Below are 144,179 nucleotides of genomic sequence, written 5' to 3'. Positions count from 1 at the left end.
GTGAAATGCTAGCCTGCTGCATGTCCTTTGAGACAGAATTTCTCTAATTTCTGGAGCAATACCTTCTTAATGCCCGACTACTAGTTTCTTTTCTAGTGACAAGATCATTTATAATCTTGTGTGACTTCTTGTATTCACGCAGTCAGGAAGCAGAGCTGACAAAGATAATCAAGTGTGGATTGTCCCGATGATAGAACTTGTATGCATGCCAGCTCCTACTCTACCTTTGTTACTGGAGCCTGGTTCAACAGTCCATCTGATCCATGGCAGATCTGACAGCATCAGAAGTCAGTTAAATCTGATGTGAGATCAATACGATCTGCACACACTCAGAAACCAGAGGTGAAGGCAGGTGTGTAATGAAGGCCAAAGGTTTTGCTGAGAATTTTAGCGGAGTTACTATATGCTCCAGAATGGGCTACAATACAAGGAATGTGGCCATCATTCCTGTACACCTTTATAACTGGATGCTAATAGGATTATCACATTTCTGAACTTACAAATGATTCTTTGAATGCACTGAATATAATGTCTGCATCCCAGAACTTTTCAGCTGAACATCATGCCCAATCTGACCCTTCAGACAATGGGTTCTTTGATTTCAACATCTCCTTTGTGCTCAACTTGTGTTTTATGAATAAGTGTGGGCATTCTTGTTGGTATCATTAAAGAAATCCCTGGCGTTGATGGATCTGAGATGGTGTTTTTGTGGATAGTGATGGGACATGCTGGAGTGCTTGAGAAATTTGGTAGAGTCTTGCTACTGTATATACACGTGTATCGGTCGGATTTCGAAGATAATTTTTTAAGCTGAAATTAGGGGGTCGACTAATGCATGGGCACAAGTTTTGAAGGGCTGAAATTCATGCTGCAGTTCAAAATACTGCATTCTTAGCAAAAGTCAATTTGATCGCACAACTAATCCCGAGTAAAGAAGAAAAACACAATGAATTACGGTAAAAGGTAATTACCGGATAAAAGCAAGAGACTGGTATGAAAATTTAACATGTCAAAGATTCGTTGAAATCCTGCAAAATCACACTGTTCAACATTGTCATGGCCTGGTATAATGGCACACTTAAAATGAAACATTTATGAAATTCTGAATGTGTTAGCATCTTGAACCTTCCCACCAAATTCTTCCATTTCCCTCCCACTTACTCTCATATGTTATGACCTCAGCAACATTAAAACATTTTTCAAAGAATTAAAGATATACCAATATGTAGCTAATATATCTCACTTTTGTTCAGATATAATGGTACAATTAAAATGATTTTTTTGGATGTATAGTGAACAAAGTGCGATAAGAACTGATAGACTTAGTACTGGTCTGAATGAATGAATGAAAATGTGCTGTAGTAAACCAAGTGCAGCAGTAGAGTTATGAATGAATGAATAGAGATGCGACATAGTAAACAAAGAACAATGAATAGAGTTACCGGTATCAAAGAATGCTATTTAATGCGATAAAGTAGGGTTGACTTCTACACGAGATATATGGAAAATACAAGATTTTTTGGCCAAAATATGGGGTCAACTTATACATGAGATTGACCTATACATGAGTATATACAGTAATTAACAAGGGTTCCTAGGCAAGGGAAGGGTGATATATTATAAGCTTGAATCACTTGAATAATTACTTTGATCAGAATTTAGCACACCTCTTCTGCTTGACTACATGCATTAATTGGAGTGAATAACAGCTGCATTAAGACTAAAGGGGTTGACGAAAATAGTGCTCGTCAGTACATTGTGGTGAGTTGAGGCATCTCAACTTCTTAATCTATCATCCCTTCTACAATTTTCATGACAAGTAACAAGAGTGCCATTTCTTCTGTAATTATGAAGCCCATTGCATCAACCAATGTGCCAGTCTGCATCTTGTATGACCAGATTTAATATGTGAAGATTTTTTTCTTACAGGAATGTGATTGTCAGTTGTGGCTCTGTTGGTAGCATTCTCACTTCTCAATAACAAATTTCTGGTGTTAAAGTCCAACTCCAGAATGTGAGCCCAAAATAAGGTTAACATTACAATACAGTACTGAGACAGTGCAAGTTCAGTTAGAGGCGCCATCTTTCAAATGAGGTATATAGCCAAGGCCTAATCTGCTGCTTGGGTAAATGTAGAAGATCTCACTGATGTGGTGTGTGAGATATACAGATGATCTGCAATATTCACACTGCAAGACTTACGTTAGTTTCCATAACATAAAAATGAGACATGGGTCACACAGTAATAAAGAATTCGATGAACTTCTATTACAATTTATTAGAAATGCACATTACAATTAGAGGCATGTGGTTTGGGCTCAAGCTAAGTAATTCAGATGTAGTGGAGTACATCTCCCTCAGCAGGCCATGCTGCAAGAAGACAGAATTCAGTCAGATGGAAACTGAGGCTTTATAACATTACGGCACATATCGTGATATGTCCCTTAAAGGTGTCTCACACATCTGCTGCAAGACATAACACAACACCTCCCTTTTTCAAAATAAAATAAATCCCAAAGGTAATTCAATGGCAATCCACCAATTATACAGGCAGAGTGACAAGATTAATAATTCAAACTTTGATATAATGTTCTGGAGGCTTGAGAACTTGTCTTTATCTGGTTGTTGTATACCCATATTGTGAGGTATGTATTATTCCCAGTTGCTATTGGCTGAAAACCTGGTTGTCTTGCTGCAAGTTTTATCCATCAGGGTCATCACACAATCATCAGCGCTGAAATTTTCTTCCTCAATTTCTATGTGCATGATTGGTAAATAATGCACTGGTCTGAGCTGGCTTCTCTCTCTTTGCAATATCACGATCACTAATGACTTCATATAAGCCAGCCCAGTAGTGTTGCCTAGAAACCTTTGCTAGTTTCCAGTTATTTGCCACTGGATTTCTGACCCACTCTCTACTCAGTGTGTAGTTGTGCTAGTTTTTACCTTCATCTTTTGATAAAGCATCTCTTTCGTTCTCCTTGTCTTTGAAGAGGGTATTCTTGTCACCATAACTTATAAATGGTTATGATGTTGAGATTTGTCCATACAAGTAGTCCCTACCCCAGGTAGAACATTTCAGGAATCCAAGCTGAACTTGCACATTGGCATTAGAATGTCATTATGCACACATGAAATTGAGGAGCTGTTGTATATTGTGAGATGATCTTTGTAACTTATACCGTGGAGTGCACTAGTTGGAGAACATGTCTTTTCAGATGTATAGTGGTAATATGTTGGCAACAGCTTCTGTATCAAATTTGCCTTTCAGGTTTCGTTGACTGGCATTTTGAGAACATATGATATTGATGGTTATAACATTTGCTGCATATACTGTCAACATGGGGCACGATGTTGTCAATATCAGAGCCTTGATCATCTTTAAATGGTTGCTTTTCAGTTCTATGACTTTTCACTTTATTGATATGTTTGCATACACTCAGGCATCTTTCCACATTGCCCGCATTGCACCACCTTTTTGGTCATCAGGGTCTGGCTTGGCTTTTAAAGCCAGATCTTCTGCCTATGTGGCCAGTGTCCTTTGGTGTCATATGTTTTACAGATGTGAGGAAAGGCCATACATCTTCTGGATAAATATGATAAACTGGTTTGGTGCAATTTGCTGACTGTTGCAATAACTTGTCTGCTTCCAAAGTATGCAGTTGAAGTTTCCCTGTCTCTGTGGCTTCATGTTAGTGTCCAACCTTTAATAAACCTTCAGTGACATGGTCCTTTATCTTCCCTAGATATTTCCAAAAGGCTTTGATCAGAATAGAGAATAAATTCAATTAGCCTCTCGGAGTTCTTCTTCAGAGAAATCACACATATGCTCTTTGCTGCAGCATCAAACAAGACATTTATTAACATTCTCTGGGGCATTTGTCTATTAGACATGAATTGGACTCTGTTAATCTGAAAGTTGTTCAGGTAGTCTTCAGCTAGTCTTCAAGTACATTCCAGTATTACTCAGGAAGTTTCTTACCGTCGTCAAGAAGATTTGATGCGTATATGATGCAAAGTGCCTTCTTGCTACTAGCAAATAATATTTTAAAAGTCTCCTGTCAGGATTATTTAAGGCTTGATGTTACTTAAATAGCTTTAATTTGGTGATGCTGTCAGTTACTGCCTAATCCATTATAAGTAATTATTAAAGGTCTGTGGCTTTTTGTTTTATTGAGTAGAATGCAGGGCTTGTTTGTTCCTTCCTTTAACTTAGTTCACTGTACTGTAATCTGGATGGGTATATGAGTAGGAAGGGTGTAGAGGTCTAGTGCTGACAAATGGGACTCAATTAGTTTAGGATATCTGGCCGGCATGGATGAGTTAGATTGAAGGGTCTATTTCCATTCTGTACATCTCTATGACTCTATTCCTTTTTTTTTCTATTTTACTTTATTTTCGATGGTTATTTCCTTTTTATAAAGTTATGCTGAGTAAAGTCAGTATCTTTAATAATAAAGGTCTGTAGTAGCAGGTTTAAGCCACTAGTGGGAAGAGTGAATGATCTGTTAGTTTTGACAACAACTGAAGTAAAAGGGCATAACCAACCTACTATTGCATACGGGTAAGCTTCGCTAGGTTAAAAAGTCACTTTTCAGTTCTTAAAACACTGTTTTGCCAAACAGGATGGTACTTCCATTAAATTGATAGTATTCTCTGACTGTTGATGTTAGCTTTAAATCTGTCAGAATCATTTAGCTGCTGACTTTGCCTTTAAAACATGTTACAAGTATTTTAATGGCTGTATCTTAAATGTTCTGTTGGGAAATAGGCTGAAACTTCATATTTTATTGTTGTTAAAGAGACAGTGGGCTTCTAGCTTGACTGGTCTTGAACATTTGAGTGAAAAGTATATAAGTCTGCCTCCTGGCTTTATAAGTTAAAGATCTATATTTGCAAAAACAAATTGTGCTTGGTTGCTCAAATAGTCCAGGGCACTCTAATCTTCAGTGAGGATTTTTAATAATCAGGTACTGGTGCTTACTACTTTGCTACCATCCTGATGTGGTAAGGCATTGATAGCTGATGATCTGCAACTATTATGCTATGGTACTTATTATCTCTTGCAACGTGAAATGAGACACGGATTACATGAAACTGAACAATTCAATGAACTTTTGTTGCAGCTCCTGATATTTATTTATGTACATTACAATCACAGGCATTTGCATGTCTGTCTCAAGTGATTCATATTTCCCTCAGGGTGCAATGTTGCAAGAGGTCCAAGTTCAGTAAGATGAAAACTGAGGGCTTTATACCATGAAAGTCACATGCTATGATTTGGTGATGACAACATAAGCATGTCCCTTAAAGGTATATTTCATATCTGCTACAAGGTATAATACAATGCCCAACACATTATTTTAAACAGCGGGGTTGGGTTGGTGGGGGGGGGGGGAAGAGTGAGGATTAATTACTCCCATGAACCAGTCATGTTTATCTTTCAGTCAACATTACAACAAACAGATGTTTTATCATTTATTATCAGGTTATTATCATTTGGTTGTTCTGGGAGTCAGTTGTGCAGAAATTGGCTGTTGTCTTTTCTACATTGACTACTGGATATCTCAAAGACTTTGTAGTCATAATAAGCATTATAAAAATACAACTTTTCTTTTCTACTTTAATCAAATTTTGGCAAATGGTTAGTAAGAATCAGTTCAATCATGCCCAAGTCAATCACTCAGCTTTTGGTTTCAATTCAATTTCAGATTGTGCAGTTTTGGAAAGGGCAGACTAACACATTTACATCATTCCTTCAATAAGGTGACAAATAGTATGTATTTTACCGGGGTCACTGCCTACATTTTATTCCATTCCCTTTGCCATAATTAATAACATTCTATTAACTTTTCTAATTATTTCTTTACCTGCAAACTAACTTTTTGAGAATCAGGCACGAAGACACCCAGATATCTATAAGTTACAGAGCTAAACAATTGCTGCACAACCAATGTTGACATATCACTAAATGCGAAGTAGGCAGCAGTGGTAACAGAGGTAAGTGTAGTGAAAAGTAGTGCTGTTCAAAAAGAATAATGCTAGCTTTCACTTGTAACACCATTCGCAAACGTAGATTAGTTTAAAATGTGTAAACTTTTAATATAGATGTTAAATATAAATATTCAATATTAATTTTATACATTTGGAAAAAAATGGATAAGGTTGCCATTTCTGGGGGATGTGTTATGCAAACTTTAAATTTTTGGTTCAGTCAGACAATTCTCTGAAAGAAAAACACATTTTTAACCATTTTTCCCCAGAACCTGAATTTGGCATTTTACATTAAATATCTGCATACTCACACCCAGGAATACCAAAACTTATACACTAAGATCTGTGGGATGTACACAATACCCATCAGCTATAGTGCCTCACACTTTGTGTGCACACTGATTTTCAGCTCCCCATCCTTAGCACATGCACAACCATCTTTCCATCTTTAGACCGTAGGTGCTGAAGTTGTCAGGTGACAGTTCTTAAAATTAATTCCGTACGAGCTCCGTTCTCTCAATAAGATTAACTCGAGTCCAAATTTTTAAGACTGATTTAATGTAGTTCATGCACATTACTTAAATAACTGAATTCCTGTTTAAATCCTTTTTCTACATTTGGTATAGCTCAGAATGCAAGAAACCAGCATATATGCATTCAATGTGCAGTAACTATAAGTCATTTGACACCGCTGGACAGTAGTGAGTTACCAATTAATGGAGATTAATACTCTTAACCAGCTTGCTAACAGCACGACGCACCTCAGTAATATTCAGCTTTAGGAAAAAACTCAACATGTCAACCAGAGGGGGTGGATTCAGCTCACTGCTTGTTCTAAAGGACCTCCATGTTACATACCTCAAAACAGTGTTTCAGGGCAAGATCTATGTCACACACACCCCTCGTCCAGTTATTGGCATTTTTTTTGTTCATTCATGGTACGAGGGTGTCGCTGGCTAGGCCAGGATTTATTACCTGTCCCTAATTGCCCAGAAGGCAATTAAGAGTCAAACAGATTGCTGTGGATCTGGAGTCACGTGTAGGCAAGACTGGATGGCAGTGACCCTCCCATTTAAAGGGCATTAGAGTCAGGGCATGTAGCATTTACAACCCATCCTGGCCATCATGGCATCTCTCCCATGAACTGGCAGGGCATATTAGATTCACAGACTTGTACTGCATGGGACATGAGTAACTACCATTGAAAATCTGCAGTAGGGACATTATTCACACATAGGGTGGCCCCCAGTTCACGGTTTGGACCAGGCTGCATTTCAGATCTGCGTGCTGTCTCTCTCTTAGCATTCACTTAGCTTTTACTATTCATGCCTTGCTGTGCCTCTTAATAAGGACACATCATCAGGCATCCTGCCTTGCTAGTCAGCAATCCCTCAGTCTTGGGGATAGACATCTTGCTGTACGACAGGGTGCTACGTCAATCTCACATATTGACCATGTGCCAACAGCTTACGTGACAAACACACTGCATGTGGGCCAAGTGCATAGCCATGTTTCAACTTTTAGGGGAGTAGTCCTCATCAAAGGCCTTGGAGGGAATCCATCAGTCTGGGGATCTTGGCAGTGTAAGCAATGGATAGTCTCCAGTGCTTGTCTCCGGAATTGACATGATCAGGGGGTCTGTGCCTCTATAGTCCAGTGAGCGGGCCACAGTCAGTCCTGTGGCTCCATAGTAGTTAGTCCAAGGGATAAGGCTAATGCAGTTGGGGACATGTACCAGACAGAGATCTTGCACTTCTGGTCCAGGGCACTCAGATTACGTTACTGAAAGGGATAAGCCACAGTCAGTCTGCAAAGTCCATTCTCAGAAACTGAAAAGGAGCATTGGGGGAGGGGGAGGGTTGCTGCCCTGGGAAGATGCTATGGCAAGTTATTCTTCAGGCCTCTGAGCTGGGGTGGTGGTGGTGGGTGACGGTATCTGCAAAGGGGAAAGGTAAAACCTGCATAGGAAGGGGCTTTTGCAGGAATGCTTAACTCCAATCAGGTGCATCCTGGGTTCAAGGAGAGGGTAGTGTATGACAAAACATTGTCACATCATATATCAGCAGCTTGGGGGAAAAAAGCTGGACAGGTGAAGACTCATATTGGGTTGGGAGCTGGAGAGGTGTCAAGCCTCAAGGGTTTATGGTCAGGGTTACAAGGAAAGGGATATGGATATTTGGGGGTTGACTGATATGTGGACACAGAGGCTGCAAACCCCAGGCAGAGGGGCACTCACTGTCATCTTTCAATATGTGGAAATACTAAGTGTGCAATGGGAAAGAAAATGGCTGCAGCCACACAGTGGATAGATGGACCTGTGAGGGAGGGGGCTGCAGCACCCAACAATGTGAGATCCCCTAAAGGAAAAGAACACTATCCACAGATTCATGCACTGCACAGACATAGCCTTTGGGACTATGGTAATTTTCACTGTTAAGCATATTTCACGTAAACATTCAGTCAAACAGAAAAAAAAACTCTTCGGCAGGTTTTAATTATGTGAATGACCACACAAGTCCATAATTTATCCAATGGATACTGAGGTTAGTTTTCACCTTCTATATTTAAATTTCCCTTCCGCTGGTTCAGAAACATCTGGCTACTGGCTCCCAATCTGTTACTGTCTATGGTCACTTCTCCTGCTTCAGCCATATTCATCAGTCTTGGATGTAGACCTCCTCATTACTCTTTCCCTGTACGATTTCTGCTGTGACTGAAGTTGTAATCCTGTGTAATGTTTAATCAGGAATCTCTCCTGCTCTTAGCAGATGACATCGGCATATCAAAAAGACAAGGAAATTATCAGCAGGCCTGGTTCCATCTGGAATGTTCCTATTATTGCCAGGAAATCCTGGAGTGAGACTTTTAAACATAGAAAATAGAAGCATGGGTAGGCTATTCCACCCTTCAAGCTCACTCTGCCATTCAACATGATCATTGTTGATCATCCAACTCAGCACTCTGTCCCCTCTTTTAGACTAAAACCAATATATAACTCCTTGTCGGAAACATTCAATGGTTTGGCCGCAACTGCTTTATTGGCAGAGAATTTCACAGGATCATCACAGTTTGAGTGAAAAGATTTCTCCTCATCTCAGTCCAAAATGGCTTAGCCTGTGTCCTTAGACTGTGACCCCTGGTTCTAGACTCACTGTCATCAAAGATTTATCACAGCCAATCTTCCTAACCTGCACATCTTTGGGCCATGACAGCATCCACTGGAAACCCACACAGACAAAGGGAGAATGTGCAAACTCTAGACAGCATCCAAAGGCAGGAATTGAACCTGTGTAAGATTTAGCTCAAAAGCTGGCTCATGCTAGTGTGGTAGGGCTGATGGTGTGCTGTTGCCAATATGCTTGGATGAAAGCTAGAAGATGTCAATGCTCACGGAGTACACAGCGTCCTCATAGTGAAGATAAGTTTGGATGAAGGCCCAGACAAACAAGCATCAAGCTGCCAATGCCAGCGTACTGCTCTGATTTTCATGTTGGCAATTGATGCCATTGACTTTACCAGTGAAGGACAGGAGAATGGGAAGCTACGTAGAAATGAGGCAAGTTTAGTTAATGATGAGATATAGAAGAATGGAAATAAGGGTAGGCGTGGCACATTAGCGAGATTCAGAACTTACCACTTGAACTCAAAGGGAAAAAAGATAGTATTTTTCTTGATATCAAGAATCTGCTCTTCTGCTTTTGATGTACTCTCACAACTTTCTCTCCACTGCCCATGAACTCAAGAGAGTGAAAAATCTGCCTGATGATACTTTGTGAGCCACGAGACCTCAACAGTTACTTCGTACTGTGGTATGTTCATGACTAGGTTTTCTCAACATGTGAGATCTAGCTGAGAAAATGTGAAGAGTATCACTATTCTAAATGTAGCCACCAGCAGGCTCTTCACAAAGTGACATGCAGATTCTAACAAGTTTGCTATCTTTTGACTTCAGTGGAATTAAGAATCAATGAGTACATTTTACTTTAAAAAAAACTACTTCCTAGTTTCAAACAAACAATGACAATGAGGTCTCAAACGGCAGAGAGAGATGGACACCAGTCATATATATTAAAATATTGATGTCTGGATTCAAGCAGAAAACATTATCAATATGCATGTTAATCAAACTGACAAAGAGGAAGGCAGAAATCATGACAGAATTAGACAGTGAGAAACGGTACCAGGGCAAACTAGGACAAAACCGTACACAGACTGGAAGAAATGGATAGAGGAGCAAAACGACAGACAAGCATGAGCATACTCATCTAAACATGTTAAACACAGCTAGACAGGGTCAAGAAAATGCCTTGTATATATAAAACATAAATTAGAGACAAAGATTGTCAAGGAGGATGCACAATTATTAGACTGTGATCATTGAAATACTCAGTATAAAAAAAACTCTCTCTTACCCACACATATATGATTGAATTCTTTCAAAATAACATTACCTTCACAAAGATTTATTTTATTTTTCTTGCAAAGGTAAACACTGATATCTTACAACAAGTAGCTTTACTCTACCAATGAGAATAACATTTCAAAATAAGTATATTTATTTGTAAATTTCAAGTATCACTTTTATATTGTCTCAACTTGTCTACATTCTCGAAGATCATTCACTCTTGAAAAGCATATCAATGACAAACAATACATGCATACTATTACCATTAACACTTGTGCAGGATGATTATTTTCAGAGTGTACAGTGCCCACTTTTAATTGCAGCACAATAACTACAAACAGAAGTAACAGAACAAAAGAAATACATTTCCACAAGAATTTTCAATCAGAATTAACTGTAATCTTGAAACAACTACAAATCACAACATTTTTGAAAGGCAGTTCAAAGCAGTAATTTAACATTTGATAATGATTTTGCTCGTTAAAATGAATTGTTTCTTATGAGCATGTCTAAACCCCCAGCAAATGGCATGGTTGATAATCTGATTGGATACTGCTGTATGATATATGCACACATAGGCTAAAATAAGGATATATTTCTACCACATTCTTTCATGTTTAAAGTACAATTTAAGTATCCAGATTCATTCTGGGGAAGTGAAAGAATCCTTCCTGATCGCCCTAATAGTTTCTGCTTTTCTAATCTTTTTGGACTTTACGCTTTGGCAACAAATGGTTTTTTGGCAGTGTGATGCCAAATACTGTTGACAGAAACAAATCATTTTAAGGCATACTGCACATTGAAGTGAAGCTAGAGTATAAAACAAAACCACAGGGTGAGATTAGAACAAAACTCAGCCCATCGAACTTGTTTCTTTCACATACCATCTACCTGAATACAAACAATTCCTGACATATGTAACCAATTGAGTAAAATTGTGAATACCTCTTTCCATTTCCCTCCAAAAAATTAATGAGGCAAAACCTCAGCATACTTATTTAAACCTACAACTCAATCTCTTTTGAGGAGGTTTGTTTATCATTAAATGCTTTGGCTGAAATCTGTTGTAAATACACAAGCTTTCAGAAGAAAACACGTCAATCTCTAGACCAAGTTAGGCTTGTTCACTTCATCAGTTTTTTAATATCTCATGAAAAATTACCACAACAATTAAATTTATGGCTCTTGCAAGAACAACATTCTAATCACACCTCCTGGCAGGAATAGGAGTACATATCAATAAATCAGAGACGTGATTTTGTGACGAATGCATCTAGTAACAAAACTATATCATCCAAACATATAAAAAGGATTCACAACCACTGCAGTACATGTGGTTTTCAGAAGCTTGTTAGTAATTACAATTACAAATTAACCAAAAATTACTGAATAAGTTCACCCACAGATTTCATAACAACACAAAGACCCAAATTCTCAAAGTGGCTTAGACTACTCCCAAGGCATGTCCCCTTGAGATCTGGATGAATAGAAAATTTGCTCTCTTCCTGTCATCATCCAAATCCTATTCCACCCTTCCCTCCACCCCACCCAACCCAACCCAATCCATACCCACCAACATCACTGGAAGTTAAAGCAGTAATTTGGTTAGAATACAAGAAATCTATGGCTCCCCCACCAAATCCAGAAAAAAGTTTGTTTTGTGCCCTCTCCCAATCCACATGTTTTGATTCTTACTCAGTACTGAATCCATATTATCTCAATCTCAGGAATTCACTGGATTCAAATCACTGTTTAGAATAAAGACATGTCTCCCATTCAATTACCTCAGTGTTTGTAATTGTAATTAATAAAACTCAGGTGGCAACAAAGAACATCACACTTTTTTTTAATGAAAAACACAGATTAGCAATCAGACTGATGCTTTCCAGACAAACTCATTAGAAAGAGCAGCTTGTCTGGAAACAACCCTGCTGAACAGTTGTGTCAAAAAAAACAATTCCCTGATACCTGATAATTTCATGATATAGTCATGCAAAAAAAATTCAATGGCTGTGGTTTAATTAGATTGAAACAATTTAAATGATCTTTTAATGCTCTGAAAAAAATGGTCAGTACCAGACATCTGACAGCAATGTCAAAGTTAAAGATTTCATGCAACAGAAATTAAATAGAGCTGAGGAATTCACTCAGTTTTAATGTATACATTAGTTACTATACAAGAGGTAAAACATTAAAATTGTAATTTGCCACTGTGTTTCACTTTTTATAGGAGCACAAATAAGATAGCTGTTGTGATCTGTATTTAGTTCATCAAACTCATTTCAGAGAGGTTATAATGAAGAAGCTGCTCGTTAATAAAGTTACATCAAACTCTGCTGTAGCAGTCTTGCTTTTCATAATGAGTATAATCTGTAGGTTTACCAGTCCTAAATTCAACTTCAAAATCTTTCTTGCCTCTAAAATCAAATTATAATGATGTACTGTGCAAATGCGGCAGCCCATTTGTGGGTTCCTTTCCTTTTTCCTGTTTAGTTGTTGTCAGGTCATAGGATGGAAGAATAGAAAGTTCCTCTACATTATCTTCTGCTGCATTGTTACCCATGAAGCCATTTCTCGATGGCCCTGGAGAATTGTTTTGTATCTCTATGGAACCTTCTGCAACAAGGTTGCAGTCATTTTGAGAAATGCAGCACATTTTATTTTCACATTCCTTTCGGACACAGGGAAAATTGCACTTTAGAGTTGAACCAGGCACTGTATCAACAAACTCTGCCTGAATGGTAACAGAGTGAATTCCTGCATTATGGAAGATTTCACGTATTTGTAATGCTGCTGTTTCGTAGGAGGAAAGATCCAGGCATTTCACATGAAGAGATGCAATATGCCGACCTCCAGCCAACTCCCATATATGGAGTTCATGAATCCCATGCACTCCATCAACTGCACACAATTTTTCATCTGTAAAACATGGAAATTGTGACTTCAGAATTTGTTTAATTAGTAAAATGAAAAGCAGATCTTTTAAATTAAGGTTTTTTCTAGCTTTACACTCTGAATGTAATATTTTGATGTAAATTTATTGTCTCCCAATTTCACAAGACCTGAATTGTAATTGACCTGGTAGCTATTGTACTAGAATCCTGTATGTCCAACAGAGAATGAAGCAATCTTCAGTTTTAATATTCATGGTACTGCATGAGTCATTGGACTGACTGGCTCAAAAGAAAATCCGAGTTGCTGAGAGAAGTGCATCACTGGTTGGATATCTTGAGTTCAAGGCCCATCATTAACAGCTATGGAGAAGCTTGCACTATTGCACCCTCCTGATGGTAAAAGCGAGTACAAGTTAAAAGGAGAACCTGATACAAATATGCAGAAACTGGCTCATGGAATCCTGTATTTCAAAAAAGATCAGTTGTAATAAGCATATTAGCTTTGCGACATTCACACATTCAGTGAAGCTACAAAAATCTTGTCATCACAAGCTTGAACTAAAAACAATACTGGACTATTTTGTGAAATGATTTCTGATTTTTTTTTAAGATTACTTACAGTGTGGAAACAGGCCCTTCGGCCCAACAAGTCCACACCAACCCGCCGAAGCGCAACCCACCCATACCCCTACATATACCCCTTACCTAACACTAAGGGCAATTTAGCATGGCCAATTCACCTGACCTGCACATCTTTGGACTGTGGGAGGAAACCGGAGCACCCGGAGGAAACCCACGCCGACACGGGGAGAATGTGCAAACTCCACACAGTCAGTCGCCTGAGGCGGGAATTGAACCCAGGTCCCTGGCGCTGTGAGGCAGCAGTGCTAACCACTGTGCCACCGTGCCGCCCCCTAATGCCACCGTGCCGCCCCCATTATCCTAGACCAATGATTGAAATATTAAATGGCATTAGTCCTGGTTTATTCAGAACCAATGAAGAGATTGTGTTTTCAATTGTCTGGGGCAGGGAGGTGCCCAGCAACCAGGGATCCAAAGAACAACATTAGGATGGCCAGAATTCAGGGATTCTATACCATCAACTCCCCATCCCCTCCAGCCTGCAGAGCCGATCCTGAAAAATTAATTTGCCAAGTCTCCTAGTTGCTGCATTAGCCCCTTTCGACCCTGCCAATCCAACTCCCATAGTTTCTGTGAGCTGACTCCCCTGCACCCACCATTTGAGCAACCTGACCACACAGCCTGGAGCAGAAGTGCCCAGAACCCTGATGCTCCCTCTGCTAGGAAGTTTCATAAACGTTGATCAATGTCTAATAAATAGCCGCTGTTACTGGAAGCCTTGCGAATCCATGCAGTACAGCAAGATGTACAGCTAAACAGCCTGGTCATGTGACTGCAGTAACTGGCACAGCATGACAAGGCATGGCGTGGATAGTGCAGGCATGCAGGTAAGTGAGTGAGTGCAAACAGTGCAAGAGAGGAAGCAAATCGGCTAAGATACGGCCTGGTCGAATACGTGAGCTTGGTGCCTGTCCATGTCCACAGTCTCCCTGCTGCAGCCTTTGTGCACCCTTCAATGCAGGTCTGTGTTTCCAGTGCCCCCACACCAGGTATTATGGTGGGAAGCAGTTGATAAATGCCAGATACCAATGTCCATGGATGAGGGGTGCATGTGGCAGATGCCCATTGATCATGCCCTGAGATGATCTTTGGTCCTAAGTAACATGGAGGTCATTTGAAGTAAGCACTGAGTTGAAGTTGCTAGGTGTCCACTCTGACTTCCATGTCAAGATTTCTCGACATCTAGTCTTGTTTGGTTGAGTTTGGTCAGACAGAGAGCTGGACATCAATGAGATGAGTTAACGAGTATGCATTATGAGTAACAGTGAGTCAAAAACATAGAAGATGAAGTGAGATGCTCTCGATATTGAGATAGGTCTCGCCAGGTGGCTCGCATGTCATAGCTCATGCCACTCAGTGCTCTAAAAGGTTCCACTCAATAATTTTGAAGTATAATAAGGACAATCCATAGCTTATCTTCCAATGGAACAGCACTTGTGTATGGAAATGTGTGCACTTCACAGTACTGATGTTATCCACAACTAATTAAGATATAACTTAAGGTCTAAGTAATAAATATGGAGGTATACAGTTACTAAAGTACAGAAAGACAATGGCTGATAAAGTTTGTTCTTCAAAGATATCAGGAGAAGTTAAGCCAGAAGTCTTGGTCAAGGGAAGTAGCTTTGGAGAAAGCAAGGCCAACTGTTTACATCAGAGACAAAAATAGAAGTTGCTGCAAAAGCTCAGCAGAATTGACAGCATCTGTGAAGAGAAATCAGAGTTAATGTTTTGGGTCAAATGACCCTGAGTATTTATCCCTGTTTAAGTGAATAGAATGTCTTCAAAGATCTGTGGAATGAATCATAAAGTCTTTTTCTGTGACATGAAATCTCTGATGTAAGAAAAGTATGAAGCAAAAGAGTCTCTAATCCACATCAAGTTGTTCCGTCACCCAAGATAGTAATGAAGTCTCCAGTTCTGAAGAAGTGTCATACTGGGCTTGAAGCGTTAATTCTAATTCACTCTCCACAGATACAGCTTATCTAGCACATTCTGGTTTTATTTTGGATCTCAAGCATCTGCAGCATTAAGAATTTTGCTTTTCTGTTCTTCCTGCCAAAGTAAACATGTTCACACTTTCCCATATTATGTTTATAAAATCATTCCATATATTATACTACGAAGATGTTTGGTTCTTGCTCAGAATGTGCTAGAGATAGAAAAGGGTTGAATGTCAACTCTTATCTCGGGTAGTTCATTATCCCTTCATTCAGACTGTTTTCTAATACTTTACCTAAATAAATATTAAGCTAATTGGCCCATAATTTCCTGAGTAATTCTTATGAGAAAGTGAGGACTGCAGATGCTGGAGAGTCAGAATCAAAAGGTGTGTCACTGGAAAAAGCACAGCAGGTCAGGCAGCATCCAAGGAGCTGGAGAATTGACGTTTCAGTTATAAGCCCTTCAATGTCTCTTTGTAAAGGTTGCTTCCTAATTCTCTAAAGATTACAGTCAGTGATGTTGGACTTTTTTTGTGAATTGAGTAGTGGAAAGGCCAAAGAAGTGGAATGGAATATTGGATATGTAGAAGGCATCAGATTCGATATCAACTATTTCATGCTCATTGTGAAATTTAAAATTCCTGTGTCCTTCAGCACACAACACATGAATATTGGCAAAATGTTTTAAGAATCTGCTACAGCTCTGAGAGGCTTTGTAGCCTTTCTTACTTTGTGAAGATCGTGGAGAAGATGATGACAAACAAGGAGAGAATGCAGAACAAAATATGTTAAATATGTACATCACAAGCAACTTAAAATTACTTGGCTGATAATTAGGTTTACATAGCACCTTATCATATTGAAGTGCTCAAAGCCCAATACAATGACTAAACTTGGAATTATGGGAATGTATTATAAAGGCAAACATAACAATCATTTACCTTGGCATCTCACAAACAGCAACAGTTCATCACTGTTCAAGGAAGTGATCTTGGTCAACTTAGTGGGTGAACTGCCTGTTCCTCTCTGAATTGTGCAATGTGATCAAGAAAATCAAACAAATAATTGGATACTATGTAATCCAACACAGCTTGTTTGGCACATCTGGTAAGCCAAGAAGCTGAATATTAATGAGGCAAGTTAGCTATTAACAAGGTGTTTAACAAGCAAAAATCCCCCCTTAAGTGGCAACCCCCACTGCCTACTGAGAAACTTGCCTTGCTGCTTGCATAACATATAAAAGACAGAGTCAGATGTCAAGATGGTTCCAACCTGACTTCTCACACAACTCCACCACAAATCGGACTATAGCTCACATCGCCATAGAGACCAAAACTGGACAAAACACTCCAGATGTCGTCTCACCAAGAACCTGCACAGTTGCACTGAATCTTCCCTATTCTTAGATTCCATTTCTATTGCAATAAGCAACAATATTTTATTCGCCTTGCTAATCACTCGCTGCACCTACTTAGTAATTTTGTGTAACTCTTGCACCAGAATGCTCAGATCCCTCAGTGTCAATGAGTTCTACAATCTCTCTCCACCTGAATAGTGCACTGCTTTTCTGTTCTTCCTGCCAAAGTGAACAGATTCACACTTTCCCATATTATACTCCTTCTGCTACACTTTTGGCCATTCATTTAAGTTATTTATATCCCTTGACAGACTCACTACCTCCTCTCAAAATGCTTACTTTTAAACTGGCCTTGATGTTATTGGCAAATTTAGCAATCATACACTATTGTAAATAATTGAGGCCACAACTCCAATTCCTTGGTATTGTATCAGTAACAGCTTGCCAACCTGAGAAAGATCCATTTATCACAAGAACGTAGTTTCAATCTGCCAATCTTTTTCCAAAATGCAGAAAGTAACAGTAATCCAAAGCTCAACACATGCAGGAGGCAATAATTAACTAATCTGCCTGTTTAACAAATTTAAAAATCACACAACACCAGCTTATAGTCCAACAGCTTTATTTAGAGGCACTAGCTTTCAAGGCACTGCCTCTTCACCAGGTGGTTAATGATGATGATGAACCACCTGTTGAAGAGGCAGCGTTCCGAAAGCTAGTGCTTCCAAATAAACCTGTTGGACTATAACCTGGTGTTGTGTGATTTTTAACTTTGTTCTCACCAGTGCAACATAGGCGTCTCCACATCATGTTTAACAGATCCAAACTGGCAGTGCCAATGTCAAATCAGTATTATCGATCAATCTGCAGACTCCGTATACATCCACTATCACTGCAGATGTCTGAGGGGTCAGGTAATACACCTCACTGTTAAGTCTGAATATCATTGGCACTACTTCTCTGTCATTTCAGCAGTATGGCAGATGTTTCTGCATGAGTCTCTTAATGCCCTTTGAGTTGCTATACCTCCATCTCTTCCTCATTCAGTACATCAAGCACTGGGAATTACAGCCATGTTTAGAAAGGAAGCTGATGCTACCCAGTGTCCTTCTGTTATAATTCTAAACAGGTCCACACTTAACTTGCATGAGCCTTCATTGCTGCAAATACAGTTCAGCATGAATTAATAAGATCTCTCGTTCAACTGTCCAGTTTTCCAACTACTGTACAAGTTGTTCTTCTATAACGCGATAGTTGCGTTCTTGTGCAATCCCGTATTACACAAAATTCACACTTTAGAAACAGGGCTTACAGTGGTGGCAATATAATCATGTTACAGACAACATGCATTTTTAAAGTTCACGCTTTCTAAGCAGTGTCCCCAATTCATCAATTGCATTACAGACAGTCCATGTTAACGAAACATGCATTATGGCAGAACGACCTCTATTTTGCAAGCTTTTCTGCTACCCATTTTTGAGGAGTGAGATTATTCAAATCAATGATCATCGGGTTCATCTTTCTCCCAGCATTCTTTACTTATATCTGTATTGACAGCATCAGAGAAACAACAGCCTCCTAGATTTTACTAATACTCTATGGAAACAACATGCAATTAACTCACTCAGAGTGAAACACATCAGTAACAATAGCAGGAGCAATTTCAAGTAAGAAGAAATTACTGTTAAAAAAATTCACATATTCTTAACAAGAACACATCAATATTTGTGCATTTCTATTGTTTTGAGGGCACAGGCTGCTGTGACAAAATTACAGGCAAATTTTTACCTGGATCAAATGAGCTTCTTATGACAAATAAATTGGCACAGAAGGCAGGAGTCAATTTAAGTCATGAAGCACAAGATGCAAAAGAACATATGTCCTTGAGCAAAGATTGTAGTGTTTATTGCAGGACAATAAAGTGAAGCTGGAACGGGTGTGTCAGCTGCAACATTCCCACTATCACCAGGGTTGAGGACATGGTTGAATGCTGACTTGGATATTGATTGATGTATTTATTGTCACACGTGTTCTTTGCAAATACAGTTAAAAGTGTTATATAATGTCGTTGCTCTCTGGCACCATCTTCAAACACAGAAATAAACCAAACATAGAGTATAAAGGTAGAAAAATAAGGAAATTAAGTTAAAAGTTGAACATTACAGTCCTTAAGTGCTTAGCCATGGGCCTGGATAGGGACTCATGAACCCCAATGGTGAGACCATCACCAGCATGAAGCAGTCAGCCAGCCATGAGTCCCTTTGCCACGCCACCACCGCGGAACCGTGCCACCTTTCTTCGGCACCATCTTATACTGCCGATGCTGCAACCGAGTCTGTACCGAGCTGACCTTAGAAACGCAGCCACCGCTGAAGCTGTCAGGTCCCACACGGGAACTAGGTCCAAACTCACTTCTTCCCACCATCGTGGGGAATACAGTCTCACCTCCCTCTGTTGGCACCACCACAAGCACAAACACGATTCCCACCATCGGTACTGGTAACAAACCCCTGCCTCCATCCTCAATGCAATCTGAGCTTTCCATAAAAAAGGGAAAGTTTTTAAAAAATGTAGAGAAAGTAGAAAATAAAATGGAAAACCAGACAAAGTGGACAAGCACCATGGCCCAAAGGACTGCACTGCTATTCCACTGTCATCTTGACCAAAAAATGGCAAATAGCTGAAATGCCTGAAATCTAATTACCATTATAGATTAGATTAGATTAGCTTCCCTACTGTGTGGAAACAGGCCCTTCGGCCCAGCAAGTCCACACCGACCCTCTGAAGAGCAACCGAACCAGACCCATTCCCCTACATTTACCCCTGACTAACACACCTAACACTATGGACAATTTAGCATGGCCAATTCACCTGACCTGCACATCTTTGGACTGTGGGAGGAAACTCACGCAGACACAGGGAGAATGTGCAAACTCCACACAGACAGTTGCCCCAGGCAGGAATTGAACCCAGGTATATTTCATCAAATAAAATTAATCCAAGAAAATCCACCACTAAATTAACTCTAGTTCTAAAGGAGCTAGGTATGGATTAAGGGCAATATTCTTTCACTTCTATAATGTCACAATCTAATTACCTAGGCTGCTGAGAGGAACACCTCATATTTCCCCAATATAAAACTCTAAATCATTTCATTTGGGAAAGCTCAATCCTGTCTCTACTGGAAACGTTAGCAGGAAAAGTACAAAAGTGGTCCTTCCTTGGCACAACAATTTCACTCAGTCAGATAAGGCAGTAGAATGATTGATGGCAATGACTCAAAAAGAGACAACATTGTAACAGAGAGCTTCAGAATAATTCAGTTCCAAAGAAGAATCATTTGACTCAAAACATTAACTATTTCTTACTCCACAGATGCTGCCAGACTTGCTGAGGTTTCCTGGGATTCTGCTTGGATTGGAATAATTGTGAATCTAATGTTGAATAATCGTCAATCTAATGTTGAACAATCATGAATCTAAATGAATAATTATTAATCTAATGTTGAACAATTGCCTATCTAATATTGAACAATTGTCAATCTAATGTTTAGGTGGGCACATAAAATAGTTGATCTCAGAGTACTTGATATGGGAGCCAAGAGAAACATTCTCTCCTCCAAAGGTAAAGGCTATTTCCCTTGAAATCTGCTAACAATGATGACAATTCCTAGCTTATATCTATACAAAACTGCAAGGCAAAACAGCAGTGATATGAATCTGGTATCACTGGCTGAAGGGGCAATGCGCAAAAGATCCAATGCGAGGCAAGAATGCTGTGAACATCCAGGCAGGCTCAGAGTGAGTGAGTGTTATGACAGCAAGTGAACAGGCCACAGATACAGCCTGGTCCAGTCCCTGAACTGGGTGTGTGTCCCTGAGCACAGTGTGCCCTTGCTATAATAATAATTGCAAGTGCAGCCCAAGAGCAGCATTGAAGTGCAGAAGTGTCCTGTAAGTGAATCAGAGATGTGCCATGAGGGTTCTTAGAGGCTGGCACACGAGTCTCTGTGTAATATACATGCATATGGAATCTTAATTTAAATTGTTGTCTTACTCTCAAGTCACTCCTTGGACTCACTCCTTGATATCGCTGCAATCTTCTGCAGCTGCACAACCCTGGGTTCATTTAATTCTGGCCTCTATCCATAATTTTAATCACTCCACATTCAGTTGCTGTTGCCTACAACTCCACTACTAGCCACACCCACACTCCCAGCTCTGGAATGCTAACTTTATACTTACCTTGCTTTCCTCCTTTAAGGTACTATCTAAAATCTACTTTATTGACCAAGCTGACTCAATCACCTGATCTAACATCTCCTTATGTGGCCTGGTCTCATACTTGGTTTTAACATGTTCCTGGAGAATGCCTGTGGGGTATTTCCTCACCTTAAAGGCTCTACATAAATGTAAGCTGCTGTTGCTGCTGTAGCTGACATGCAAGCAAGGCCTCCACTTAATGTCTCATCCAAAAAAACAGCACTTTTAAGACTGAAGCATTCCTTGAGTCTGGCACTAAAGTGCCACACACATTTACATGTTTAACTCCTGGAATATGTGTTAAGCGACAGGCTTTTGAAATTTCAACAATGAATTCATGTGGACACTAGAAAATTGGAAAGAAAGGAAAACTAGTAATTCTCAGATATTTCTTACAGCAAACTAATGGTGAATTCCCTGTTTATTCTCTTTCCAATAGACTGCTGCTAAATGCACTCTTGACAGAATTTTTAATCCCCATTGGAATTATGTGTAAACCTCCCTGGGGTTTTTCAGGCCCATGCTTTTCCAACTTTTCTCAAGCAGTGTGATAATTAAAAGATTATTGAACTCTTGAACAAAGGTGAAATCTTGTTTTTGTACGAAAATGAATAAATGGCCACTTTTCTTTGCATTGAATCGAAACAAATTCACCTTATCGGTGCATTAAGCATTTGGACTTAAATTAAGACAACATAAGTCTAATTAATTATGTTGTTACGTATGCCACAAAACATGAGACATAATGTAGTCCACTAAAGCAACTGCTGAACTGGAAGATGTAAAATTATAAATACAGCTAAGGATGTATCCTTCCAATTTTGAAACAAAGTTATGGTGGAATTTGAGGTGATTACTGATAATGTAGGTATTTAATTCAGAAAATAATACTGTATTAAACATATAACTTTATGTTCCTGTTCACTTTGTCATCTCTGGTGAGACAGGTATCAAACAGTCAACTGAATGTTACTCAGAATATTTCTTCAATGTTTTTTTTCAGCTAGTTTAATGTCAGGCAACTTGAAGCTGACTAAATATGGCATGAAGTATTAAACCCAGGGCACAAAGAGCAATTTTTCCTTATGCTTGGGATATGCTTTGCCGATCTTAACAAAACCTCTAAGCCATAACATACAATTAAGCTTACACAGTAAATAGATTCACTTACCAAATTCATGCAGTTTGATCCCTCTGGGTAACATCTGGAGCAGGATAACTGCTGTTTCTTTTATGAGTGGGAAAGCAGATAATAGAACTATTATAACCATGATGATTGTCATACTTGGATCTACATAGCATTTCCAGTTACAGAATTCATCTTCATTAAGTGGAAGTATATAGAATATAGTAGCAGCGACGACGACCACCACAGATCCTAATGCATCGCCCATTACATGTAGAAAAACACCTAGGACAGAGGTATTTATGAGAGATCTAATTATTATAATATACAATAAAATCAGTGTATAACATTAGCCATTGATCGATGATCATCTAAACTGATTCCAACCTTTTATATGTAATGTAATTGTGATTTGGCATGGATTCACTCTAATGCTGCATTGAAAATGTAACAGGTTAGGAAACACTTGCTGAACTCAGTGAAGCATGTTCCTCCTGTACACTGCATCAGCCAATCTACCATCCAATCCTATATTTAACTCAGACAGAAAATGGAACTTTAATGTGGGTGGGCATATAGCTTTGGGTTCAGGTACGGGATCGGGGGAGGCAGATATTTCATTCAAAGCAGGAGCCAATATTAGATGCCTGCTCCAAACCTTTGTCTTTCACAGTTTACTGCAGTTCTGGGCAGTGTGCAAACATCCTTCAGGGAGACGGGATGTTAATTTCATTACGTTAACTTCTCAGTTGCAACAATATTTATGTGGATGCTGGACTTTAATTCAAGTATGTGGGCTTTTTTAGAACTTGCGAGAGAAAGCAGCGCAAGAAGAGAGCAGGAATTGAACGGGCTGAAGCCGTGATGGGAAAATATGCCAATACATACTTCACACTCAGGGTTCTTCTACTGCTTGCATGGAAGAGGTTTGTACACAGTATTTGTGCTGAGACAGCATTTTGCAGGTGCCATTTACACTTGGAGGTCTGATCTGCATTTTGGAACTCTAATCAAGAATATTCAAAAGCTTTCTGCTGAAGCTGCATGTATAGAATGCAAATGAAGACCAAGATGAGCACCAGCAGAAGCATCATGAGCAGCAGGAGCTGCACCAAAAACAACTGCTGCTCCCCGACCTGCAGCCCCACAACTCAGAGTGGACTAGTAGACAGGTGCAGCTCTCTGGAGAGCAGACCATTTCCAGAGAGACTGAGAGGAGAGAATAAGCTTCCTTTTCATGTTGAAATAATGCTATAATCTTTGAGGAGGCTGAGGGTACCCTGGAAGGTGATGGTAAACAATGGAGCCTGTGTTGTCCAGTGGATCAGGTGGCCACCCACTGGCTGTCAAAATCAACACATCCCTCAACGTTGGCTTACCTTTAGATCCTTCCAGGGCTCAAATGGAGAGATATACAGGATCTCACAGTCAGCAGAGTAAAATTGCTCAAGACAGCTAGCTTCAGTCTCATTTGCCAGTGATGACACTATTGCTGTTTGAGATCTGAATGGCTCCCCACAAATGCGAGATATTAGCATATACACAGTTAGCGATGGGAGCACGCATACATTGCCTAGAAGGGTTCATCAAACACAAGGGTTTCTATTCCATCAGTTGCAGCTGATGTGCAACCACAAAAGAATCTTAATGCAGATGGTTGTTGGACTTCCAGGCAGCTGTTGTGATAATCCTGACCTGCAGCAACGTCCTTAGCAGCGGAGTAACTGCCAGCTAATTAGAGACAAGGGATACCCATTTCAAATGTAGTTGATGACACTTCATAGAAACTATAGTTAAGTTCCATGGCCAAATGGCTATCATTGAATGCCTTCCTGCATTGTATCCATGACAGTGGCATCATTTCCTGCTGCCTTTAACCCCGTCTACTTGGTATTTGCAGTCAGCTTTACCTCATCACTTGGAAAAATATTTCCCTTCAGGTTCTCGCAGCTCCCAATGGCACATCCAGAGAGATATTACTGAATCAAGGCCATTGTTGTCATCAGATTTGGACTGGATTCTGATCTCTCATTTCCTTCCAATTAGTTCCCAATTCCTTCAACTCGTATGTTTGATATTTCAATATCTACAGGTGATACCACATCATGCAGGCAATCACCTTGCTTGTTGAATCTAACTGATCGGGAAATGAGGAAATTATTTGGTAATGCATTGGCTGGTTTAAAATCATTGATAGATGCACTGCAAAGACTTGAGTCTCCTATGAGCTATTCAATGATTCACTCCATCCCTGCAAATTTCCTCTTGCAATCCAGCATGCCCTGAATTTCCAATCTATCCAATATTACATTTGCTGGATTATTCATCTTTTGAATAAAGTTCCTTAAAAGTAAGTTTTAAAAGTTATCTTTCATTTATTTATATTCATATTCTCTGATCTTAATGTCCTGAAATAATATTACAGACCTATTTTACAATGATATTAAATATTTTATATATCTCACTGAGAACTTTTCTTCAACCACTTTTCCCTGACAATACAGCTTAAAAAGTTTAAGTCTCTTGCTCTTTTATACCTGGCATCATCATTGTTTTTCTGTTTCCAACTTGTAGAACTCTTTTAAAATTAGTATCACTAATGCAATAAAACATCACAAAACGGAAATATTGCAATGGGAGACATTATTATTCTATCAAAAGAAATAATTTGTATTTATTTAATTCCTTCATAAGTTGAAGAAATCAAAAACTGTTTTATAGCCCACTAAGTAATTTTGATGTGTAGTTATTGCTAATAATTTGCACACCGGAAATCCTACTTACATCCCCTTGGGAAAACTAAATAACCAAAGCTACAAAGGACCCACAAAATTATAAAATAATTGACAAGACCTGCTTTCACTTTTTGCAACTTTTGCACAAATCAGAACAAAGCAAGTTAGACATGAATTAAAGAAAAAACACGCTTCAAATAAAAAGACTTTGAATAATGGATACAATAAAGTTAAGTCTTACACAGCCATAATGATCTGTCTCACTCTCCTACACAGAATTGGCTTTTTTAAAATTCATTTCATTCATGAAATGTGACATCAATCGCTATGCCAGCATTCATTGTTCATCCCTATTTGTCCACAAGGCTAGTTAAGAGCCAACCACATTGCTGTGGGTCTGGAGTCACGTGTAGGCCAGACTAGGTAAGGACAGAAGTTTCCTTCCCAAAAGGACATTAGTGAACTAGACAGGTCTTTCCCTGACAATCAGCATGGTCATCACTAGACACTTAATTCCAGATTGTTTGTTTTTTTTTGAATTAAAATCCCACTATCCTGCCATGGCACAATTCAAACCCAGGTCCTCAGAACATTACCTGGGTCTCTGAATTAATACCATAAAGCCATTGCTTCCCATATTTGCTATTCTTGGATCACGCAGGGCATGCTAGGACTCCTATCCAACAACAGATTTCACCTTTGCAGTTCATAATTGTCTGATACAAAGCACATTTCTATTAATTTTTCTCTCTCTCGAGTTGCAAGAGCTTTGATGATATTACTTTCCAAAATTTATTTTCAACCAATAAATCGATAGCATAATAGTTTACAGTTTGGCCACTTCTGGTAAAACACATAAATCCAACCTTTGTAAACAACTGTCCAGGTTCTTGGAACAGTTGTTTAAAAAGGTTGGATCTATGTGTTTAACCAGCTCAGAGAGTGTCCCCAGTAACTCCCATCTCCCTGTCTACCATTCAGAAAAACTAATTGCTTCCTGAGAAACATTCACTTATTCTCTTTACAATAATTCAATATGCTCCTCTTTTGGTCTCTGTCTGCTTTCTCTTTGTTTCTGTATTGGTGTACCAGTCACCTTCTGCCTTTACAGCAGTAGCTTCTTTGTCTGGCTTCTGTGTTTGGCCACGTGGCCTTTGCATCTTCACTTCCTTCTTGTTGGTACTGTTGCCAGGTCAAGTATTGCTAGGGGACATAGACCAGCATTTCTTATGATCCAAGAAAACTACAAATCATCCTTTTATGCTTCATGCTAACTCTTGAGTCTTTTTCACATATTCTTAAAAGCAATTAGCAATCCCTTTGATAACTTAAAGAAATTAAAATGTTTTTTACTGTACTTCCTCTAGAACACAGTTCCACAAAGGACTATGAGAATAATTAGTAAGCAATTTGTTTTAGTCATGTTGGTTAAGGGATAAATAGTGGCCAAGAAACACAGGCAACACTCCTGTTATTATTATGTAGTACTGAAGGACTCTTAGACTTACCTGTGTAAGACAAATGAAAACCTATGAATTGTGAACTATTGCTAACAGTTCAGCACTCCCAAGATATCCTGGGAACCTCGCCATTCCAAAGTAATACACAGTTACCCAAAACAAATGCACTAAACACAGATTTTTCTTAACTGATCTCCACACTCTGGTTTTCAGACACCAGCGATTCCAAAATCAAATAATCTGAGTGGAGGTGGGTGAATACTTAAAGGACCAGCTGCCTCAGCAAATGTCACAGGCCCAAACCTACCCCCAAGAGTAGGGAAGGTGAAGTAAGATTTCTGACATTGTCAACCACTTTTGTCACAGAGCGGAGGTTCTCTATCATGGTAAAAGTTAGGGAATGTATCTATAATAGCCTCATAAAAACTTTCAAAAATTTTCACCTGAGCAGACTGAGGGAAAAACTGCCCTCATTTCGCCATATTATCAGCAAATAATTTCTGTTTCATTTTTACCAGTGACATCAAAATGCTTTTCTTCTAACTTGCTTTTCTCACGAGTGTCATGGAAGAAGGCACTTGAGGATATTGTAAGCACTTTTATCTGATCTGCAATAATAAATTGATGGTGCACCAAGGAAGCCAAATGAACATTCCCCATAGAGCTCACTTTAAAAGTGACAGATTACAGTGTCGTTGGGTTGTTTAACAGTTCAGACTGCCCCAAGTCAAACTTCTTAGAATAGCATGTTACTTTAATCTTAAAGTATTGGAACATTTTTGAAGGGAATTTTTAAAAGTCTTCATTTTCTCCTTTACTTAGCACAATAATGTGAGATGTATTGGAAAAAGTCATGCAACAAATGCATAATAATGATTATCATGATAAACAGACAATATTGTTCTGGCCTTTCCTGTTCTCTGAAATTTAAAACATTCTTCTCGTTGACACTAAATTTTTAAAAATCCATTGTTAAAAATTGATTGAGTAGTTGATGCATACAAAGAAGAAAGAACAAGATTATAATTAGATTAGATTAGATTACTTACAATGTGGAAACAGGCCCTTCAGCCCAACAAGTCCACACCGACCCGCCGAAGCGCAACCAACCCATACCCCTACATTTACCCCTTGTCTAACACTACGGGCAATTTAGCATGGCCAATTCACCTAACCTGCACATCTTTGTGACTGTGGGAGGAAACCGGAGTACCCGGAGGAAAGCCACGCAGACATGGGGAGAACGTACAAACTCCACACTGTCAGTCGCCTGAGGCGGGAAATGAACCCGGGTCTCTGGCGCTGTGAGGCAGCAGTGCTAACCACTGTGCCACCGTGCCGCCCATAATCCTTGGTCTGTACTAAATTATTTTGTATTAAATTGAATTCCCTATTCCTGAGATGCTGCCTGGCCTGCTGTGCTTTGACCAGCAACACATTTTCAGCTGTGATCTCCAGCATCTGCAGACCTCATTTTTTACTCTGTACTAAATTAGCTGATTACATTTGATATGTTGGTATGGTGGCTATAATTAATATTGCCCTCCTGAGAAACTATCCAGGATTCTAGCTCCTGATTGTTATCTATTGATACCTGAGGGAGAACAAGGATATCTGGCCCAGTCAAAATCAAGTTTAGTTGTGATGTCCCTCTGTTAAACTAACCAAATAACAGTTAATGTTTGAATGTGAATACAGGTCTCTTGCATGAGGTTTTCAACACCCAACAGCACTTCCAGAAATATTTTTCAGTGAGATGCTAATGACTTCAGGTAAGGTTAGAGGGCAGAAATTTGTAATCAACAGGTTTAATGCTGACAAAAACAGAAACGTCAGGCAAAATCCAAGTGAAAGCAAAGTTGTATGCCAATATTTGTGTAAGAAATGGAAATACAGTTGTTCTTTGGTAAGGGGTTCACTTCCAATTTCACAGACAGATTTCTGTACAACATCTAACTCAACAGGTCTTTGATTCTTACAGAGTACAAAGAAAATAAAATTACGCTTGATCATTATTTACATTCAATAGCTCAAAATGGAGCATATAAACTATGAAATATTTTTAAAATTATTTTCTTTGCATACTGTAGGGAATTTAATCTAATATAAATCACAACCGAATCGCTATGGCACACTTTCTGTTTCCAGTTTCCCTTCATCTACTACACATGATATTTCTTCAAACAACTCCAATAAATTCATTAAATATGATATCCCTTTGGAAACTATGTTGACTCCGCCTGATTACCTTAATTTTTTTTTCTAAGTACTGTTAGGAAGCATTATTAAGGTTAGGTTGTGTTCAGAAACTTTATTGTTAGGTAGTGCTCACGTAAGGTAGTACTAGCAAGTCTGGAAACTGTTAGCTTCACTAGACAACAGTAAGCCATTATGTTACACTAAGAACAGACTGAAACACTGATGGCATAATGGGGCCACAGGGAGGGTGAACAGATAACAGGACATTGAAACCGTGTTAGATTGCGCGTAGCTCATACTGAGGTAACTGAATCTTATCTCTTCTGGAACCAATACTATTAGAGAATACCGCTTCTTACCAAATAAGGATGTAGCACTGGGATGTGAGGGGCTAAAAGCTAGACAAAGAGAACAATAGCTCAGAACGCGCCTTCTCCAGTGAAGAGTAAATATCTCACTGTAATTTTGTGTACGTCTCTCTCATTAAACCAGCTTATATTTTGAATCAGATCCAGTGTCTCTCTCCTTCAAACGAACACGGGACGGTAGCCCCGTCCTAACAGTACCCTGATATAACATCTTTCATAATAATATCCAGCATCTTCTTATGAAGATGCTCAGCTAATTGGCCTATATTTCTCTGTTTCCTATCGCCCTCCATTTTTATTAAAAAGAGTTACAGTTGCTATTTTCTAATCTAAAGGAGCTTTTCTCAAATCTAGGGAATTTTAGAAAATTATATTAAGGTACTATCTCATTAACCCTAAGGTAAAGTTCATCAGGACCCACGACTTGTCAGCCTGTAGCTCTAACAATTACCGAGTAAATTCACACAATCTAATGATTGTGATTTTCATGAAGTGCTCCCTTCCATTTGCTGATTTACCACAATTACTGGGATAAGTCTGATGCAAATACCTGTTCAATTCATTCACCATCTATGGAGTCTCATTGATTACAAAATGAATAAAATGTATTCGTTAATACTATCAATAGGATTCTGGGTAATCCAAAATGGAGGACAGGAAAAATTTCTGGCTGTAAGAGCTGCTCTTTTTTTTTGAGGTTTTTTAGGTGTTGGAGGTGATTTCCTTGAATTCCAGGAGCAGCAATGACTGTTTTATATGCTGTTGCAATGTTTTGGAACTTTGGAAAAAAAAGTCAAACAACAGCAGTTTAAAAGGGAGAAGAGCAGACAAAGGACGCACATAGTGAGGACAATGCGGGAGAGAGGGAGAGAGGGAGAGAGGGAGAGAGGGAGAGAGGGAGAGAGGGAGAGAGGGAGAGAGGGAGAGAGGCAGAGAGGCAGAGAGGCACAACTAATCTTGGATGAACTGTTGGGCGAAGTTCACAGCACAGAATCAGATAAGTTAATTGTTGTTTTAAGTCTGTCCAAGAGAAAGATGCAGTAGTGAGTACAGTGGATCTTTCTTGATTATATGTTTTTTGCTGATAAGTTTCTTGATTAAACTTAAAATATAAGTCATAGCGATTAATTTAACCTGGGACAGTGTTTGTAGAGACGGTGTTATTTTCTTGGTCTGTAGATTGTGAAGCAGCAAAAATGGCCTTTGCAGTGATATGGGCTTCTTGTCAGATGTGGGAGTTTAAAGAGAGTTTAAGGGTTACTGCGGATTATATCTGTCATAAATGCTGTTGGATGCGAATCTTATCAGATCAAGTGGATCAGTTGGAGAGACAGATAGAAGTGATGAGAAATTTGCAACAGCAACAGTATGTGATGGATAGAAGTTATAGGAAGGGGGAAAGTCTCAGATACAGTCATTTAGATGGGTTAACTCCAGGAAGGGTGAGAGAGGTCGGTACTTAGGGCAGGGGTCTTTTGTGGATATACCCATTTCAAACAGGTATGCTGTTTTGGAAAATGTAGGGGTTGACGGATTCTCAAGGGAACATAGCACGAACAGCCAAGTTTCTGATATTGAGACTGGCCCTAATGCAACGAGAGGTATGTCGGCTTCCAAGAGATCAATTGCGTTAGGGGATTCTGTAGTCAGAGGAATAGACAGACATGTCTGTGGCCAGTAGAAAAAAAGCAGAATGGTATGTTGTTTCCCTGGTGCCAAGATCAAGGATGTCTCAGAGAGGGTACAGAATGTTCTCACGGAGGAGAGGGGCCAGCAGGAGGTCACTGTCCACATTGGAACCAACGACATTGGAAGGGAAAAGGTTGAGACTCTGAAGGGAGCTTACAGAGAGTTAGGCAAAAATTTAAAAAGGAAGTCCTCAAGAATAGCAATATCTGGATTACTCCCAGTGCTACGAGCTAGTGAGGGCAGGAATAGGAGGATAGAGCAAATGAATGCATGGCTGAGGAGCTGGTGTATGGGAGAAGGATTCACATTTTTGGATCATTGGAATCTCTTTTGGGATGGAAGTGACCTGTACAAGAAGGACGGATTGCACCTAAATTAGAAGGGGACTAATATACTGGCAGGGAAATTTGCTAGAACTGCTTAGGGGTAAGGTGGGAGGGTGTGACCCAGGGAGATAGTGAGGAAAGAGATCGATCTGAGATGGGTACAGCTGAGAACACAAGTGAATCAAACAGTCAGGGCAGGCAGGGACAAGGTAGGACTAATAAATTAAACTGCATTTATTTCAATGCAAGGGAAGGCAGATGAACTCAGGGCATGGTTAGGAACATGGGACTGGGATATCATAGCAATTACGGAAACATGGCTCAGGGATGGGCAGGACTGGCAGCTTAATGTTCTGGGATACAAATGCTACAGGAAGGATAGAAAGGAAGGCAAGAGAGGAGGCGGAGTGGCATTTTTGATAAGGGATAGCTTTACAGCTATGCTGAGGGAGGGTATTCCCGGAAATACATCCAGGGAAGTAATTTGGGTGGAACGGAGAAATAAGAAAGGGATGTTCATCTTATTGGGATTGTTTAATAGATCCCCCGATAGTCAGAGGGAAATTGAGAAACAAACTTGTATGGGGATCTCAGCTATCTGTAAGAATAATAGGGTAGTTATGGTATGGGATTTTAACTTTCCAAACATTGACTGCAACTGCCATCGTGTTAAAGGTTTAGATGGAGAGGAATTTCTGAAGTGTGTACAAAACAATTCTCTGATACATTATGTGGATGTACCTACTAGAGACGGAGCAAAACTTGACCTACTCCTGGGAAATAAGGCAGGGCAGGTGACTGAGGTGTCAGTGGGGGACCACTTTGAGGCCAGTGACCATAATTCTAATAGATTTAAAATAGTGATGAAAAAGGATAGACAAGATCTAAAAGTTGAAGTTCTAAATTGGAGAAAGGCCAATTTTGATGATATTAGGCAAAAACTTTCGAAAGCTGATTGGAAACAGATGCTCGCAGGTAAAGGGACGGCTGGAAAATGGGAAGCCTTCAGAAATGAGATAACAAGAATCCAGAGAAAGTATATTACTGTCAGGGTGTAAGGGAAGGCTGGTAGGTATAGGGAATGCTGAATAACTAAAGAAATTGAGGGTTTGGTTAAGAAAAAGAAGGAAGCATATGTCATGTATAGACAGGATAGATCGAGTGAGTCCTTAGAAGAGTATAAAGAAAGTAGGAGTATATGTAAGAGGGAAATCAGGAGGGCAAAAAGGGGACATGAGATAGCCTTGGCAAATGGAATTAAGGAGAATCCGAAGGGTTTTTACAAATATATTAAGGTCAAAAGGGTAACTAGGGAGAGAATAGGGCCCCTCAAAGATCAGCAAGGCGGCCTTTGTGTGGAGACACAGAAAATGGGGGAGATACTAAATGAATATTTTGCATCAGTATTTACTGTGGAAAAGGATATGGAAGATATAGACTGTAGGGAAATATATGGTGACATCTTGCAAAATGTTCAGATTACAGAGGACGAAGTGCTGGATGTCTTGAAACGGTTAAAAGTGGATAAATCCCCAGGACCTGATCAAGTGTACCCGAGAACTCTGTGGGAAGCTAGAGAAGTGAAGGCTGGGCCTCTTGCTGAGATATATGTATCATCGATAGTCACAGGTGAGGTGCCGGAAGACTGGAGGTTGGCAAATGTGGTGCTACTGTTTAAGAAGGGCGGTAAAGACAAACCAGGGAACTCCAGACTGGTGAGACTGACCTCGGTGGTGGGCAAGTTGTTGGAGGGAATCCTGAGGGACAGGATGTACATGTATTTGGAAAGGCAAGGACTGATTCAGGATAGTCAACATGGCTTTGTATGTGGGAAATCATGTCTCACAAACTTGATTGATGTTTTTAAAGAAGTAACAAAGAAGATTGATGAGGGCAGAGCAGTAGATGTGATCTATATGGACTTCAGTAAGGCGTTCAACAAGGTTTCCCATGGGAGACTGATTAGCAAGCTTAGATCTCATGGGGGAATACAGGGAGAACTAGGCATGTGGATACAGAACTGGCTCAAAGGTAGAAGACAGGGTAGTGTTGGAGCGTTGTTTTTCAGACTGGAGGCCTGTGACCAGTGAAGTGCCACATGGATCGGTGCTGGGCCCTCTACTTTTTGTCATTTACATAAATGATTTGGATGCGAGCATAAAAGGTACAGTTAGTAAGTTTGCAGATGACACCAAAATTGGAGGTATAGTAGACAGCGAAAAGGGTTACCTCAGATTACAACAGGATCTGGACCAGATGGGCCAATGGGCTGAAAAGTGGCAGATGAAGTTTAATTCAGATAAATGCGAGATGCTACATTTTGGGAAAGCAAATCTTAGCAGGACTTATACACTTAATGGTAAGGTCCCAGGGAGTGTTGCTGAACAAAGAGACCTTGGAGTGCAGGTTCATAGCTCCTTTAAAGTGGAGTCGCAGGTAGATTAGGATAGTGAAGAAGGCATTTGGTATGCTTTCGTTTATTGGTCAGAGTGTTGAGTGTAGGAGTTGGGAGGTCATGTTGCAGCTGTACAGGACATTGGTTAGGCCACTGTTGGAATATTGCATGCAATTCTGGACTCCTTCCTATCGGAACGATGTTGTGAAACTTGAAAGGGTTCAGAAAAGATTTACAAGGATGTTGCCAGGGTTGGAGGATCTGAGCTACAGGGAGAGGCTGAACAGGCTGAGGCTGTTTTCTTTGCAGCATCGGAGGCTGAGGGGTGACCTTATAGAGGTTTACAAAATTATGAGGGGCATGGATAGGTTAACTAGACAAAGTCTTTTCCCTGCGGTCGGGGAGTCCAGAACTAGAGGGCATAGGTTTAGGGTGAGAGGGGAAAGATATAAAAGAGACCTAAGGGGTAACTTTTTCACACAGAGGGTGGTACGTGTATGGAATGAGCTGCCAGTGGATGTGGTGGAGGCTGGTACAATTGCAACATTTAAGAGGCATTTGGATGGGTATATGAATAGGAAGGGTTTGGAGGGATATGGGCCGGGTGCTGGCAGGTGGGACTAGATTGGGTTGGGATATCTGGTTGGCATGGACGGGTTGGACTGAAGGGTCTGTTTCCATGCTGTACATCTCTGTGACTCTATGACTCTATAGTTGGCTGCACAATAAAATTATAAAACTGAATCACAGGATCGTTAGATTATAAAACACACCAATGGCCTGTCATACCTGAGCCCACTCCACATTGGAGCAATTTTACTTGGTGCCACTCCCCTGCCTCCTCACCAGAGCTCTGTACATTCTTTCTTTTCAGATAATAATCCAATTCTCCATTGAATGCCTCAATTGAACTTGCCTTCACCACACTCTCATTTACTTTTCCTGGGTACAGCCCGAAATGGAGATCACAGTTTTCTAGAATTTACTTTGATTTCTCTTCAAGTTTCTACCAATCGGCAAGGTACAGGATTTTGTGGAAGTCCTTCCATTCACTTTGGCTCAGTGACATTGCAACATTCGTTTAAAACTTCACAACTCTGGATCCCACAGTTCAAACCTGGGCAAAGTTGTGACTCCTTCGCAGTGGCTTAAAACATGGCTTCCTATAGCCATTGCTATGGGTTCAAACTGCAACAAAGTTGATTATCTCCAGAACTCCAACTACAACAAAGTTAACTGCCTTTCATAAAGGATTATTTCAATTTCTTCCCCAATAAAATAAATCTTCCAGTTAATTTTGTTTTTAACTGAATTGCTGCTACCAATCACAGGCCACATCATGAGGATAAATCTGCATTTCCTCTACTTTAGGTGTAGGTCTGGCTTTATCTCTCAACTTCCAATGCACTTCAAACTATTAAGTTCCATAGCTGGCTCAGCCTTTTAATTGCTTTCCAAACATCAACCAGTCCTCAGTCCTGAGGAAGGGTCACTGGACCCAAAACATTAATTCTGATTTCTCTCCACAGATACTGCTAGATCTACTGAGTTTTTCCAGCAATTATGGTTTTGTTTCTGATCAACTAGTGTTGTCCTGCTGGCTGTGCACTACATTAACTTGCAAAGGTAAACTCACATACAATTCCGTTGCACAACAGCCATTTTTATGGCAATGTGACATACATGGCCTGTTCCCAGGTAGAAATGTCCTCTAGGGAAGGTAACTGCCATCCATACCTGGTCTGGTCTACATGTGACTCCAGACTCACAGCAATGCAGTTGACTCTTAATTACCCCCTGGGTAAATTAGGGACAGGCAATAAATGCTGCCTGGCTGGCACTGCCCCCAAACTGTGAATGAATAAAAAAAATGCAAATAAGCTATCTTTTAGTTCCAAAGCTTTCCTTAATTCCAAAAAGCCACATAAGTAACTTATATCCTTTACTGGAATAACTGCAGACATTATTTATCCAGTCTTTAGCTAAGTAATCCCACTTCCATTGTATACCTCTCACCTTTAAATTTTGAATTTATCCAATAAGCCTGTGGATTGTAAATACCTTAAGTTGATATAGTTTTCTGGCCTCTAAACATTTACCAGAGTTTTCCTCACTGAACTTGTTAACATTTAATTCTCAAACTAAACAGCCATAAGACCGTTATAAAAAGAGAGCAAGAGTAGGCCACTGAGTCTAATTTAGCAAATTTACTGTAATTCTTTGACAACATTATGAGCATAGTAGACAACAGGGAACCAGTGGATGTAGTTTAGCTGGATTTCCAGAAGGCTTTCAACAAGATGCCACACAAAAGGCTGCTGTATAACATAAAGGTGCTAGGCATTTGGGGTAATGTATTAGCATGGATAAAAGATTGGTCAATTAACAGAAAGCAAAGTGCGGGGATAAATGGGTGTTTTTCTGGTTGGATAGCAGTGTGCCTCAGGGATCAGTATTGGGAATACAATTGTTTACAATTTACATAGATGATTTAGAGTTGGGGACCAAGTGTAATGTGGGGAGTGTGGTGCTGGAAAGCACAGCAGGTCAGACAGCATCCAAGAAGCAGAAAGATCGACATTTCAGGCATAAGCCCTTCATCAGGAAACCTGAAGGGCTTATGCTCGAAACGTCGATTCTCCTACTCTGCGGATGCTGCCTGACCAGCTGTGCTTTTCCAGCACCACACCCCTGACCCTGATCTCCAGCATGTGCAGTCCTCATTTTGATCAAATGTAGTATGCCAAAGTTTACAGATGGCATTAAAATGAGTGGTACAGCAAAGTGTGCAAAGGACATTCAAAATCTGCAGAGGGATATAGATAGGTTAAGTGAGTGGGCAAGGGTCTGGCAGATGGAGTGCAATGTTGGTAAATGTGAGGTCATCTATTATGATAGGAATAACAACAAAATGGACTATTATTTAAACAGTGAAAATTTGCAACATGCTGCTATGCAGAGGGATCTGGTGTCCTTGGGCATGAATCACAGAAAAATGGTTGCGGGGCAGTAGGTAATTAAGAAGGCAAATGGAATATTGTCCTTCATTACTACAGGGATGGAGTTTAAAAATAGGGAGGTTATGCTGCTGCTGTATAGGGTGCTGGTGAGGCCATACCTGGAGTGCTGAGTACAGTTTTGGTCTCCTTACTTGAGAAAGGATGTATTGGTACTGCAGAGATGCTGAGTAGGTTCAATAGGTTGATTCCAGAATGGAGAAGATTGGTATATGAGGGGAAACTGAGTACATTGGGGCTAAATTCATTGGAATTTAAAAGAATGATGGAAGATCTTAAAGAAACATAGAAATTATGAAGGAAATAGAGAAGATAGAAGTAGGGATATTGTTTCCACCAGTGGGTGAAACTAGAACTAGGGGCATAGCCTCAAATTAAGGGGGAGCAGATTTAGGACTGAGTTGAGGAACTTCTTCACCCAAAGGGTTGTGAATCTGTGGAATTCCCTGCCCAGCAAGGCAGTTGAGGCTACCTCGCTGAATGTTTTTCAGGCAAAGGTAAGATAGATTTTTGAGCAGTGAAGTAATTTAAGGTTATGGTGAGCAGGCGGGTAAGTGGCGTTGAATCCACAGAAAGATCAGCAATGATCTAACTGAAATGGCACAATGGCCTACTCCTGCTCCTATTTCTTATGTCCTGCAAGCCTGCCTTGCCATTCAATAAGATCATGGTTGATTTGACTTCAGCTGCAAATGTGTTGCTGGTCAAAGCACAGCAGGCCAGGCAGCATCTCAGGAATAGAGAATTCGACGTTTCGAGCATAAGCCCTTCATCAGGAATAAGAGAGAGTAGCCAAGCAGGCTAAGATCGACTGAGACAAGGTGGGGGGAGGGGAAATGAGGAAACTGGAGAAATCTGAATTCATACCTTGTGGTTGGAGGGTTCCCAGGCGGAAGATGAGGCGCTCCTCCTCCAGCCGTCGTGTTGTTATGTTCTGCCGGTGGAGGAGTCCAAGGACCTGCATGTCCTCGGTGGAGTGGGAGGGAGAGTTAAAGTGTTGAGCCACGGGGTGATTGGGTTGGTTGGTTCGGGCGGCCCAGAGGTGTTCTCTGAAGCGTTCCGCAAGTAAGCGGCCTGTCTCACCAATATAGAGGAGGCCACATCGGGTGCAGCGGATGCAATAGATGATGTGTGTGGAGGTACAGGTGAACTTGTGGCGGATATGGAAGGATCCCTTGGGGCCTTGGAGGGAAGTGAGTGTGGAGGTGTGGGCGCAAGTTTTACATTTCCTGCGGTTGCAGGGGAAGGTGTCGGGGGTGGAGGTTGGGTTGGTGGGGGGGTGTGGATCTGACGAGGGAGTCACGAAGGGAGTGGTCCTTGCGGAACGCTGATAGGGGAGGGGAGGGAAATATATCCTTGGTGGTGGGGTCCGTTTGGAGGTGGCGGAAATGGCGGCGGATGATACGTTGTATGCGGAGGTTGGTGGGGTGGTAGGTGAGAACCAGTGGGGTTCTGTCTTGGTGGCGGTTGGAGGAGCGGGGCTCAAGGGCGGAGGAGCGGGAAGTGGAGGAGATGTGGTGGAGGGCATCGTCGATCACGTCTGGGGGGAATCTGCGGTCCTTGAAGAAGGAGGCCATCTGGGCTGTGCGGTGTTGGAATTGGTCCTCCTGGGAGCAGATGCGGCGGAGACGAAGGAATTGGGAATATGGGATGGCGTTTTTACAGGGGGCAGGGTGGGAGGAGGTGTAGTCCAGGTAGCTGTGGGAGTCAGTCGGTTTATAATAGATGTCTGTGTTGAGTCGGTCGCCCGAGATAGAAATGGAAAGGTCTAGGAAGGGGAGGGAGGAGTCTGAGACAGTCCAGGTGAATTTCAGGTCGGGATGGAAGGTGTTAGTAAAGTTGATGAACTGTTCAACCTCCTCGTGGGAGCACGAGGCAGCGCCGACACAGTCATCGAGTAGCCTGCTTGGCTACTCTCTCTTATTCCTGATGAAGGGCTTATGCTCGAAACGTCGAATTCTCTATTCCTGAGATGCTGCCTGGCCTGCTGTGCTTTGACCAGCAACACATTTGCAGCTGATTTGACTTCAGCCTTAAGTCTGCTGTTCTGTCTACTCCTCATAATAAAAGCTAAATTATGCAGACACTGGAGGTATGAGATAAAAACACAGAATGCTGGAGAAACTCAGCAGTTTATCAGCATCTTTAGAAAATGAAACACATTTAACATTTTGGGTCGATTGACTCTTTTTCCAATAACTCTGTAGAAGAATTTTGGACTCAAAACTTTAACATTGTTCTTCTCCACACAGATGCTGCCAGACCTTCTGAGTTTTCCAGCATTCTCTGTTTCTAACCCTCAACTCTCTTTCACTCAAAATCTGTCTGATTCAGCCATGACTATATTCAACAGCGTTGCCTTCTGTGCTCACCAAGAAAGTGAATTCCAAACACTTACAATCTTCTGAAAAAAGAACTTTCTCATCTCCATCTCAAATGAGAGACCTCTTTTTTTGAAACTCCTCCAGTTCTGGATCCCCCCATGAGAGGAAACATCCTCTCAGCATTGATTCTGTCAAGTCCCCTCCGAATCGTTTATGTTTCAAAAGATCAGCTTTCATTCTTGTGAGAGGATTGCATCAGCGTTATCAGATACAGCACTGGAGAAAACATATGAACTTTAGGCAAATGTTATAACATGTCATGGCAGAATTTTGTGGGAAAACTAATTTCAGATTTTCCATGCTGGTGATAGTAGTAATTTGTTAGACAATTAAGCTTTAGGCTCTCAGAATTTGCAACAATTAAACTTTGTGGCCAACTAAAACTGCCGCTAAGCAGCACAGCTCTATTGCTCCTATTGTAATGAAACAATGTATTAACTCAATTACTGGGAGCAATGCCATAGAGATGCATGAGCATCTTTTTAAATGCTGTGTAAAATGTGGGGTCAGTTAGCTGGACTGTTGGCTTACAATGGAGAGTGATGCCAACAGGGTGGGTTCATTTCTTATACCAGGTGAGGACACCATGAAGGGTTCTCCTTCACAACCTCCCCCCTCACCTGATGTGTGGTGATCCTCAGGTCAAACCACCTTCAGTCATCGCTCTGCAATGAGGGTGCAGCCATATGGTTTGGCAAGACTATGACAACCTGACACAAAATGGTGCTGAATGAGAGGCTTTTGTTTTTAATACTGGACATTTAAAACTACTTGAAAAGATGACGGATATTGAGAAGGTAAAGGATAGGGGTCTTTTCCCTAGGGTGGGTGAGTTCAAAACTAGGAGACATTTTTTTAGGGTGAAAGGAGAAGAACTTTAGAAGGACATGATGGGCAACCTTTTTATAATGAGAGTGGCCCGTGTGTGGAATGAGCTGGCAGAAAAAGTGGTGGATGCGGTTACAGTTACAATGTTTAAAAGACATTTGGATCAGTTCATGAATAGAAAAGGTTTGGCAGGATATGGAGAAAGTCATTCCTGAAGAAGGGCTTATACCCGATTCTCCTGCTCCTCGGATGCTGCCTGGCCTGGTGTTTTTCCAGCATCACATTTTTCAACTTGACAGGATATGGGCCATGTACAGGCAAGTGGGACTAGTTTAGTTTGGGAACATGGTCTGTGTGGACTCCATCCTGTATGACTCTGTGACTTAATGTTTACAATGCTAAGGCAATTTATAACTCAGTAAGAATCTCAGTTATGAAGAAGGGTGACTGGACCCAAACCGTTAACTCTGCTTTCTCTCCACAGATGCCACCTAACCTGCTGATTTTGTTTTTTTGTTTTATTTCAGTAACATCTGAGCAGGCTACAGTGTCTGAATATCTATATTAAATCAGGGATCCGAAAAGAGGATGGGGGTCATGTGAAAAAAAACATGTAATTGCTGTTAATTCCTAATCCTCCGAAGCTGCGTTTTCATTTCGTTGAGTTAAACAATCGAGTCAACCTCAGGGCGACTCTAACATTCCTGCCTATTGTGTTACCTCGAATATTTAAAGCTGATGCAGTTGCTGGTGCTTTGTTTTCTCTTTGTTCTCCGGCGTCGGTTGCCGAGTAACCTGGAAAAAAACACACACACACACAAGAACAATTCGATCATCGGGCACCTTCTGAGGAAACTAGGTGAAAGTTGGCGAGCTCTCAAGACACTAATACACCGCACTGAATATTACACAATAAAAGCACCCAAAATAAAATGCTGCAAAATGACAGACAAGAAAATGTGATAAATGTGTGGCCCACGTTGCTCCCAATCGCCTGTAATTTGGACTGGAAGCTTGTTTTAATGAGTTAAAACGAAGCAGGTAACTGACCAAACCCAGTATAACCGGCCAACCTGGTCAATGGGGAGGTACTTGGCCCCCAGGCGACCTTCACATTTTAGTTCCTGAACTAGAAACCGTGGGGCACCTGTGGGGCTGCAGGACACTTGTTTCCTGAAGCAGCAGTCCTGGAAGAGGATGAGCCCGATGATGTTCACCGCCAGCCCCAGGGCGCCCACCATCAGCACCAGCTCCACGTCGTCGATCCTCTGGGGCCGGATGAGGCGGATGACGGCCTCGACCAGGATGGTGAAGGTGAGGGCGGTCAGGAAGACGGCGTTGGCCAGCGCGCCCACCACCTCGGCCCGGGCGAAGCCGTACGTGTTGCGGGGGTGCCTCGTGATCTTGCCGAGGGTGGCCGCCAGCAGGCCGATCACCAGCGAGATCAGGTCGGACAGCATGTTGAAGGAGTCGGACACCAGCGCCAGGGAGTTGCCCAGGTGCCCGACCACCAACTCGACCACGAAGAAGCCGGCAGTGATCACCAACATGAAGAGCAGGCGGCAGTTCCTGCACCGGGATCTACCCATTGCCGGGGTCTGCAAAGGTGGGCTGCTATAGCACAGATGTGGCGTCTCTCCAAAACAAACATCACTCACGTACGGCAAGTCAAGTGTTACCAGTTATTGATTTTGTCTGTAGGAGGGTTTTTTTTCTTGCTTTCAGCCTGCACCCTACCCCCTCATCCCAATGGATCAACCAATGTCTCAGTTCCTTAAAACCGTGCAGAGCATGTGCAAATCTTATTTCAAGCGCCACTCCTCGACACCGGATTTCAAACAAATCCTCTGGGTTTATTTTTGTTTTAATATTCGACGGTTATAACTGAATTTTATCCCTAAACTTTCAACTGCTGTGAGAAATCTCAATCTAGACTCATAACGTTAGCTTGTTTTCTCTCCGTGCGTGCTGCCTGACCCGATGTGATACCCAGCATTTTTTTTTCGTTTTCAATAGATTCCAGCATCTGCAGTAACTTCACCCAATCTTTATATCCCGTGCTGTTGCAGATGTTGTCAATGCAATAACGTCGTTCTTTTACTTTGCAAAACAGTCGGTATAATGTGCTCACTGCGAGAGCTAACGTTGATGTATAAATTAAATAGTACAACGAGGCGTTAATCCAATGGTGAAAAGTACGCGCAGTAAACGCCGCAGTGGTTCAGCAGGTCCGGTAGCATCCTTGGGAAAAGAAACGGAATTCATGCAGGCGGGGTTATTTTTCCACAGTTGGAGGCGGATCCAGACGCCAGGCGACCAACAAGACAGAGAAAACCATCAAGCCAGTGGTGACTTGTTCCTATCTCTGAGAGAGCGCTTTGACAGGAGCAGGCTACTGTTAATGTAAGCAGACCGCTTGGTGAAGGCAGGAACGGGACAAGAAGCCTCATTTGTATAGCGCTTTTCAACTAGCAGAGGGGGGTTCAAGTCTCACCTACGCCAGAGGTGTATAGTAACTCCTCTGAGCAGATTGATTAAAAAATATATAACGCTTTTCATCAGACATCTTTGAGGGAGAGAGAAGTTGTCCAAGACTAGTATTTTAAACCTAAATACAATGAGAGCAATTATGTGGGTAAGAAGCTTAACTCAGTGAACTGGCAATTAGGTTAAGGAATAAACCAACAGATAAATAGTGGCACACATTTAAGGGAATATTTCATAATACAAGGAATAGACACATTCCAACAAGGAAAAAATTTCCAAGAGATCTACAGTTAAGTAAAAATCTTTAAAATATAGTGTCAAACATAAAAAAACTTGCATGAAGGGAGATAAGTTAAATCTGTATTTAATATAATATATAATCGATCTTCACTATAGAGGACACAAGTAACATCCCCAAAAATAGTAATAAATCAAGAAATGGAAATGGAGATAGAATCTCAAGACAACATTGAAAGCGGTATTCTGGAACTGTGGACTGAATTTCATCCTTCAGTCTTCAGAGAAGTGACAACCATGGTTGATGCATGGTATTAAATTTCCAAAATTCTCTTGATTTGGGGGAATGATATCATTAAATTAAAAGAAAAACAAAAGTAATTCATTTATTTAAAAAGGGAGAAACAGAAAACAGGAAACCAGAAGCCAGTTGTGCTTAACATCTATCATTGGGAAGATGTTAGAATCTATTATTATAGACAATAATTTTAATTTTAGACAATATTTTAAAAACATTCAGGTAATCAGGCAGAGTCAACATCAAATTGTGAAAGGCATAAAATGTTGAACTAATTTATTGGAGTTCTTTGAATAAGTAACATGCACAGTGGATAAATTGATTTGCTGTACTATGATTATTGATATGGACGTAGATGAAGAGGTGATAATGAAATGTTGTACTTGAACTGTCAATTTTAGAGTTACTTGAAACCCTTTTGTCCAGTTTGCTCTTTACAATGGCTAGCTGGCAGCACACAAACTCAGAGAATTCTTCTCGTTCTGTTTTCTTCTGAACCAGTTCGCCAGCTAGCAGGCTTCCACCAGAGAAAGAATTCCTTTTTACCTGCAGTACAGGGATGACTAGTGGGTAGTTCTTCAACAGTGACCTTCACAGCACACTAGTGTTTGAACCCAGAGTACGGGAAGTTCCCAGGTTATGAACGAATTATATTTTTCCGCTGTTTGTAAGCCGAATTTGTGCATAAGTCGGAACACATACAGTTTAATTAGCCCACCCATTCGTTGGGACAAAACATTGTAGGTATCTCAGATTTTTAACTCAGAGGTCGGTTCGTAAATACGGGACGTTTGTAAGTCGAGCGTTTGTAACTCAGGGACTTCCTGTACTCCACATGGATGTCAGTACACTAACACACACACACCAGGGCAAACAGTTTTTTTCTATATATTTCTGGAAGGACCTTTATGCTGACTCAAAATTTTTCTAAGAGTCAGCGGTTACTGATTTGTGATTTACAAGGATGTTGCCAAGGTTGATGGTTTGAGCTATAGGGAGAGGCTGAACAGGCTGGGGCTGTTTTCCCTGCAACGTCAGAGGCTGAGGGTGACCTTATAGAGGTTTATAAAATCATGAGGGGCATGGATAGGATAAATAGACAAACTCTTTTCCCTGGGGTGGGGGAGTCTAGAACTAGAGGGCATAGGTTTAGGGTGAGAGGGGAAAGGTATAAAAGAAATCTAAGGGGCAACTTTTTCACGCAGAGGGTGGTACGTGTATGGAATGAGCTGCCAGAGGAAGTGGTGGAGGCTAGTACCATTGCAATATTTGAAAGGCATCTGGATGGGTATATGAATAGGAAGAGTTTGGAGGGATATGGGTTGGATGCTGGCAGGTGGGACTAGATAGGATTGGGATATCTGGTCGGCATGGACAAGTTGGACCGAAGGGTCTGTTTCTGTGCTGTACATCTCTATGACAGAATACAGAAATGTCCACAAGTGGTAATTTTCTGAGAGGGGCAAGATAGTTAGCCTTTTTGTTATCTCCCCATTACATCTCTCTCTCTTTGAAGTTTCCCTAACAGCTAACAGGTGTGAGATTCCATTGGCCCCTCACAGGACTTTGTCAGACATCACTGAAATTCAATCTGCAGTTTTTTTTATTACAGTGCCCTCTTAAAGAAAACTTGCATTCTTCTGCACTTAAAAGTTAAAAATGTATATAGAACTTTGAGGTTTTGATCACCATCAGAATCAGAAGGTGGCGAATCTTTGGAATGCTTGCTCCCAGAGTACTACAGAAACACAGATATTAATTTCAAAGACTGACAGATTTCTTTTACAAATGGCACCAAGGGTATGGGAATAGTACAGGAATATGATATTGAGATGGATGATCAGCTATTATCAAGAATGGCAGACCAGGCTCAAATGCTCCTAACTGATGTGTTATTAAAACACATTACAGCTGAGGAGGTACTTTCTAAAGTGTAGTGTCAGGACAATGTGTTATGAGTTATTAATTTTGAATATAATTGACTTGATCTTTTTGAAAGAATGCTTGACAAAGGACACTAGTTCCAACAGAGAAGAACAATGCAATTACAAAGAACACCAGTTTCTTGACTGAGCCAGAATCTATTATATGCTTAGAAAAAGGTCACATGACTCAATTTATGGGTGCAATAATCGACTGGAATAGAACACAGGCAGTCTCAAAGAGGTCTCTCTCGTTGGCACTTCCTCGTGACGGGGGATAATTTTTTTTCCCACTCTGGTGTTGTGGGTTCTTAGGTTACTAAATAATTCAATATCAGATGCCATTGATGGGTCAGATAGTGTTTACTGAAGCCAGTGGGCGAGATGCTTAGCTTTTCACATACCCCTTCCACTGTTTGTATTTGGCCTCCAACCGGGCTTGTCAGTGATACTCAAAACATTTGACAACTCTATGGATGCTTCTTTTCCAGATTGGTAGTCCTGGGCTAGAGATTACCAAGAGATGGTTTATTTTTCACAGAGGCTTTGAGATACCTTTGAAATGTTTCCTCTGCCCTCCTAAAAGCTGTTCACTATGACAAAGCTCACAATAGTCTTATATCAAGTATGAGTATGTAGCCCACCCAATACAGCTGAGTGACCACAACCACTTGTGTTGAAACCGGGGGTGTTGGCCTCAGAGGGCACATTAATATTGGAGTCAGAACTTGTTCAGAGCAAGTTTTAAACAAGATTCATACCAGACTTGAAACACTGTTTTTCTCTCCACACCAAATCTGCTGAGTCTTTCCCACATTCTCTGTTCATTTCAAATTAAGGGCCTTCCATTTAAGATGGAAAATAAAATAAATGTTTCCTCTCAAACGGTCATTAGTTGAGAGAAAACTTTTCTCTGAAGAGCAATGGAAGTTGGGTCATTGAATATGTTTAAGACCAAATAAAATATACTCTTTATTGACAAGGGAGTCAAAGAGTATGAGGGCACACAGGAACATAAAGACTACAATCAGATCAGCCACAATCTTATCAAATGGCACAGCAGCTCAAGGGACTGAAGGACTGACCCCCTCCAATAGTCAGTGGGAAATTAAGAAACAATTTTTTAAGGAGATCTAAGCTATCTGCAAGAACAACAGGGTGATTATGGTAGGGGATTTTCATTTTCCAAATAAAGAGTGGAAATGCCATAGTGTTAAGGGCTTGGATGGAGAAGAATTTGTTAAGTGAGTATAAGAAAATTTTCTAAGGCAGTTCGTGGTTGTACCTACTAGTAAATTGGCAAAACTTGACCTACTCTTAGGAAATAAGGGAGGGCAAATTGCTGAGGTGTCAGTAGAGAAGCACTTTGGGACCAATGATCACAGAAAAGGATAGACCGGATCTAAAAGTTGAAGTTCTGAAATGGATGAAGGTCAATTTTGATGACATTAGGCAAGAACTTTCAAAAGCTGATTGGGAGCAGATGTTCACAGGTAAAGAGACAATTGGAAAATGGGAGGCCTTCAAAAATGAGATAACAGACAGTATGTTCCTGCTAATTTGAAGGGCAAGGCTGTTAGGTGTAGGGAATGCTAGATGATGATAGAAATTGAGGTTTTGGTTAAGAATACGAAGCAAGCAAATATCAGGTAGAGACACAGATATCACATGAATTGCTAAAAAAGGCAGGACTATACTTAAAAGGGAGGTCAAGGCGGCAAAAAGGGGACATGAGATAACTTTGGCAAATAGGGTTGGGGGAATCCAAAGGGATTCTACAAATATATTAAGGACAAAAGGGTAAATAGAGAATAAGGCCATTAAAAGATCAGCAAGGGCACCTACGAGTGAAACCACAGGAGATGGGGGAAGATACTAAATGAGTATTTTGCATCATTATTTACTGTGGAGAAGGATACGGAAGATAGAAAACGTGGGGAAGTCAATAGCGACATTTTTAAAAATGTCCATATTACAGAGGAGAAGGTTCTGGACATCTTAATAAGAATAAAGGTGGATACATCCCTGGGGCCTGATCAGGTGTATCCTAGAACTCTATGGGAAGCAAGGGAAGTGATTGCTGGGCCCCTTACTGAGATATTTGCATAATTGATAACCACAGGTGAAGTACCAAAAGACTGGAGGTTGGCAAACACGGTGCAACTATTTAAAGGTGGGGGTAAGGAAGAGCCAGGGAACTATACACCAGTGAATCTGACATCAGTGGTGGGCAAGTTGTTGGAGGGAATCCTGAGATACAGGATTTACATGTATTTGAAAAGGCAAGGACTGATTAGGGATAGTCAACATGGCTTTGTGCATGGGAAATCATGTCTCACTAATTTGATTGAGTAACAAAGAGGACTGATGAGGGCATTAAGACTTCTGAGAAGGTTCCTCATGATTGCCAACCAGTCTATGTTAGATCACACAGAATAGAGGGAGAACCAGCTATTTGAATACAGAACTGGGTCAAAGCTAGAAGAGAGAGGGTGATGGTGGAGGGTTGCTTTTCAGACTGGAGGCCTGTGACCAGAAGCATGCATCAAGGATTGGTGCTGGGTCCATTGCTTTTCAACATTTATATAAAGGATTTGGAAGTGAACATTGAAGAGATGGTTAGTAAGCTTGCAGATGACACCAAAATAGGTGTAGTGGACAGTGAAGGAGATTACCTCAGAGTATAACAGGATCTTGATCAGATGGACCAATGGGCCAATGAGTGGCAGATGGAGTTTAATTTAGATAAATACGTGGTGCTGCATTTTGGAAAGGCAAATCAGGGCAGGACTTATACACTTAATGGTAAGGTCCTGGGGAGTGTTGCTGAACAGAGAGACCTTGGAGTGCAAGTTCATAGTTCCTTTAAAGTGGAGTCACAGGTAGATAGGATAGTGAAGGAGGCATTTGGTATGCTTGCCTTTGTTGGTCAGTGCATTGAGGATAAGAGTTGGGAAGTCATGTTGCAGCTGTACCAGACATTGATTAGGCTACTTTTGGAATACTGTGTTCAATTCTGGCTCCCTGCTAGAGGAAGGCTGTTGTAAAACTTGAAAGAGTTCAGAAAAGATTTATAAGGATGTTGCCAGGGTTGGATTTGAGTTATAGGGAGAGGCTAAATAGGCTGGGGCTATCTTCTCTGGAGTGTCGAAGGTTGAGGGGTGACCTTATAGAGATTTATAAAATCATGAGGGGAATGGTTCTCTATTTCTGAGATGCTGCCTGGCCTGCTGTGCTTTGACCAGCAACACATTTTCAGCTGTGATCTCCAGCATCTGCAGACCTCATTTTTCACTCGAGGATAAAGTGAATAACCAACATAATTTTCACCAGGGTACAGGAATCCAAAACTAAAAGGAATAGGTTTAAGGTGAGTGGAGAAAGATATAAAAGGGACAAGGCAACTTTCTCACACAGAAGGTGACATAGGTATGGAATGAGTTACCAGAGGAAGTGATGGAGGTTGGTAAAACTACAATTTTCAAAAGGCATCTTGATGGGTACATGAATAGAAAGGTTTTAAGAGGAACATGAACCGAATGCTGGCAAATGGGACTAGATTAATTTAGGATATGTGGTGGGCATGGACGAATTAGACCAAAGGGTCTTTTTCCATGCTGTACAACTCTGACTTTATTGCATAGCTCTCCGGTCATTTTTTTCCAGTGGTGCTTTACAATCAGAATATGTATCTATTCATCTGTCTATCTCCCAGTCAATTTCCAATCCATGTTGCGAAGTTGCCTCTGTTTTGGCTTGCTTTTCAGGGCAAGTTACACAGAATTGAGTTAGCAGACATACCAGTTGGATTGTTCCTTTAAAATGTTGAAATTTTATTTAAATTAATTCTTTAGTAAAATAAACAAATTGAATCCAGACTAAGTGGTTAGTAGCCAAATATGTGAATACTTTTAGAAATTTTGCAATGAAATGATCATTTTCTGCAAATGAGTGTCAAGGCTGTGTTTTGTAGGAACATAGGCACATAAGCTCTAGCTGGTAGTTTTTCATCACCATCTAGAAGGAAAAGGACAGCAAATAAATTGGGAATATCACCATGTGCAAACTCTGCCTCCAAACCACATACTGTCCCGACTTAGAAATATATTGCCATTCCCTCAGTATAATTGGGTCAATGTCTCAGAACACTCTCCCTAATGGCATTGTGGGTCTATTTGTACTAAATGGACTTCAACAGTTCGAGGCAGCAGCTCACTACCACTTTCTGAAGGGCACCTAGGGACGGACACCAGCCAGCAACACCCACGACTTATGAAACCATTTAAAAGGTTACAATACAACTACCTTCCGTACAAAAGCATAGTTTTGGTTGAGACAAACCTCAAGCACTCAATAAAGAATGGAGAAAGAGGGGAGAATCTTAATATTGAGAGTCTTCCCCTCCCCATCTAACTTCAGTCCAAATCTGTGACTCTCACCTACCTACCACACGCCTCTTCCCTCGGTTTCTGGATTTTCAGTCACAGGCTGTCCCAGACATGTGGGATATCGGTATCATTGGGCATCTGTGATCAGTCATTCATGAGCAAATGTACTGTGGCTTAGAGACATCTGTTGCCAGTAACTGATGTCACCACAAGCATTTTTGCATTTGTGATGATCACTTTAGTGTGATAAATCAATTTATAGAAATACAAGCAAAATATTGCTGACATTGGAAATTGAAACAATAAGCTGGAGAAACTTAGCAGGTCTGGCAGTGTGTGATAGAACAGTTAATGTTTTGAGTCAGTATAGCTGTCCTTCAGAACCTGCTGAGTTTTTCTAGTCTTCACTTATTATTTCAATTCATAGGGAAGTGGGTTGGTAGAGGTAATATTAGAATTAGTCATTACACTGGGTAAACAAAACACAGAAAAATATTCATTAAAGGTTTATTTCTATTGAGTAGGATATCTGGAACCTTTATTTGTAATAGCCATAGCTCTAGGAGTTTTGTTTTAGTTGACGATACAGTTTATTTTCATTACTGGATAAAAATACACAAAAAAGGTGAAAGTAACTATAATTTTTCATCTTATAAAAACATTTGAAGTCAAAGACATGATTTTTTCACACTTTGTTTGCTAATTAGTAGCTGCGGCCAAAAAGTACATAGTATTGGGCAGGTTCCTTGCCACTGATGCATATGGCTCCAGGTTGTAATTCACGAAGAGGTTTGAACGGAATGCAGAGACTCTTAGCTCCCATAGATGGCGCACCAGGCTCAGTATCCTGATCCCTGCAGCACAAGAAAATACAAAAACAAATAAAACACTATGTCAAGCCATCAGCCCCATGCCACACCTTCATTATTCTAAATAGGTGACTAAATATTTGTACAAAAATTGCATAAATGGACCATACAGATTCAAAAAGCTAAATCAAAAACAGAAGGAATTTAGAATCATCCTGAGGATGTTCTAAAGTACTCTACAGCCAATGAAGTCATTGCTGAAGTGTATTACTAACTTAAGACAGAGAAATAAGGCAAGCAATTTGAACACAGCAATGTTCACAAACAGCAATGCGATAATGATCAGATAATCTGTTTTACGGTCATAATGGTCAATCATACTGATAAAGTCACTGGAAGAAATCACATGCTCTTTTCAAATATTGAAATCTGTTACTCAACCAAAGATGGCAGACAGTGCAATAACATGTAAATGTTTTGAATATTGTTTGAACAGCATTCTACTCAAGTTACCTTACATTTCAGCTAATAGTTAAATTGAAGCTAAAACACAAGCCTGTGATTTAAAAGACATGCTCAAAAATTAATTCAAGGTGATTTTTCCTCTGCACTGCTCAGACATGATTCAAATACATAGGAGAGCAGCAATGAATACAGAATTAAGGTTATAATGCTGGTATTATTACCTTGTTGTTGTTTTCTTAATCCAATCTTCACATTCTATTTTACCACAAAAAGGAATCTGCACAATCTGAAATAAGTGAGACAGCAATATAAAATTGTAAAAGCTAGAATCAGTAGTTACATTTCTGAGAAATGCAGTGCTGCAGGACAGAATCATGTGCCGCTTACCAGCACAGCACAAGATTTGCCCTGTACATAATGTTCCTAATCACTATGACACGTGGACTTCTTTCTTCTCCCCTCCCCCCCCCCACCAACCATTTCCCATACCGCGCATATATTTCACTGATTAAAGCTAATTGGTAAGAACTTTGTTTAACATTTCTGAAGACTGCACTGAAACTCCATTAACATATAATGCAAGGCCCTTGTATCTGAGGGAATATCCAGACAGAGAGAATACCATGCCATTAGTTTTACCTATATTCATATCCAAGTCCATAGGTGCTATCCAAATGTGCCACGTATTGGACATGAATGGCTTAAAAGTAACAACAGTAGAAGATAACTAACAAATCATACCTTGCCTGAATCCAACTCTTGCTGAAATTGTTCCATTGTGTCAGCCAAAACCATATGCTCCTTTAGATCCTGAGCAGCTCTTATTATAGAGGAAGAAAAATAATAAATGATTAGAAAATAGTATGATGTCTATTGCAGAACATATAGATTATACAAAAATTACTCTCCCTATTGGACTGATTCTGTAGTTGGTTAGTCTAGTGCAGTGTTTTAGGGAAGGGTCATGCACTTCACAGACTTCCTGCAAAGAGAGAGTTGGATGATGAGGCTGCATAAATTGGGCCTATATTTTCAAGGGTTTAGAAGACGACAGGTGATCTCATTGAAACAATGTACATATGAACAGACTAACATGGTAAATGCTGAAAGGGGGAATTCCCTACCAGTGGAAACAAAAAAAGCATACGGCATGGTTTCAGACAAAGTGGTTCAACATTTAGGTATGATACAAGTTAATTATTTCATGCACAAAACTGTTAATCTTTGCAATTCCGGACTCCAAAAGGGTCATGAATGCGCCATCACTGAATATGTTGTAGGCCAAGACAGAGAGATTATTGATCTCTGAGGGAATAAAATGGATATTAGCAGCAGCAGGAATATAATTTTGAACTCTAATTTCGGACATAATTGAATCAATGACAGAGTAGGTTTGAATGGCAATACTGTTTATGCCTACTCCTACTCTTTGCGTTGTGCATTTGCTGTTCTTAGTGCAAAGCAGTGCAATCAATGACAAAATATCACCAGATATTGCTGGAATCGAAACGAGGATACCAACTATTCACAATGTAAATTAATTTAGATAAACAAATTAAATGAAATATCTCCAAGTTTGCAGAAGACACAAAACTTTGTAGGAAAGTGAGCCATGAGGAGGACGCTGAGATGCAGACTGGGAACTGGAATTAAAAAGATGAATGTTCAGATTAGTGCAGTCTTACTGTGCTGCATGGCTTATTCCTGTACTGAAAATAAACCCTTGGGGGCTTGGAAGGTTGACACGTTGACTTTGCTAAGTCATGGATTCCTTTACAGAGCGGAGAGGTTGAATTGATTAAATACTATGTTCTCCTTTTGTCAAAGGACCATGTCCAAAAGAAGCTCCTCTCCAGGGGGGTTCTACCAATTTCTCAGGTGGGAGCCTCCAAAGAAAGTGGTGCAATTCTGAAACACACTCATGCTTATTGAAGTATTCTGAAGGCGCCACACAATGCATTTTCCGAGGTAACACATTAGCAATCAGAGTCCACTTGTCAACTAGCAGCATTCTCTTCTCATACGGTATAAAATATTGTGTTTTTTTAACATCGCCTTTCTTAAACACATCCTGCTGAATGCAAGACAAAGTCTATATCTTTATTCAGTGATACTCAAATTCAATATGAACCAATGACTAACTGTACATACAATTGTTCAAACAGACATTGACTGTGAATCCTTAAAGTGGAATATGTTCTGAGAATATATAATACCGGTTATAAAGATTGTTTTGGATTTCCTCCAATAAATTCTTCAACTTCGTCTCAGCATCAGCTTCTGGTATTGTAAATTTGCTGACAGTGTCTCGTCTGACAGCCACAAACTGATTATTTTTCAAGTCCCGTGGTCCAACCTCTAGCCTGATTGGTACACCCTAATATTGGAATAAATTTTAAAAAGTCTTAGTTTCAATTAATTGAAAATAAACAATAATAATCCTAATTGTAAGACACTACATTAGAGTTGGATCAAATGCTGCAATAGCTGTTAACAAATTTTTAATAAAGTTGGAAGGTTCACAGAGTGATAACTGAAGGATATTCATAAAACGTCAGAGTAGAATCTGTCAAATCAACACTCAAACAAATGTTCTTAGCTATAAATATCATTATATTTACTGTGTTGGGTGATAAAATTCTAATTCTGGCAGATTGTCCTAAAAGAAGAATATCAGAGTAATATTAACCAGATGAGTTGATGGCTATATTAATGGAGCAAATTTTGAAAAATTATTTAAACTTACAAAACAGAAGAGTTAAAGCAGTTCAGAATTAAATCTACTTTAGAGGTTCATATGCATTATGAAGTAGAGGACATATAATCATATTAAATAACTCAATTCATTTTGTCTTGCACTCATCAGGACAACACAAGAATGCCAAATTTCAAAGGAAGCAACAAATTATACCACGTGGAGCATCCTATTTGGTTGGCAAGTCTGGTCTGACTAGCTGAGGCAATAGAATGCCATTGTCCCTCAATTTTGTTTAATTAAAAAAAGATGCAATACTTAGGCAAATTGCTTTGGCGTACAATGCAGATTCCTGTATATTCCAATACATCATAATTGTATCACTTTTTGAAATTTGACATCCTTGCATCTGTCCTGATAAGTACAAGATAAAATGCTTACATTCGGCAATACTCAAGTTTTACACTACCAAGCAACAAATAGGCAAAAGCAAAAACACTGTTGATGCTGGAGATCTGGAATAAAAACAAAGTACTGGATAAACTCAGCAAGTCTGGCAACATCTGTGGATACAGGAAAAATAGTTAACATGGAGTCCAAAATGACTTCGAGAACTATTTGTGTGATTCAATTTATTCCAATTAGAAGTAAAAACAGGCTCGATAAAATACAGGTGCGGAAAACCAAGCTAACATCATAAATTCCAGCAATACATTTTTAAGCTCTGATTTCCAGCATCTGCAGTCCTCACTTGCTCCTAACATCAGAGCTGAAAATGTGTTGCTGGAAAAGCGCAGCAGGTCAGGCAGCATCCAAGGAACAGGAGATTCGACGTTTCGGGCAGAAGCCCTTCTTCATTCCTGAAGAAAGGCTTCTGCCCGAAACGTCGAATCTCCTGTTCCTTGGATGCTGCCTGACCTGCTGCGCTTTTCCAGCAACACATTTTCAGATCTGATCTCCAGCATCTGCAGACCTCACTTTCTCCTCCTAACATCAGAGAGACCAGTTTCAAAATTTCCAAACTCTGCTGCAGAGGATATGGAAATAATTCTGTTCCTAGAAGCTGAATAAATGCCCAACTTCTCTTTATAAAAAAGAAACACTTATCTCTTGCACCTAAAAGGTAGAAGACAGAGGGCAGTGGTGGAGGATTGTTTTTTAGACTGGAGGCCTGTGACCAGTGGAGTGCCACAAGGATCGGTGCTGGATCCACTACTTTTTGTCATTTACATAAATGATTTGCATGTGAGCATAAGAGGTACAGTTAGTAAGTTTGCAGATGACATCAAAATTGGAGGTGTAGTGGACAGTGAAGAGGGTTACCTCAGATTATAACTGGATCTGGGCCAATGGGCTGAGAAGTGACAGATGGAGTTCAATTCAGATAAATGTGAGGTGCTACATTTTGGGAAAGCAAATCTTAGCAGGACTTATACACTTAATGGTAAGGTCCGAGGGAGTGTTGCAGACCAAAGAGACCTTGGAGTGCAGGTTCATAGTTCCTTGAAAGTGGAGTCACAGGTAGATTGAATAGTGAAGGTGGTGTTTGGTATGCTTTCCTTTATCAGTCAGAGTATTGAGTACAAGAGTTGGGAGGTCATTGTTATGGCTGTACAGGACATTGGTTAGACCACTGTTGGAATATTGTGTGCAATTCTGGTCTCCTTCCTATCGGAAAGATGTTGTGAAACTTGAAAGGGTTCAGAAAAGATTTACAAGGATTTGAGCTATAGGGACAGGCTGAAGAGGCTGGGGTTGTTTTCCCCTGGAGCAGTGGAGGCCGAGGGGTGACCCTATTGAGGTTTATAAAATCAGGAGGGGCATGGATAGGATAAACAGACAAAGTCTTTTCCCTGGGATCGGGGAGTTCAGAACTAGAGTGCATAGGTTTAGGGTGAGAGGGGAAAGATATAAAAGAGACCTAAGGGGCAACCTTTTCACTCAGAAGGTGGTATGCGTATGGAATGAACTACCAGAGGAAGTGGGAGAGGCTAGAACGATTGCAACATTTAAAAGGAATTTGGATAGGTATATGAATAGGAGGGGTTTGGAGGGATATGGGCCGGGTACTGGTAGGTAGGACTAGATTGAATTGGGATATCTTGTCGGCATGGAGTGGTTGGACCAAAGGTTCTGTTTCTGTGCTGTACAGCATTAATAACCTTTACCGTATTGCACTATGGGCACAGTAATTTCTCTCTGCCAATAAAACTAACTGAAGAGGGTTTTGCATTTCAATACAGGTATTAAAGATAGGTACATACTTTCAGCTCCCAGTGATTGAACTTCCAGCCAGGTGAGTAGTTATCCCTCAGGTCAGCCCGAGCACGAATTCCAACATTGGTCAACCGGTCAAGATACTGGCTACACTTGTTTATTAAAGAGTTCTTATCTTCTTCTGAAAGGGTGTTTGTGATCCCACATGGGATTATTATAACCTATAAAATAAGCAATTTATCATAAAACACATTAGAAAAGTACTCCTTAATTGTTTTGGTAAATTTTGTGCTCATAAAAAGTAAGAGACGTTAGTACTGGAAAATGCAACATTTCCTTATTTGTGGTACCAAGTAATAGCAGCACACATCTCCAGATCATGTACATTAGGTGCAAAATTGTGTACATGCATTTAGCTAGCTCTGAGGATGACCACACTGTATAATTCTCAGCCAGACTGATAACATCATTGAAAATTGACAGAACAATCAAAATAGAGTTTGAACAATGCATTATCCTATTAAGTTAAAGCTGTGGACTTTTAAATGAAGGTATGATTATGAATATTTATTAGAAAAACAAGGTACAAATTTAAAAATTCAGCTGCGCTCAATTGAATAATATTGAATCAACATCTAGCACTGAACATTATATCCTTTTGTGTTCAGTTTAAAACCACTGATGCAATTTTGACTGGGACCAGCAAATAATAATTAATCTTGTCACAATCAAAGCCAGGGTTTCAATCTTAGCTAGAGAATCTCCCTACAAAGTAATTAACCTTTGAAAGGAACATAGATTTCTTTGCCAATGCAGCAGAATACATCAGGCATCATGTCAAAAAAAAATTGTTCCTTTCAAATTGCTTCATATTCCAATTCACTGTGAGCAATGCAACAGGAGATCTGCTATCACAGCACATACATAGTGGAAATCTTAATTCTGGTGTTATCACACAATCCTTTGTACATAATTTTTTTCCAAGTAATTTATAACTTTAGTCATAAGCAATTCGTCTATAAATGGGCAATTTAAACTTGCTCCCACAATCCACACTGGACTGTAGGAATGGTGAATTTAAAAAGTACTTTCTAGTTTTGAAAAGAATTCTTACTGGCTAATTCACACTCATAACTGAGTTTAAAATACTCTTTTCCAAGTTTCCTTTGTAAAGTGGTCATGGAATAAACGCATTATTCGCTGTGGCTCATAACTATAGTTTATTCTCAGTTTTAATAACACTAGATAAAGTTAAATACCAAAATATTTTCACACTATTTATGAAAAGGACAGTATAATTTAGACCTCCATTTTACAACAATGGCAACCCCAAATTCTGATTAGAGTCTAACAAATTTCACCACTTTACAAACTCTCATCATGCAGAAACCTTTGCTTTCAAAAGAAAACACATACCTGCACACAAGCAACTCTTGGAGGCAATACCAAACCTTGGTTATCACCATGGACCATTGTCATTACCCCAATAGTTCGAGTTGTAAGTCCCCAGGAGTTCTGGTAGGCAAACTGCTTCTCTCCAGGTTTCTTTGGATCTTCAAACACAATCTCAAACATCTTTGAGAAATTCTGTCCCAAATGGTGCGAAGTGGCTCCCTACAATTTCAAAACTACAATATCAATATTAGGGAAAGTTTACCCCAGACAAATTTACAGCCTCCAAGAACTCAAGACACAGTGAATGAATTTTAGCATTCAAAAACAGGCAGTTTAAGTTTAGGTCAGATGAGAAAAGTTTAAAAATCTCAAACTTCAACCATGCCCAGGTTAATGATAGGACATGAATGGACAGCCAATCTGCTCACTAGCTGTAGGTTGGCCATTCAATATTTTAATGAGATTTGAAACCTTTGATTTAACCCATTTTGCAGAGTTAACAGAGATCACCTCTATTTCACTAGTCCCAGTAAACCAGGTAGTTGAGAAAGCACACTTAACCCTACTCCTGTGTCTGGGTTCAAGTCCACCTGCACCAGAGATGTGTAATAACATTTCTGAATTGTTTGATTAGAAATCTGATAATTGAAGGGAAAGGAGAAAAATTTCAGAGAGAAGATAAATACTTTTATAGGCCAGGAGCATGAAAGCTTCTCCCAACCATCTTACATAAGCCCCTCCAGGCCCACCGCAGTCTCAGGCTATGACCCATTGAGTTGTGGATAGGAGTGACACACTCCAGAGATCTCCCTGCCCAGGTCTGGTTGATTGTTAGGCGAGGAACTCTTCAGGTACAAACATTGAATGCCATGGAATTGAAATTTGACAACGTGGGAAATACTGCCCGGGTCTCCGGCCCTCAGCCTAACGATGCTATGCTTGCTCAAATCAGAAATCTGTTACCTCTAAACAGTACTAGGACATATACCTAAAGTGCCATAACCTGCAAGGCAAATGACCAAGAACAGGAAAGTGAGATTAAGCTGGACGGTCGAGTCGGATAGCAAGGTCTCTTTCTGTGATTAATATTCAGACTGAAGTGTGTGAAATCCATCCTCATCATTTTCCTTTGGCCAGACTCCAAATATTTTTCCACCTGTTGAGAGAATTAGTCACCCTTTTTCTATTTTGGACTATGTCAGTTCATCACACAGCAAAATTGAAAGACGCAATGGCTTTAATGGTGGCATAGAGGCTAGCACTGCTGCCTCACTGTATCAAGGACCCATGTTCGATTTCAGCCTTGATGGATTGTCTGTGTCTGTGTGAGATTCCACCAAGTGCTCTGGTTTCCTTCTACAGTCCAAAGATGTGCAGGTTAAGTGGATTGGCCATGGTAAATGCGGCGTGACAGGGACAGAATGAGGGTTTGGGTAGTGTGCTCTCCGGCAGGTCAGTGCAGGCTCTTTTGGCACTGTAGGGATTCTACAATTCAGAAAGTATGGAAAAGATTTGATTTTCTAAAATCCCAAGACAGATTTTGTTTTTGCATGGCCTTTGCACTATTATACTTACATAACGAAAAATCAAGTGATTTTCAGTCAAACATAAATTTTAGGCAGCACAGTCTTGGGAAATGCGTATCGTTAACTTTAATAATACATATACCTGGATGGCTCTTCCACTGGCTGATACAAAGGCCTCAACTGTAGTCGTGTAGTCACCGCCTGCAAACTTTTCTTTTTCAGTCTTTCTTCCTTTTACGACAGGGATTGCAAGTAGCTCCTCATACACTTGTGCATACAGTTCCAGAATTTGCAAAACCTATGATGGAAGATATCATATGGCAAATGCTGAAAGAATACCTATATGTAGGTATATACGACCTTTAAGCGGCAATTGGATAGGTACATGGATGGGTGCTTAATCTAGGATAGATGTTCGGCACAACATCGTGGGCCGAAGGGCCTGTTCTGTGCTGTATTGTTCTATGTTCTATGTTCTAGTTTGTGATGCAGTTATACTTGACAATACAGGCATTAACGTAAACAAAAAAAATCTAATTTTTTAAAATCCCCTCATTGAAATCCCAAACTTAGATGCTCCAAATAAACTAAAAATAGTGAAATACAATTTATTTTTCTTTTCAGAAGCTAAACAAAGTAACCTTTTGGTATTATACTATCTAGGACAATTGACAACCGAAAAACATCAGCAAAGCTGAGCATTCCTGCCCATAAGCTTATTCTTTCAACCAGACAGGTTCACAATCATTGTTACTATGACAGCTGAATTAATTGGATTTCTAATTATCAATCTAAAAGGCAATCAGTAGTTATTGACATTTGGATTCCAACTGTAATAAAGCAAAACTGAGGGCTCTTGGGGTGCAGTGATAGCATTCCTACCTCTGACCAGGAGGCCTAGAGGCAAGTCCCACCTGCCCCAGAGATTTGTAATAACATCTCTGAACAAGTTGATCAGAAAATATTAAAACAAAACAGAGATCTGGCTCCATCTTGTGGCTTGTTGGAACATTTTCTTAAATACAAAATGATAACAGAAAATAAAAATGAAAGCGACATAGCACATATCCCAAGTCTAAAAGGAAACACCATTAGTTCTTTTTTCTCTATACAGGGTAACCTCAATTATCCAAATATGATGGGCAGGCACTATTTTGTTCGGATAATCGATTATTCGGTTAAGCGATTAAAGGCCTTTTCTCTGGGGCTTGGAGTTTTAAAAGTCTGCTCCTCGTTCAGGAGACTGCAGCAGCACAGCATGCAAGGCCCCACCCCAAACACCGCCCCCCCGTACCCCCGGCTATACCTCCAAAACCTCCCCCCTGCACATACCCCGCCCCGGCCCCACCCCCATGTCCTCCCCTGCACACCTCTGCGCCCTCATCTCTGTCCAGCACTGCCTCGCCCCCTTATCTCCGTCCAACACTGCCCCTGCCCCTGCCCCCACCCCCTCTCCGGTACACCAACAATAAGACTGCTTCTGCTGCCTTTGTGGGGTAAGTCTCCAAACAGCGCGCGTGCGCACAAACATTTTACTACAACTTTTTGACAGGTTACACCTCTACCCTGTACAGGACAATGTTGGTCAGATTATCTCGGAAAGGGGTGGGGAAGTGGATACACTCCTCTGTAGATCACCAGGGAAAAAAAGTGTAGGGAGAGAGAGGACGGGAGATCAGTCATTTGAAGATGGTACCTGTTTAATCACTGTCAACAAAAGATGCTATCAATGTTAGAAACACGTTTTTTAAGTAATGTTTCTATTGGGACCTCGAGATCTCCTTCGGATCATCCGATTTCAGATAATTGGTATTCGGATAATTGAGGTTCCATTTTACTAAGTCATGGACCAGTTGAGTTCAGTTTAGATTCATGTTAATTTCCAACCATTTTAAAAGATGCATTCATTATCTCCCAGGAACATGGCAGACATTATTCAGTCATTTTACATCCATACTCTTGGATATCGTACCTCTTCTGTGGCCTCCTCACGTGTAGCAAATGCTGTGTGCCCTTCCTGCCATAAAAACTCACGAGTGCGTAGAAATGGTTGTGGGTGTTTGAATTCCCAACGCTGAATTAAAAGAAAACAAAGTTATGATTGGTTATTAGATAACAAAGACCAACATATCACTTGAAACCAAAATTACAGAAAATAACAGGAACTGACAAAAAAAAGTGGAGGAGAAACAGTAGGTCTGACAACATCTGTAGAGAAAAATTGAGTTAACGTTGATTCCAGTGACCATTTGTGTTCTTAAGGAGGATTACTGGACTCAAGACCTTAACTGTTTTCTCCTGAAGGATTGCTGCCAGATTTGAGTTTCCCAAACACCGTTTCACATTTCCAGCATCTACACTTGCATTTATGAACTTGCACATCATCTTTAAATGTAGAAAATAATATTTAGTACACAGGAGAGAAAACAAGGAATAGAAACTAAATAAGGAGAGTTAGCAGATGTTTGGTAGTAAATAAGAGCTGAGAAGATGATATACAGAGAGATATATGAGTTTATGCATAGAGTTAAATAAAGTAGGAACAAGAAAACTAAGGCTCTGTCTACAATTATAGATGTACAAAAGGCCAGAGTTGAAGAATTGAAGAGTATAGGAGGATAAAGTACATAGATGGAGGGTGCAGCAAAGACAATGCCACAAAGGCTGTGGAGGGATGAGAGACTTGGGGTTTGATCAACATCATGTTGGGAATCTGAAATCCATGCATGTATGGAAAATACAGATCGAGAATGATTTAGTTATTTGTATTATTCTACACTGAACTTTGGGTTTTTTTGTGAAGTTTATGAAAAGTCAAGGACAGAAAGCTGGCAAGAAAGATATTCAAATAATTGATGTGGATAAATGATAGACCTAGGCAATAGTTTTGTACTTTTGTGATCAAGATAGGGGCAACCATGAAAAGTGTTGTAAAGATTGAAGCAAGTTTAATGCAGAGAGAATGATGGGTTTGAAGTTTGACTATGAAATAAACAAGACAAATGACCATCTCTCCCAACCCAAAGTAAATTATCAAATTTTGAATGGCTTGAGGAACTACAAATTACACCTCTTTCAACTATATTCACTCATACAGCATTTTAAATGTGGTGATGTGTCCCAATGAGAAGCATTACTAAACAAGATTAAATCTTAAGTAAAATAAATATAGATATTAAAAACAGATGGTAACGTGAACTCACATGTTAGACTAAAGGAGAGGTCAATGGAGATGTAGAGACAGACATTTAAGGAAACATCTTGGAATGCACAGAATGAGTATTTTCCAAGAAGAAAAATTCCGAGGACTCACCACCCACTTTCAATTAGAAAAGTAACAGATCAGTATGTTGTGGAGCTCAGATGAAAAAGGGCTTAATGTATGATTCATCAAAGTTTACTGTGCAAGTACAGCAAGTAGTTAGAAAAGTTAAAAGCATACTATCATTTATTGTGAGGGAGTTAAACACAAAAGTAGGGAGGTTATTCTTCAGTTATGCAAGATAGTGGTGAGAGCACATTTAAAGCAGGCACAGCATTAGCCAACTGAGGATGCCAATGTATCGGAAACAGCTCAGAGAAGGTTTATCAGACTAACATCTGGAATGATCGAGTGTCTTACTAGGGAAGGGTGGACAGGCTATGCTTCTATCCAATTACGTTTTGGAAACTAAGAAGCAATTTGATTGAAAGTTAAGATCCTGTGGAATCTGGTCAGGGTAGGTGGATCAATTCCTCTTATGAGAGATTCTAGAACAGGGTAACTGGTTTAAAATAAGTAGTCTCCCATTTAAAACAGAGACAGAGACAAAGCGACCCCCCCCCAAAAAAAAAGAGGGGCATGAGTCTATGGAAATCTTCCTGAAAAGGCACTGGAATGAAGAGTCTTTGAATATTTTTAAGGCAGAGGTGGGTGGATTCTTGGTAAGCAGGAGAAAGAATGTGGATTTGAGATTGCAATTCAATCAGCCATGACCTTAAAGAGCAGAGCAGGCTCAAAAAGCCAAATTGGCCTACTCCTACTTCATGTGATCATATTTTCAAACTATAAACATCCAGGGTACAATCTTGGTATGTGCTAAATTAACTGATCTCATCTGATATATTGGTAGGGGTGCGATAATGGATGAAGGGCTTTTGCCCAAAATGTCAATTTTCTTGCTCCCCGGATGCTGCCTGACCTACAGTGCTTTTCCAGCACCACTGACTTAAACTCTGTAATAATTGATCTCTACCTCCTGAGAAACTATCCAGGATTTAAACTCACGATTACCATCTAGTGATAACTGCTGAGAAAACAGATATCTGAGTCAAAGAGATTTTTAAAAAATAAATTTGATATGGGATCACTGGCTGGGTCAACAATTATTGCTCATTTGTTGTTGCTCTTAAGGTGGTGGGGCTGAGCTGCTATTTGTAATTGGGTCGGAGAGATTAAATTACAAGAGGTTTTGAATGATGCACAACCAAAAGGAATGTGTTAAGTTGAAAAAAATCTGAAGATGTGTGAACAACAGGATAACTTCTGTCTGAAGGCAAAGGAAATAAAAATGAAAAGAAAGATGTCAAACTAACAATGAAACAGAAAATGAAATGCAGTAGTAGTTATGATATAAAATTTTTGAACTCAATGTTAAGATCAGTAGATTTATAAAGTGCCAAGCTGAAAAATGAAGTGCTTTTGACAAGTTTCAGTGAACTGTCATGACTCCCAGGAAAAAAATCTAAAATGAAACTAAAATCTATTCCTTCCCTTTTTTTATATAACATACTCAAGTTATAACTACCAAACTGAAAGCTGTATATGATTCTTTCAGTTTAAAACCCAAGCTTATAAATAATAATAAGATAATGAGTCTTCATAACACAATGTTGTAGCCAGTGGAGACAGGTTCATATATGGAATTGCAGAAAAGATGGACACACATTGAGACAACACCACATTCAAGGTCTTGCAGTTGGACAGAAAGTTTGGAGATTTAGCAGCAGTTTGCAAGGATAGAGGAGTTAAGGACTTTTTTGAGATGATGACAGCAGCAGATTTGAGGAAGAAGGGAAAAAAGATCTGAGGGAAAAAGTCTAATTTTAAAAATCTCATGATGACTAAGAAGAGAGTCACATGGAAGGTGGGTTTGGTGAGGGCATGAGGGAAGAAAGTCAACAAAGTGTATAATTAAGGGCAGGGGTTGAGGATGAACCTTGGGAAAAAATTTGACGAGGTAGGTCAAAGGAAGGAGGAACACATTTAAACAGACAATCCATAAGCTCTTCCCACCGTTACATTCTGCTTTCAATCTTTACGAAGTGTCAAAAAAATTGCTCATTCTTTTAAAAATATCTTTAAATTCTCAAACAGTACAATAACAATTCAGTAGAATCATGGACAGTACTACATTCTACAAAGTTGGTTACCTTTCCTTATCATGCAAATATTCTGCTAAAACTTTCCAAGCTATTCAAAGGTTGTGTTAATCTAGGGGATGGATATTGGCATCACCCATCAGGATAAAGTCTGGTTAAAATCAATCCAGTTTATACTCAATCATCAGTTAGGATTAACAGTTTTCCATAATATACAATCGTTCGATGCACTCTTGTTTGAAAACCTGAACTTTGTTTGATCGCCCATGTGGTAACTAGAAAGTGACAAGGTGAAGAGCTCTAGCACATTCCATGTGAATCCAAGATTGGTATGTGCAAGGAAGCTTCTATTCTTTCTAGAAAAAATACTGGATCTGGAGCTCAATGAACTAAATGTTCCATCTGAAAATAATATTTAAATTAGATTAAAAGGTTTCACACTCCTCCTGGATGTCAGAGTACTTAGCACAAAATTTTATACAAATCTATGGCATCAAGAGCCAAAATAAAAGGTAATCAAAGTTTTGCACTCCTATTTCCAAAATATTTTAAGATGCCACACAAAAAATTCAACATACAAGACAAAAGCTTACAGAGGAAATATATTGGCAGGGATAGTGGATTGGTTAAATGGAAAGGAAGCAAGGAATAGGAACAAACTGGGCACTTTCAAGTTAGCAGGTGAGCTGAATGCCACAGGATCAGTACCGGGGTCTCAACAACTTACGATTAGCGATTCAGACAAACAGACAAGAGGTCAACATATCCAAGTTTACAAATAGTTGCTTGGTAATATATACAAATACCACTTTCTTTTCATTATATCATAAAAGGAGTGAGAATAGACCTGTCAAGCCAGGTTTGGTTTCACAATTGATCTTGGGTTTATCTCCATTTTCCTGCCAGCTCCCCTTTTCCCTCAATTCTTCGAGGAATCAAAACTCTGTCTGTCTCAGCTAAATATATTCAGTGCTAGATTATATAGGCACCCAACCTCCCCACTGAAAGATAAAAAAAAAGTCCAAGACAATTTTGCATTTCTTTATAATGCTTCCTTACTGCTCTAAGAAGTTTCCAGTATTATTAAAGGGTCAACTGATACATACTTGGATGAAACACATTAACGTAGACAAATATTGCTTTCAATACCTACCACTACATTGCACCATTGATTGAGTTTTATTGGTAAATCACGATGTGACTGCACCCATTTGGCATAAGCTGGGTACATGACTGACAAAAAGAATACAAAAAGACAAAGTTAGGTTTTTCCTTTAAGACAGACAGCTGTGCCATATACAGGTATTTCTTGTGTAATGTTCACTAGCTCAGACAAAATGTTAACAACCAGTAACATTAACAAATCTTCCTCTCTCCAAAGACATTGCCTGACGAGTTGAGCGTTTCTAGTATTTTCTGTTTTTTCTTTGCAAAGGCAGTGCCAGGGATGACAAATTATTTGACTTGAGGAAATAGGCATCTTTTCATTAACACAAAAACAATTACAAGGCCTGATTGAGGGGATGCAGTGAGATCAATTTGGAAAAAAACATTTTCACCAAATTTGATTTGACTCACCATTTAAGTCATCATCAAAACAAAAGGTGATTTTCTTTGAAGCAGGTGTCTGCATAGATAATGGATTGTCTTAATAGAAACAGTTGTGAAAAAAAAATCTAGGGTGATTTTTAGTAGGGTACATATTGAACAGTAAATTAATTGCCCATTCAAATTGTTGGCTTGAGCGAGCAAACATACAATTAACTAAATTTATATCACTCTCAAGTTCTGAGACTGCAGATCAAAAAATCGTGTTCAAGCCAAGGTTCATTTCTCCAGGAAAGGAGCTGCTTTGTCACAGATACTGTGCTTCACAAATTTTAAAAATAACTTCTCTCTGTGCAGGTGAAGAGAAGACATCAATGTCACTATTAAACAGGAAACAGGGAGATTGGCAGGAAGTGTGGATTTAAAATTTCACCAACAGATCAAGAGGCCATTAATCTATCACCTGATGAAGGAGCGTTGCTCCGAAAGCTAGTGTGCTTCCAATTAAACCTGTTGGATTACAACCTGGTGTTGTGTGATTTTTAAATTAATCTGATTAGTAGTTTGTGGAACTTTTGGAAACTAACTTTGGGCATTTATGTACAATAATGGCTACATATCAATTGGATCAGAGATATCAAAGGTATGCTCAGATATTGTTGAACTGTTCTTACTTTTTAATAGTTATAAAGTTGCACTCATTAGCAAATCAATAAACTGATGAAAAAATCTTAATTATACTGCTTCTTACCTGTTTCACTTGTTGGTCGAACAGCAATTGGTTCTGCTAACTCAGTCTTCCCTGATCTTGTTACCCAAGCAACCTGTTTTGGAAAAAAATTATTAATGCCTCCATGGAACAAAACCATTTATATGCAAAATGTTTCTCACTCATGCACTTGACTGGACTTAACTTCAATTCTTCTATTCGAATATAGTATTTTAGACAAACTTGTAAAAATGAAAGACCATATTTTTCAATCAAAATCTAAAAATAATTAAAAACGGTGACTCCTTATTCTGATTCCGCTAACCCCAACTAGGAGATGCACCATCCTGGCAGCCCTATTGTATGTTCAAAACTGCAGCAAATACAGGTCCAGTCAACACAATCTGTCCTCATACAACAAATCTGTTATCCATCTGATGAATCTTAACTTCCGCACATTTACTGTGCATGTGTTCTTGCTTTCAGTCTCTTGTGTAGGTCACCCTGGTCCATTTGTAGATTAAAATTTCTGATTCTGTTAACTTCCACACTTACCTACATTATTCTGAATTCGCAGTTTATTCACTTACTCACTCAACTTGTCTTTGAAGCTTCTTTTCACCTTCCTTGCCACCCTTAACCCCAGCTAGTTTTGTGTTGATTGCAAACTTGGAAATATTATTTGATTCCCTCAGATAAATCATTGGTTCATACTGTGAATAACTGAGGTCCAACCACTGACTGTGTGGTAGACCATTTGTCACCGCCTTCCTCAATGTAAACAACTTAATTCTTCCTACTCTTTACTAACCAAACCTTAATCCATGCTACTATATTAGCAATAATTCCACGTGATTTAATGTTGCACATCGATCTCTAATATGGGGCCTTATAAAAGGCTTTCTGAGCAGCCAAATACATCACATCTACTAGTGGTCAAAAACATACTAGTAGGTTTATCAAATACCATTTCCGTTTTCGGAATCAACATATTTCGCTCTCTTAATCAACTCAAGCCAGATTTCTAAGATCAGAAATATGCCAAATCTTTTAAAGCACACATTGTGCAGTCATACACAGATTCAAAAGGACCATAAAGTGATTGGATTTCAACGGCTTCTGAAGGGAATATGCTTATACTCTTACCTCTGGAGCAAAATCTGCTATATGCGATTTCTCCTTCTCAAGGGCTGCCTGAGACACAAACATGGGGAAGTAACAGTTCTCCACACCAAGTTTCTTAATTTCACAATCAAAGAAGTCTTTGATGGTTTCCCAGATACTATAAGACCAGGGTCGGAGAACATAGCAGCCACTGACATCGTAATATTCAATCAATTCGGATTTTGTAATGACCTAGGTACAAACATGAAACGACAATTACATGGCTTAACCTGAATTTTAAAAAAAAACTGTGTTTCATAGAATTATGAATAGGAAGGGCTTGGAGGGATATGGAGCGGGTGCTGGCAGATGGGACAAGATTGGGTTAGGATATCTGGTCGGCATGGACAGGTTGGACCGAAGTGTCTGTTTCTGTGCTGTACATCTCTATGACTCTATTTGTATTTCTATAGTATGGAAGCAGGCCATTTGGCACAGAGTCCACCCCGACCCTCTAAATAACATCTAAATGTATCCTCCTTACCATATCCCTATAATCCTGCTTTTCCCATGGCAAACCAACCCAGCCTGATTATCGTCCATTCTGCTAGCTATAAACAAGTGTTCCATTTGACCTTCTAATCACTTGTGCTATGTGCATTAACTAATGGCCTGGCTTTTCATGATCTATGAACCAGAATATGTATCTATGTACCTCCATACTTTGTTTGTAATTTCAGTATGATAACTGTACTTTTAACAAATTTGTTAAAGCAACAAGTAAAACTGGTATGGTCAGCAAAATGCCAAGCAGCATTTGAGAAAGCCAATCTATAAATGAATCAGTGTTGGCTGCCCTGATTTTTCTTGACTTTTCAAAATGGCAATTGAGGCTAGCGATCTGGGTGTAGATGCTGTCTTTGATCACTTGCATCACTTGTCTTTCATTGCAGAGCTCTATTTTCAAATCTCAGCTCAAAGCTTTCCTCAATGACAGATTTATACATACATTAGTAACAAAATGTGTGTGTGTGGTAGACAACAGCTATGACAATTAATGATTTACAAATTCACAGGTGCTAAAGATTAACTTCACAACCTGGATTTTAACCCAGAAGATCAGACTTTCCACACTATAAACTATCAAACTGGTCTTCCATTAACATCAATGAAATGGAAATTAAAGATAGGTACCACGAAACGTCAATTTTCCTGCTCCTCGGATGCTGCCTGACCTGCTGTGCGTTTCCAGCACCACTCTAATCTTGGCTCTAATCTCCAGCATCTGCAGTGCCCAGTTCTGCCACCATTTTACAACAGACTACCTGCTCTGCTGGGCTACTGCCAGGCAACAAAATTGAAAATTAAGCATATGTGACTTCTCCCACTTTTGTGAGCTTTATACTTCATGGTTTCCATCATGAAACCAGAATACCAAAAAAAAAATGAGGATCCTTGGGTAGGTGGAAAGATAGGCAAGAAAAAGTGCAAAATCTAATGATAATACAGAAAATGGTTGTCATGTGCAGATTAACTTGGAATTTAAGTTGCAATCTGTAATACAGGGCCCAATCCATAGGTTGCACAGTGGACCATCCCCCCCAGTCTCCACAAGAACCAGCAATCACGAACTGGCCAAGAATTACAACTTTCACACTCCCATGTCATGATTTTAAATTACAAAGTTGCATCCTGTTCAATGAATGTAACTTTTTTTTAAAATAACAATATGATTAAAAGGTAATTTAATGACTGACATAACCAACTCTGGGGGAAAACAAAATCAAATCTTGCAGTGCTATTAAAATGAGGTCAGAAGTCAATGACACCAGGTTATAGTCCAACAGGTTTATTTGAAATCACAAGCTTTCAGAGCATTGCCCCTTCGTCAGGTGATGAAAGGGCAATGCTTTGAAAGCTTGTGATTTCAAATAAATCTGTTGGACTATAACCTAGTGTCATTTGACTTCGGACCTTATCCACCCCAGTCCAAAACCAGCACCTCCACATCAAGACTGCTAAATGATGCATTCTGGAGTCTTGAAGCAAAATTATTCAAAATACATTTCTTCAAATATTATAGTTTCTACTTCCCATGTTTTAGTTTCAAGGTCCAATGTGCCCAATGCAAAAGATTTTAAAAAATATTTTGTTTTACTGCCCTTTGTCTCCTGTTCGCGAATCTGTAAAAATCTTTTAATGTGACAACTGCTTGGAAAGCTTGTTGACATATTGGGAGATTGCAATCAGTAGCAACAGAATTGCATAACAGCAAGGTGGAATTTGTCCCATAGTTGTGTGGAGGAGAACTTAAGGGAGATGGTGAACTTCCTGCATTCCCACAGAAAGATGCCATAGGAAGGGAACCAGGCCTTCTACATAAACCAGGTTGGAGGGAATAATACCTTCAGCCTGTTGAAAGGTATGATGTGTTTGGTAATGGCACCTCACTGGAAGGTGACCCACTGAATATGATGACCAGCAGGGTGGCATATCAGGATAAGGATAATCTTATTACAATTCTGAGAAGGAAGGAAGGCAGTGCAAGCAGAAGTGTGTGAAGTAGAAAGGACACAATCAAGTGTGTGTGTGTTGTGCGGGGTGTGCACATACACACAACCCACACACCTGTCTGGCTGAAGAAAAAGGAAGACAAAGATCATTTGTATGGAAGGTAATATTTGTTCAAACTGTTGTGGAGGAAATGGAGAAATTGGAATTTTAAACAAAAATCAAACAATGCTTTTAAACCAAGTGGGGTCTAAGGAAGTGTATTCAGCCCAGGCAGCTATGGGAGACAATGGGCTTTGATAACTTAATGTCAGAAACAAAGACAGACAGACAGTCAAGCCACTGAAGGAGAGGGGCCATGTGAAGATCCAGAATTGAAACTGGAAGCCAACTTAATGTCATTTTCCCATTTAGGGAACAGCACCAATAAGGAGTAATCAATAGACTGGAAATGTAGTGAAGGGAAGGGCCCCAAATAGGGCTAGAACAATGAATATTCTGCATAACTATAAAATGGCTGACTCAGCTCAGACACAGACACAGACACAGACAATCAGGCACTCACAGCAATCTTTTATTTGAGAACATGAATGGAGTTGAACGAGAGGTTATTCTGTTACATCTCAATGGGGGAACATTCTGAAAATCACACACTGCTATTGCTGGAGTTGTCACAAAGTTAAAGACTTTAAAAAGTACACATAATATCTCAAAATGTCTGCCTTTTAGATCCAATTTGACAAACTATAGACTTTGTTTCTATATGTAACAGGAACATGTTTACTGTATTTATTATAAACACAGTAAAGTCCCTAATACCAGGTATCCCATTATGCAGCCAACAATCAACAGAAGGAGGTTTCCGTTTGCTGGGAACTGAACACTTGGTCACCTTTCTATCCATTTAATTAAAACTTGCCGATAATATTTATGAATGTTCCTGGTCACAGCCATAACATTCAAGTAACTAGTATCACACCCCCTCTGCATGCGTGCCAATATGAAAAAAAACACACACAAGCAACATGGATTGGAGGGCAAGACTAGGTAAGCAGTTCAATGGTCCCTGTTCACAGGGTTTGCCAAGATGATCTTTTTGCTGATCAGAACACTGCTTGTCAATCTTTCTTCTCCATTTAATTTCCTTTGTTTGCAGAAGACACAGGTGACTGGTTCATACTTACAAAGATCTGTGATTTATCAATAATCACAGCTTACAGCAACTGAAGAAGGGAAACAAACTGGCTAGCGTCAGGCTGGAGATGCTCTTTTAACTGCAGAGCAAAATCAGTTCATCCCCTTTCAGAGGTGTGATGGCTTCTCACCAGAACAATCACACTCCGCAAGACGTTCAAGTATCTTGGAGCTAACTACATATTTGATAGCAGACGATCCTTCGTCGAGGATAACTGGATACTATTTCACAGATCAATCAGCTACTTGATGCCAGCCAAATTCCCATTTTGACAGCTTATTTGTAACTAGGCTCTCCCTACTGCTTGAAACAATAATTGTATGAACAGCAATTATGATGAGAGTCAAATAACTTGCTTTTAAAAAAAAAGTCCAGTAACCCTTCAACAATACTTTATTTCCAAGACAGCCCTTTTCCCATTACTGACCAAAATCAGAAACACCAAAAGGTAGTCAGTCCAATTCAAAAAAGAACATATTCTGTCAGGTGGAGGAGGATCGTAGTGATGGATGGAGGCTAACTGAATGTCTTTCAAGGAAAAAAAAAAGTGGACAGCCCAACCTGACCTGCTGCAGGTTGCAAAGGCAGAGGGGCTGCACAAAGGAAATGGTGAGACTCAGGAAACCAGACTGAAACAACGTGCCTACCAAGGCTGTCTTGGTTATGGATCTTGGAGGCTGAAGGGATTTTTCATGATGGGGCACTGTAAGGTTGAAGGCCGCAACAGAGGAGATGAGGTCAACGGTTTTGGACATGATAGCTGTGACATTTGGCGAAGGTGTCACATTCAAGTAGGAGGATATACCACAGAGCTGACACGTGGCCTGTACTAAGTAGATGTCAGTACATCACAGAAACAGACCCTTTGGTCCAATTCATCCATGCCAACCTGATGTCCTAAATTAAACTAGACCCATTTGCCAGCATTTGCCTACCAGGCAACAGCATTATCCTTATTAACAGGTTTGATGATGATATTAGTGTTGGATCAGACAGAAACACGATCAGTTCAGAGAGCTGCAGGTTAGCGTCAGTAACAGAACAGAGAAATGAAGGTGATTACTTTCCTAGGCACGTAAGCATAGATGTAAAGGGTCAAGAGTGCTACAAACATGCCAAATCATAGCTAAATGGAAATAAATATGTTTTACTACAATAATTCAAATACAAATTATTTAAGAAGGCATTTTTAGAAAACACTTACTTGTGAATACCAGTCTGCTAGATTCTCTTCTTTTCTTGCTTCAATGCCCAATCTACAAAGACCATATCATTTTGAATTAATACATAAAAGCATATACTTAATAACTGAACCAACTCTACACTTTATATTTTATGTTTATAGTCTCAGAAGAGCAGTGGAACTGAAAGTAATAAACATATCTGACTTATTAGAGGAATAGACAGACATGTCTGCACCCATCATTGTGACTCCAAATTGAATTGTTGCCTTGGTGGAGCTAGAATTAAAGATGTCACGAAAGGTTACAGGACATTTCTGCGGGCAGGGGATGCCAACAGCCAGAAGTCTCAGTCCACATTGGTTCTAATATCACCAGTAGGAAAATGGTGCTACAATCACAATTTGCAGAGTTAGATAGAAAATTAGCAGAACTGCTAAAGTAATAATTTCTGGATTATTCTCAATGCTACGAGTAAGTAAGTCCAAAAGTAGGAAGATAACACAAATGGCTGGAAGGATGGTACAGGACAGAAGACTTCAGATTGATGAGACAATGGGTCTGGCTCTGGGGAAGGTGGCACCTGTACAAGTCTAATGGACTGTATCTGAACAGCATTGGGACTCTGTTTCTTCCAGGCTCTTTTCTGGTAACTGCTGCCTCATAATGCCAGACACCTGGGTCCACTTCCACCCTGGGGAAACTGTGTGGAGCTTTCATGTTCTTCCAGTGTCTGTGTGGGTTTCCTCCCACAGTCCAAAATGTACAAGTTAGGTGGATTTGCCATGCTAAATTGCCCACAAGTTAGGTGGATTTGACATGGGAAATTTAGGGTGACAGGGATTGGGTTGGGTTGGGTGTGGGGGTGGGGTGGCCTCTTTAAAGGGTCAGCGTGGACTTGTTGGGTCAAATGGCCTGCTTCCAAGCTGTAGGGATTCTATGATTCTAAATTGGGGTGTGAGTGCCAAAATAGAATATTAGCAAGTGATACCAGAATTCATGAAATGCTAGAAGAAGCAGATAACATGAAGAAAGAAAAAAGTTAAAAAGGTGGAGTTGAAGGGAGAAAGCAATGAAGTCTAAGTCACTAATAATTAATAAGGGAATTCATGGATTATAGTAAATAAGATTGGGCAGTTACCATGTGGAATTGTGATAATGAGACCTGATTAGGAAATGCAGATCAGAGTGTTAAATATTCCTGGTTACGGGGTGTTCAGAAAAGATAGAAAGGGACATAAAGCAGGAGGCATGGTATTTTTTCGGTAAAGGAAAACATTGCAACATAAAGCAAAGAAGATGCTTCAAAGCACTCAAGGACATAACTGATTTGGCTACGGGTATGTGAAGAAAAGGGGCAATTACATTACTCAAACTAATTTCTGGTTCACCACCTAGATATTTTCTAATCTGAGATATTAATTTACACTTCTGGATGTAGGGGAGCTGGAACTTCGGGTTCAGAGGTAGGGACACAAGAGCCCTTTGGCCCCCACTTATTCACGGACAAAGTATAGGTTCAAGTATTAGTGCACTGCTGCGATCATAGTCCAAAACCATTCCTCTAGTCATTCCTATGGTGCAGGTAAAGATGTCATTCAACTTGGAAGTGTTGGAAGCCGAGCTGGCAACCAGACAAAAGGAAACCAGTCAGAAGGACACTCTCTCACCCCAAATGTTGGAATTTAATCACTATTAAAAATTAGAACCACAGAATCTTGACTATTCTGCAAAACTAAAGATCATAAAACTGACTGTTCAACTATAAAAGTCAACACTGGAGAAATCTCTACTGCAACGGCCACAATGGTCAATTTTCCATTCATCATGAACAGCTCAGAGGCTGATCCATTTATCTTTTTTTTCCTCAAAACCTTTACCTGTTGGATTCACTTTTAATCTGTGCATCTGCTGTAGACAATAGACAATAGATGCAGGAGTAGCCATTCTGCCCTTTGAGCCTGTACCACCTTTTAATATGATCATGGCTGATCATCCTTAATCAGTATCCTGTTCCTGCCTTATCTCCATAACCCTTGATTCCACAACCCTTGAGAGCTCTATCCAACTCTTTCTTAAATAAATCCAGAGACTCGGCCTCCACTGCCCTCTGGGGCAGAGCATTCCACACAGCCACCACTCTCTCGGTGAAGAAGTTTCTCCTCATCTGTCCTAAATGGTCTACCCCGTATTTTGAAGCTGTGTCGTCTTGTTCGACACTCACCCATCAGCGGAAACATGTTTCCTGCCTCCAGAGTGTCCAATCATTTAATAATCTTATATGTCTCAATCAGATCCCCTCTCAGTCTTCGAAACTCAAGAGTATACAAGCCCAGTCACTTCAGTCTTTCAGTGTAAGGTAATCCCGCCAGTTCAGGAATTGACCTCGTGAACCTACGCTGCACTCCCTCAATAGCCAGAATGTCTTTCTTCAAATTTGGAGATCAGAACTGCACACAGTACTCCAGGTGTGGTCTCACCAGGGCCCTGTACAGCTGCAGAAGAACCTCTTTGCTTCTATACTCAATCCTTCTTGTTATGAAGACCAGCATGCTATTAGCCTTCTTCACTACCTGCTGTACCTACATGCTTACCTTCATTGACTGGTGTACAAGAACCCCCAGATCTCTCTGTACTGCCCCTTTACCTAAATTGATTCTAATTAGGTAGAAATCTGCCTTCCTGTTCTTGCCACCAAAGTGGATAACCATACATTTATCCACATTAAACTGCATCTGTCATGCATCTTACCATTCACCTAACTTGTCCAGGTCACCCTGTAATCTCCTAACATCATCACATTTCACCCTGCCACGCAGCTTAGTATCATCAGCAAATTTGCTAATATTATTGCTAATACCATCTTCTATATCATTAACATATATTGTAAAAAGCTGCGGTTCCAGTACTGATCCCTGCGGAACCCCACTGGTCACTGTCTGTCATTCCGAAATGGAGCCGTTTATCACTACTCTTTTTTTCCTATCAGCCAACCAACTTTCAATCCAAGTTAGTACTTTGCCCCCAATACCATGCACTCTAATTTTGCTGACTAACCTCCTATGTGGGACTTTATCAAAAGCTTTCTAAAAGTCCAGGTACACTACATCTACTGGATCTCCCTTGTCCATCTTCAGAGTTACATCCTCAAAAAATTTCAGAAGATTAGTCAAGCATGATTTCCCTTTCATACATCCATGCTGACTGAACAATCCTGTTATATCGAGATGTGTAGTAATTTCATCCTTTATAATAGACTCTAGCATCTTGCCCACCACTGAGGTCAGACTAACTGGTCTATAATTTCCTGTTTTCTCTCTCTCACTTTTCTTAAAAAGTGGTACAACATTAGCCACCCTCCAATTTGCAGGAACTGATCCCGAATCTATCGAACTCTGGAAAATAATCACCAGTGCATCCACGATTTCTCGAGCCACGTTCTTCAGTACCCTGGGATGTAGACCATCAGATCCTGGAGACTTATCAACCTTCAGACCTTACAGTCTCTCCAACACCAATTCCTGGCAAATATAAATTTCTTTAAGTTCAGGTCCTTCAGCCACTGTTACCTCAGGGAGATTGCTTGTGTCTTCCCCAGTGAACACAGATCTGAAGTACCAATTCAATTCTTCTGCCATTTCTTTGTTCCCCATAATAAATTCCCCTGTTTCTGTCTTCAAGGGCCCAATCTGCTGTAATCACGCATCTGCTGTAATCACGCATCTGCTGTAATCACGCATATAGTGATTAACAAATTCATTCTATTATTTCAAGAAAGCCTGGCTAAACTAATTTCTTTTTAATGCAAAACTTATTTTGGTCTGGGAGAAAGGCTTCCACAAGTATAGGGATCCATTTGAAGCTAACCATGTTGCAACCAATGGACAAAGTGGTAAATAAAGAGGAGGAACCAGCTCATCCTCCTCACCTGAGAGCTTAACTGTTTGAGGTGTTCCTTCTAGGGACATCATAAATTCATGAACTTTAACTGGGGTCTGATACAACACAACAAATTGAGAGAATTCTGACTGCAGCACTCAAACTCTTCACTGGCAAAATGGAGAAGGCTTGAAGGCCCAAATGGAGTACACACCTGTTCCTATTTTCATAGAATCCCTGGAGTTGGGAAACCATTCTTCAACCAGTCCACACCAACTCTCCGAAGAGCAACCCACCCAGACTCTTCTCTCTACCTTATCCCTGCAATCCTGCACTCTCCATGGATAATCCACCTAAGATATGATGGACCATGGCCACCAAGGGCAATTGTGCACTGCCTATCCACCTAATCTGCCCATTTTAGAACTGTGGGAAGAAACCGGAGCACCAGAAGGAAACCCACAGACGTGGGGAGAATGTTTGTGTGGAGTTTGCACAGTCACCAGAGGGTGGAATTGAACTCAGGTCCCTTGCACTGTGAGGCAGTAGTGCTAACCACTGGGCTACCATGCCATCCTCATTTTCTACATTTTGAACTCAGAGGCACAACATTGCTGAATTTGTCTTTGTGTATACTCACCTTGTTTGTTTCTTGGGTCCTGGGCCTTCACCTGCACCTCCACTGCTTGATCCCTCCTGTTCTTTTGCTGTATCTTTTTTGTGTTCCTCTGATTTGTCAGACTTATTCTGTTTCTCAGATTCGTTTTGTTTCTCTTTTCTGTTTTTATTCCTATCATCAGTACCTGCAGCTGGTTTATACTCCACTCCTGTTAAAGTTTTATATTGGCTCTTCAGGTCCAGGAGCACAGCCACAGCAGCATCTATCACTGCCTTAAAAAGTTAATGAGAGAATGAGGTTAGAAGTGTGAAAAAAAAAGTTTAATAAGGAAGTTAACCAATTTCCCAATGCATGAAAATAAAATGCACAATATTTCATAGACATCCAAAACTGGAGCATTTAATCTTACATTTGTTTAGACTGGGAATAAGAGACTTTTTAATATCGGATCGTCTGTTCGATACAAGGTACAGGTCCCTCTGACTTAATCCAAGAAGTCTATTTCAACACAGTTGTTCTGACAGAGATTGGTCGTGTGTCTTCTCAGAATATTAATGCTGAAAACAGCTCACGAGGAACCAGGTTACCGAGCACTTGGATGAAGAAATATTTCTCAGCAAAATAATACAGGTTCAGAATTCTAATGGAATTTTGCATCCAAATTTCATTGTAATTGTTAAAATGTTTTTGTTTTTCTTATAAACCCCACTACCTTCATAACTTTCTACATAAAACATGTTCACTCCTATTTCAGAAATGGTGGGTGCACGTTTGCATGAAAATCTGATATGAAATAATGTGGCTAATTTTTTCATCCTTTATTGAAAAGCGTAAGCAACTTGTTGGTGCACCACTTCAAAAGAATTTTGAGCTATTACCTTAGCAACTTTCTCTGCTTTAAGTTTGCGCACAATATCTCCTTGTTCTGCAACTTTGCTGTGTAGTGTTTTCTCATCAAGTTCTTTCGCTCCTGCAGTGGAGATAACGGTTGGACTTTCTGCTGCAACTGGTACACCAGGTGGCTTCCCTGGTTTGTACTCTTCACCAGTCTTCTGTTTATATTCCATTTTTAAGGCTAGGAGTGATTTTACTGCCTCATCCACTTTAACCTACAAAAGAAAGAAAGATAAGTAAAATAGTAAGCAAAATTAAGATGTACTGCTTCTGAAATATATGAATATCTCTTTGTAACTACAATGAAATACAAGATGCAAATGATTCTTGAAGTAGACAAACACCACTGATACCTTCTCCACCTTTTCAAAACCCTATCCACGAAGCAGGGTCAGAGGAGGAGTGTGGGGGGGGCAGACTGAGACGACATATTTCTGATTCCCACTTCCATACAAATTTCACCAGGAACTCCCTTAGCAATGGACAACAAATGCTGGCATTGTGTGCAACAGCCACACTCCATGATAGAGCAAATGGAATTCCAGAGACATAAACCCAAGGTCAAGTGGACAACTGCTTTCGAATAGCCCTTCAAATGGCACATGGATTTGTAATTCAGTATTTTTTTCCCCAAATCACAACAATTAGGCTCCTTCCTTTTGTGTGTCAGTTCAAAGAAAATTTCACACAAAGCACCTGTTCAAGGTTATAACTAGCTGAAGGAAAATACATAAATAGTATTATCTTAAAGACTTTAAAACTGACAGAATAAAATACCTGTGGGGCTTTATCTACTTTGAGCTTTCGAACTACCTCTCCTTGTTGATAAACCTTGTCATACAGAATCCTATTAGTTGAATCGGAGGTCTTTGGTGCAGAGACAGGATTAGCAGTAGCTGCAGGTGGCTTTCCAGGCTTGTATTCAGTACCACTCTGCTGTTTATATTCTGCCTTCAAGATCAAAAGTACTTTTACCGCTGCATCCACCTCTTCCTTGGATGCTTTCTTTGCCTTTAATTCACGTACAACTTCACCTTGTTGAGCTACTTTGTTGTAAAGTGCAGTAAGGTCAAGAGTGTCACATTTTGAGGCAGTGGAGTCAACATGAGATGATACAGTAGTGGATGATGCAGTGTCAGCTTTAATCTAAAAGAATATTTTGGAAATGTTAGTTAATCTACAATATATTGTTAAGTTACTTTGTTAAACTGTACATTGTATGCAATCACTTGTTAACAAGCAACAGAAAACTTAGAAACTTTATATGTGCTGATTTGTTTTAGGTCAATTCTACCCCATGACTAATGTGTTAATTAGGAAAAAGTCTCAATGCCTTTTTACTGTCTGCAATCCAACTGGCTAAACTAGCAGAAACATATCTTTTCAGTCTATTATACGTCACACATGCAGAAGACAGTCTAAAAGAAGAAAATGAAATACAACACTAATGAACCCATAACTGGGATTTAAACAGTTTTTGTCCTATATCCTTCCATATAATGAGATTACCAATCATGATTAAAGAAAAAAAATGGCTTTGTGAAGACTTAAAAGTCCTGACAGATTCAGTTCCTTATAGATAAGATAGAAGTAAAGAGGATGTTTCCACTGGCAGGTGAAACTAGGACAAGAGGGCAGAGTGTCAAAATTAGAGGGAGCAGATTTAGGACAGAATTGAGAAGAAACTTCTTCACCCAGAAGATTATAAATCTATGGAATTCCTTGCCCAGTGGTGAAGTAATTGATGCTACTTTAGTAAACATTTTTAAAGCTAAGAATTAAGTGATACGGTGAGAGCATGGATAAGTGGAGCTGAGTCCATGAAAAGATCAGCCATGATATTATTGAATGGGGAGCAGGCTCGAAGTGCCAGATGGCCTACTCCTGCTCCTAGTTCTTATGTTTTTATATGCGTAAATTGAGATTTTCATCCTTCATTTCTGAAATCAGTTCCTTGTATCTCTCCCTGCAACAGTGAACAACAACCTTTGTCAAGTCAATCACAAAAAACTTTTATGATTAGCTTTAAATGAATAGATAATTTTCTTCCAAATAGGATCAAAGTGAGGCAGTTAGCTCTTCATGAAATTATAGTCAGGTTTAGAAATAAACTTTACTGTTTACAAGTGCTCAATTATCTTTCAAAGCTATCCTTACCACGTTAACTGCATCATGTTTACTCTTCTCCTTGGAACCAGATGTTGGCATTTCCTTGGTATGACCGTCAGGGATGTAGATTAAAACACAAGGAGATTCTTTGCAACTATATGGACTAAATCAAGACAGGAGGGTATGAGGTTGGTTTTAAATAAATTTGAGCCAAAAACTTAGCTTAAAAAACCTAATTACATACAGCTTCTTCAAACATGAAATCCTCATTTTGTAACACTGATCTGGTCCCGAATATGGAAATCAAGGCCGTGCTTCATGTAAATGGCTCAACGTTTGTTAATACAGTCAATCAATACTTAATTGAACAATCTGCTATATTCTAGACAGTTTAAATTGCTTTCACATGAAAAATGTAAGCTTTCACTTAACAAGAAAAAAAAATGCAACAAATACCATTAAACTTGTATCGGCAGTAAGGGCTAATTTTATCATTATTGAACACAGAATGCTGAAGAAACTCATCAGCTCTGGCAGCATTCATAAAGAAAAACAAAAGCTAAAGAAAGAAGAGGTTTCATTTTGGATTCTAGTTTCTTGAAAGTGGCATCAAGGGCAGACAAGGTAGTGATGGCGGCACGTGGCACACTTACCTTCATTAGTCAGAGCACTGAATGCAGGAATTGGGATATCATTTTACGGCTGTACAAAACATTGGTAATGCCATATTTAAAATACTGCATACAATTCTGGTAATAACCTTTCTATAACAGGGTTATTAAACTGGAAAGGGCGCAAATAAAGATTTAAGGATATTATCGAGACTGGTGGGTTTGAGGCATAAGGACAGGCTGGACAGGCTGTGACCTTTATCTCTAGAGCACTGGAGGCTGAGTTGTGACCTTATAGAGATTTCTAAAATCATAAAGGGCAGAGATAAAGTGAATAGCCAAGGTCTTTTCCTCAGGGTAGGCAAGTTCAAAAGTAGAGAGCATAGATTTATGGTAAGAGGGGAAAGATTTTAAAAAGTGACCCGAGGGGCAACTTTTTTTTAAAAACGCACAGGGTAATGCGTAAATGGAATGAGCTGTCAGAAGTAGTGGTGGAAGCAAGTACCATTACAACACCTAAAAAGACATGGATAGGAAAAGTTAGAAGAATATGGGCCAAATGCAGGCAAATGGGACTAGTTCAGTCTAGGATACCTGATCAACATGGACAAATTGGTTCAAAGGATCTGTTTCCATGCTATATGAATCTATGACCCTGTTTTCTTTCTACTGGGATAGCGTCAGACCAGAGTTTCTCCAGCAGTTCTGCTTTAATTTCAGATCCCCAGCGTTTGCAGTATTTTGCTTTTATTTAGTTTTATCATTGAAAAATTTGATTAAACTTTTCTTTTACTATGTTTAGCCTGAATTGACATTAGCTACATGGGAAATGAAACACAAGGTAAAATCTTCCAATTAGCAATGAAACAAATCCACCTTTCTCTAATCAATCAGGAAACAGTGCACTTTGCTGGATCGATCAAATGAGTTTCGTTTTCCAGACAACAGTCAGAAGAACTTCCTCAGTGAAGAATTCAGACAGAGCACCAAAGAAGCCACACCTGCTTTTATACAGGCACAAGCAAAGTTTAAACATCCCGTATGAACTTCTGTGAATGGTTGGAGTGACCAGGGATGTGTAATCAGGTTTTCCAGAGCCTGGGGTGGCAGGAGGTATAGGGGAGCAGGTGGCTGAGGAGAGTTGATTCATAAGGCTGCAGGGGTTGTAATCATGGGGAGGTAGTTGCAGAGGTTAGTGAGAGTTACTGATATAAAGAATCAGATGAAGATTTTGCTGCCCAACATTTTTTGGATAACTATTCAACTCACTGGAACTCATTCAATACATTGGAACTGTCCAAAGTCTGGCACTAGTTCAGAGTGAGAGCCATTCTTGCATGGTCATGGGGAAGAGAATTGCCCATTAAAAGTTCAAACTTGCTGGGCAATTCCCACATAGCTCAATGCAACTTCCCAATGTGCATCTCAATCATGCATCCAGGTTCAGAAAATCTAAGCTGGAAAGCTTTCGTTATTCCTTCAGTCAAATATTCTCCTCTAATGATGATCAGAATTACTTACCTAACTGGTTCATACGGCTGGTCACAGATAAAGAAGCCTCTTCTTTGTAGTTGGATGATGTCTCCTTTTTTAAGCTCTTTAAGGCAGGGATCACCAAGCATTAATTCTTCTTGCTGAGAAAGAAAATATTTTCTTGCCAATTAAATCATCCAAGCTATTCCCAGTGTTAAACAACAAAAAAAACTTAAGATTTGATGCGACCCCAAAAAAACCAACAGCAAGTCACTCAATTTTGATGATCTAGTGGCCCCAACTGTTAAGGAGTAATGCCCAGTTAATATTACCAGATACATCAGACCCCTGCAGGAAACTGGCTGAATGGGTTAATTTTTAAAAAACTTTTTTTGTTACTGATCTTTTATTAAAAAAAAATTGTGTACTTGGTGTTCACAGAAGTTTATTAACAATAGAAATTATAATAAAGAAAAAACATTTTGTCATAACATAGAAACAAAGATTTTTAAACACATAGCATAAATGACTAATTTTTTTTGGGTGGTGGTGGTGGGGGGGGTGGGAAACTCCCTTTTTTTTCATTGATCAATCACCTTTAAGTCATTGAAATTTCTATTCACCATCTCGAACCGTAGCCAACTCTTATTAAGCTCCTAACTCAGCCTGCTGCCAGCCGTGGAAGGACTGCAGCTTCATTTTAAAAAAAAATCAAAATCTTCACTTCTTTTCCACTGACTGTATCCTAACACTCCAGTCGAGGATTAATAACTTTTTAAAGTAAAAACATTCTTAAAATAAGCTTTTCTTAGGAACACAGCTTGGCACATGTTACATCACCAAAAGACTTCTCAACATTTTGGAACTTGATACATACTTCTCTCTCAAATGACTTCCCAATGTGGACTGAAAATGAAAGCCAGTCTGGAAAGTTCTCCCCTAAACCCTCTGTGGAGTTCCTTGGGAACTCTGGGTAATGTCCTCTTGCTTGCAATTATGAATATTAACTATTAAAACAGAGACAAACCCAGGTGTTTAACTTCAGTTTCCAAGGATCAAAACATCAGATAAATGATATTAAAATACAATTGTATAAATCTCAATTTCATCATAACTCAAACAAAAAGAGTTGAATCATCAATTTTCTGGAACATTTACTAGAATAGGGAAGATCATACGAGCACACAAAAAAGGTAGATAATTCACGTTCAAAATTATAAAATCCACCATTCTAGATTCTTTGCATAGTAACACCGTGATTCTGGGCAATGGTTATTCCTGAAAGAACTTTATAAAATATCCAATTAAAAATGAAGTTCAATTCAGAATTAAAGAAACAGATTGCAGCAATAATATTAGAAGAGTGCCTTCCATGGGAGAACGAGGAATAAGAAGTGCCAGATTCAAATATACTGATACTTAACAAGTGTCTCACTGTTTTTAGTTTAGTCACAACCATTCGACCACTATGAAAGTGTACAATGTAAAGAAGTAAGGAATATATGCTTGCTTTTTAATTTTATTCAAGGGAGAAGTTATCCTGGGCATCGCTGACTCAGCCAGCATTTAGTTGCCCATCCCTAATTGCCCCCAAGGTGGTAGCGAGTTATCTTCTTGACCAACTGTGGTGCAGATATACCCACAATGCTGTTAGGGAGGGAGTTTCAGGATTTTGATCCAGAGACAGCAAAGAAAAGGCAAGATTGTTTTAAAACAGCATGGTGAGTGGCTTGGAATGGATCTTACAGGGGGATAGCATTGCTATGCATCTGCTGCCTTTACCCTCGCCCTCCTAGATGAAAGGTGCTGTTGGAAGAGCCTTGGTGAGTTGGCTGCAGTGCATCTTTTGAATGATACAGACTGCTGCCATTATGTATCAGTGGTTCTGATTGTGGATGCTAAAAATGTTAGTTGGGATGTCAATCAAGCAGGCTGCTTTGTTTGTCCTGGATGTTCGCATGCCTCAAGTATCATTACAGCTGTATCAATTTAGGCAAGTGAAAATACATTCCAACACACTGTTGACTTGTGCCTCGACATTGGTGGACTGACTTGAGCATTTAGAAGGCAAGTCACCTTTATAAAAATTCTCTGTCTTTGTCCTGCTTTTGAAGCCATATTAATATAGTTGGTCCAGTCAGATTTTGACCAATGATAACCTCAAGGCTGTTGATTGAGGGAGATTCAGCAATAGTAACACCAGAGAATATGGTGGATTCTGTATTGTCAGAGATGTCCATTACCTGACACTTAAGTGGCAAATAACATCTGCATCATACATCAGTTCAAGCCTGAATGTTGTCCAGCATTTGGAAGGTCTGTTGCAGTATCCGAAGAGTCATGAATGGTGTCATGAGTACAATTATTGATGAACATCCTTACCTCTGACCTTACAACAGAAGGAAGGTATTGATCAAGCAGTTGAAGATCATCTAATCCCAGATATTCCCTGGTGAAACTTAAAAAGGGCTCCTGTGCTTCAGTGGTAGTGTACCTACCTTTGAGCCAAGAGGCCATGGTTCAAGTCCCACCTACACCAGAAGTAATAATATTTATGAATAGTTCTATTAGGAAATATCTACCCTGAGAAACTCCTGCAGTGATGCCCTGTGCATGAGATTGACCTCCAACAAGCACAACAATCTTACATCACACTAGATGTAATTCCAACCTGAGGAGCATTTCCCCAATTCTTACAGACTACAATTTTGCTGGGGTTCATTAACGACATACTCAATTAAGTGCTGCCTTAATGTCAAGGATAGACAGCCTCAATTCCTCTCGAATTTAGCTTGTTTATCCATGTTTAGGCTTCGGCTGTAACAGAGTCAGGAGCTGAGTGAGCCTGACAGATCATAAAGTGAGCAGCAATAAGCATGCTATTGTTTTGTAAGTGGTAATTGATAACACTGATGGTACTGATGATAATTGCTCCTACTTGGGGGATGGCTGAGGGTAGACAGATGAGCCGGTAACTGGTCAAGTTGGATTTGTCCTACATTTTGTTAACGGAACTCAACTGGACAATTTTTTCACATTTCATTGTTATGACTGTACTGGAACAACATGACTAGCAGCACAACAAGTTCTAGAGTAGAAGTCGTCAGTACAGATGTGAAAATGTTATCAGTGCCCAATGCTTTCAACTGCTTCTTAATATCGCATGGGGTGAACTGAACTGGCTGCAGACTGCATACAATGTTGAGGACATCAGCAGGAGGTAAAGATGCATCATGGTTTCGACACTACCAGTCATTGATCCATCCAATAACTATGGCCTCTAGGATTCAGGCAGTTAGATCGGTAGTAGTGCTCCCACATCACTTTTTGTGATGGGAATGTAGGGAACAGGAGTAGGGCTCTCAGTCCATCAAGCCTGCTCCACCATTTAATATGATTGCAACTGATCAAACACTTCATGATCTTTTATCCATCATATACCCATCCCCCTTTTGCCACCAATAATCAAAGATTTATCAACATGTACTTTAAATATACTCAAAGACTCTGCTTTCACAACCCTCTGGGATGGAGAACTCCAAAGATTCATCTCTGATTTTAAAAAATTCTCATCTCAATCTGAAATGCTATCACTTTTAATTTTAAATTGCATCATGGTTCTTGATTTTCCAACCAGGGGAACATCTTTCTTGCATCCACCATGTCTAATTAAGTATTTTGCAGGTTTCAACAAGATAATTCATTCTGCAAAACTCTCAAGAATACAAAACCCAGTTTGCCAATCTCTCCTTATAGCTGCCACCTCAGGAACAAATCTGGTCAATATTTGTTGCTCTCACACTATGGCAATAGTAGCTTTCCTGAAATAAGAGGGCCAAAACTGCACAGTATTCCAGGTGTAGTCTAACCAAGACCCAATACAAATGAAACAAGACTTCACTATGTCTGCACTTAAATCCTGTGACGGACACTGAAGTCCCCATTTTTGCAATCCTCCTTGCATCCATCAAGTGGTATACAACAAGAAAGAGAACGATTCATCAGCTGAGGTAGGGGGAAGATCAGTAAGTGTCCTTGTCCATATTTGACCTGATGACATGAAACCTCAAGGTTTTCACAGGCAATGTAGAGGACTCCCAGGACAATTCCTTTTCAACTGTATACCACTGTGCTACCACCTCTAGTGGTGATGCTGGTGTCTAGGACATTGTAATTCATACCTTGAAAACAATTAGAATCCCTACAGTGTGGAAAAACAGGCCCTTCGGTCCAACAAGTCCATTCCGACCCTTCAAAAGGAGTAACCCATCCATACCTATTTCCCCTACCCTATATGTAGCCCTGACTAATGCACCTAACCTACACATCCCTGAACACTATGGGCAATTTAGCATGACCGATTCACCTAACCTACACATCTTTGGATTGTGGGAGGAAACCGAAGCACCCGGAGGAAACCCACACAGACACTGGGAGAACATACAATAACACCACACAGACAGTCGCCCGAGGCTGGAATCGAACCCGGTTCCCTGGCACTGTGAGGCAGCAGTGCTAACCACTGAGTGACCATACCACCCATGATTCAGAGAAAATGACATTAATTGAGGAGCAATATGATCTGTGGGACAACTATCCCAGTTTAGGAAAAATGTGCCAGATATTAGGGGGAGGGCTTTGCAGGGTTGACAGGCCACGTGCACCACTGTCATTTTGTCAGACTGTGTTGGTTAAGATACAACGGAATTGCTGTCTTCCATAAGCCAGACCAGAGGAAGACAACAGATTTCCATTAGTCAGTGAGTGTTCACACAATGATCAACTATAGTTTCACCATTCGGCTAGCTTTTACATCTAGATTTATTAATCCAGTTAAAGTTTCACCATCTCCCGTAGTGGGATTTGAACCAATGAGCCCGAATTTTAAGAGTCACCTTGATAGATAAATGAATAGGCAGAGAAGAGAGGAATACTGACAGCGTTGAGGCAAAAACCTTTTAGTTTAGAAAGGCATCATATATCGGCGCAGTTTTGGTGAGCAAAATGACCTGTTCCTTTGATGCACTGTTTTTTGTTCAGTGGAAAACCACAAAGCCACCACCTCCTCTTATGTACTAACTTTGTACCAATGTAGCCAATGGGCACTTTGCATTATGACTTGAAATCTTGTTAACTAGATCCTATTGTCCACAGAAAAGTTTGTGAATCAGTAATAATTTTACTTTTGTAATTTTAGACACAATTAAATGCATATAAACTCTTACTTAAAAAGGTAGATTCCATTATGGGAATGGCACATTGTGACAATTGTTCTGTAATTCCTAGTATCTTCAGTTTTAATGAAGGCTGAGAGGGGATCTGAATGAGACGTACAGGATTATTAAAGGATTGGACACTTTGGAGGCAGGAAGCATGTTTCCGCTGATGGGTGAGTCCCGAACCAGAGGACACAATTTAAAAATAAGGGGTAGGCCGCATAGTACAGAGTTGTAGAGAAACTTCTTCACCCAGAGAATGCTGGGTGTACGAAATGCTCTGCCTCAGAAGGCTGTGGAGGCCAAGTCTCTGGATACGTTCAAGAAAGAGTTGGATAGAGCTCTTCAGGATAATGGAATCAAGGGTTATGGGGATAAGGCAGGAACAGGATACTGATTGAGGATGATCAGCCATGATCATAATGAATGGTGGTGCTGCACCTATTGTCTATTGAATATTAAATTAATAATTTTAACCAAACTTAACCAAATATCTTGCCTTAGTTACAGTTTACACAGTTTCAAGTGCTCACTAGAAACAAATATACCTTGCTGTTTCGATTAACGTAGTCCTTGAAATCTTCATCCTTGCCGATTACAGCTTTGTTGATTAGATGCTCATAGTAGACACATACTGTGGGAACCAGTGGAGCTTGTGGATGTTCAGTTAACCATGTAAGCTTTGTTGTCTTCTTATAATCCTGATTATCTAGATTTAATTTCGCTTCAAGCGATGTAATCTTTCCACCTTGATTTCTACAAATAAAAGATTATTTTAATAAATCTGTTATAATCTCAGCTGATAATAATACTGAACAAACCAAATCACAGAGCAAAACCTAGTTTGAGAGTTTTATGTTTGATATTTGGTCCTTGTTAATCAATTATTGAACATAAAGTTCTTTTTTGAAGTAGTAACAAAAAGGGTTGCTGAGGGCGGAGCAGTAGATGTGATCTGTACAGACTTCAGTAAGGCATTCGACAAGGCTCCTCATGGTAGACTGGTTAGCAAGGTCAGATCATATGGAATACAGGGAGAATTAGCTATTTGGACACAGAACTGGCTCGAAGGTAGAAGACAGAGGGTGGTGAAGGGTTGCTTTTCAGACTGGAGGCCTGTGACCAGCAGTGTGCCACAAAGATCAGTGCTGAGTCCACTGCTTTTCCTCATTTATATAAATGATTTCGATGTGAACATAGAAGGGATGGTTAGTAAGTTTGTAGATGACACCAAAATAAGGGGTGTAGTGGACAGTGAAGAAGGTTACCTCAAGGTACAACAGGGTCTTGATCAGATGTGTGGCAGGTGGAGCAGCAGAAAGCATAAGGGACTGTCAAAGCATACAGGAGAATATAGATAGACTGGAGAGTTGGGCAGAGAAGTGGCAGATGGAGTTCAATCCAGGCAAATGTGAGGTGATGCATTTTGGGAAGTCTAATTCTAGAGCCAACTATACAGTAAACGGAAGAGCCTTGGGAAAAGGAGTTCAGGTCCATTATACCCTGAAGGTGGATAGAGTGATCAATGGTATATGGTATGCTTGCCTTCATCAAACGGGTTATTGAGTATTAGTGCTGGCAGGTCACATTAAAATTGTACAAGACATTGGTTCGGCTGCATTTAAAACACTGCACAGTTCTGATCACCACATTACCAAAAGGATGTGGACGCTTTGGAGAGGGTGCAGAGAAGGTTTACGAGGATGTTGCCGGTATGGAAGGTGTTAGCTAAGAAGAAAGGCTGAGTAGATTAGGTTGTTTTCATTACGAAAAAAAGAGATTGAGGAGGGACCTGATTGAGGTCTACAAAATCACGAAGGGCACAGACAGGATAGATAGAGATAAGCTTTTTTCTCCCCAGGGTGAGGGATTCAATAATGAGAGGTCACACATTCAAGGTGACAGGTGAAAAGTTTAAGGGAGGGATATACACGACAAGTACTTTATACAGAGAGTGGTAGGTGCCTAGAACGTGTTGCCAGCAGAGGTAGTAGGGGCAGGTACGGTAGATTCATTTTCGGTCCGTCTGGACAGATGCACGAGTAGGTGGGGAGCAGAGGGATATAGATGCTTAGGAATTGGAGGACAGGTTTAGACAGTGGATTTGGACCGGCTCAGGCTTGGAGGGCCGAAAGGCCTGTTTCTGGGCTGTAAATTTTCTTTGTTCTTCTAGGTGGCCAATGGGCTGAGGAGTGGCAGATGGAGCTTAAGTTAGATAAATGTGAGGTGAGGGATTTTGGAAAGACGAAGCAGAGCAGGACTTCTACACTTAATGGTAAGGTCTAGGAGAGTGTTGACGAACAAAGAGACTTGAAGTGTATGTTCATAGTTTCTTGAAAGTTGAGTCACAGGTAGATAGGATAGTGAGGGTGGTGTTTAGTATGCTTACCTTATTGATCAATGCATTGGGTATAGAAGTTGGGAGGTTATGTTGTGGTTGTACAGGACATTGGTTAGGCCACAATTAAAATACTGCATTCAATTGTGGTCTCCGAGAAAGGATGTTGTGAAATTTGAGGATTCAGAGAAGATTTACAAGGATATTGCCAAGGTTGAAGGGTTTGAATTATAGGAAGAGGCTGAATAGAGTCAGGCTATTTTCTCTGGAACGTCAAAGGCTGAGGGGTGACCTTATAGAGATTTATAAGATCATGAGGGGCATGGATAAGGTAAATAGACGTGGTCTTTTCCCCAGGGTCGGGGAGTCTAAAATTAGAGGGCATAGGTTTAAGATGAGAGGATAAAGGTTTAAAAGGGACCTAAGAAGCAACTTTTTCCATGCAGAGGGTGGTACGTGTATGGAATGAGCTGCCAAAGGAAATGGTGGAGACGGATACAATTACAACATTTAAAAGGTATCTGGATGAGTACATGAATAGGAAGGGTTTGCTAAATGCTGGAAACGGGACTAGGTTTTATTTATATTACCTGGTCAGCATGGACAAGTTAGACTGAAGAGTCTGTTTCCAGCTATATATCTCTATGACTCTATACTCACAAGAGACTGCAAATATATTTTTAACAAAAAAAAATCAAGTTTATAGGTCATAAGAGATAGGTGCAGAACTAGGTCATTTAAGCCTATCAAGCCAACTCCATCATGAATGACTGATAAGCCTCAAATCCACTTTGCTGCTTTATTCACATAACATTGAATCCCTTTTATGATTAGAAATCTGTCTATCTCAGTCTTGAGTATATTTAAACATAGCCTTGACTACATTCTGAAAAAATTCCTCACGTGTTTTCACTGGTCACTTCTTACTTTGGAGATTATGGTCCTCTGGTCCTAAGCTCCCACAAGGAAAAACAACTTTTTCACATCTGTCGTGTCAAGTACCAAGGAATCTTATCTCTTTCAAGAAGGTTACCTCTCATTCTTCTAAACTCCAACAAGTACAAGATCAAACTACTCAACTTTTCCTCCTAAGAAAATCCATCCCAACTCATGCACCTTCTCTGGCCCGCCTCCAATACAAGTAAATATTTTCTTAGATGAGGAGACAAAACGGTTCACAAAATTCCAGTTGAGATCTGACTTCTACCTTGCATTGTTTTAGCAAGACTTCCCTTTTTATAATGCCAATTTCCCTAACATAAAGGCCAATTTTCTATTTGGCTTCCCTATTATCCATTGAACTTGGATGCTTGATTTTTTTGCAATTCAAGTACTCAAACCCCAACACACATACTGTTTCAGCTTTCTACACTCTTTACTGATTTGAATAATATTCAGATCTCCTATTCTGTGAAAGTACTTCAGCTCATATTTTCCCTCATTAAATTCCATGCACCAAGTTTTGCCTACTCAATTAACCTGTCTATACCCAGTGTAGACTAATTGTGTCATCCTCCCTACTTGCCTCCCACTTACTTTTGTGTCATCTGTAAACTAGGTTTAGTATATTCATTTCCCTTACCCAGGTCATCAATATACATTGTGTAACATGGTTTGACTCCAGAACTGATCAATGTGGCACTGTACTAGTTCAGGCTGCCATTCTGAAAATGCTGCTTTATCCCAACTTACTCCTCATAAGGGCTTACACCTGAAACTTCGACTCCTGCTGCCTGATTTGCTGTGCTTTTCCAGCACCACACTTCTCAACTCTGATCTCCAGCATCTACAGTCCTTACTTTCTCCTCTTCCATTAGTAAGCCAATCCACTATCTGTACTTGTGTACTCCCCCCAACACCATAGTCTCTGAACTTAAGTCATCTTATGTGCAATGACTTATCAAATAAGTTTTGGAAAATCTAAATGTTACCCTTTATCTACTCTGGTCAAAAGAGTTTTAAGAGACTTATCAGATAATTCCCTCTTCATCAAGACATATTGACTCTGCTTGATTATACTGTTTATTTCTAAACGCTCTGTTATCACATCCTTTATAATAGACTCTAATATTTGCCCAATGACAGATGTTGAGATGTTCGTGACAGATGGCCTATAGTTACTTGCTTTTGAATAAGGAGGAATAGGTCGTGCCTGCCTTAATAATTATCTTGTCAGTTTACTAATCCTCCAAGCCTTGTCCAGAGGATTCTTGGAAGATTAACTATCAGTGCAATCAACTGTGTAGCTACTTTGATAAAATCCTAGAATGCAGCCCATCAGGTGCAGAACTTCTTTTTCAAAAAAGAAAAATCCCCATTGTTCAACTACCATTTTTTGTTCATCATCTCCTTTCTCAATCCACTCCAACTAACTCTAGCCTCATTCCATGTAATTGCTCTTCTTTAATGTTCATACAGTTAATCCTAACTCAAAATTTCTCACTCAACAGGAGTAATAAAATCTACCATGCTCAGGTTACTTCCCCCTTAGGTAATCTTTCACTCCAAGATAATTTATTAAACTTGCCCCATTACATATGATCAGATCCAAAATAGCCCAATTCCTGCATGGATCAACAAGACAAGACAAGAAGACAACATATTGTCTTCTTCCCCTTATTATTACCTACATCTAGAATTATACGTATCAAGAAATTATCTTTGATTGGATAATGTTGGATAGATGTAGGAAATAAAAGGGGAAGACAACATGTGCACTCCACAATCTCTTCCTGCCTGCTCTTTCGAAAGTTCAGTTGCTACTGAATATTTAGTTGGGACTTTAATATCCTTGTAATCATGTCACTGCAATTACTAAGATTATAATACTGTGCAATCTTACCTTGTGTATTAATTAGCCTTTTATGTGGCACCTTATATACATCTACAGGATTCCCATGGTCCACTATACTTCTACAAATTAGTCAAACATTATCCTCTTTTTATGACATGAATCCATTTAATTTGTTCCAAAAACTAAATGCATTTGGATAAAAGGCCATTAACGCTGTCTTATATTTTATTCACTCTTGGTCCTCGTTTGCTGTTTTATTATGTTTGTATACTCGGTCCCTTCATGTCCCACTCTGAGTATCATTGTCAATGTAGTTGGCCTGCAATGTCATCATATCTTTGTCGTGCAAGCCCGTATTTTCCCTCTCTTGGTTGCTGTTAGACAGTTACAAGTATTGAAGTTCTTTGAGAGCTGTCCTTGGGTCCCCATATCTGCCTCACCTACAATCACATCCTTCTGTAATAGACCAAATCTGAAGTAGCAAATTTGAGGGGTTTGATTGTGTGCTGCAAAGTGTCCGGGTATGTTTCCCGCTTCCTGATCTGGCACAATATCTGCAGCTCAAGCTCCAGATCCTCAACTCTGAAGAAGTTGTAGGAGCTGCAAACACTTGCTACAAATGAGTCCTCTGTGGATCACCTTGATGTCCAGCAGTTCCTACAAGCTGCAACTGCAACAATCATTGGACCTGTCATGCCTATTGTACTGAGTTATTAATTAAAATTACTAATATCCCTGCTCTATACACTTTACTGCATTTTTTCCCTTTTAAGGCATTAGTATCAATTTTACACATAACAAGTGATTTTTAAGGAAAGAAACATTGGAGATTCAAAACATAAACCGAAGACTATGTAAGTTTCACTTCAAAAAGACTAGAAATATTCAGTAATCAGCTACTTTACTGAAGCAAAAATCAGCCAAACTACCATTTTCCTCTTCCATTGAACCCTTAAAAGCTTCTTTTTTCTGGTGTATCTATTTTTGATGTTTAAGCCACTCAAGTCTTGTTTTCTTCTGCTCAGTTTCCGATATTGCTAAAAACTCTACTTCAGGTATTGCAGCCCTTTTGTTTCTCTGAATGGCCTACTTCTCTCTGAAAGAAACCTGCATACTCACTGACCCTCTGGATACCTCTGTCTTTCTAAAATAACTTCTGTCTTGGTCATCCTGTGTCATAGGACAACTTGCGGATAAACAACAGCCCTTTGTTTCCGCGGTGCTACTTTATTTTACAAGGCACTGAACTATTCACCTCAAGAGTTTTTCTTAAAAGCCTCTTAAATATATGTAACAATTCCCGACCTATCAACACGAAATCAAAAATGGAACTAATGATCCCCTTCTTAATACACACAAATCAATCTTAAAGTTATATTGGACTCTGTCCATTTTTAGAATCCAAATTTCCAAAGAAATTTCCAAAAGAAATTATCAATAAATTGTGTATCAGCATCACATCCAATCACACCATTGGCTTTCCAAGGATAACAGCCAGAAAGCTTCTACAGAGGAATGCTGATTATCCAGCATTTGATTAACCAAAGTTCGGATTATCTGGCAAGATCGCAAGGCCGTGATGCTTGGCTAAACTATGTTATCTGGCATTTGATTAACCGATCGAAATACTCCCCGCCCGTGTCCTTTGGATAATCGAGGTTCCTCTGTACTACAAAAATATTCTCTCACCTGTTAATTTTAGTGATGTTGATGTTACCCCAATTAATAAAAGTAACCATTTCTCCTTCTGTCAAAGTTTCAGCATCTGCTCCCTCAATTAGTACTTTTGGTCCATACCACACAGGCTTCAGCCCCATTTCCGGATTCTGACAACAACAAAAAAAAAGTTTAGTTAGAAGGGAAGAAGAAACACGAATGATTAGAAGGAAATAAGTATAACTGTATTACAAATCATGACATTAAGGCAAGTGTAAGTTCTATATTTCTACAAAACCTTGTTTACTACTCAGCATGGATTTCACAGATTTAACCTGCCACTACAAAACAATCTAAAACTATTCACTCATTATGGATTCCAGTAAAGATAAAATGAAATACTAGTTCAAACTTATGCATAGTTCAATGCTAATAATAAGCCTTAGGTTTTCTCAACATATATCTAGATTCCAAAAATGCTTATGGTGACAGAATGGGAAATGGGGTGGCCAAAGGTGCCCTTGTTGAAAAATCTCAAAGTTAATAGGTAGATGTAAGCATGAATTAGACAGGCATTTGGTATGTTAGCCTTCATGACCAAAGGACTTGAGTGCAAATTGCTGTTGCTGTACAGAGACATGTTGAGACTGTACCTGATGTACCATGTAGAGCTTTGCTCCTCTTAGCTAAAGAGCTGTATACTTGTCGTAGAGGGCATGCACAGACGTTCTTTCTACTAATCACTCAGACAGAATTGTTTTATGAAAGAAATTGAGGAGACCATCTGTATTCCATAGTGTTTTGAAGAATGAGGGCTAACCTTATTGAAACTTAAAATTCTTAAAGGGCATGACAGGTGGATGCAAATAGAATGCTTCCTAGGCTACTGAGTCTAAAATCTAGGAACATTATTTCAGCACATGAGCTAGGCCATTTAACATAAGGAGCAAAAATAGTTAATTCAGCCCTTCAAACCTTGTCCACCATTTAATAAAATCACATCTGATCTCATCTATGCCTCAACTCCATCTTTTCTGCTTGCTCCCCATAACCATTTAACTTAATACTAATTAAAAATCTGTCCTCTTGAGGAGAATTCCAGAAGCTGTATCTTGTTGGCACCGTAAGTGGTTACTTATAAACTTTGCACTGTACTCATTTGAGCAAGTGACAATAAAGCTAATTCAAATTCAAAATTCCACAGATTCAAGACTATTTAAGAGAATTAATTCCTTCTGACTTAGATTGTAAATCTGGTAACCCTTAGCCTAAAATCACGACCTCGCTTTCCAGACTGCCCACATGGGGACACATCCGCTCCAAGTCTACTTTATCAATCCCCTTCAGCATCTTATAAATCTCAATTAAATATTTTATTTGTTAAGCTCTAGTGATTATAGGCTTAAACTGCTCAATCGCTCTTCATAATACGTATCTCTCATCTCTGGAATTTATCATGCAAATCTTCTCTGAATTACTGCAATTACGAGTTAAAATTCCATTTGACCTTATTAACGACCATACCTGCATACTAGCTTTTTGAAATTGATGCATGAAAACACGCAGTTCTTTATGCAGCGAAGCACAGTGAAGTTTCTCTCCACTTAGGTAAGAAGTTGCCTTTTTCTTTTTCAAATCAAAATGAATAACCTCATACCTATCCATGTTAAACACCGTCAGCAACTTTTGGCCATTCACCTAACCTATCCGTTTCTCATTTCTTCATCACTGGTGATTTTCCAACCTATTTTCATGTCATTTGCAAGTTTGGCTTATCATTGCAGTCAGGTAATTAAAAAAAGATTGTAAATAGCTTGGGCACAAGGACTGAACCCTTTGGCAGTCTATAAGCCTACATAGAGCGGATGTTACAGCTTGCCAACCAAGAAAAAAACATTTATCCTGAGTTTGCTTTCTGTTGGTTGCCAATCCACTATACAAGCTAATATATTACCCATAACACTGTGCAATCTTATCCTGTGTAATAACCTTCTGTGGCACCTACAGGACTCCCACGGTCTACTTTGCTTCTAAATTAGTCAAACATGAACAACTCTTCATAAAGCCTTGTGGAAACTACTGGATTGCTTTGTGACTTTCCAAGTGCCTTATTGAAGAGGGATTTCTTTACTCAGTGTGGTGAATCTTTGGAATTCTCCACACTAAAGGGTCATGGAAGTTCAAACATCGAATAAGATTTCTGAGGAGTAACATCAAGGGATATGGAAGTACTACAGGAATGTGGCACTTGGATGATCAGCCACGATCTAATGGAATAGCAGAGCAGATTCAATGGGATGCATGGCCCTCCCCTTTCTACATTCCTTAACCCATATGAATGAAAAATTTGAAAAAGAAAATAAATTTTTCATTTCAAAGCTCCCAATGAATCAAAATTCAGTCTAAGCATCAATTAATCATACTAAGAATTTTGTGTGCATGAGAGGTAGAGAGGGAGAGCGGGAGGACTGTGTGTGTATGTGCATGTGTATGCACACAACAAAATCATTCTCATACAAGATTTTTATCCTCCATCTCCTTACCCTCAGTGTATTTCTCAACAAGTTAAAGTAAGTGGATTCTATATTACACACTCCACCCTTCATTTATAGACCATATTACCTTAGGATGCTTGGCCACATCTTTCATCTCTTCCTTGGCCTCTGGCACATTCACAGGCACCACTGCATCCTTTAATAATGCGGTATACCGAGGTGCCACTGGATCAATAACCTGAAGTAAATAAGTATGGATCATTTTGTCTATATAATATAACTTGATGTTCCAGATTCATCTGCATGCAGTATCCAAACAAAGGCATACAGAATTGTTTAGCTTGCTGCAACCAACAACTAGTGAAACAGAAAGCATTGGAAAACTTGTAGCTATTTTCTGAAAAACTGTTAGTTCACTTAAAATGGTATTATTTATTTTCGAGAAGTCTATACATAGAGGTTAGATTAATTATAACAGTCTAATTTAGTTTTAAATAAAGGCCAATTAAAATTTGTGTTAATTTGCAGTTAACTGCAACAACGCAAACAATCCTTTGTGAGAGGCAAAAATGTTTAAAAATTAATAAACAAAAGATAGATATGAAAAAACTGAGAAGTGCGGCATTGAACTACAAGCAAATGGAAAGGTTAGCAAGACATTAACACAAGATGCCAGATTCAAATGGTTTAGATTAAGACTCTAGCTGTGCAGCCAAAGTCCTAGAATGGTATTTCTGCACTCAATTCTTTAAATTTCAGTCTCACTTACAATGTGTGTTGCCAAATTTACAAAGTGAGCTCATGGATTGTATAATGCATTATTGCTCCTTTCCTCGTCAGAAAAGGACATCCAAGTACTTTAGTACTACACATTGGACATCATAAGTGTGCTGATTTTATGGTATAAAATTTATATTAGATTACACTTGGTACAGCATTTTGAATAGAATATTTTAAAACAATATTGTATTATATTAAAAATACAAACCAGAATAACATATTACATTTTTTAAAAAAAACTGTTCAGATTAGTATTAACTGATTTTCAATCTCTAAAGTTACTCAAATATGAATTCTCATCTATTCACAGGAGTATAGAAAGTTAGTCCTCTTAACAACCAATACATTTTCATTCAGATTTGCAACTGAGCAAAGAAATTAAACAGTATCAACTTTTGGAGTAGAATTAAAAATAATTCTTAAACTGCTTTAGAAAGGTTGCTCCAAGTATACAGAGCAACAATCACTGCCATATTAACTATTTACCTAAGCAAATATTCAAAACGCTACACAGTCATTTTGCTGTCAACATGTGCAGAAAACCCGACCAGCTAAACCACAATCACAACAGTAGTTAAAAAGATGACTGGCTGTGCACACATCTTGAATCTAATGCATTATTGCCATGCTATTCAAGCTGTGAAGTACTCTAGTCAAAGCAGAAAATTGTTAAGTAATACCTTGTTACAGTTAGCTTGCAGCTTGAAAGAAGCAGAAAATGTAATGCATAATTTGTGCTTAATTCAATAAATTTGCACAATTTTTGGGTTAAAGAATATTATGTTTTTTTCATACTATTATTCCAACCAAGATAAACGTTTCATCCAAAATTGGATTTCTCATACAATTTAAAGCATCAGAAAACAATACATTTATCACCAAGTAACCAGTCACAAACATTCCATTTTCCTCAGAGCTGTAATTTGTGTAAATTCAAACATAAAAAAAATTGCAATATCAGTGACGGATATGAACAAGGTGCAAAGACGATTATATTAGCTCATATTTACCTTCTTGTTAAAAGCCCAGAGTTTGTCCCACTCCATGTTCACAACAGACCTTGAGCCACCCTATAATCATAAAACACAAACAACCTTTAATGCAGCAAACCACAAACAGCAATACACTTTTCCAAACATTTTTACAAAACAAACTGAAGTATAATATGTTTCCAAAGAAAATTAGGGGCTTTCAGTCAGCAAAGAGTTGCAAAGGAAGATCATCAAAACAATGACAGACAACATATTATGGACCTATAGTGAGAACCATCAAGTTCACATTCAACTCACTTGAGCAGCAATAAACTGTTTCAATCCCTCAACAGTCATGCCTCTCCGCAGGACTCCACGCACTGTTGGGAAGCGAGGATCATCCCTTAAGAAAAAAAAAAGTGGATAAAACAATTGCTAGTCTCTGAGATACTAAGGCACTCTCTAACAGGATCAGACTTTCTATTTAAATTACACATGTTCAAAATTCAAAAAATCAATTTCACAGTTTTACTGCAAAATTACCATCCATCCACAAGGCCTTCGTTAACAAACCAGGTTAGTTTCCTCTTTGATAACACAGTGTTATTTAGATTAAGGCGGCTGTATTCCCAAATATACGGTTTTCGAATTTCCAAAGCATCAATAATCCAGTAATACTGCTCATCCCGGTCATGGTACTCTGTTGTTCTAAGTGCGTGTGTGACACCTTCAATGCTGTCCACTATTGGGCATGCAAAGTCATACGTTGGGTAAATTCTGCAGAAAGAGGAAAAATTGGAAATTATCTTACTACCTCTCAATTTAATAATGAAATCTTTAGCACAAAATAGAAATCACCACAAGATTGTTTTGAGCAAAAGCCTTTCAGAACTCATCTTTACAGATTTTAAATACTATTATTTTGTTAGCACATCTAGCTACAGGTTTCTTTAACATATCTCCATGATATTGCATTGCTACTACTAATCGGTTTTTGCTTGAGTAATATTTCCTGAAAAATATCCTTCTGCCCTGGTTTATTTACACGCACTGCATCATATGGTTAAATAATTTATTTCCCACTAAGACATTTGAAGATGCAGAACACTAGCATGTTAAACTGCATCTCACATGACTCCTGTCAACCATACATAGTTTCATTTCCCTAAACTCTATTTCATTGTCCCCAGGTCTGGATAACCCTTGAAATTATATTACCCACAACTTTGTAGTATGCACAGTAGAGCCATATAAGATAGTACAACCAAGCAACATGCAAATTTAACGGACTCAGCAAAATATTTTGTTTTGTTCATGCTATTTCACATTATTTCTCTCATCACTCGCTATTGTGAGATTAGATTCCTGCAGTGTGGAAACAGGCCCTTCGGCCCAACTAGTCCACACCGACCCTCCAAAGAGTAACCCACCCAGACCAATTTCCCTCTGACTAACGCACCTAACACTATGGCCAATTTAGCATGGCTAATTCACCTAACCTGCACATCTTTGGACTGTGGGAGGAAACCCACGCAGACACAAGGAGAAGGTGCAAACTCCACACAGACAGACAGTCACCCAAGGCTGGAATCGAAGCTGGGACACTGGTGCTGTGAGGCAACAGTGCTAACCACTGAGCCACTGTGCCTGTCAAAAATCTCTACCAGCCATGAACGAGCTTTCTATAGGGAGAAGGGACAGAAAGCAGAAGGGGGACAGGGAAACAAGAACATTGCAAAAGAGAGTGTTACGGTATGACAAACAAAGGGGTTTGCGGGGGGAGGTTGTGGAGAGAATGGGCCTCATTTTATAGACAAATGCAAGTTGTATATTCAACATCCTGGACTCAATTGACTTATCTTCACATGATGGTTGGATTAATCCAACCAAAATATTCCTTCTACGGACAAGAGAACATATCCTCAGCCTTTTTTTTCTGAGATCAAGACTGAACCCTTCAATGACAACTAGCCTCCAGTCTTAACAAATGAAGAAACTATCAATCTTTACTTCAGATCAAAAAAAATCCTGAGTGACTGCAGTTTCCCCAGTAACCCAAATCAACATGATTGAAGAGTTATTGAACAATCTTTACCAGCTAACATGCAATTCACAATAACAGCACGTTGAAAATTTCACCCAAACAACATGTAAATTGTGTGTCATATGAACAGTGAGGGACCTAATAACCAGTCTCAAATTAACAGAATAACGAGGAAAAAAAAACTAAGGTATAGCTTAGCTTTCCGTGGACCATTTAAAGTCATAGAGATGTACAGCATGGAAACAGACTCTGAGGTCCAACCCGTCCATGCCAACCAGATATCCCAAACCAATCTAGTCCCACCTGCCAGCACCCAGCCCAAATCTCTCCAAATCCTTCCTATTCATACACCCATCCAAATGCCTCTTAAATGTTGCAATTGTACCAGCCTCCACCACATCCTCTGGCAGCTCATTCCATACACGTACCACCCTCTGCATGAAAAAGTTGCCCCTTAGGTCTCTTTTATATCTTGCCCCCCTCATCCTAAATCTATGCCCTATAGTTCTGGACTCCCCGACTCCAGGGAAAAGACTTTGCCTATTTATCCTAACCATGCCCCTCATAATTTTGTAAACCTCTATAAAGGTCACCCCTCAGCATCTGACGCTCCAGGGAAAACAGCCATAGCCTGTTCAGCCTCTCCCTGTAGCTCAGATCCTCCAACCCTGGCAACATCCTTGTAAATCTTTTCTGAACCCTTTCCAGTTACACAACATCTTTCCGATAGGAAGGAGACCAGAACTGCCCGCAATATTCCAACAGTGGCCTAACTAATATCCTGTACAGCCGCAACATGACCTCCCAACTCCTGTACTCAATACTCTGACCAATAAACAAAAGCATACCAAACGCCGCCTTCACTATCCTATCTACCTGCAACTCCACTTTCAAGGAGCTATGAATCTGCACTCCAAGGTCTCTTTGTTTAACAACACTCCCTAGGACCTTGCCATTAACTGTATAAGTCCTGCTAAGATTTGTTTTCCCAAAATGCAACTACTCACATTTATCTGAATTAAACTCCATCTGCCACTTCTCAGCCCATTGGCCCATCTGGTCCAGATCCTGTTGTAATCTGAAGTAACCCTCTTCGCTGTCCACTACACCTCCAATTTTGATGTCATCTGCAAACTTACTAACTGTACCTCTTATGCTCGCATCCAAATCATTTATGTAAAAGACAAAAAGTAGAGGGCCCAGCACCGTTCCTTGTGGCACTCCACTGGTCACAGGCCTCCAGTCTGAAAAACAACCCTCCACCATCACCCTCTGTCTTCTACCTTTGAGCCAGTTCTGCATCCAAATGGCTAGTTCTCCCTGTATTCCCCCACGAGATCTAAGCTTGCTAATCAGTCTCCCATGGGGAACCTTGTCGAATGCCTTACTGAAGTCCATATAGATCACATCTACTGCTCTGCTCTCAATCTTCTTTGTTACTTCTTCAAAAAACTCAATCAAGTTTGTGAGTCATGATTTCCCACGCACAAAGCCATGTTGACTATCCTGAATCAGTCCTTGCCTTACCAAATACATATACATCCTGTCCCTCAGGATTCCCTCCAACAACTTGCCCACCACCGAGGTCAGACTCACCAGTCTGTAGTTCCCTGCTTGTCTTTACCGCCCTTCTTAAACAGTAGCACCACATTTGCCAACCTCCAGTCTTCTGGCACCTCACCTGTGACTATCAATGATACAAATATCTCAGCAAGAGGTCCAGCAATCACTTCTCTAGCTTCCTATAGAGTTCTCGGGTACACTTCATCAGGTCCTGGGATTTATCCACTTTTAACCGTTTCAAGACATCCAGCACTTCCTCCTCTGTAATCTGGACATTTTGCAAGATGTCACCATCTTCCATATCCTTTTCCACAGTAAATACTGATGCAAAATATTAATTTAGGATCTCCCCCATTTTCTGTGTCTCCACACAAAGGCTGCCTTGCTGATCTTTGAGGGGTCCTATTCTCTCCCTAGTTACCCTTTTGTCCTTAATATATTTGTAAATACCCTTTGGATTCTATTTGCCAAAGCTATCTTATGTCCCCGTTTTGCCCTCCTGATGTCCCTCTTAAGTTTACTCCTACTTTCTTTATACTCTTAAGGATTCACTCGATCTATCCTGTCTATACCTGACACATGCTTCCTTCTTTTTCTTAATCAAACCCTCAATTTCTTTAGTCATGCAGCATTCCCTATACCTACCAGCCTTCCCTTGCACCCTGACAGGAATATACTTTCTCTGAATTCTTGTTATCTCGTTTCTGAAGGCTTCCCATTTTCCAGCCGTCCCTTTACCTGCAAACATCTGCCTCCAATCAAGAGTTTCCATGAAACAAACAGACATAATTTCATTACAGATCAGCACAACATCAAGGATATTCCTCAGAAGGTGCCGGAGTTCATTCAATATTTCCTGGTCTACCCTGAATCCCAGTTAATAAATATCTCCATTTCAACATTCTCATCCCTGCTTCCAAATCCCTTCAGAGCCTTATTCCCAACCACATCATCTCAGTTCACCTTCAGCCTATAGCATCACTGTCCCACCACCACTTCTCACTCTATCCCCCAAAATACAGATCGCAAAGAGGAAAAAGAAAGTTTGCATTAAGAATGAAGAGACACAGAAAACACACTTTAAAAAAATTAAAATTCTAACATTAAAATCATAGGGATGAGATTCCATATTAGTGGAAACTAATCAGTGTTGAAAAGCGTGTTTGTTAATAATTCATACTATCTGTACAAATTCTGTTAAAATAGAATGGGCAAGCTCTAACTTGGGCTGTATAAACCATGCTGAAGATTATCATGCCATTCAAGAGAAAGGAAGTTTGTCTGCAGCTTGGGGAAGAATGGTACATCTGACAGCATTCTCCAGATTTTTGTATTTAACGATGTTTGCCTGAATTAACTAAAAGGCCATAAATATTCCCTTTACCTCTACTTGCATAAATGATTAAATCTGAGTTTTAATGATTATCTGTTGATGAGTACTTATTGGATAACTGAAGAGTTAAATTAAAAACAACTAAACATTTGTACATGATCAATTTCACCCTGGCACAATAATCATAATATGCAGTTAACAGCATTGCTACAACTGTACACAGGTAAGTGAGGAGTTGGAATGAGTAAAGAGGGAAAGGAGGGCAGGATATAATATTTCTCTCTGTTGTTCTCAGTCAGTGTTAGTCTAGCATACTTGCATATACTTCCTGACACCACAGCAGTTCTGAGGTCTCATGAGAAGGATCTGACTTTTTTTTTAAAAAAAGATTAAAAATGACAAAAAAATCAAGAATGATATTTGCAAGACCTAAATTTGACTGATATACTTCACTTGTATTTGAGTCCTGTGCGTGGATGCGGCATGTTCTTGCATCGGTAGAGTGTGGGATCCCTGAGGCAACCATTATTGGAAGTCATGTCAATCTTTGCTCGTAAACAGTAGGTTTGCCCATACTCCGTTCCAGACTTCATCTCTTCCCACATTTTCATGTTCTGTTGCACAGCTTCAACAAATAAATTACATGCAATGGTCAAACATTTTATTTATATTTCCAAAGAACACAAATACTAAATGAGTACAAAAGGAATCTTTCATCCATTATAGTCACCTTTAGTATTAGAAATCTATAAGTTTTTTAAAAACATTTAATACCATGCAAGAACACCTGTACATTACAAGGTATAATCGTGAGTTGATTCTGACAGTATTTCAACAATTCCAACACTTTACATTTATTCACACTCTGAGAATGCTCTTACATTTTTCCTAAGAAGAAATTTACTGAAAATCTACTTCTTGCTTACTTCTGCCATTTTTAAGAATAGATGATCATTCGGAATAAAGTCTTTAAACAAGCAACTCTTAATGTTGTTTTAATCTATGCAGATTTTAAAATTTCCAGCTTTTATCCATGTACTGTGTTTAATTAGGCAATCATAATACAATAAGTTTCATTGGGTTTGGCAGGGGACAGGTACAATTCCTGTTCATGAATAATGTTCAGCATTGATAAAAACTGCAGAAAGAAATCAAATGAGGGCTGATATAAAATTAAATATGATATCCAGTGTAGGCAAGAAACTTAGCAACACAGAGCATCTAGTCTCAAGGCAACATGTGAAATCATAGCCATGCATGAATCATTTTCACTTAAAAGGAGTTGGAAAGAGAATTACAGATATTGAATAAAAGCTAGAGTGCCGCCGAGCAGAATTTTCAATGGTACTCACAATTTGCCCTGCGTTTAGATTCAATCCTTTGTTCACGTTCTTGTTTCATTTGATCTGGTGGTGTGTCATCTGTATAGGCCTTCCCATCTCTAATCATTTTCTCAGCATATTGCATTATAATTTCAAAGTGATCAGAGGTGTAGGTGAATTGATCAGGTTTAATGTGTAGCATTGAAACATCTTCCAGTATAACCTAAATAAAGCAGGCAATGTTACACACAGTTGAACTCCTTGTTAGAATGCAATGCAACGCAACAAGCTTAGTTTTATTCTGAAATGCAAGTTAAGAAAAATCCTAACTTCCTCAATATGAAGGAATTCTGTTCTGAAAGGCTGATATATTAAACTGTTCAGAAAAGTTTCAAATAAGAAGTGAGACTTATTCAGGTATATATTCCAGGCTAAAGGGAAAAGAAAGGGCAACAGAGGTTTCTGACAAAAAAAGTATAATAACATCTTTAAGATTCAGTACAGTCCATTCTTTCTCTGTATTGGCTCTTAACCCATGATGATCTAGTTGACTTAACGTAATATTTGTAGTATTGGTATAAGTCAAAACTATTTGAGAAAAGTATATAGAAGTCATTGAACACAAAAATATATTACAAACTTAAATAATTCAAATTATATGAATATTAATAAAGAACAATTTTCATCATAAATCACTTGCTGTTGTCAAAATGAATAATCACTGCAGTTATATTTAGACAGAGGTGCATTTATTAAATACATTTGATACCAACCTTCTCAAAGTCTTCCTTTTCCTTTTCAGGATTGGTGTCATCAAACCTCATGATAAGTTTCCCCTTAAAGCTCACTTGATAATGCTGATTCAGGAGAGCAGCTTTGGCGTGTCCAATGTGCAGATAACTATAAACAAATTATTTTAAAGCATAAATAAAGACATACATATGTCCATCTCAATTAGAACAGTGCAACTTTTAAAGAAAATCTCATTATACTATAGTCACAATTGTAATTTAAAAACACTGCTTGACTGAACATGACACACAAATGCAAGTTTAAGTAGAAAAAAGCCAAGTGTTTGATCAAAACTTAATCAACCAGCAATGGAAGCTCAGACAATGGTGGAATTGTTAGGTGGGATGATCAAAATCTATTCGCCATGAGGTGGATATTGAGGATGCTCAAGGCAGAGAGGAAATGGAACCTCCTCAAAAACCTTCTACAGTCCGGGACCTCAATGACTGAAGTCACAGCTATATTGGGTACAGGAAGTGACTTCAGCTACGAACAATCGCCTAATCCTTGTTCTTATTTTCCAGCAACTTGGAGACAAATACTGTCCATACATAAGAACTAGGAGCAAGAGTAAGCAATTCAGTCCTTCAAGCCTGCTCTGCCGCCATTTAACACAATCATAGCTGATCTAATTTTGGCCTCAAGTCCATTTTGGTACCGGCACTCCCTAACACTTCAGCCCAATACTAATTAAAAATCTATCCCCTCCTTAAGTATATTCAGTGTCCCAGTGTCCACTATATGCTGAGGTAACAAATCACACACCCACAACCATTAGAGAGTCATACAGCACAGAAACAGACCCTTCAGTCCAACTAGTCCATGGTGATCAGGTTTCCCATACTAAACTAGCCCCATTTGCCTGTGTTTGGCCATATCCCACTAAACCTTTCCTATTCATGTATTTGCCCAAATCCATAGCTCAGCAATTAATGCTTAAGCACCCATGGTATTATTCAACAAAAGCAGATTAGAACCTTTCAAATCACTCAGCTCTTTTAAATCTGCTACCCTTACCCTAAAACTATGATCTCTCATTCTAGATTGTCCCACATGAGGAAACCTCCCTTCCACATCCTTATAACTCCATTAAATCTCTTCTCATTCTTCTAAACACCAGGGAGTACAGGCCTACACTGCTCAACCTCTCTTCACAAGACAAACCCATATTGTCTGGAATCATCTACTGAACATCCTCTGAACATCCTCGAATGCATCAATTTGTGTGGGGGGGGCCACAATACTCCAGGTGTAGGCTCATTAATGTCTTGTACTGTTGCAGAAACAACTCCCTATATATTCTTCATTTGTACTTCAATTCTTTTAGCAATAAATGTGAAAATTCCATTTGCCTTCATGACTACCTGCTGTACCTGCACACTAATGAAACATAATAAAAAGTCTTAAAACTTCTCACAAGAGCATTATAAAGCAAAATATAACATCAAGCCACTCAGTCATTAGGTCAATGACCAGAAGCATGGTCAAAGAAGTAGATTTCTGACAGTGTTCAGAAAGCAGAAACAAACAGTAGACAGGGAGAGATGATAAGAGAGAATTGCTGAGATTTGAGTTTATGCAGCTCAAGGCATGGCCAGTAATGATGCAGCAATTTAAATCAGGGGTATTTAGAAGACCAGAATATCATGGGTGGTTGTGGAATTAGGTGTGATTACACAAATAAGAAAGGGTACCCTACGTAGGTATTTGAAAACAAAGACAAGTTTTAATTTCAAGGTGTTTTTTGACCAGGAGCCAATGCAAGTCAGCAAGCACCGTTGTGACAGATAAATAGTTGGAGGACTTCAAATTTGCAGAGAAAAGAATGTTGGAGACCAGAGAAGAGTGCACCAGAAAAGTCAAGTCTAGAGGTAAGAAAGGCATGATTACAAATTTCAGCAGTGGATGTGCTGATAGAGGGCAAAATTGAGCATTGTTCCAGAAGTCGTTGTAATCAGGTGGAAAAGACTGAAAGAAACAGGAACAGGAATAGGAACAGCAACAGAGTCAAATATTCCACAAAGGGTGTAAACAGGCTTGTTCCACTTCAGAATATTCCCAGGGACCAGAAGAGAATCAGTATGTAGGAAATAAAACAGGGACCAAAAACAGCGGCCTCAGTCTGCTTAACATTTAATTGGAGACTACTTCAGCTCATCTTGTACTGAATGGTGGAAATGGAATTTCGCAACAGCAGAAAAGTCAAGAGATGGGGTGGTGAGTTAAAGTTACAGGTTGTCAGCAAACATATGAATGGTAACAATCAGATGAAAGCAGAAGGTTGGTTAAGGATGATGACTGAATGTGAAATAGATGGAGTCAAGAACAGATCTTTGGGATACAACAGGGACACTAGAGTAAGAGAAAAGAAGCCACAGCAACCATTTCTGGCTATAATCAAATGGGATGAGATTGAAACCAGGAGAGCCATTCCAGCAAGGTGATCGTCAGTAGAGAGGTTTTGATGGACAATGATGTCTGGATTCTTAGGCGTAATGGTAAAGTCCTAATCTGATAGGGTTCAAATCATATCTGCTCTGAATAGGCTGATTAGTAAGTATCTGGACCATGATGTGATCAACCATGACATGAGCTTTGACCAGCAACACATTTGCAGCTGTGATCTCCAGCATCTGCAGACCTCATTTTTTACATGAGCTACAATTAAATCAGAAAGGATAGAGAAGGACAGTTATCTTCAGAGTCACATAGGATATCATTTGTGTTGTTGTTAAGAGTTGCTTTGGCACAGTGGCATTTGTGGAACCCTGACTGGAAGGATTTAAATATGAAGTTTCAGTAAAGATGAGTATAGACTTGAGAGGCAAGGACAAATTCAAAGACTTTGGAGTGGAAAGAGAGGTAGGGTGATGGCTCACAATGGTTGTGGGAAAAAAGGGTTTACTCCCCAAAATATGATGATGGTAAATCCAAAAGAGAGAGAACCATTCACAACTTGTAGACCAAGAAGTAGAGGTGGGGGGAATCTCATGGACTAGCTGAGCTTGGACAAGCCAGGAGGTGACAAAGGAAAATTGTAAATTTAGGGCTCAAGCAAGCATTTTACAAACTCCTTCCAAAAGGATATAGTATTCCAAGTTTTCCCATAAAAAGTGTTCAGTTATCAAGTACAGCCTACCAATTAAAGGAGATATTACCGTTCCATTTCAGAACAGTTATCCAAGTACCATGGATAACTGATACAAGGTGGATTCATAGAAAGGGTAGAATGAATTTGTTTATGATGAGGGATTCTCCATGCACATGGATGGCAAACTCCTTACTATACTTATTTGAGTTAATTAAAAATATGACAACTGTACTTTCACATTCCTGGTGGAATGAATAACCTCAATTGTAAATGGATATTTAAATGGATTGTCCAAAGTGTGGTATGACATCTGTTGCATGCCTGAGAAATACTGTTGTTATATATTTTCTCCAGAATTTCCTGAAATGTTCTGCTTCAATCATATCAGACGTTTGAAGCAGGCAGATTGAGTTAACTAACCCCATCTCAGCCTGCACAAGTCACCATTTGCTGCAGCTTGTGAGAACAGCTCAACCTAACATTCAAAAATAGATCTGTCATGTTGAAAGAAGATACTTTGCTCTTTATAAATCCCACACAGCTCCTTTGTTGAAAAGCAAATACTGAATAAACATGCAGACAGAGAAGAAGTTAAGCTAACACAATTAGGAATCGGTTCTTCCCACTAAAAAAGGAGCTAAACTTTGATCATCCAGTTCTATTGCAGTTGCATTACTCAGATTCTTTCTCCTTGTAATCATTATTTTTGATTTGCATTTCTCTCCCATGACAAAACTGCTTCATTTACTGAGGTACGTTCACATTTTAACATTCCATTTCTCCCCATTATGTTCAGTATCTTAAAACCACAATTCTCCCCCTCACCATTTTTCATTCCTAATCCAATACTTTGACATCACAAGTAGGCAACAACTGACATAAAAAAAATGTTAATTTTAAACTTATTTTTCAAGTGCATGCTTTTTAGATCATTTCAAGTAATTCCAAGCCTACAGTTGGATGACTTACCACTAGTTGGTGCAAACAAAGTTAAAGCAGTTTAAGGTTTTATTACAAAATAGAAAATTTGAATCTGTCCACTCACCCACTGGCCTCAGGTGGAAATCTTACTACCACTTTCCCAATTTCTGCACCAGGCAGATCAACAAATTTTCCACGATCCTCCTTCTTCTTATTCATCTACACAAATTACAAACATTTGTTTAAAACAATATTAAATAAAATCCTAATCCTAAATAAAGAAACTGATCTATCCAATATAAACCTTTTTTCAAAGCAAAAATCATACAAAGGCTAAATTGAAATGCATTCAAGGTCACAGATTTTTTTAAAAAAAACGTTTTATGGAGTATCGATTCCGTAAAATATATGATTGAGCAACTCGGACTTCTCCAAATTGAACTGGCTGATGATCAACAGGACTCAACTATCAACTTACTGACAAAACTTGATTAGAACGAGTACGAAATTGCCAAGTGACTTGTTCTGTATTTTATTACGTTCTTTGAAAATACAACATTTCCCATGGCCACATGCCACTCTGACCAAGGCAAGATGCCAAAAATAAAAGAGAGGCATATGCCAACGTTGCTCTGAAGCCACCTGAAGTCAGAACAACCCAGGGTAACAGACTCATCAAATTCTTCCAAACTCCAGACAAGTTCCTTCAAATAGAAGCCCTATTGATATAGGGAATAACCATGGTAATGTTTCCATCTGTGATTCCTGTTGGTTAACAATGCATTGGAACTCTGGATACTGTAGCATCAAACTTTTTTCAAACTCAAGCAACTGTTCTGTATACAGTTGTATTCATACATTAATATTGTAAGTTTTACAAATTAAATGTAATGGCAGATAGATACAGCTCTAGGATTAATGAAATGAGCCAGCCAACAAAAATACGAATGCTCAACAAAAGAAGAAATCCTGGGAAAGATGAACAAAAGGTATTACAATTAGGAATGAGAATGAAAACTCAGATCTGATAAACTGACAGTTAATCATTTCTGTGGGACACCTCATCAGCTATACTAATTCAGCAAGTCACAAGATTTTAGAAAAATGCAGACTTACCATTGTATTCTGTGGAGTTACTGTTGCCCATTTTGTACACACAGACTGAAATGCATTCTGAGCACCAAGGAAGTTGTACCAGCGTTTAACATGAGTGGATAGTTTATTCTGACCTAGTTGCTGCTGACAAAGGCTACTTTCTGTTGATTAAAAAAAAAAGTTCTTAATCACAAACTTCATATATCTATAATTTAGACAGAAGCCAGTTTTGTGCTTGCAAAACTGGTTCAGCGTGTTATGAACATATTTCTTTTAATGATATTTTGAGGACTCATCACTAAAGGATTGTGAAAATTGGCTCACCTGGAGTTCTAATAAAGTAAGTGAACCTGATTTTTTGTGTGTCTAGTAACCACATGCAAAAGGATGACAAACTGCAAGAGCCTGGAACAATTTACATTTTAAAGAACTAGCCATTATTGGGCCCAAGTGTTTTTCTACAAAATTAAACTAAATTAAACAGAAAATTTCTCTATTTTCCTTGACCTCGTGTGTGCATGTGCATGCATGATGAACTACTTCAAAGGATAAATATTTACATTTTCACTCTTAAACTTAATTGCATCCTTGTAAAACAAGCATACATATGTAGTAAATCACTAATTTTGTTGTTTATTGAGAAGCCCTGGTTGATTGATGTTTTCATGCTAAACCTAATATTATTAAAGCAAATAGAGGAACCTCGATTATCCAAACGACACAGGCGAGGAGTTGTTTGGAATGCCGGATAACATAGTTTAGCCAAGCATCGGGAACTTTTGATCTTGTTCGGATAATAGAGGTTCCTCTGTAATTAGTCATATCAATATCTAAGTAGAGCATTTAAATTTATGTTGTGACCAGTGGAGTAGTAAGACTAGGTGGAGGGGGCAGGAGGGAGAGCAGGAGAGAGGGCGCTTCTCCAACACCAGTTATAGTACCAGATCACCCAAAACCAAAATCAGAAGTGGAGCAGTAATAACTGAAAAAGATAAAGGGAACAACTCTGGGTTTCTTGTGCATTAATGGTGATAAAAATCAATTTTTTTTGACAGTTGCCATAATCCTTTCCAAGGGAACTTATACCCCTGAGTGATTCGCTAAAGATCAGGATAATTGGATCAGCAGAATAAAAATGGACTTAGAGTTCAATATAGGAGTCTAACAAAGCAGGCACAAGTGAGATAATAGCACAGCATTTGAATTTGGGTAAAGAAAAATACAATCCAGATGATAATTCAGTTGAATTAGCTAGAATATAACTGTAGATGAGCAGCATGAAATAGAACAGAAAATGGAAAAAGAAAGAAAAGTTAGAAATGAGAAAGTGTTAACTTATGGAAAAGAAAAAAAAACAACTTGCAGAAGAAAAACGTTCCAGAACTTTCATGCATAGAAACCCAAGTATTTGCCAATCTGAAACATCCTTTGGGGTTTTGGTCAAAGGAAATGTCCAATAAGGTTTCTCTGATCCAAGTTCTCAAAGCCAATCTACTCAAACCAGAAGTGAATCAGATATTAAAATCCCATCCTGAGTCATTAAGTGATCTGGAAGACCCAGTTTATATTAGTCAAAATTCTTACTGCCAAGACATCATAAGAATGTGTTACAATATTGTAAACTTCTTTATATGTCACAGATTGTAGGAAGATTACACCAGCAATCAAGCAAGCATCTCTAATCCCCATATCAACTTTACGTGGAACCACTTTATAGTGTGTTGGCAGCCCCTGTGGGGCCTTAACCAAAAGGGAACCAACTATATCCTTACTATTATGGATATGGCGAGTACGTTTTATTGAGAACAAATTTCTGAGGTAATAGCAAAGGTTAATCCAGTTCCTTTGCGATATGGAATTCTAATGGAGATCCAGTCAGATCAAGCCTCTAATTTTGTGTCTAAAACTTCAGAATTTGAGTAGGCTGTGTGTAACACAGTTAAAGTCCTCAGTGTATTACCTATAGACAGAACAGGCTTTAAAACAGCACTGAACATCGTTCAGTGGTTCATATAGGGCAGAGAAAGGACTGGGAATGTAAATTATTTGACTGACAATGCAGGTTGCCAGAAAAAAAAATCAGCTATGCCACATCAATATTTTTAATACCAACACCAGGAGGTGGTTCAGGATGCATGGGTTTCATCAGGTAGTCAAAAGAGATAGTGAGGAATAGAGAAAGGAAGACCTGGACAACTCCAAAATTGAACCACAAACTATATAGAGGTTAGAGCCACGCTTTCACATTTAGATTCAGAATGAGGGGGTTGAACAAGGGTACTCAGAATTTAAATTGATTCTATAGGGACCAAACCAGAGTGTACACCATTAGTCTTACATCATGTGGTTGCAAAAGAATCCCCTCCAAAATAAAAAGCATCCTCACTATTTAAGTCCAGAGAAACAAGCCCAGGTTAAAGCAGAAATACATGAAATACTGAAAATCACCATTGATTGCAGTCAAAGCAACTGCAGTTCCTCAGCTGTGTTGTGCTTAAGTCCAATATTTCAACCAGGTTCTGCAGACTACAGAATGGTCCAACAGTAATAAAGGCAAACTCTTAACCAATTCCTCACTTAGAAGACATTAATATAAGAGGTGAAGTGCCAGATTTCTGAGTAACATAGGTTTGTAAAAGAGATACTAGCAAGTTCTCTTAACACCCGAAACAAGACTAAAAAAAAATCAGCCTTTAATTTTTCAAATGCTGAGTGATAACATGCAGCTGAAAATGTGTTGCTGGAAAAGCGCAGCAGGTCAGGCAGCATCCAAGGAACAGGAAATTCGACGTTTGGGGCATAAGCCCTTCTTCAGGAATGAGGAAAGTGTGTCCAGCAGGCTAAGATAAAAGGTAGGAGGAGGGACTTGGGGGAGGGGTGATGGAGATGCGATAGGTGGAAGGAGGTCAAGGTGAGGGTGATAGGCCAGAGTGGGGCGGGGGGCGGAGAGTCAGGAAGAAGATTGCAGGTTAGGAAGGCGGTGCTGAGTTCGAGGGATTCGACTGAGACAAGGTGGGGGGGGGGGGAAAATGAGGAAACTGGAGAAATCTGAGTTCATCCCTTGTGGTTGGAGGGTTCCCAGGCGGAAGATGAGGCACTCTTCCTCCAACCGTCGTGTTGTTATGGTCTGGCGATGGAGGAGTCCATGGACCTGCATGTCCTTGGTGGAGTGGGAGGGGGAGTTGAAGTGTTGAGCCACAGGGTGGTTGGGTTGGTTGGTCCGGGTGTCCCAGGGGTGTTCTCCGAAACGTTCCACATGCAGGCTAAAAATACGGCAGAAACTTCCCACCAATTGATGAACTAACTGGTAGCCAACGTTCCTAACTGTGTGGTTTAGCTTGATATACAGGGATACTTTGATACCTGGAAGGACTATCTGGAATAACTAGAAGCTTCATTTAGAAAATTATTGTTAGTTGATGTGGTGGTGAAGTAAACCTTGTCAAAAGTAAATGTGCAAAAACATGTAACCTACGTCAGATACATTGTAAGGTGAATGCAAAGGTTGTCAATAACAGCAACAGTACAAGCATTGATTCTTGGGAACAAGAAGCTCCACCAAAGAAGGTTTTGGGGATGTGTGGTTCCTTCCACAAGTTTGTAACAAACAGCCTCAGCACAGCTGCTCTGCTGAAAACCAAGGTGGAGTGCAGGGGTGTAACAAGCATTTTAGGAGGCTGAAAGCAATTTTAATAAATGAATCAAAGCTGGTCATCACAAACTTCATCAAGGTAACAATTGATACCATGGCCTGGGAGTAAGTTCAGTTCTACATACAAGAGAGGCACATAGAAGCTTGTTGGTTATTTTTTCCAAAGCTAAATCACAAAAAGACACGCCACAATGGTAAGAGTTCCTGGGTTTGGTATTGGCTCTTAAAGATTTTAAAGTATATGGCAGTCATGGCTACTGAAAACAATGGTTTAAACTGATCATCCCACCAGCCTTAATAGATAATTTCAAAAACCACAATGTCAGACTATTTCAATTGATTTTATTATTATAGCCCTTAACAGATTGTCCATGTTGCAGAGGTAAACAATGTGATTTCTCATGCTTTGACCGGAAATTTTGCTGTGAATTATCTGAGCACCAAAATAATACTAGACATTAGTTACATTTATATATTGAATGAGAATGAATGGGTCAATAAGTTAAATATTAATCTACATGTGATTTCTTCACAAATATTTTTGGATAAGTTTTTTTAAAAATTCATTTGAGAGATGTGGGCATCACCAGGTGATCAGGATTTATTGTCCATCCCTAGTAGCCCTTGGTGGGCAATGCAACACAGTGGCTTCCTAGGCTATTTCACAGGGCAATTGCGCATTAACCGCATTGCTGTGGGTCTGGAGTCACATGTAGGTCAGACCAGGTGAGGGTGGTAGATTTCTTTCCCTGAAGGACATTAGTGAACCAAATGGATTTTTCCAACAATTGACAATAGTTTCATGGTCATTAGAATTTTTATTACAAATTTTTATTTAATTCAATTCCAGTATCTGCCATCTGGATTCAAACGCTTATCCAGAGAACATTAGCTGAGTTTCTGGATTAGTAGTCTATAGATAATACCATTATCAAACCTAGGGATTCATTTCTGCAACTTTGAAGATAGGTGTTGTTATGAAGGTACTTTTTGTTATTTTTGACAATTCAGGTCCAAGGGATTGTGAAAACTGGTTCATTTGGAGCTCTGATGTGCTTGAACTTAACTGGTCACGATTATTAGAAGGTGGGATGCTTTCTCAAAGTTATTCTGGAAAGTCACATACCTTTACTTAACTACTTGGATTTTTTTTGGAAATCACATGTCTGATTTCATGGTCATCAGAAGCTGTGGCAATTTTGTTTCTGTTTAAAACTGGGTTTGGGGTGGAGCCTATGAAGCCCTTTGCCACATTTCTGAAGAATTCTTTTTAGGATTCCAAAAGGTGACAGAGAAGCTGAAAAAGCAATTCCATAAAAAGGTTTCTGGACAAATTTGTCTCCTGAATGCGCTGTTACAAGACCCCAATGGGATAGATGGGTGGGTGTCCATGCTCGCGCACATGTGCTAGGATGCCAGACTGGAATTAGCTGGAATGTTACACACCTTATCCTTTTGCCTTCAAGAACTAACCATTACCTAAACCAGTTTTTTGTTCAAAATTAATCCAGTCTAAACTTAGAATGCAAATATTGGAATGAGCCCTCAAATCATCAGGTTTATTTAAGTAAAGATTTAGGCATTGCATTTTTGGTGAAGTGGACCAAATCAACATGGAGTTTTACAAAGGTATCAGAGCAATAGATAGTTGGTGGTCAGTTTGAAGCAGAGACACATTGGACTCAAAAGGTTAACAGTTTCTTTCCTCACAGTTACTGCCAGACCTGTTGAGTTTATCCAGCACCTTCTGTTTTTGTTTCAGGTCTCCAGTACCCACACTACTTCGTTTTTAGCTAGTTGGTGTCAGTACTTTACTGAACAGAGGGCTTGTAGATACTTTCTAAGTAATCTGTTCAGACTTCTGGAGCAGGTGGGGCTTGGCCCTCTGTTGCAACACAGGACCTCTCAGCAAAAGGTGCTTGTGGTATTGTTCCAACCTGCCATTCAAGAGGTCTGGGTATAAGATTGCTCAGAGTACCAAGTGACCTCAATACAAAAAAATGATCAGTTTCCAGTGATTTACTGTCAAAAAGCAAGACATGAAATCCCAGAATATTACGTCAGCAAAGATGTTTGAGAAAGGAGGATTCAGACACCAAAAACACAAAATCTAATGCAGATTAGGATCCTAAGGGTGATGTCATTGCCAAGTTGATTCAGAATAGTTTAGGTTAAATTCCCTACAGTGTGGAAACAGGCCCTTCAGCCCAACCAGTCCACACTGACCCTCCGAAGAGTAACCCACCCAGACCCATTTCCCTCTGCCCCTAGTGGACCTAACACTATGGACAATTTAGCATGGCCAATTCACCTATCCTGCAAAATCTTTGGATTGTGGGAGGAAACCGGAGCACCTGGAGAAAACCCATGCAGACACAGGGAGAACATGCAAACTCCACACAGACAGTTGCCAAAGGCTGGAATCGATCCTGGGACCCTGGTGCTGTGAGGCAGCAGTGCTAACCACAGAGACACCATGCCACCCCCTTGATTTGTTTGATCAAACTCTTTACATGGGACACTGAAGACCACAAAATTGCTGAATCTTGAAATGCTTTAGTTATGGTTAAAAGCAACTTTGTAGCTAATTTATTCAATAAACCATGGTACATTAATTTAATAATTAATTGCTGTACTTTTCCCACCTTTCAAATTGGCAGCCAACCATATCAGCTGTTCACTTCAACACTTAACATACAAGCGAGGGGCTTTGTGGCTGCAATAATTGACTAACATGCCTATATTCAGGATAACAGCAAATTGTTTGAACACATTTAGTATCTTTCCTTTGTACTCAAAAACTACACCTTAATAAAGTTCAACTAAATGCCTCAAAATAATGAGTTTACATTTACTAATTTTATAGACAATAATTGCACAGATTATTACTAAACCTTGGCTGCAAACCTTACTGACATTTTAGCTTTGTTGATGCCCATGATATCCAAATTGCAGCCTTTGTGGATACTATTAGCCTTTAACGTAGTATTTTACTGGTTGAATGAACCATTCTAATATTACCATCTCAACAGTGGGTCAGTTGGGAGCAATCTAGCCCCTCAAAATGGAGAGTTACAATCCCACTATAGGGTTTCAACACAAAATTTAGTCCTGATATCACAGTGCTGTACTCAGAGTGCTCTATCGAAAATGCTGTCTATCAGATGAGACATTGAAACAATGAAGCACAGTCTGCCTTCAGAGGTGAGCATGAAAGATTTAAAGATACACTTCAAAGTACAGGGGAGCTGACCATGGTGCCCTAGCCCACATTTATCCATCAATCAATATCAGAGAAACAAACTGAGTACGTTCACATATAGCTTTTAATTGGGCTGTGCTATGTCAAATTGACTGTTGTTTTTCCTAAATTACACCAATGATGATCTCAATAGTACTTAATTGGTTGCGAAGTGTTTTTGTATGTCCAGTGGACATAAATAGACTTTTACTTTCAGGATGCAAAAAAGAAACTCAGCAGAAATTCACGATATTTCATCACCCAATTGATAAGGACAGTGACAAGCCGTACAGAGTAACACAACAGCAGAACTGGATAAGAAGTGATATTTTGACATTTTCCTGACTATGCAGAGTGGAAACTGTAGCACCATACTAAACACCGAACTAAGGTACAGATTAAACCAACTTCCAGTCTTGAAATAATGTAAATATTCCGAAACAAGCTTTGAAATATACAATAAACCACTTGCAACCTTAAATTGACAATTCCAATTGAATTATGATCTGATTCACAAGTATAATAAGTAATGCCTATTAAAGTTTGTTGGGTATTTTTCCAAATTAATAAAAGGCAAGTCAGTTTGCTCTACTACTTTCACTATCATATTACATGGCTGACCAAGACAGTCTGTTCATCAGATGTTGGTTTTCAATTACTTTAAAGATTTCCAAGTCTTATTATTGTAGTCCAAGAAAATTAAATGGCACTGTGAAGTCATGTCTGTAAAAATGATTATTTTCTCAAATGAAGTTAAATCATTGTTCAACGTAATTACTTCATCAAGAATTTATATTTTTAGTTTCAAAATTCAGACTAAAATAGCGTCCTCCATAACACAGCAGAGACACCATTTACAAAAGCAACTCCATTTTAAATAACACGATTCTTTTGCCAACCTTTCAATGCTGCCCATACACAGAGATCAGCCAGTGTCAATTCATGTCCAACCAGGAATGTCCTGAGAGAAAGTGCATAATTCAGCTCTTGTATTGCTGCAGGGAACACTGCAGAACTTGCCAACCTTGTTTTGCTGAACTCCAACCAATGGTCCACCTGCCAACAGAAAGGATTATCGCAAGAAGTTCAAAGTTATTAATTTGACAATAGCAATATCCACACAGGTACAATATTAAAAGGTAATGCAAGTGACTTAATGCAAGTTTTTATTAAAGGCTAGTAATCCTTGGTTCATGACATTTATCAAAAGATAATTCCTGTTGCTATGACAACACTGCAAAAGAAATGATAAAAGCAGGAATCCTATTACGTAGTATGCTATAAAGTTCGCATTACTTAAGTATCTTTTAAAAAGTTGATGTTTTTATTTTGTTTCATAAAAGCCAAATACTTTGACTCTATTCTCAAAATAAAATTAGAATCTTACCTAATACAAGTTAGTCATAAATATGTCAAGTAGTCTTGCAACTGGCTTTCAGAAATTTATTTTTTAAAATCATTACACAAATGTTAACATCATAAGAGATTATGGAAAGTTAGGTTACTAAAAATCTGGTTGCATAGTTAAGAAAATACATGTCCTTTAACATGCAGACAATACTGTCACTAAAGTCACATCCTTAAGAATGTCGGACAAAATTTACAAGTTGATTTGTTTTAATACCATCCAATATATCCAATTGCTCTATGTTATGCATACACACAAATGATTCAGTGTCAATTCATGCATGTCCTTTCATGGGGACCTGTAATCATCACACATTATTCCAGCATTGCACAGTTCTAAACATTCACTCCAAACTCATCATAACCTGGATATAATTGGGAATAACTCACTATTTAAGTGATCATTTTCGAAAGATTTTTGATCCCAACCCTAATATTTCACTCTAATCCTAATGAATTGTCAAGCAAAATCATGTTTACTATTTTGCTTTTCTGAAAGCCTTATTATACACAGAAAGCTTGACTTTAAATTGCAGGCATTTCCTTCTTCTTCTACGTTAACTGTTTATTGTAAGGAAGGAAGAACTGTGTTTTTCCAACCTCAACTAACTTTCTCCCCAGCAACTGGGACTTTACAATGGGATATGGATCCAAGAACCTTCAGCTAAGGCATCAAAGAGTTATCCTACACTCTTTATTCAAAGCTTACACATGAGCAATAATCATTTAACAAGGTAACCAACAAAGGCAATTGAAACTGTCCTCGCAAAAAGTTAATGCCTTTAGAAAAAGGACAAAATTAAATTGTGGCTGAGGCTGGTAGATGGGGATAATAAAAAGAATAGGCACTAACATAGTAGTTAAATTTCAAGTTAGTTTGTTTTCCTACAGAAATTTCTGAATTCTCCTTCCAAAAGTCCTGAGAAATGCAAACATTTAAATGTAAAGCAAAAACTCAAAATAATTCATCGCAGATAATTAACTTTCTAATTTGAACATTCTAAATCCACTGTATCAGTAAGGTAAAAAAAACAGTGGCACAAAAATTACTTCCATCTGTCCCAAATGGTGTAGAGTTACAGAATTTTACAAAAAGACAAGCTGACGTGGCAGCAGGGCCCAAATTCAATGTACATGTCCTCAATTCTTTAGATTCACAACCAGTTCCAAACAATAAAAGTCATTTAGTGGGTGACAGATGTAAATTACATGCAATAAAACAAATACCATAAAAATCCTCACCACCACCTCACGCATTCTGAAAACCAAGACAATATTTGAATGCATGAATTTAAATCTACAAAATTCACTATTGGTTAAATACCAAGGTTTTTAACACTGTAGACCTTTAGGTCTTGATTAAAGCTTATATTTGAAGAAACAAATCTTCAAAAACAGAAGAACTTGTGCAATTTCTAAGAATAAGGTCTGAATGAAGCTCACAAAATAGTGTTTTTTTTAATTTTAATCAATTGGTTCAAATTGAAATTATACTTAATATTGAATTCACACTGCTGATATCTCTAATTAAATCATATAGATTGACAGCCTTAGCCTATTAGAATCTCAAAAACTATAGAAAATGGGATGCTGTGTTTATAGTAGGCATTCAATGGATTTACAAATATTGATGCTTCTGGATTTCTTTAAAACAGACAAAAGTTAACATAATAGAAAAAAAATTAACAACTATGCAGTAATCAGATCAAATGTTGGGTGCTTAGAGTCTTGCAGACGTAGTTTAAAAATATTTGCATATGATTTACACTTTTTAGCTTTCAGTCAAATATTTAAAATTCACATCTTGATATGGATGCAATTTCAGTAGTTCAGTACAGTAAAATCAATTATTTCCACTTCCATGTCAATTTCCTTGTATTAACTCATCAATTTATCACACTCAGTCCAAGATAACTTGAAGTAATTATATTGTGTTACATAGGAATACTTTGGAAGTCGAAAATAGTAAGAACAAAAGGCACAGAAAGGAGTTTAAGCAAAGCTGCCAAAACATGGATAGAAATGGGCAACGTTATGAAGGTGCAAGTAGTCAGCTTTGATGTTAGAGAGGATAAGGAGTTAGAACTTCAGTTCAGGCCAGACTAACAGTCTTGCTCAGCTCAACACAGAGTCGGGGGATACATAGCATCAGTGAATAGGAATGAGTAACCAAGAACAATAGCTTCAGACTTCCTAATACTTTCAAAGAAAAATTTTAATTTATACAATATTGAATATCAGACATTTTTAGGTCAAAATTCTGCATCTCACTCTCAGAACTGTGACAGCACCTGAATCACAAGGATGGCAGCTGTTAAAGAAAGGCAGCTCAGTCACATAAACAAAGTCAGCGATAAGCAATACGTGCTTGCTTGGTCAGTGGCACTCATGTTCCAAAAGCAAGTCAAACTAAAAGCACCATGACAAATCAAAGATCAGGAATGAGCAAAGAGAGGTGTTGACAAGGAAATGTCAGTAATTCACTGGTCAGGGTTCTGGAGGTGGACAACATAAGTAATAAGATCAGAGCCACCTGCATGCCTAAAAGCATACCAGTGATTATGCATTAAAATAGTACTTAAAAGAAAGTGAACTCTAACAACAACTTCCAAAACTTTAGAAAATATCTAAGTCAAAGAATTAGAGCTGCTGGGAAGGGAGTTGGCTCATGTTCCTCTCTTTCTGATCCAGGGAGAGTGTTCCAGAGGAAAAAGAAATCAGGTGAATCACTTTAATTACAGATTCTTTCAAGGGGAAAGAAACTTGCAGCAAGAGAAACTGACAACAGCATAACATGGAGTGGTATCATAACATGGTGATGTGATGTCAGGGGAGTGGTATGGGAAAATGTAAAGAGTGAGGATCATGATTAGCGGGTCAACATTGTATCGATAGAAAGAGTAGTGATAAAATATAAATTCTAATAGTCAGGCTCACTGGGAGTATTTGTTGAGTGGGAAGATACCATGTAAAGCAAAAAACCTGGTGATCAAGGAAGCAAATCAACAGCCACAGGACAGTCAGGATAAGGCTGCCATGGGCAAGAAATAAAAAATTATCAAATCTAATTGGTCACAACGTTTCCACAGAAATAAATGCATGTATTCATAAGTGATTCATACCAGCCAGAAGAACCTGTCAAATGGTTAATTGCTAGCTCTATTTTCAACTAAGAGTTTAAGATTAAGATTATTAGTCTTTTATTTTCCCTTCAAGTTCTAGGGAAATGACATGATTTTAATTGGCTTTCCACAGTTCCCTAAAATTAATTAATTTAAAATTAGTGAATTTACATATAGATTTGTGGGGCTTGGGCTTTTACTTCTGTCCCATTACTGCTGCTGGTGGTGGTCAGTGTCTACCCTGTTAGGTAAGGGTCAAAATGGTCTTCCATCAGCAACAATTAGTTAAGATTGTTGAGTGAAAGTTTAGTCATATGTTTTGATCAAGAAAAAAAACTAAATATTTTCTATAGAATTTATTAGAATAAAAATATTAGAATCCACAGAATCAGACATACAAAAAACTAATAATGCAGACAAATTTAAATAGTCACTTCTATATTATGGTTGGCAATGGAAACTAGTGGGACTTTTAACTATCTCAATTGATTTGGTTTGTAGATGACAAAATAAAGAGCTAAAAGACAAGAGAAGTCATTTACTTCTACCTGAGACAGGACAGTTAAAACAACACACCCAATTAAACATTGATTGAATTCTCTTATGAAAATACAAGCAACAATTAGCCAGCAACCAGAACCTGCTGAAATTCAAGACTCATGTAGCCATCAGATACCTTATTCTTAAAAGGCAGATATTTCCATTAAAAATACTGCTCCTGATGATTATACCTGTCCATTGCTAAGACCAATATGTTATCCTACAGGCGCTCAAACTCTTACCTCAGTTTGTTCTAGTAGATTACATCCATAGAGCTTATTTTCTGTATCTACCCGAGCCAGGTAGCGAACGATGGAATTCACATCATTGAATACAACGTCTCTGTAAAATTGAAAGTAGATTACACTACAATAACTTCACAGGAATCAATAAGTTTTTATCATAAATCATTGAAAATGTAAATAATTTGCTATTTTCATATTCCCTGACACACATGATATGACACATTCTTCGCATGTACATGATCTGGTTAAGGCCATTTGAGTACAGATAATATCAATAGTAAGGGAAAAGTATAAAAAGATTATAATGGTTCGGTATTTCATGGGTACATCAAGTCAAATTGCACTTCTGAAAGTCAAACTGTCCGGTAGCTACAGAGCATTAGTGTTCAAACTTTGTATCATTTGGCCGCATGAAGTCTGTAAAGTGCATTTTTTGAGACTGATGCTCCTGTTAGTTTTCATACATAGCTTGGTACACTGATTTTGAATTTATTGACCAAGTAATTATATCAAGAATAGTTCTTTCCAAACTTTAAGATCTAGAAAATTCAAACAGGACAAAAAATGAAAAGAAACTTAAATACAAAATTGTTATCCAAATTTCATCAACTGGAACACCAAGGACCAAAGTCATACTTGACCTGTAAAATAATGCTTAGACATACGCCAATTCACCTAACCTGCACATCTTTGGTCTGTGGAAGGAAACCCACGCAGACACGGGAAGAATGTGCAAACTTCACACAGACAGTTGCCTGAGGCGGGAATTGAACCTGGTCTCTGGCGCTGTGAGGCCAAAGTTTGTGAGAAGATTTGTAGCTCGGGTGCTCGTTGTTGTGGTTCTGTTCGCCGAGCTGGGAATTTGTGTTGTAGACGTTTCGTTCCCTGTCTAGGTGACATCCTCAGGTGCTTGGGAGCCTCCTGTGAAGCGCTTCTGTGATCTTTCCTCCCACAGTCCAAAGATGTGCGGGTCAGGTGAATTGGCCATGCTAAATTGCCTGTAGTGTTAGGGAAGGGGTAAATGTAGGGGTATGGGTGGGTTGCGCTTCGGTGGGTCGGTGTGGACTTGTTGGGCCGAAGGGCCTGTTTCCACACTGTAAGTAATCTAATTTGTAGTGGTTTGAATCTGCCGCTTCCGGTTGTCAGTTCCAGCTGTCTGTTGCAGTGGTCGGTATATTGGGTCCAGGTCGATGTGTTTGTTGATTGAATCTGTGGATGAGTGCCATGCCTCTAGGAATTCCCTGGCTGTTCTCTATTACCCAGCATGAGCAAAACCAATGTAGTGTACAAAATCCCATGCAAGGACTGCACAAAACACTACATAGGACAAACAGGAAGACAGCTAATGATCCGCATCCATGAACACCAACTAGCCACGAAACGACACGACCAGCTATCCTTAGTAGCCACACACGCAGATAACAAGCAACATGAATTCGACTGAGACAACACTACTATTATAGGACAAGCCAAACAGAGAACAGCCAGAGAATTCCTAGAGGCATGGCACTCATCCACAGATTCAAATCAATAAGCACATCGACCTGGACCCAATATACCGACCACTGCAATGGACAGCTGGAACTGACAACCAGAAGCGGGAGATTCAAACCACTACAAATGGCGGAGGAAAGATCACAGAAGCGCTTCACAGGAGGCTCCCAAGCACTGAGGATGTCACCTAGACAGGGGACAAAACATCTGCAACACAAATTCCCAGCTTGGCGAACAGAACCACAACAGTGCTAGGCCAAGCTAAATTGCCCGTAGTGTTAAGTGAAGGGGTAAACGTAGGGGAATGGGTCTGGGTAGGTTGCTCTTCGAAGGGTCGTTGTGGACTTGTTGGGCTGAAGGGCCTGTAAGTAATCTAATCTAATCTTGTCACAGAACAACAAATCAGTCAGGTGAAATGCATGATCAGCAAGGACAGGAAGCAATATAAAGAGAATGTGGGCCAAACAGATGTTAGGGGACACTCTAGCAGAAGAGAAGAAATTGAGAATATGGAAAGAATTGCTTGTTTTAACTTTAAGATCGATTTTTTAATGTATAGCTCTATTGATTATAATAGGGAAAGAAAGCTATGTTAGGACTAAATTGGCAGTAGTTTCTCTACAATTCCTCATGAAAGATGTTGTGGAGTTAAGATCAAAGTACAGTTTCAGACATTCAGTTCAGATTTAGAATTCAGTACAGTAGGCAACTTTTAACTTTTCAATTACTATACATTCTCAAGCTTTGGCTTGAATTCTTAGCCGTTCACAGCTTATCTCAATTTATAATTATAGATCAAAGCTTTACCCTATTGGTGTACCTAGCGTTGTTCGATGCTCCTCCACTGCCTTTCACGCATCTACTTTTGGAATCTTCTAAAAAAAGGGTGATCCCAAACCAATAACCTCACCTGAACACATCCACTGAAATACAGGATCTGACCAATACACGGTCTATTTATTCTTTTGCTCCATGAGACATTGTTGATAAAAGACACAATCATGATATTTTCTGCCAAACTATTATGGGTCATCATATGAATCTGATCTCAAGATTGTCATCTAAACCTGCTCCCTTACAGCTACAGCACTCAAACACTCGTTTGAGCACTCAATTCTTAACAATGAACATGAAGTCCTCACTGTTCATTTCTTCCAGCTACAAAACTCAAGACCATTACCTCACTTACACTGATACATGTTCTATCAATTCATTTGGAAATGAAAGTTTCCCCTTTTCAATTTGGTTTGTGTCTCACTTTTGCACCAATTTGACCTGATGGATTAAACCACAGCATCTTCCATCTTAAATGGCCAATTATCCCATGCACTTTCCATCATAATGGAATTCATAATTCCTATATGCCCATTGGCCAGCACATCTCCAATGCTACGTCCCATGATTCCATTTGTGGTAGTCTTGTCATCAACTTTACAGTAAAATTAAAAGGTGAACTAATGTAGTAGTTATATTCCTGGAATAACAAATCAGGAAGCACAAATTTCAACTCCACAACAGTGATTTGAGAATTCTATTTCCAGTTAAAAAGTTTGGAGCTAAAATGGTTCCATCAATAAAAAGAAAAACAAAGTGACCATAAAGCTTTTGGTTGTCAACTGGCTCATTAAAGTCCTGGATGATAATATTACCAAGTCAGTAATTCTAGATTCCAAAAAACGATAATGATAATCAACATAATGATTAGTCCCTCAACGTTGCAATCATCAGCATTTAGAACAGCTCACATCTCAAGATGCATCGCAGAAGCAGGGAATACTAAAAACAAAATTGGAACTATGGCCCAAGCACAGACATGGACACAGATTTTGAGCAGTCTTTTGTACAAGCTTTGGTAAGCACAAAGGCAAAAACAGCAAGAATGTAGACAGCATGATGATTTAAAGCTGTCATCTGATTTTTGATAGGAATGTGGCTGTGGCCAGCAAGGTCAGTTTTATTACCCATTCCTAATGGCCTTCATGAAGATAGCAGGGAGTTGCATTGTTGAAAGCAGAGGGTTCCCAGGCTATTTCACAGGGTATAGAAGAGTTAAACATATCAGAGTCTGTGGTTACGAATGTTTCAAATGTTGAAATTTTGTAGGCAGTAATCCATAATTTCCAGAAGAATTAAATATTGACTATCACTCTGAAGTGATGACTAACCCATATTTAAAGAGCCAGGCTCGCTCAGTTAAAATAAGAGCAACAGAAGCAACTGAGAATACTTACTCAGAAATCTGCAGCACATTCTCTTTACCCTCTTCAACCAACACATTGACAGAGTTTTTCACATGTTCCACAGTTAGTAATACACCTACAAGAATAACAAAAATTCTAATTCTTAGCTTTATATTAAGCATCCAGTTTCACATGAGAATTAAAGTTCAACATTAGGATCAGGAAATCTTGTCCATAAATAATACCAAACTTAGTTCATTAAGACAGTGATTTTGTTTTAAATAAACATCAATGGAAATGTCTAATGATTACACAAAGGAAACTACAGAAACTTAAATACTAATTCTGCACAACAACATACAATTCATCTGGTTTGCAATAGTGTATTTTGAACAGTAGAAGTAACTGCTGCTGAAAGAGATAAATCTTTATTTGCTGCCAGAAACACTCCTCTCCCTTAATGTGAAATGTTTCTTCACAAATTTTGCACAAACAGAGGAACCTCGATTATCCAAAGTCGATGGGCAGGCAGGTTTTCATTCGGATAATTGAGTATTCAGTTAATTGAGTTGACCTTAAACAAAGGAAGCCACAATGCACACAACTGCATTAAAAAGCATGTTTACAGACTTTTTATTTCATTCAATTGCTATTATTATTTGTACAAACACAGGATATGACTTAAAAATCCATGACATTTTACAAACCAGATCAATTTTTGTCTATCTGTACAGTAAATAGAATTCACTGAGATGGAGGTTAGTTATTAATTTCGAAGAAAATATCCAGCAGCTGTTGAGGTGCAGCTGTCTCTTTTTTCTTGTGAATGATAACATTTGGTGAAGATGCATCAACTTAATGGCGTCGACTTCGTCTTGTGTTTCATAACACTCCATGAAAAGTCACAAACTGTCAACAGCTTCGTTAATGGGGACTGGAGGTGGTGTTGGTATCAGATTTTCCTTACCATCTACACCGTCCACACTGTCCTTACTGTTCTTCCAGGACTTACATTAACTATCTGATCATCACGGAGTGTCTCGGTTCCGACATCATTGTCACAGTTTACCCAAGCATTGATCTCAGTCTCTACAAAAATCTCCTAAACCCAACTGACTGCAGTTTTCAGTGATGTCCGTGGTTAGCCTTTGTACTGAACGGGTGTTCTCTTCACTGGCACAGCTCCCAACACGCAAATCATTGTACAAACACTCCACAGTTGTCGATGGCTTGATGTGGTCCCAAGATTCAACAAACATGTACACAGCATCCTGGACTGTGAATGCTTTCATCATTTTCTGCAGTCCTTTCTCTGCATGGTCTTCATCCAGGATGGCATGCAACATGTTACGTTTATAATTTTTTTCATAATTGCAAATGATTCCCTGGTCACGCGGCTGTAACCTTGAAGTGGTGTTGAGTGGTAAAAACTAACACTTGATGGATCCATCTGTTGATTCTAACTGGCTGCCCTTCACATTGTGCGCCCCCGCGTTGTCAACAAACAAAAGGTTCATTGCTTAAGTCTAGTGCTTGCCAAACGTGATTGACAGCAGGTACAAAACCTTCATGGAACCAAATGAAAAACGTGGATATGACATCTATGCCTTATTTTATGCTTTGTACTTCACAGGAAACTAGTTCTTGAAGCAACGTGGATTAGCACATCATCCAATGTAGACAAGCGGTAATTTATGAGTGCCGGTGGCATTGACACAATGGAAAATCGTGATGCAAACCTTCTGCACTTTATGTCCCAACACCTGCTTTTCTGTGGTGGATGCAAGTGTTTCATCCAGCAGTGCATGCCAAAGCAATCCACTTTCATCAGCAGTGTCTTATTGCTCAAGTTCGTAGATTCCTCCATGAATGATGGAAAGCAGTTTCTGTGTGTAGCCTTCCACAGTGCTGTCATCCATAGACTTCTGCTCTCCAAAAACGCCAAGTTGCCTAATGCCATGATGATGTTTGAATGCTGTAACCAGCCCAATGATATGCCAGGTCAGACTCACCGGTGTGGAGTCATTCATGGAAACTGGCAGCTTTCTCTAGTATCATCAGGCCAGACACAGGAATTCCCTTTATACTCTGCTGTGAAAACCACAAAAGTACAGCTTGATTTTTCATGCATTTTAAATCCTTCAGCATGTTAGTCATTTTTGTGTGTTAAATTTCTTTCAACACTGCGACAATTGACTAAGATTGATGCACCAATATCAATAACACCTCTTTGCTGCAATGCTTGCACATCATCTTCAGTGCAGGTATTCCTCAGTTAAACTAAAGACACGATTGTTGCACCATTGTTGGTTAAAATTATTTTAACACTGCTATAATTGACTGAGATTGTTGCACCAGTGTCATTAGCACCTCCTTGAGGCAACATTTGCAGATCTTCTTCAGTGCAAGTAACCCTCATTTACCCTGTACTATTAACAAAAGATGCGATGGTAGCACCATTGTCAGTAACACACTTTGTTGCAACGGTTTCACAAGACTTCAGATCCTGTTCGGATAATCCGATTTTAGGATAATTGGAATTGAGGCTCCTATTTCTTTCCTAGAAGTAAATGTAGTGACAAATCCTATCTCCAGCCACATTTTAATCAGTATTTATCCAAATGGATTTTTGATTGCCTAGGAATTGATTGATTTTAATATCATTAAGAGACTCAAAATTTCAAATGCAGCTATATTAGTGTTTCAAGATAACATGAATAACGAGACACAAAAACAGAAACTGGAGAACTCAGCAGGTCTGGCAGCATCTGTGGACAGAAAGCAGAGTTAGCATTTTGGGTCTAGTGACTCTTCTTAAGAACTGTCTTTGCTTCAGATTTCCAATATCTGAATTTTTTTTTAAATGATTAATGAGAGACTTTGCTGCTAAGGTACAGGAATAAGTAGTTTTGAAATAGGATCGATCAAGTTTAGCACATCAAAAAAAGTGCCAAGAGCACAAACTTGTACAATTTTAATAGGCTTAGATCAGTCAACCTGGCATCTCAATTAGGGAGGAGAAAAGAAGGACGTCAAAGCCACAGTAATAGAAAAATTAGACATTAAATTGAACATCAAACAATATTTGAAGAAATCTAAGTACCAAAAGTAAAAACGAAGACGCCATGATTATTTTAGCATCCGGTTTAGCTGTACTGACTGCTGGAATTGCTGTTTTTCAGATTAGACACATGATGAAATATCCAATCCTCTGATATTACACAGTACTGCATATTTGTCAGAAAGCAAGGCCACCTCAAAATCTTTCACTGAACAGGTCAAGGATCAGAGCTAAATATGATCTTTCAGTATCAATACCTCAAGGTCAGTGTGCATCATGTCTGTACTGCAGCAATCCCACTAATCAGAGCAGCTCAGACTGGCTGCTCCCCCAATCAACATTGATGGCTTCTTACTACTTTAAGAAAAATTTGTATCAGTTGAAAAGTAACGGGTTGGAAGATTTAAAATCGGATCAGACATTTGTAAATGTCCTTATACAACAATACAGTATTATTCCAAAACTATAGTAAAATATAAATATTATGTACTGAGAGGCAGAGATAGGAGTGACCCATTTATCAATTACAGAAGGAGAAGCTGATGGCAGTTTTTGATGATCGTGGACCCAGAGGATGGTTTCAAAACTACAGAATCAAGTAAATAATTTCAATTTTAAAAAACAAATCCAATCTGAAATTTTTCACAGTCCTTCATGAACTCAATGTTAACAGGTATTCAGTTAAGTAAATAATAACGAAATAGTTTATGGAAAGGCACAAGGTAAATGTTATTTAAAATACACCAGTACATTGTTCTCAACAGGGATTGTAACAATAACCTGAAAACAAAGGCAATGTGAAACATATAGATAAGAAAAACATAAGATTTCACTTTTTAAAACTTTTACTACAGCTGTTGCACCCAAAAGTAATAAAAAATTAAGTATGCAATAGAACAATTAAATCCTCCTTAAATATTACATACAAAGATTGGTGTCCCAACTCTCAACACCACCTTCCACACAAATATGGTAGTGCACACTGTTTAAAAGTCCTTAACTCATACATGGGACCTCTCACTTTTCACACTCATTGCATGCAACCCTCAAGTTACTTTCACCAGTACAGCCTGGGTTTAATATAGACAATGGACACCTCGAAATACCTCATCTTCATTAAGCACGACAGTCCTAATTGCATAGATTTCCAGAGTTTTTTTTAATACCAAATCAACACTTAGTTTAAATTTAGCCTTCATCCTGTAACAAATCAGCCAGAGCCTAACTTTTTAGTAATGTTATAGCCAGGATATTCAATTGAGCTTCCTTTTCCAGAATCATCTTATTTCTTTAAATTGAACATGTGCAGAAGTTGCTATAACATCATCGGTTTTCAGTCATTCTCACTTGGAGGGAGGCTGGGACTAAATATTTTTTTGAACTCTGTATTCCTGCACCTTAGATGCTGCCTGACCTGCTGTGGTTTTCCAGCACGACTAATCTTGACTCTGATCTCCAACATTTGCAGTCCTCACTTTCACCTACATTGGGAGAAGGGAGAAGGGAGAAGGGAGACAAAGACAGAGAGAGACAGAGATTTAGAGGGTCAGAGTAGCGATAGTGAGGTCTACCGAAAGTGGGAAACAGACAGCGGGCGAGACTAATTGCCACAGCAAGATAAGTAGTAGAAGAAGTAGGGCTGGACATCAGAGACAAACCAGAGGAAAACAGGCAAAGATTACAATGGGAGGCAGAGACAGAAGGAGATGACAAGGTAAAGACAGATGGAGAGAAAGAGACAAACGTCAAGAAGGAGGGACAGGAAGGGCCGGGGAAATTAAAAGAAAGGGAGACAGAAATCTTTAGAAGAGTACAAAGGCAACAGGAGTATACTTAAAATGGAAATCAGGAGGGCAAAAATGGGACATTAGATAGCTTTGGCAAATAGAGTTAAGGCAAATGCAAAGGGCTTTTACAAATACTTTAAGGGCAAAAGGGTAATTAGGAAGAGGATAGGACCCCTCAAAGATCAGCAAAGGGTCTTTGCATCCGGAGATGCGGGAGTTGTTAAACGAGTATTTTGCATCAGTGAAAAGGACATGGAAGATATATAATGTAGGGAAATAGATGGTGACATCTTGAAAAAAATATCTAGATTACAGAGCAGGCAGTGCTGAATGTCTTGAAACACAAATGTGGATAAATCCCCAGGACCTGATTAGGTGCACCCTAGAACTCTGTGGGAAGCCACGGAAGTGATTGCTGGGCCTCTTGCTGATATTTGTATCATTGATAGTCACAGGTGAGGTATCGGAAGACTGGAGGTTGGCTAACATTGTACCATTATTTAGAGAAAGTGGTGAGGACAAGCCAGGGAACTATAGACCAGTGAGCCAGACCTTGTTGGTGGCAAGTTGTTAGAAGGATGTACATGTATTTGGAAAGGCAAGGACTGATTAGGGATAGTCAGCATGGCTTTGAGCGTTGGAAATCATGTCTCACAAACTTGATTGAGTTTTTTGATGAAGTAACAAAGAAGATTGATGAGGGCAGAGCAGTCGACGTGATCCAAATGGACTTCAGTAAGGCGTTCAACCAGGTTCCCCATGGGAGATTGGTTAGCAAGGTTAGATCTCATGGAATACAGGGAGAACTAGCCATTTGGATACAGAGCTGGCTCAAAAGTAGAAGACAGAGGGTAATGGTGGAGGATTGTTTTTCGGACTGGGGGCCTGTGACCAGTAGAATGCCACCAGGATTGGTGGGTCCACTGCTTTTCGCCATTTATATAACTGATATGAATGTGAGCATAAGAGATATAGTCAGTAATTTGCAGATGACACCAAAATTGGAAGTGTGGTAGACAGCGAAGAAGGTTTCCTCAGATTACACCAGGATCTTGATCAGATAGGCCAGTGGGCTGAGAAGTGGCAGATGGAGTTTAATTCAGATAAATATGAGGTGCTGCATTTTGGGAAAGCAGATCTTAGCAGGACTTATACACTTAATGGTAGGGAGTGTTGCTGAACAAAGAGACCTTGCAGTGCAGGATTCATAGCTCCTTGAAAGTGGAGTCGCAGATAGGATAGTGATGGCGGCGTTTGGTATGCTTTCCTTTACTGGTCAGAGTACTGAGTACAGAAGTTAGAAGGTCATGTTATGGTTATATAGAACATTGGTTATGCCACAGTTGGGACACTGCGTGCAGTTCTGGTCTCCTTCCTATCAGAAGGATGTTGTGAAACTTGAAAGGGTTCAGGAAAGATTTACAAGGATGTTGGCAGGGTTGAAGGATTTGAGCTATAGGGAGAAGTTGAATAGACTGGGGCTGTTTTCCCTGGAGCGTCGGAGGCTGAGGGGTGACCTTGTAGAGGTTTATAAAATCATGAGGGGCGTAGATAGGATAATTAGACATGGTATTTTCCCTGGGGTGGGGGAGTCTAGAACTAGATGGCATAGAGGGTGGGAGGGGAAAGATATAAATGAGACGTCAGGGGGCAACTTTTTCATGCAGAGGGCGGTGTGTGTGTGTGTGTGTGTGGAATGAGCTTCCAGAGGAAGTGGCAGGGGCTCATACAATTGCAACTTTTAAAAGGCATCTGGATGATTATGTGAATAGGAAGGGTTTGGAGGGATATGGGCTGGGTATTGGCAGGTAGGACTAGATTGGGTTGGGATATCTGGTCGGCATGGAAGGGTTGGACCGAAGTGTCTGTTTCCGTGCTGTACATCTCGATGACTCTAATCAAAATAGAAAACGACTAAAAAGGCTTCAGTCAATGGCGTAAGTACACTTGCTTTGCAGTTTGGTAATTCAAACATAAACATGTCATCAAACAATGTCAAGGAATATTGGTGAAATTGCCATTTTCACCGATTTGTACACACACACTTGGACATTAAAAACACCACTTTTCAGCAATCAGCTGAGATAGTGGAATATATAGAATGATAAGTATAATAATCCCCAAGATACTAGAGAGCAGTTTGAGTCTTACTAGTTGAATGGTCAAGTGAATCATTCAGTTTCTGCTGAATATTTCTTAATTCCCAAAATGTACAAAATGGTAAAGCAAGCAGGAATGGAGGTCATGACATTTCTCTCAGCCACTTATTCCATTAACGATGGCTAATCATCTGTATCACATCTAGTTCAAATCAATGCATTTACACTCTCCAACATGTAAAGTTGGTCCTGTAGCATAATTAATGTGGAATAAGCTGATACTAACAATGATCATTAAAAGTTGTTGTAGCATTCATAAGCAACAATGAAAAAATTTAAAAGAAAAATAGTTAGCACTCCCACTCACTAGTAAACCCTGCTGGAGAGTGCAACTAAAGTTAACAAATTAGGGTTAAGTATACCCATAACCTTGTAAAGATCATGCCTTTTATTCTTGCGCTTTTTGAAAACATTGGACTAAAAATGAGAAACAACTGTTTTGAAGCCCAGGAATTTCCAAGGAATGGCTGCATGCTTTGAGAATATGCAATGATACCAGCTGTGAACAACAAGCGTGTAGCTGTGGGTTTCAGCAGTGTGCAGCTACGTTGGAGCCAAGGGGCTGTTTACAAATGAAACCATCTGATGAGGACAAGGGACAATTATCAATGATAAAGGTCCAATGAATGCCACAAGGTGACTGGCTGTCAGTTAGCTGAAAGGCTTGGGCTCTGAGCAACGCAGAGAAAAGCTAATCAGAGAAGAGAAACCAGAAGTCCTGTAGCAGCCAGAAAACACTGTTTTCTACAGTAAACCACCTTAAATATGAGGAAAATCAGTTTATCTTTCCTTCAGCAGATGCTGCATGTTGTGATTTGGAATTGGATAAGTCAGAGATCTTTCCCAAGTGAAACAGTCACCCTGTGCCTCTTCCAAACCAGTTAAAGTATTCAGAAGGAAGATTGAGCAAAAAAAAACTTTTAGATCAGCAAGAACCAATCCAACCAAATGCCAGTGTTTGGATTTCATTTTCAAAACAAAATCAGAACAACACCCTAACTTTATGTGCTATTAAATCAAAAATAAGGTTTATCGACAAAATTTTAACAACACTTTCCAGCCTATCTACAATATGTCAGTGCCTTGGCCTTAACAGGGGAAAACAATTCTAATTTCAATTCATTCCCAGGCACATCATGAAAAGGGTTGCTTTCTGCATTTTTCTGTATCTTTCTTCCAGTGATGAAAGTATATATGGAATCTTACACCTGATTCACTGCTGATAACTTCAGAGACTTCACTGTTCTCTGCTTCTGAACTTCCTGACACACATTCTCTAAATGCCAATCATTTTTGTCTTTCTGTCACAATAAACAGAGAAAGGAGTGGGATGGGATGGGGTACGTGGAGGTGGGGTAAAAAGTGCAAAGCTGGAGGGAAGAAGTAGCCTTTTTAGAATGTTCTTTAAGACAGTGAAATTAACTCACTACATCATCCAAGCATACAAGCACTCAAGACATTAAGAAAGAAGAGGAGATAGGTAATAAATTACAAGTTTTGGCAAATCCATATTGAAAAGAAAAAAACCTCACATGAATAAAAAATTCCCAATGGTCAGTGTTCAAACATATTTTCCTCAGTGAGCTGGACCCAGTAGTTTTTCCTTATTTTAGGCAAAACGAAGGCTTCATTCCAGCCAGCAACTTGGAAACAAATGGAAGATCTGAGGCAGGCTGACAACTCAGCCTGGAGTCCTAATCCTCCTCCAGAGGTCAAAACAGCAACTGACTTTGAATCTCAGAATAATATGCTTAAAATGATTTAACAAGCTCAGATTTCAATCATGTGACATAGACAGACATTTCAGGTGCTGAATGGCCATCTCAGGGGTGAATTGGAAGGTCACTAAGCTAACAGTGTGCATGATGTGAAGCATTGCAAAATCATTTAACACAAAGGGTTTTGAGGTTTACTCTGGTCCTGAGCTGGCTGGAGGCAAAAGGCTCATCCCAGAGCATGTTGTGTTGGTTTTAGCTAAAACGTCTATACAAAGTAGGGAATCCAGAAGCTTCTGGAATCAAGACCATGTGATCAACCTCAGCCATTTTATGAATCCAGCAAGGTTGTCTCTTTTTATATATAAATGAATGTTAAGTATGGAAATATGGAACAGAACAGTTCCCTATGGGAATTCTCTTCATGTCTTCAGGCCATGGCAAGTCAAACAAATAAATCAGAAACAAAACACTTATCAATAATGACAATCTGGCCCGCTCAATTTGTAACTCAAGCTCCACAGCAATGTGGGTGACACCAACAACATCTTCTAACAAGGTCAAACAAAACCTCTTAATTTGTATCCAAGATATCAAATTTAATAAGAATAAGAGACTATAAACCACTGGAGTATCCCAGGATATGGTAAGGTGGACCTTGACTAAAATTGGGATAGCTGTCAAACAACAGCTTGCCACAGTCACGTCACTGAATTAAATCTTTTAGCTAATATTCTAGACTCCTACAATCACAACCTCAGTAGCAGAACGAACCCAAAAGATGTGGTAGTCATCACAGAATCCCTACACCGACCCTCTGAAGAGCATCCCACCCAGATCCACCTCCCTGCCCAATCCCTATAACCCTGCATTTCCCATGGCAAATCCATCCAGCCTAAATACCTCTGGACACTATGGGCAATTTAGCATAGCTAATCCAGCTAACTTACACATCTTTGGACTGTGGAAGGAAACTGACGCTCCCAGTGGAAACCCACACAGACAGGAAAAATATCCAAACTCCATACAAACAGTCACCCGAGGCTGGAATTAAACTTGTGTCCTCAGTGCTGTGAGGCAGCAGTGCTAACCACTGAGCCACCATGCTGCCCATCAGGTAGCAGTGACCCACTGAGCCCTCGACATTGACTCCAAACCTGAACAAGTCCCAAAACGGGTCAAGCATTGAGGAGGAAATCATCTGTTGACTACTATCCATCGTCTTCTCTCAAATGAAGAATCAGTAGTCTTCCAAGTTGAACACCACTGACTGAAGTCAAAACTAGCACCAAGGAAGGTAATTGTTAAGCCAATCAGTTCAGCACCATAACATCAGTACAGGAGTTCATAATCTTCCATCAATCATGTAGAAAAGTGGGGATGCTTGTTGATATTTGGATAGGGTTTCATTTGCAACACCACAGAACATATGCAGTCCATGTCTGCAAATGACAACACTTAGCAAGAATTTGGATTTGGAATAAGTGGCAATTAACAGTTGTGCCACGCAAATGTCAGGCAACAACTGTCATCAATAAGAGAATCTCATCACCCCTTAATAATTCATATTATCATGATCGAATCCTCTACCACTGACCAGAAACTCAATTGGATCAATGCTCCTCCTCCACCAGCAACCCCATCCCCTGCAAGGTTTGTCCATTAAAAGACAAAATAGAGGAATGTGATGAAATAATCCCTACTTGTCTGGATATGTTCAGTCCCAACAATTCAAAATGGAAACAGCTCAGTTGAGCTTTCTGGGGAAGGTGGGACCTCTATAAAAAGGATGGGCTACACCTGAACCTGAGGGGCACCAGTATCCTTGGGGGGAGGTTTGCTAGTGCTCTTTGGGAGGGTTTAAACTAACTCCGCGGGGGCATGGGAACCAGGACTGTAGCTTTAGGGTACAGGACCTTGAGTGTAGGGAGGTTAGGAATAATGCAGCAATCTCTAAGGAGGGTGCCTGTAACCAGATGGGTGGATTGAAGTGTGTATACTTCAATGCCAGAAGTATAAGGAATAAGGTAGGTGAACTTGCAGCGTGGGTTGGTACCTGGGACTTTGATGTTGTGGCCATTACAGAGACGTGGGTAGAACAGGGACAAGAATGGCTGTTGCACGTTCCAGGGTTCAAATGTTTTAGTAGGATCAGACATGGGGGTAAAAAAGGGGGAGGCGTGGCATTACTTGTCAAAGATAGTATCACAGCAGTGGAATGGACGATGGAAGAGGACTTGCCATCTGAGGTAGTTTGGGCTGAGGTTAGAAATAGGAAAGGTGAGGTCACCCTGTTAGGTGTTTTCTACAGGCCTCCTAATAGTCCTAGAGAAGTAGAGGATAATATTGCGAGGATGATTCAGGAAAAGAGTGAAGGTAGCAGGGTGGTTGTTATGGGGGACTTTAACTTCCCAGATATTGACTGGGAGAGCTATAGCTCGAGTTCATTAGATGGGTCGGTGTTTGTACAATGTGTGCAGGAGGGTTTCCTGACACAATATGTCGACAGGCCAACAAGAGGGGAGGCTATATTGGATTTGGTTCTAGGTAATGAACCAGGCCAGGTGTTAGACTTGGAGGTAGGTGAGCACTTCGGGGACAGTGACCACAACTCGGTGACTTTTACTTTAGTGATGGAGAGGGATAATCGTGCGCCGCAGGGCAAGAGTTATAGCTGGGGGCAGGGAAATTATGATGCAGTGAGGCATGACTTAGGATGTGTGGATTGGAAAAACAGGCTTCAAGAGAAGAACACTAATGAGATGTGGGGATTGTTCAAGGAGCAACTACTGCGTGTCCTCGATAGGTATGTACCAGTCAGGCATGGTGTAAAGGGCCTTGTGAGGCAGCCGTGGTTTAGTAAGGAATTGGAGTCCCTTGTGAAAGGGAAGAAGGCGGCATATGTAAACATGAGGCGTGAAGGTTCAGTAGGGGCGATTGAGAGTTATAAGGTAGCCAGGAAGGAGCTAAAGAGGGAGCTAAGAGAAGCGAGAAGGGGACATGAAAAGTCTTTAGCTGGTAGGATTAGGGAAAACCCAAAGGCTTTCTATAGGTATGTCAAGAATAAAAGGATGACTAGGGTAGGTATCAGTCCAGTCAAGGATAGTAGTGGGAAGTTGTGTGTGGAGGCGGAGGAGATTGGAGAGACATTAAATCAGTACTTTTCATCAGTATTCACTCAGGAACAGGACACTGTTGCTGATGTGAATATGGAATCACAAATAATTAGAATGGATGCCCTGGAAATATGCAGGGAAGAGGTTTTGGGAATATTGGAAAGGATGAATATAGATAAGTCTCCTGGGCCTGATGGCATTTACCCCAGGATCCTATGGGAAGCTAGGGAGGAGATAGCAGAGCCATTGGCCTGGATTTTTATGTCATCATTGTCAACGGGAATAGTACCAGAGGACTGGAGGATAGCGAATGTGGTCCCATTGTTCAAGAAAGGGAGTAGGGATAGCCCTAGTAACTATAGGCCAGTGAGTCTGACTTCAGTGGTGGGCAAAGTCTTAGAGAGAATGGTAAGGGATAAGATTTATGAACATCTGGGTAGGAATAACGTGATCAGGGATAGCCAGCATGGTTTTGTGAAGGGCAGGTCGTGCCTCACAAACCTTATTAAGTTCTTTGAGAAGGTGACTAAGGAAGTGGACGAGGGTAAAGCAGTAGATGTTGTGTATATGGATTTTAGTAAGGCGTTCGATAAGGTTCCCCATGGTAGGCTAATGCTAAAACTTCGGAGGTATGGCATTGAGGATACATTAGAGGTTTGGATTAGGAATTGGCTGGCTGGAAGGAGACAGAGGGTAGTAGTTGATGGATTATGTTCATCTTGGAGCGCAGTTACTAGCGGTGTACCACAAGGATCTGTTTTGGGACCATTGCTTTTTGTTATCTTTATAAATGATCTAGAGGAAGGACTTGAAAGCTGGGTAAGCAAGTTTGCGGATGACACAAAAGTCGGTGGAGTTGTGGATAGTGAGGAAGGAAGTGGTAGGTTACAGCGGGATATAGATAAGTTGCAGAGCTGGGCGGAAATGTGGCAAATGGAATTCAATGTAGCTAAGTGCGAAGTCGTTCACTTTGGTAGGAATAACAAGATGATGGATTACTGGGTTAATGGTAGGCTACTTGGTAGTGTGGATGAGCAGAGGGATCTTGGTGTCCATGTACACAGATCTCTGAAAGTTGCCACCCAGGTAAATAGTGCTGTGAGGAAGGCATATGGTGTACTGGGCTTTATTGGCAGAGGAATTGAGTTCCGGAGTCCTGAGGTCATGTTGCAGTTGTATAAGACTCTGGTGAGGCCTCATCTGGAGTATTGTGTGCAGTTTTGGTCGCCATACTATAGGAAGGATGTGGAAGCTTTAGAACGAGTGCAGAGGAGGTTTACCAGGATGTTGCCTGGAATGGTAGGAAAATCTTATGAGGAAAGGCTGAGGCACTTGGGGCTGTTCTCATTGGAGAAGAGAAGGTTTAGGGGAGATCTGATAGAAGTGTATAAGATGATTAGGGGTTTAGATAGGGTAGATACTAAGAACCTTTTATCGCTAATGGAGTCAGGTGTTACTAGGGGACATAGCTTTAAATTAAGGGGTGGTAGGTATAGGACAGATGTTAGGGGTAGATTCTGCACACAGCGGGTTGTGAGTTCATGGAATGCCCTGCCCGTATCAGTGGTGAACTCTTCTTCTTTATGGTCATTTAAGCGGGCATTGGATAGGCATTTGGAAGTTATTGGGCTAGTATAGGTTAGGTAGGATTCGGTCGGCGCAACATCGAGGGCCGAAGGGCCTGTACTGCGCTGTATCCTTCTATGTTCTATGACTAGCACTTCATCTAACTTAACATTCACTAACATTATTACCAGCACAGTGGCAGCAGCGTGTACCAACTGTACTGCAGCAACTCACCAAGGCTCCTCCTTTAATAGCTACTTGCAAATCACAATCTCTCCCATCTAGAAAAGACAAGGGCAGCAGAGAAAAAAAAAATCACCACCTGTATGTTCCCATCCAGCCCACACACCATCCTAATTCTAAGTAAATCACAGGTTCCCCACTATCACTGGGTTAATACCCTGGAATGTCCAATTTAATGGCACCTTCGTTTCATGGATGACAGTGGTGCAAGATGACAGCTCATCACCACTTTCTCAAAGGCAGTTACGGATGAGCTAGCCTTGCCAGGGACTGCCACACCGTATGTGTGAATAATAATTTAAAAAATCCCTGCCAACACCATTCTAGAACAGGTTTAAAGAGTGCAACAAGCTTTCTTAAAAAAATCAAAACCACACCCATTCATTGAACAATTAAAAAAAATAGTCTGCATAGCTTAAAACATGGCTTCGACATCCCCAGAACGTAAATAACACCATGTCATTTATTCGCCGCACCTCCAGAAAGCACATATGCAAACTCATACGTTGTCAAACTTGAAATAATTTTATTGAAGAGGAAGAAAATTTAAACATACATACTTCAAATTTCAGTATAACCAAATCTTTTTGATCAGAATAGAGATTTTTAAAAAGTTATTAAAAGCAAACAAAAAAAACCCAATGCAGAATATAATCGGAAGTGCCACGTTAATTAAATAACTGTCATATTAACAATACCGACTTTACATATATAGACAATTTCTTCAATAAATCTAATAATATTGTACATAGTTAAACGGGAGCTACAATACAAAAAAGTGCAAGATTTGTCAATGATGGGGGGGAAAGAAACGAAAATACTGAAGAGTTTGGAAGTGAAACCAATCCTCGTCTTACAGACACACATTTAACTGTTTAAAAAAAATGTTAGCACATGATCACAGATTGTCAATAACTGACAGTGCAGATTTTAAAGTTCGTATGATTCTACACATTGAAGCACAGATCCCCTCCAACCCACCCCATCCTCCAAGGACATGCTGTTAATCGCCGGCTCCAGGACCAGGCTGTCCCACACATGATGCAATACCGTGTGCGGCACTGGGCCAGGCGGCTTCATGCCCCTCCACCGGCCCGGCCCAGTCCAGTCCAGTCCGCTCCGGCCGATACTCACCTAAGCAAGGGCTGGAGAGGTTCACCGTCAGATTCACAGCCATCTGCTGTAACGTTAGTAACCGCCACCTCACTGACAGCTACTGTCACTGATCACCAGCCGCTTCCCGCAGACCCGCTCACACGGTGAAGTGACTACTTCCGGGTGTCACGGCCAAAACCGCCCCCAACGTGAATACGCCACTTCCGGCGTCACGCCCCAGTCTTCCCTCCGCTCCGAGCCACTCTCAGACAGTGACGGTTCCCTTCAAGGACTGAAGTTTCATTTTAAAAGGGATCGGTTTGGGTTGATTCAATCACTGTTTCGAAACGTTGTTATTACAAGGGACGGCTATGCCGACACCTGGGTTTATTTTCACACAGAGATATAACAAACGGCTACAATATTCTGCATATCTGCCACGTATTGATTTAACCTCAAAGCGGACACACACGCAGGACCAGGGATCACCTGATGAAGGAGCAGCGCTCCGATAGCTAGTGCTTCCAAATAAACCTGTTGGACTACAACCTGGTGTTGGTTGATTTTTTACCTTTGTATACACCAGTCAAACACTTCAGATCAGGATCAGAGAGGGTGTTGTGTCGTGGTGTAAAGGGGTTAATATTAATTGACCATTCTCTTCGTGTTGATGAGCTTCATCTTGTTCTCCGCATGTTATATTCTGGTGACCACCAGAACCACCTGAGACATCTAGCTTTCATTGCCACAAATCCTTTTTTTTCCACCTTTTTTTCGAGAATACCAGCAACAGCAACAAATCTTTCTTATTGGTTGGGAAGTCAATGAGTTCCCAAGTAAAGAAGGATGCCCACACAAGATCTTCAGTAGAACAGAGGCTCAGTTTTGATAAAACATAAAATGTTTGTTACATAATTTAGTTATGCATTATAACAACCACCATGGTCATTTATGAGATTTCCACCTGTAGTTAAGAGGACTGTAAGTAGATAGATTAGTTCATTGCACCAATAAACCTGTATAGGATTGCTGTGACACACCCCTCGAGGAGGTGGGACTTGAACCTGGCATCTTGAGATTGCGAAGGATGGGCCTGGCCTCACTGCCGCGGAAGGCTCCGAGTAGTTGGGCCATTCCGTATCACCTGTCCTTCGTGGAGAAGTTTATGAAGAAAACCACCTTTGACCACAAGTCCATCAGGAAGTGGTCAGCACATAATGTCCTTGATACACTTCGGGAAAAGGAGAGGGCGGATCCTATCAAGCGGTTCCCTGAGCAGACTGTCAAAGCCATTTGGCAGAATGCCTCATCACCAGAACTTTCCAACAACCACCAAGACATGGCTTGGCTAGTGGTGAGAAGGGGTCTGCCTGTGAGATCCTTTATGCACACCCGGACTCTCAGCCACACCCACACGCTGCCCTTGAAGCGGCTGCGGGGGGACAAGACTGTCACACACCTCCTTCTGGAATATGCCTAAGCAGAAGAAGTCTGGAGAGGAATGCAGTGGTGTTTGTCGAGGTTCGTCCCAAACAGCACCGTGACGTGGGACTCTGTGCTCTATGGTCTGTTCCCCGGGACACACACCGAGACGAAGATAAACTGTGCCTGGAGGATTATCAACTCGGTGAAGGACACTCTCTGGGCGGTCTGAAACCTGTTGATCTTCCAGCTGAAGGAGTTGACCCCGACTGAGTGTTGCAGACTGGCACATTCCAAGGTCCAGGACTACGTGTTGAGGGACGCGTTGAAGCTCGGGGTAGCTGCCGCCAAGGCGCGTTGGGAAAAGACCACCATGTAACATCTGCCTACCTAAGAAGAACAGGCGGCCCACGCAGTCATTTGGGCTCCGCTGACGCCTCAGCTAAATATGTAATGGTACAGACCTGTATATATGAATGATTACTCTGTCTCTGTATAACAAGAAATGGAATGTTTGCGGATGTATGGCATGACCAATTGTACAGATCATCAAAATAGTTTATGAATAAAGTATATTTTTGAAATTTAAAAAAATCCTGGCCGAGGGACACGACCACTACAGCACAAGCAGCCTTCACCTTCCTTCATAATCTGATCTGTAAGTCTCATTTTAGAAGTCAGTTAACCTTCTGAGGTATTAACTATCTTGTACAACAGATATCATTCACACATTGTGTGTGTGGAGATAGTTATGTCCTGCTTTCAGAGGAGAAAATGTAACTGTATGAGCTCTGTAAGGTCTAAATAATTATTCTTGACAAAGTGCAGATGTGCTGTTGAGATTATGTAATAAACCATAGTCATTTAATTGTACAGAATATGAATACTGTTGAAAAAAAGACATTTTGTTGAGCTATTTTATCTTATATTCATCAAAACAAATTAAATGGGAAACAACATTTTATACTGTATAAGAAGAAAATACTGATGGTTGGTAAATGGTCTCTGATTGGTAGATGCATTATCATGAAAAATGCATCAAGTAGATGTTGACTACTGACAGATAACTGCCATGCTATAAGTTTAAGACAGGCATATTGATGCTATTGGACAAGACTCCTGAGAGAATCAGAAAATAGTTATCTATTTTATGCAATGAAATAGACAATGTACATACATGTTCTTTCTGTCTGCAAAGAACAAGGTCCAGTGTATGAAATTATGGAGTTTCCAGTATGTGCAAGCACACCAAACTGTGGTCCTAGCTGATAATCTTAAATTGGTTGTCAGCAAAATGTTAGCACACTAAGGATTATTTAGCAAACCATGCTCAACCATGGAAGCCCATCAAAGATTGTACAACTCAAGGTTCATGCTGTCTGATGCAATCAGTCTTTGGGACTTAAGGTCAAGATATCTAGCATCATCCCAGCATTGAAATTCATATATCACAGTACTTATATGGGATAGGTAAAATGTCCTTTTGGCTTCATGGCAGGAGTCCATGATTTTAAAAAAATTATAAATCCCACATGTGTTGCTACTGCCTAGTAACTACATGAGAAAGGTAGTTTTATCAGTTGCTCCAGTTTTTAATATATCTTTCCAAAGTAATCTAAGATCCACTAAGCACTTTTTAGGACTCAAGGTGGCTGCCTTGGACTTACCCATGAAAATGTACAGTATAAAGTGAGAAATTCTCTTATTGATTGGCTATTGTAGCAATAAGCTTGTAAGCTTATCAAATGGCTCAGGCCTTATTTACAAGATTGCCAATAAGGCCAATTTTATAGTGCATGGAACTGTAAGAAACATATCATGTATATAGCCCAGTGAAGGAAGGTTGCAGTGGATGAGCAAACAGATTTACGCATTAATATATGTAGCTATTAATACATGCAGTTTCCAGTAAACACAATTGCGACACTGAGTCTGACCAGCAATCCTAAACTGGTTGTCAGCCTAATTCTTTAAACGGAGAAATATTTTGCAAATGTTACTGTAAATTTTGCAAAAGCAAGCAGACTGTCACGGTCAGTACATTGCCATTATAAACAGCCAAAGAG

The 144,179-nt window shown here is 39.6% G+C and overlaps 2 protein-coding genes across 2 annotated transcripts; both read right to left on the bottom strand.

Annotated features, from left to right (window-relative positions):
- Nucleotides 1–12,827: 12,827 nt before the first annotated feature.
- Nucleotides 12,828–41,613, bottom strand: slc30a10 (solute carrier family 30 member 10). Its single transcript, XM_060830987.1, has 4 exons — nt 41,117–41,613; nt 40,745–40,788; nt 22,669–22,908; nt 12,828–13,318 (listed from the first exon to the last, which is right to left on the bottom strand). Exons 1-4 carry the CDS (start codon nt 41,611–41,613, stop codon nt 12,828–12,830), a joined length of 1,272 nt encoding a protein of 423 aa, XP_060686970.1.
- Nucleotides 41,614–49,877: 8,264 nt separating this feature from the next.
- Nucleotides 49,878–140,864, bottom strand: eprs1 (glutamyl-prolyl-tRNA synthetase 1). Its single transcript, XM_060831451.1, has 32 exons — nt 140,731–140,864; nt 126,001–126,085; nt 122,273–122,372; nt 117,861–118,017; nt 110,090–110,229; nt 109,098–109,192; nt 104,943–105,069; nt 104,200–104,392; nt 103,301–103,472; nt 98,451–98,684; nt 98,226–98,310; nt 97,947–98,006; nt 96,284–96,394; nt 93,695–93,831; nt 87,422–87,629; nt 81,706–81,818; nt 79,622–79,736; nt 78,242–78,610; nt 77,449–77,679; nt 76,592–76,842; nt 72,096–72,147; nt 67,228–67,437; nt 66,124–66,196; nt 64,978–65,057; nt 60,436–60,537; nt 58,606–58,761; nt 56,959–57,156; nt 55,590–55,763; nt 52,847–53,007; nt 51,372–51,450; nt 50,852–50,916; nt 49,878–50,210 (listed from the first exon to the last, which is right to left on the bottom strand). Exons 1-32 carry the CDS (start codon nt 140,771–140,773, stop codon nt 50,060–50,062), a joined length of 4,527 nt encoding a protein of 1,508 aa, XP_060687434.1. The 5' UTR covers nt 140,774–140,864; the 3' UTR covers nt 49,878–50,059.
- Nucleotides 140,865–144,179: the final 3,315 nt, after the last annotated feature.

This window comes from Hemiscyllium ocellatum, chromosome 10 (assembly GCF_020745735.1).
Source record: "Hemiscyllium ocellatum isolate sHemOce1 chromosome 10, sHemOce1.pat.X.cur, whole genome shotgun sequence".
Classification (NCBI taxonomy): Eukaryota; Metazoa; Chordata; class Chondrichthyes; order Orectolobiformes; family Hemiscylliidae; genus Hemiscyllium; species Hemiscyllium ocellatum.
The sequence above is the reverse complement of the archived record's forward strand: the minus strand, read 5'-3'. Positions and strand labels throughout refer to the sequence as shown.

Bases quoted from the DNA above. Each gene is read 5' to 3' on its own strand.
- slc30a10 (XM_060830987.1), bottom strand. From the start codon at position 41,613: ATGGGTAGATCCCGGTGCAGGAACTGCCGCCTGCTCTTCATGTTGGTG. The intron at 22,909-40,744 runs GTAACACAATAG...CCTCTGTCCTAG, and splicing joins ATCAGCTTTAAATATTCGAG to GTGTTTTTCTACATGTAATG. The intron at 13,319-22,668 runs GTAAGTGAATCT...CATGTTTTACAG, and splicing joins GATCAAACTGCATGAATTTG to ATGAAAAATTGTGTGCAGTT.
- eprs1 (XM_060831451.1), bottom strand. From the start codon at position 140,773: ATGGCTGTGAATCTGACGGTGAACCTCTCCAGCCCTTGCTTAG. The intron at 78,611-79,621 runs GTAAGGATAGCT...ATATTCTTTTAG, and splicing joins AACATGATGCAGTTAACGTG to ATTAAAGCTGACACTGCATC. The intron at 57,157-58,605 runs GTATATGTATTA...TTGAAATTGTAG, and splicing joins CCAGTGGAAGAGCCATCCAG to GGAGCCACTTCGCACCATTT.